The following is a 124,995-nucleotide window of genomic DNA, read 5'->3' on the forward strand; positions in this document are numbered from 1 at the left end:
AAATATGTTCCACAATGTCCTGCAAGTTTAAACAAACGAATGTTTTCATTCTTTGAATTCTGGCTCTAAGAGATGAATTCCGAGACCTTTAATTTGCAGACAACTGTGCACGTTCATGTCCATTAACCTCTTGCATAATTAACTGTTCACCTTTTTTGTTTTAGTATATATTTGTCAGAGAAAGCCACAATCAGCAATTACTGTAACCCCCCCCCCCTTCACACACATACACACAGCTGAATGTTTTTTTCATTGCTTACTCACTGTGCAGTGTGATGTGTTTTTGGAAGTCCTTTCACACCAAGCATGATATAAATATACAGCAAGATTCAGGAAAATATCAAATATAAATTTTGCAGAATGTTTACAATTTGAAGTTTTCATCTTTGCGCCCCAAAAATTTAACTCTCTACAGTCTAAGTCAAATTTCGTATTTCAAAAGGTTTGTACCACTCTGTATCGTTATATTGGATTTTTGATTTTAGATATTTTTTAACATGTTAAAGATAGGAAAAATGTTTAATTCTAGACGTGAGACTTTGTCAAATTCCTGTGGAAGGTCCCCATCAAATTTCCTCCTTTTAAGTTTTATTAAGACATATTGGATTTTCAAAGATTTTTAGGTCAACTGAGCTAAATTCAGCTTTTGTGATAAACTTTTTTTCCGGCGTAAAAGTTTTATATGTGAAAGTCTTACACAGGAAAAAACCTCCCCTGACAAAAAATAATATAGTTAAATATAGTTAACTATAGTAAATTAAAGTTTCAAAGTTATCACTTTAGTAAATCAAAGTTTTCATAGTGATCACTATAGTGTCAAAGTTATCACTATAGTAAATCAAAGTTTTCATAATGTCAAAGTTATCACTATGATAGTGAATCAAAGTTTTCATAGTGAATACTATAGTATTTCAAAGTTTTCATAGTGTCAAAGTTATCGCTATAGTAAATCAAAGTTTTCATAGTGTCAAAGTTATCGCTATAGTAAATCAAAGTTTTCATAGTGATCACTATGGTAAATCAAAGTGTCAACGTAAACACTATTTTAAATCAAAGTTTCAAAGTCAGCATTATGGTTTATAAAGATTTTAGACATGAAGCCTCTAGAAAAAATGCCATCTAGAAATTGAAAGTTTAAAATTTATGACTACAATTAATAATGTTTTGTAATACATGTAGTTAATTAATTTTACAACATTGTTTTGCCGATTATTTTAATTTACAAAAGATATCTAGATCTATTGATGTTTTCTATTTCAAATCATTCCATGCACTTTGCACGCAATTCATTTTTTTTTGCATTGATTTTATTTTTATACTTTTTGAAAAAAAAAATATATGGTTTTCAAAGATTTCTACTGGAAACATTTCTAAAATGAATATTGTTTGGGTTTTTTTTAATTGGCCCTTTTTATATCAGTATTTAGACAATATAATTTAATGTTTTCAAATATGTAAACAAGATGTATAGAGTAACCATCTTAAATACAATGCTATATATTAAAGTATTTTTGATTGATAACTTTAATAAATCAAAGTTTTATAGTGAACACTATAGTATTTCAAAGTTTTCATAGTGCCAAAGTTATCACTATAGTAAATCAAAGTTTTCATAGTGATCACTATAGTAAATCAAAGTTTCCATAGTTATCACTATAGTAAATCAAAGTGTCAAAGTTATCACTATAGTTAACTATAGTTTTCATAGTGTCAAAGTTATCATTATAGTTAACTATTGTTAACTTTAGTTAACTATAGTATTTTTTGTTAGGGTTATTATGTAAGCAAAAATTCCAAGGATCTTATTCAACCTGTGCAGCTTAATTTCTGAAAACAGTGGTATCATAAATATTCAAATAATTAATTTTGCTTTCAGGCAGATACTGAGTAGCAACAAATACTCTGATGTTTTGGAGGTCCGTGTTTACTCTGCACCTATTTTGTAATGTTTAATGGACTTTTGAGCTTAAATACTGTTCGTTATCTCCATATATTTCATACTGAAATGGACAACTTAAAAAGACACTGACAATCAATGTCATTTTGGCTCCTTTTGGTGGAACATAGGGCCTCGCCAACAGTACCACTGAGAAATATTGCGATAATAAAAAATCACTAATGGCGAAATGTTACCCTTTCCGTTTATTTAAGAATACAATATATAAACATATGTGTTTTGCCATTCACTGTTATCCAACCTATTATTATATTTTAAAAAAAACATTGCTATGAGTGATTGAGAGAATAAAAGACAAACTATCTGAAAAATAAACCAAATTACCCCCTCTAAAAAGTATTGATTTCTAAAAACCTCAAAAAGTAGGGAAAGGAAAAGTACTTTTCCTCTTTGATATAGTAAAATATGAAGATAACGAAAAGTAATCAAGCTCAAAAATCCATTGAAACGATACAAATCGGGGACAGAGCAAACACGGACCTTTAAAAATACATTAGAGGTGGGATCAGATGCCAAGGAGGAAGAAGCATTCCCTGTCGATCGGTTACACCCGCCGCGTGCTCATGTCATGTAAAATCCGTAGACAATTCAGTGTTCAAAAAAGGGCCTAACACTTAGGATGAAAAACATCAGTCAGTATTCGACTTGATGATAGATTGTATTTGCTGACAAGGTCATTGTATCGACCATAGAACTTGCGAAATAATGACTTTAAACTTTATAAGAATATTAAAACTGTTGAAGTTTGAAAGTTCACCAATGTCTTATCGCCAAACTGATGCTTAGATCTGTGTATTTCATACGGTTCACAGTGACACGACAAAGAGCTGCGGAAGTGATAATTAATTTAGAATCTGTCTAAGAAGTGTCCAAGGGGAAATAGGGTACATGTAGAGGAAGTTGAAATCTTGAAGAAAAACACAAAGTCTCAGTGAAATGGGATAGAGGCAAGAAGATATCCCTTTCAAAAAAATAAAAGGATATCAAAATAAAAAAAAAAATATTATATTTCTGCATTGCTAGAATATATGATGAATTTATTACTGTATACAGGGTTATTTTTGCCCTTTCACACTTGCAAACAATGTTGCTCCCTCTTATATTCGCCAAGGCAAAGTTTTGTTAAGATATGTCACTCCTGACATGATTTATATCAAGGATCTTTTTAAAAGTATATTTTAGACACCTACTCATATAGCATGACTCAAAATCGCAAAAAAATTGGGGGTCAGTGTGCATCTTATTGAGCTATGGTACAATTAAGTTGACCTTTTTATACTTAAATTGTAACCTTTAGGCTAATCACTTCAACCTTTACCATATTTAACCAAATGTAATCATGGCAATTTTACATGAAATCTTATTTCATGAAAAATAGCTTGAATGATATTTAAAATATGTCAAATTCAACACAGCATTATCTTTTTAAGGTATGTCACTCGTCAGCTTTTCAGAAAAGTTTGGTCAGAACCTCTGATTTCAAAATTATTAATTACAATTCAATTTGTATGGCATATTTGAATTAAACAATGCAAATTATGCAATAATTCAGGAGAGGTCCGAAGATTTCCCTGTTTATAGTATTGCTAAGACTATACATAAATGTAATACATAGCTAGAATTTTGATAATAAGAGAGTACATATGTATAAATTCTTAATTTGTGTAGAAGTGATTAATTAACATTTTAATGACTGATTGATTGTATGTTGATTTAAGTCCCATTCGAGAATTTTTCACTCATATAGAGCGGTCACCATATATCGGAGAAGGGCTTCAAATTTAGACCTTTACTCGGCACTTAGGGCCATTGAGCAGTGAGGTTTTTTTTACCGTGCCACCCCCTACGGTGACAAGGGGCCTCGGTTTTTAAGGTCTAATCCGAAGGACTCGCAACTTTCACTTCCAAGTACCGAGCGCTTTGCGAAGGAACAGTTGCTACCTATTTTTTATCGGTCAGTCGCGGTTGTGATTCGAACACACGACCTTTCTATCACGCAGCGAGTGTTAATAAACATTTTAAGACACACTCTTAATTTTGATTCTCACAAAGCAGGAGATGATCCATCTGGGGACACGGAAAGGGAGGGGGATCCAGAGGTTTTGAAGTTGTGCATGTATTGCATAATAATTTGATTTGAAAACTGTAATTTTTTAAATTCCTTATAACTGGGAATTCCTTAAGACTGAGACTCTTCTTATTTTATTATTCTCTCCAAAAATAAACAAGGAAGTAGCGTGGATGTGTCAGGTTTTCATTGTAAGTGGGAGTTCTTTGTAATGGACCTGTCATTGCAATACTTACTTATTGATTGCTCAGCACATATGCTTAATTAATATTGCAGTACAACATATCTGCAAACTAATCTTATCATAAAGTAATTTAAGCCATTCCAAGAGGCAATAAAGGTCTTTGTGCATCAGTCTGCTTCTATCAATATTTTCGCAGAAGAGCATATCTATTAATTTTCATAAATTTTGCCTTAAGGTAGACTTCATGATAATTCAAACGTCTACGTCTAAGTCATACAGTTAATTTAAAGTCTTGCTGATTAAGCAATAATATTGCAACTATGAACTGTCTGAAGAGAATAGGATGCAAAAGTTTAGTATGGCAGGGAAGAAAACGCTACAAATATAGGAAAATCCATGAAGAATGTCAATTGTTGTCGGCGTACAATCATAGCAATCTAAGCATGTTGAGATCGCTAAAATAGTACTGAAATAGCTTAAGCCGGAACACTACTTAAGGACTTTTTTCAACCATTTTTTCTTGTTACTTTGAAAAGAAATTGTATTTAAAATGATTTTTTTTCAATTTCAACGTAGGATGCGTAGGAAAAATGTTTAAAGACAACAAAGTATTAATGAAAAGAAATAAATGTTGCTTATATACCTAAATGGGGGATAATACTCGCAAATAAATATTCAATTACTTTATCGTGGTCTAATTCAATGTTAAGAATACTTGAATTGAATACACACTAGGCACACGATTTCAGTTTATTCAAATTTTAATCAAAGGACAAATCAATTAAACTGCATAGAATTAGAGTATCACGGAGTTTGAACTATTCATTTTCCAGTTTGTTGAGGTTCCTTAAATATAGGGCTCATCTTTTTATAAAGAATTGCCAAAAACAAGATGTGTTTGTGAATCACTGATGTCCCCGTATGGCTGCTTATTATGGCGAAGTTTTTTTTTAAAGTAGGTCAAACTCCAAGGTTAAGGTCAACGCCAAAATTGTTGGTATCCAAAAGGAAAGTCTTGTCCCAAGGAATGCACATGTGAAGTATGAAAGCCGTGGCACCAAATGTTAAAAGGTATGGCAAAGATTAAAGATTTCCAAAAGTAGGTCAAACTCAAAGGTCAAAGGGTCAACGTTGTTGGTATTGTCACAAGGATTATATATGTGAAGTATGAAAGCCCTAGCACTAACCATTCAAAAGTTATGGCTAAGGTTAAAATTTTTCGAAAGTAGGTCAAACTCCTAGGACAAGGTCAAAGGCTCAAAGTGGTTTGTATACAAGGGAAGGTCTTTTTACAAGGTACATATGTGAAGTTTGAAATCCCAAGCATCAAGTGTTCAAAAGTTATGGCCAAGGTTAAAGTTTTTCAAAAGTAGGTTTAACTGCAAGGTCAAAAGGTCAAATATGATGGCGTCCAAAAGAAGGTCTTCTCACAAGGAATACACATGTAAAGTTTGAAACCCAAAGCACCAACTGTTCAGAAGTTATGGCCAAGGTTAAAGTCTCATAAAATTTTGCAAAAGTGGGTCAAACTCAAAGGTCAAAGTCAAATATGATGGTACCCAAAGAAAGGTCTTCTCAAAAGGAGTACACATGTGAAATATGAAAGTCATAGCTCCAACCAATCAAAAGCTATGGTCAAGGTTAAAGTTTTTGCTGACAAACAGACAGACAGACGGACGGACAGGTCAAAAACTATATACCCCCCAATCTTCGATACGGGGGCATAAAAAATCATACTGTTTCGGAGAAATTGCAAGTATTTTCATTACTTATCCAACAGGCATTCTGAGAGTATTGCATTAGCAATACTAGTCCCCTATCGTCAAGTGTAATAGGGTACCCGTTAAAAATTGAAAATGCCATAATTCCGTCAAAAATCATTGAAGCGAAAAGAAATGTAAACTTGATCTATAACTAATCAAGTTAAAGTCAAATGCCAAAAATCAGCTCAATATCTGCAATTGTTTAGGAAAAAAAATGCGAAAAACCCTTAAAAATTGAAAAGGTCGTAACTCCGTTAAAAATCAATGAAGCGGAACGAAATGCAAATTTGATCTGTAACTCATCAAGATACACTCACATACCTAAAAACAGCCCAGTATCTGCAAGCGTTTACTGGGGAAAAAGTGCGGAAAACCAATTGGGGCAGACTGACAGACAGACAGAGGTACAGCTAGACGGACAGACAGACAGACAGCTAGACAGACGAACAGACGCAGAGGAACCGGTTTCCTCGGTAGGGGACTAATAGGCTTGCATAAATTTTAAACAAAGAACCCTGAAATGCATTTCATGATTGTTTTTTGTTGTATTTTTTTTTTTAATTTGACAAACTCTGAAAAGGATACTGGATATGATTTGAAATTATTTGGTGTTAGCCATATTCATTAGATCTTTGGATAAAATAAAATAGTAGCAACATTGCTTGTTCGTGGGCAATCAAAATTTTCCTGGTTCGATGGAAAACAATTTCGTTGGTAACTTTAAACTACCGAGGATTCTGTATGTGACAATGTTACTATTTGGGGGGGGGGGGGGGGGGGGTAAGGGTACCTGGTGATCCATGAAATCCACAAACATTGATGATCATTCAAAATAGCTATTAAGAAGGCAAATGGATGAAATGAAGGATGATTATTTGATATCAAGATACAGTGAAACAAATTTTAGTACCTTCAGTTTTTGTTGCTGGTCAGCGGTCAATTGATGATTATCGAATATTAAGGAGATCAACAAATCATTTTAACAGAGCTCTTAATTTATTTTTAGCAATAATTCCATCACATATTTAACTTTCAACGTCACAAACGGCTCTTACATGTACGTCTATTAATTAAGCACACCAGTTCGGAAAGGCGCTAACAATTGCTGTTTTTTCAGTCAGTACCCTGATTTAGTCGCCCTCGAAGTACGATATTCACCTCGCCCTTCTGGTTCGGTGAATATCGTACTCCTCAGGTGGTGAAATCATCGTATTGACCTCAAAATCTGCAATAATTGTAAAATATTTTTAGTTGATATTGATCTGGAGCTCCATAGATATATATACATGATGTATTATATGATAAACCAGATAATAAAAATAAAGTACTCTATGATAAAGAATTGAATGTTCACAATACAGGAATTGTAATGGTATACATTACATTGCAAATTTTTTGTATGATACTAGCCAGGATTGCTGTCAAATTTAACATCACATTTAAATTGAATTAATATGCAAAATCTAAAGCAAATCTTTGCAGAAACTAATCAAATTACTGTGTTTTTAAACAATACGGAGCCATTTAATCTGTCAGTATGCATATTATGGCATTTACAGACATCACGAAAAATGTGACAGTGCTGTCTCTAAAAGCATTTTGCTGACCTCTGTATGTCTGACAATCAATTTAGCTCACTTCAATACAAATGTCGTATGATCCCCATCATGCATGTCTAAGGCTGTATGTACATGTAAACTAAAATAACCAATTAAGATTGATTTTTTACTATTATATTGTCAAAAATATAATTAGAAGGAAAATCCTTCCGCATTACAGTGGCGTTTATATTGAGTAACTAATTATGATCTAAGAAATCAGACCACGACACAAAATTTCAATGAGCTCACGCGATTGGTGTCGACATCAATGCTCGCTAAATCGCGCGACCATTGACTCCAACACAGGAAACAGCAGCACTTATCAGACTCTTACACAGATGTAAATATTGACGGAGGGAGAGGGGTACTCATTCTGAGCTGATATGCTGATGATGGAGTGTCGTCTGTTCTTCTTTGTGACCCTATTTGCGGTAAGTTATCATCACTTATGCATAGTCTAAGAGATTCTCAATGAAAACATAATGTTGCGACTACTCAGTGCTATATGTGTCTCCCCCTGCTAGATGTGGTGGTTAGCTCGGAATTTCAGAATCAGCCCCTGTAGTTCTGCATGATCCTCCATCTTCCTCTGGCTGCTAAAATTATCATAATAATCACCGCAATAATAAAAACATGCTGTCAGCGTTATTACGTTTCGGAATCTAGCTCTCCTATTATTTTTAAATTGACCATGTCTTTTTGCTTGTGTTTCATTCCCCCTCCTAAAAAAATGCAATTTACAGAAAGAATTTATTAAAAGTGTATGACACAAAAAAATGACACACATTGTCTCAATATTAACATAGCTGACAGGAATCAATCAATATATAGAAACAGCGAGTGTAGCCAGATTTTTAGTGCGAAATTCTACAGGGAGGCATCTCTGTACTGATGCGACATATTACAGCTAGATTAAAACACAAAAAACTGTTACGCGTAATGGAGCCAACGTCAACTATACAATATAATAGACAAAGACGTGCACGCACACGCTTTTTGGAATAAGCATCTATATTCTACATGGTATCTTTGAGTGATGAAGTACAAAAGAGTGTCACACAAGTTCTTGCTTTTCTTAAACATAAGCAATCTACAATTTAAATTCGAGGCTGACATGGCCACTTATAGATGCTGAAATGTTTATATATATACGTGGATCTCAGGCTGCATGATAAGACGTACCAGCAAAAAAATTTACAGACGATATGTGTACTTAAATTAATCTTCCCAAGTTTCTTGTAAATATGGATTCTGTGAAAAAAAAATATTTAAGACACGCTAATTCATATCTTATAATTTTTTTAAACGAAAAAATAAAGCAATCGTTAAAGAGTTACAGTACATGTTTCAAAGTAAATAATCGTTAACTAAAAACAGGTCAAACAATTGTAACATGGAGTTTTTGAAGCCTTTTTCCACTTGGACCCTCTTTTATAATCTAATGACTCTCTCCAGTGAAGATCTGAGAGGTAAACACTCAGATCACTGATATGTCCTGAGAAATAGTACGTCATCAAGTGCAGAATTCAAATGTCAATCCAAATACATACATCTATAACCTGATTGTAAAAATACATATGAATATGTGTCATGTATCATTTATGACAAGTGCAAATTAGATAATTTTCTCCTCTTTGACTGGCATTCAGTGTTTGATGTCAGTAATAAACCTATTTGTTAATTCTTATATTTTGATTATCCATTGTGTCTTTAAAATCTTAGCTTTTGAAATATTTTTGGCTGGTCTTCATTCCAAGTAATTTTAAACGCATTACGGATCCCCCCCCCTCTCTCTCTCTCTCTCTCTCTCTCTGGCTAAAAGAAATACTCAATAATAATTAATGGCTTCTTTTCTACGTTGTTGATTTTGGAATCGGAACAGCTTTTTATATGTAATGCGTAGTATTTGTACAATTTACTACAAAAGTAGGCGAAGGAGACTAATTACAGATGTATCTCGTCAGTTTCCGGATTAACGGCTTAATCCCCCGATATCAACACAACCACTTGAATGTAACAACGTAAAATAGAATTCATTAAGCTACACAAATCAAACATCATAATTTTAAAAAAGAATTAATAGTAATAAGGTTATTGAACTGTAGATGGTCAAACAATTACAATTATATGTGGATTCTACACGTCATAGGTAACCTCTAGCTATCTTAAATTCAAGCTATACAAAATTTCGACTGTGTTTGCCATATCAATACCACTTATAATTTCGTATTAACAAAAAAAAAACAAGAAAAAAAATCCATTAGACTAAGGTATCAGTGAATACATTAAAAACTGGCTCTGAGTCATAGAGATGCAAGCAACATTACGTGTAAACATGTACATAGGAAGTGGTCCTCCCCCTATCCCAGTGGACACTCGTGACCACTTAGTGACCACACAAAGAATGAAGCCCTTAATGTGTGTGTAAACAAATATCAATCTTAAAAGAGCTTATTTACATTAGCATGAATTAAATGCTAATCTATATATACTAATTTATAACAATGTTTCCCTTTTTGGTGAAGTTATTTAAAATCTTCTCTATTAAGTAAAGCAGACAAATGAAAATAAAGTGCAGCTAATTTAGGATTGTTTCCTAGGAAACACTCTTAATAAATTTAATAAGAAATCATTACAAAGGAAGCGGTTCCATCTTTTGTCTTGTATAATCTTTTCATTGGGAATTAAATTAGCTGCATGGTGTTCATTGCATGTAGCTCTAAATCTAAGATACGGACATCGACTATCCTAAATCTCATCCCAGTATTTACTTAAATATTAAAACCCATCTACTCAATGAATGCTATGCAATCACTTATTTATAAACACTTTTAAACACTGTAAAAGTTAGCATTTCCAATGTCTACACAATTTCATAAATTGTACTACACTGTAAAATCACATATTTTTGTGGGGTCAAATTTTCGAGATTTGATGAAAGAATATTGGTTTGTGGGGATTTGATTTCGTGGATGGAGAATGTTGAGTAGTAATGCATATGAAATTTTACATTTCGTGGTGGTCAATAGATTCGTTCGTCTCTACATACTTCGAAAACAACGAAAATTACCCCCACGAAAATTACTGATTTCACAGTGTATTTCTAGATCAGCAAAGATAAGGGATTTTTTTCAATACTTTGTATTTTTACAATAGATATGTGAGGGTTCTGGACACATCTCTCTTACTATGGTGCGTTACTACAACCCCGGGGGTCGGGGAAGAAATGGCCACCCGTGTGACGGAAAGTTTTTCTTCAGCGGAAGTGACTGTGATCACAGGTTTACGATCTGTCTGGACCAGTACAATGGGTGAGAAAAAAAAAACAGTGTGTCCACTGAAAAAACGACATAAAATATTGTATTCTCAAGTGTCTCCTCTCACTCAAATGAAATAACTATATATGTCCATGGTCTGACTGACCACAGGAGTCTGAAGTTTTTATCATAAAAGAAAATGCCTAAAATTTCCACCCTCTACTACAAGTTTTTTTTATAGATGATGGAAATTTTTTCCCGTTTTTTTTTACGATGAAAACTTGTGGACTAACAAGCATGCAAGATACTGTTTGCCGTATATCAAAGAGTTCCAGTTCTTGACCTGCAGTCAGTCAACACACCTCTATTCCTTGAAATAATATAACTGAAAATATCGTTCACATTGTTTATTTTCTAGGCCCAACAATGTATACAGGTGCCCGTTCGGACGAAAATCAACAGGCGAAGTTTCAAACAGTAACAACAACTACTTTGGTGGTAATGTAGGTGGCGTGGCGAATCCGATGCTATTTCCCTTCGCTTTGTGGCCGGTGAGATTCAAAAGTTTCAAAATTTGCATAATTATATTAAGTATTTTATGGTATGAATTTTAAAAAGTTCATAAATCTTAAATAAAAAGTTCATTTGCATGTAGGGTAGCCTTAAGATTAAGGTGGAAGTATGGGATAGTGACGACAACGGCGATGATTATGTTGACTTCCTGGCTGCTACATATAAAACTATTCCAGGTTTCAACGCAACTTCCGCTTCTTTGGTACCCTACACACTCAGCTCACGGACAACGTAAGCTTCTAGTATGTTTTACGGTGTGACCGTTGGGGCGAGCGCAGTTGCCTATACACAGCTTACACTTGTAACGTTGATTCGCCTCTTCAAACTTCAAACCGCACGAGACGCAGTCTAGACTATGACGTCACATGACGTCGAAATCTTTACGGAGACAGTCGAGCGTCTGGTTGAACGAGACTACAGGTCTTGTGCAAATATTTAATTAATGAAATACGTTGTTGAGTAGATGCAATTATTTTTTGTTTCTTTTACTTTGGATCGACTTCACTTTACCGGTCTCCTGAAAAACGTACTAAATTTAGTGTCGCCGTAGGCGACTTCAATATATATGAGATTGCGTGAGCGATCGAAAAAATAAAAAAAAAAAAATAAGAAAGTATATGGGGTTTTAAGCCTTTTTGATCCCAAAATCGAATTCTATGGTTAAAAGTTTAGTTTAAAACTTCGTTTTTAAACGAAGTTTTTAGCCTCGTACTCTGAAAAAAAGTAGTTAATATTGTTATACCCCCCACTTGAAAAGTGGGAGGGTATGTAGTGATCGGGGTGTCCGTTCGTCTGTACGTTCGTCCGTCCGTCTGTTACGCTTTGGGGTACCTATATCTCTTATCCGCAACACCTCTTATACCACTGAATGAAATTTAATGAGACTTTCACAGAATATTTGTTACATTGTGCCATTTTTCACCTCCTATTTTACTTTTTGATCTGACACTTATTTCGGGTCTCCCAGGGCAAAACATGGACTTTCCCATTATAATCATATGGGAGGCGGGGGCTATCATTTAGTGAGCTCAGTGCTCCCAGTACATCTAATTCATTCAGTGCAAAGGAGACAAAAAATAATTGTCAACGAAGCGCAATATTTTGAATAAGAAATTTTTGTGTTTACTTTCAACTTAAGGATAAATAACACAAACTTTTCTTCAGAAATCAGCAATTATTTCTCAAAGATTTATCTTCGAATAGGTTACCTGGATAATATTTGCCAGTAAAGTAGGAGAATTTTGAAAAATTTTGTCATTATGTTAGAAATATGTGCAAATTTTTGTATAGAATTGCATAGAATACGACACAAAGTCGCATATCTAAGCACCAAAGAAAACTTACAATTTCTTTATATTTTAGGTATTTATTATTTACATTTGTATGTCATTTCTATTCAATATCAGTCAAAAAATGTATATCAATCCATGCATCAAATTTTTGTTTGTGTTATGTATCCTTAAACTTTGTGAATCTTAATCAAGACATGGTTATCATGGCGCAGGACCATTTCCAAACACTCTTTAATATAAAACAAAAACACTCCATCTTTATTTAAATCTTATTTAAAAAATGTTTTAAATTGCAGATTATGGTTAAGATTGAGGGTTTACTGTGACAAGGATTATTATGGGGTAAATTGTGCCACCTTTTGTCAGTCACGTGACGATCACTTAGGCCACTATACCTGTGATCCTAATACAGGATCTAAAGTATGTTTGAAAGGTAAAATGCAAATAAGGTATGTTACATACGAAGTAGATATAATTATACATGTGTTTAAAAGGTAAGTTAAGTGTTATGTAACATAAAGAGTGGATATTTGTTCTTATGTTTTAAAGGTAAATTAGGTATTATGTTATATGGAAAGTGTACATCTGAAATATGTTTAAAGGGTAAAATATATATACAAATAAAAATCAGTGAACGACAATATGTTTCAAAGGTAAATAGGTGGATATCGGTAAACATATGTAATCATGTATCATAGGATGTGGATATCGGCAAATACTTAACAAATATAAAAATGTGAAAATAAATCTTTGTTACAGGTTGGCAAGGGACATTATGTCATGTCCAGATTGACAACTGTCAGAGTTCGCCCTGTCTAAATAGCGCCACTTGTGTCAACTCACACGGAGGCTTTCTTTGTGTCTGCGCAGACGGATTCAATGGTAAATATATAATTATGTAATCTAAGTAAGATTCACTGAATTTTATTATTTTATGGAATTTTCGTTTTCATGTTGTGACGCAGAATTAAAAGCAATACAAGAAACTCTGAGGTGACATATTTATTTATAAAAATGCTTCATACATCTCAAAATTTGTGACTGAAACCTCCTTCGTAGAAATTTGTGTCCCATTTTGCCTTTAATATGTATTTTGTCCTTTTCATCCTTATTGTTACTGTAAACGTACATACATTTATAAAGCGCACCAAAAAATAAGCAATTTAATCATAAAATTATTAGCATAATCAAAAACTAGCTCATTTAGAGCCTACCCTCTATATATATACCTGTTTAAAGTAAATATTATCGTGTCCTTAATAGAGCGGAGATTTAGGGCAAAAGGCGCTGAAATAAAGAACAACTAAAATAAGTACTGATGATTTCTTTTTTTCGCGCAGATCTTTTTTTACGCGTAATTAAGCGAGACCGTCTGTTCTTGAAAAATCCACTTATTAGAAAAAAATATGTATATAATAACCGGAATTCCTAAAAAAAATGTCTTACTTATATATACAAAATACGTTTCTCGCGAAATAAAAGGTGTTGCGAAAATCTGGTGAGCTACAATACCTTGACAGTATTCAGATTTCAATTTGCGGATTTTAATTTGATTATTAAAATTTGGCAGAGTTAAGTTAAGAAGTTAACCAGGTTAAGTATTTTTTTTTTTTTATCATAAGCCAAATGCCCATTGCAATGGGTTATTTAGTAGGAAATTTATATACAATGAAATATGTGGAGATAACGAACAGTATTCGAGCTCAAAAGTCCATTAAACATTACAAAATAGGAGCAGAGCAAACACGGACTTCTAAGACATCAGAGGTGGGATCAGGTGCCATGGAAGAGTGAGCATCCCCTGCCGACCGGTCACACCCGCCGTGTGCTCCTTGTCATGATCGGGAAATAACAGGAATTCCGTCGACAAATCAGTGTGTAAATAATGGTCTAACAATTAGAATACAAGTATTTTTCTACTCATGATTGGAGGTTTTTAAGTATGGTATTAAAATTATTCGAGTTTTCATCTGAAATAAAAGGATATATATTTATTAATTTTCAATTACACAGAACGTTTTTAAAGAGATAACAGTGTGACAACCTTTGAATATTTTTTTTTTGCACGATTAATATCATAATATTGTAAATTCATCTTATATAAGTATTGTCGTTTTATCGTTCATTTTTGAAGGAATGATTCATTGGTGTGAATTTTTTTATATTTTGTTTTGCGTTGTTTGCATGTGGTGTTGTTTATTTTAGGCACACGATGTGAGATTGACTTAGATGAATGTCAGTCCTCCCCTTGTCAAAATAATGCAACTTGCACAGACCTTATAAATGGATTTCATTGCGCGTGTTTGAATGGATTTTCTGGAAGGACGTGTTTGGAAAATATAAATGATTGTCTGTTAAATCCATGTAAAAATAATGCTACGTGTAGAGATCTCATTGGCGGATTTGAATGTCAATGCAAAGGGGGTTGGGCAGGTAAGCAATGTGATGTAAATATTAATGAATGTAGAAGCAGTCCATGCCATGGGAATGCAACATGTGTAGATGATATAGACAGCTTCCAGTGCATGTGTCCTCGAGGTATAAGTGGCAGACTTTGTGATTCTGATGTTAATGAATGTCTCGACTTTTCATGTAGAAACGGGGGTACGTGTGTTAATACAGTTGGAAGCTTTTACTGCGCATGTCCTGTAGCATGGACTGGGGAAATATGTGAGGTCGATGTAAATGAATGTGACGAAAATCCGTGTATGAATGGAAAATGCACCAATTTAGATGGACATTTCTATTGTAATTGTTCCGAGGGATGGATGGGTGCTTTATGTGATGTTGATGTAGATGAATGTATGTCCTTTCCCTGCTTTGGATCCGCCACCTGTGTGAATAGTAATGGCAGTTTCTCTTGTGTTTGTCCACCAGGTTATTCTGGGAATATATGTAAACAAGATATAAATGAATGCAATCCCAATCCTTGCTTACATAATTCCACTTGTAGCGACAGAGTAAATGATTTCCATTGTACATGTCAGTCTGGGTTTTCTGGTAAACGTTGTGAGAATAACATTGACGAATGCATTTCCAGTCCTTGCCAACATCAGTCGACATGTATCGACACATTTGGGTCTTTTGAGTGTCTATGTCCGCAGGGCGTTCATGGGAATGTATGCGAGGTTGATGAAAATGAGTGTGAATCAAATCCATGCTTTGGATCCGCTACCTGTGTGGATGAGGTAGGTAAATACAGTTGTGTCTGTCCTCCAGGAATGGAGGGTGATAACTGCAACATTAATACCGACGATTGTGCTCCTTCACCCTGCGCTTCAAGCGCTACATGTATGGATGGACTTGCATCCTTTAGTTGTATTTGCGCAAAGGGGTTCACCGGAAAGATGTGTGATATTGATATTGATGAATGTGGGTCTAACCCATGTCAGAATCTTTCCACATGTGTTGACACTGTGAACGGATATCAATGTATCTGTCCACGTGGAACGACTGGAACACATTGCGAGAAAAACGTCAATGAATGTTCCTCTAGTCCATGTCTGAATAGAGCTACCTGTATTGATGCCTTGGACGGTTACCAATGCACATGCGCGTTAGGCTTCACCGGAGTACATTGTGAGTTAGATATTGATGAATGCTCTTCCGATCCTTGTTACAATAACGGGACATGTATAGATGGAGAAGGGAGGTATATTTGTCAGTGTATACCTGCTTTTGCCGGAGGGAACTGTGAGGTCGAGGTAAATGAATGTTCCTCAGATCCCTGTCATAACGGAGGTACCTGTCTTGATGGGATTGGGGAATACACATGTTTCTGTCCTCAGGGCTATACAGGGATTTACTGCGAAGGCGAAATTGACAATTGTAACCCCAATCCCTGTTTTCAGGATGCGGAATGTCAGAATGCCATTACCGGGTTCACTTGCAAATGTCCTACTGGCTACCAAGGGGAATTCTGTGATGATATCGACGAGTGCGCAGAATCTCCATGTGGAAAACAAGGTCATTGTGAAAACTTTCCAGGATCGTTCTCTTGCTTGTGCCCGGAAGGACTTCAAGGAGAGTTGTGTGATGTAGATGTGGATGAATGTCAGGGAAATCTCTGCCAAGGAAACTCCACCTGTGTCAATGAATTTGGATCCTTCCGATGTCAATGTGAATTAAATCGATCAGGTAAAAAGATCAGCTTCCTGTTCACATGCTACCTGATCACTATGTCACAAATTTCTTTCACATTTCACTCTTGGATAAATCGGCTATTATCTTTACAATAATCTTCGTGGCATTTAGTCTTTGATTGTGGAAGGTGAACAATGAAATAAACACTTCTCTATCCTCTGATAATCTTACCTTTAGTTGACTGATTTCTTCTATTCCTCCCTGATGCTTTAGGATCAATGCTGTGTTCCACCCTAATGTGTAGGTTCTATGCTATGTTCACTCTGTTGCTTTAGTTTCTATGCTGTGTTCTACTCTGATACTTAAGGTTTTATGCTGTGTTCTACTTTGATGCTTAAGGTTCTATGTTGTGTTCTACTCTGATGCTTAAGGTTCTATGCTGTGTTCTACTCTGATGCTTTAGTTTCTATGCTGTGTTCTACTCTGATGCTTAAGGTTCTATGCTGTGTTCTATTCTGATGCTTTAGTTTCTATGCTGTGTTGTACTCTGTTCCTTTAGTTTCTATGCTGTGTTGTACTCTGATGCTTAAGGTTCTATGCTGTGTTCTACTCTGATGCTTAAGGTTCTATGCTGTGTTCTACTCTGATGTTTAAGGTTCTATTCTGTGTTCTACTCTGATGTTTAAGGTTCTATGCTCTATTCTGATGTTTTAGTTTCTATGCTGTGTTCTACTCTGATGCTTAAGGTTCTATGCTGTGCCTATTCTGATGCTTTAGTTTCTATGCTGTGTTGTACTCTGTTCCTTTTGTTTCTATGCTGTGTTCTACTCTGATGCTTAAGGTTCTATGCTGTGTTCTACTCTGATGCTTTAGGTTCTATGCTGTGTTCTATTCTGATGCTTTTGTTTCTATGCTGTGTTCAATTCTGATGCTTTAGTTTCTATGCTGTGTTCAACTCTGTTGCTTTAGTTTCTATGCTGTGTTCTACTCTGATGCTTAAGGTTCTATGCTGTGTTCTACCCTGATGCTTTAGGTTCTATGCTGTGTTATATTCTGATGCTTTAGGTTCTATGCTGTGTTCTATTCTGATGCTTTAGTTTCTATGCTGTGTTCTACTCTGATGCTAAAGGTTCGATGCTGTGTTCTACTCTGATGCTTACGGTTCGATGCCGTGTTCTACTCTGATGCTTTAGTTTCTATGTTGTGTTCTACTCTGATGCTAAAGGTTTTATGCTGTGTTCTATTCTGATGCTTTAGGTTCTATGCTGTGTTCTATTCTGATGCTTTAGGTTCTATGCTGTGTTCTACTCTGATACTTAAGGATCTATGCCGTGTTCTACTCTGATACTTTAGTTTCTATGCTGTGTTCTACTCTGATGCTATAGGTTCTATGCTGTGTTCTACTCTGATGCTTTAGTTTCTATGCTGTGTTCTACTCTGATACTTTAGTTTCTATGCTGTGTTTTACTCTGATACTTAAGGTTCTATGCTGTGTTCTACTCTGATGCTTTAGTTTCTATGCTGTGTTCTACTCTGATACTTAAGGTTCTATGCTGTGTTCTACTCTGATGCTTAAGGTTCTATGCTGTGTTCTATTCTGATGCTTTAGGTTCTATGCTGTGTTTACTCTGATACTTAATGTTCTATGCTGTGTTTTACCCTGATGCTTTAGTTTCTCTGCTGTGTTCTACTCTGATGCTTTAGTTTCTATGCTGTGTTCTACTCTGATGCTTAAGGTTCTATGCTGTGTTCTACTCTGATGCTAAAGGTTCGATGCTGTGTTCTACTCTGATGCTTACGGTTCGATGCCGTGTTCTACTCTGATGCTTTAGTTTCTATGCTGTGTTCTACTCTGATACTTAATGTTCTATGCTGTGTTCTACTCTGATGCTTTAGTTTCTATGTTGTGTTCTACTCTGATGCTAAAGGTTCTATGCTGTGTTCTACTCTGATGCTTTAGGTTCTATGCTGTGTTCTATTCTGATGCTTTAGGTTCTATGCTGTGTTCTACTCTGATACTTAATGTTCTATGCCGTGTTCTACTCTGATGCTTTAGTTTCTATGCTGTGTTCTACTCTGATACTTAAGGTTCTATGCTGTGTTCTACTCTGATGCTTTAGTTTCTATGCTGTGTTCTACTCTGATGCTTTAGTTTCTATGCTGTGTTTTACTCTGATACTTAAGGTTCTATGCTGTGTTCTACTCTGATGCTTTAGTTTCTATGCTGTGTTCTACTCTGATACTTAAGGTTCTATGCTGTGTTCTACTCTGATGCTTAAGGTTCTATGCTGTGTTCTATTCTGATGCTTTAGGTTCTATGCTGTGTTTACTCTGATACTTAATGTTCTATGCTGTGTTCTACCCTGATGCTTTAGTTTCTATGCTGTGTTCTACTCTGCTGCTTTAGTTTCTATGCTGTTTTCTACTCTGATACTTTAGTTTCTATGCTGTGTTCTATTCTGATGTTTAAGGTTCTATGCTGTGTTCTACTCTGATACTTAAGGTTCTATGCTCCGTTCTATTCTGATGCTTTAGTTTCTATGCTGTGTTCTACTCTGATGCATTATTTCTATGCTGTGTTTTACTCTGATACTTGCTGTGTTCTATTCTGATGCTTTAGTTTCTATGCTGTGTTCTACTCTGATGCTTAAGGTTCTATGCTGTCATGTTGACACTAACTGTAAGAAGAACTCATCTGGGCGTAAATATTTTTCACTTTTGTGTGTCTCACTGGTCTCTTTCAGCATTTTGTTATCCTTGCATGTTTTACCTATTTATAAATTATACATAACCATCATGTTTGCACGTGCACCATTGCATACGATAATAATTGTAAACGATTGTTTATTTATGACTTTTTTTAAATTTCCTTGTAATTTGATGTTCTCTAAATGTTGACAGACATAAATTCATTTTACAACATTGGCACCTGTACAGAAAAAGTTGATGATCCAGCCATGCGTTGTGTTTCAGGTACCTTGTGTGACGATAAAAATGATTGCTATAGCAATCCCTGCCAGAACAATGCCACGTGCAGCATCTCTAAGGGAGGGGCTTACACGTGTCAGTGTAAGGACGGCTGGGTTGGACCAACGTGTTCATTACAAATTACACCAGATTGCAGTGGCATAACAGGTAAATGGTTACACGAAAGCGCATTTGACTATTCCTTGCTAGAACAAGGATGGAAATACTAAGGCCAGTGTTAATAAGTACATTGAATTATGTTACAGTAAAAGTGGACGGAAACAAAGTTGACCAGGCAAATTTTATGAAGAATTTTAAGAAAATATTATCGGAAAAATATAATGTACAGCAGTCTGACATTTACATAATGGTGAACAACACAATTGAAGGTAGAGAAAATAAGTAAGTATAGAAAATGATTTAAGGTCTAATATTGAACTTTTGTTTCTCTCTTTCACAGAACATTTTGCTAAACGAAAAAACGATCTTTGAAATTGAAAAATCTCTTAAAACAATTAAAATATTAACGTTTTTGTTTGCTTGACAGTACATCAGATAAACTGATAACGGCGAGAGTTTTCATAAAAAGCCGAGCTGTGTGTTTGGGGGAGCTACAACCAATGTTAACAGAGATGAAGGATTCCCTGGTATCTGGGAGTCAACCACTGAGTGAACAGATCATACATAGTAAAGATTCTCAGGTAACGAACTAAGTGAACAGATCATACATAGCAACAGTAATAAGGTAAATAATTGAGTAGTCAGGTCATAGAGAGAAAAGGCAATCATGCAAAGAACTGAGTAACAAGCTCATATTAGGCAAAGGCAGTCAGATAAATATCTGAGAAGCCAGATAATATTCAGTAAAGGCAATCGGGTAAAATATATAAGTAAACAGGTCATATAAAGCAAAGTCAATCTGGTAAATATCTAGGTAACCTTGTCATATAAACCAAGGCAATCAGGTAATGACAGAGTAACCAGCTCCTTCATCACAAAAATACTCAGGTGAATAAGTCATTAATCAGGTCATACATTACAAAGAGAATCAGATACGATACCTACTGGCCAGACAATGAACATAATCATGGATTGACTGAGCATGCAGATTGTCAGATACAGAACCAAGTGTTAAAACATAGGAAAACAAAGAGGGTCCATTACATTCCAGGTACAATACATCTCTGTCGACATCTTTTTTATGGATTTTATAGTTTCGAGTTGTGGCAGTTTAAAGACTAATAAAAATATTCTCCACTATAGCACTTGTGACTCAGAATTTTAAATACACTGTATAGCAGATTTATAACAAGATCTAAAAAGTATAATACCAAAATTTATTATATGTGATTGAATAATTCTGATCTCTTTAGTTAGCTGATATTCAACATTCTAAAAAAAATATTCAGTTGTATTTGCATGCACGTGACTTTACTGGTAAACATAAATATTCATTTTTTCTTCGTTTGTCTAAAAGTAGATTGTGAACTTTTTAATTAATACAATTGATTTTGAAAAAAATATTTCATCTGCACCCGACTTTCAGGTGAACGTATCATTTTTCTTTCCATATTACACCAAACATAGGTGAAGAAACTTCAAATTATTACAACTGGTTATGTTTATCTTGATTCATTCATTGCATTCGGTTAGAACTTCAACAAATGTAAACAATCAAGACAGATGACAAGGTTTGCACAGTTACCTCAGATAATTAAATAATATAGTGAAGCATGCAGTTATTGCTTTCTTTCAATCAATAGGATGAATTAGTCATCTGGGAAGTACAATATTCTCCGAGCCCAAAGGGATCATTGGGGATCGGAGAATACTAGTACTGTACTTCTCGGATGGATATTTGACTGAAAATGTATGTTTCATTTCAGTGTGTGTGAATTGAATGCACTTTTTCATCTCAAAACTCCTATAAGATTTAACTTAGAATTATTATACACATATATATAGAGTAATTCTTTGCAGAACTGGTTGTCCCTGAACTGGTATGTGGTAGTCATAGCTGTGGTGTCCGCCATATTGATTCTCTCTATTCTATTATTCGCTCTAAAGAAGAGAAAGTAAGTACCCCCACCAGACGGTCTATGCTCTTTCTCATATCTCCCTTTTTTCCTTAGCAATAATCAAGACTAGTATATTTCATTGTTTTGTTCAATTTTTGATGATTCTTATTTACAAGTTAAGTAAATTACTGTGGATAAGACTTTTAATATCACCAGTCTTTGACCGAAGTGAATAACAGATAATCTATACTGTACATTGACTGCAAAACATTTTTAACACATCCTGCATGTGAACTGTAGATTCTTTAATACAAATATATGCAAGGAATTCCATTATTGCATAATTTCGTAAGACGCTTCACTTTCAAAATAAAATTAATCACTTTTATTTTTAAATAGCTGAAATACATGCTCAAACTTTTTATCAACAGCCCACTCTCCATAATCTCTCGGATGTCTACAAGTCACCTCATTATATTTAGTACTCGTGTAAAATAAGGAATCTACAGCATCCTTGCTATAGCTTTAATAAACCTGAACCTTTTTTCTTTCTTATCTTTGCAAAAACAAAAAATGAAAATATTTTATTGATGTTAAACAAAATATTTTCAGCATTATTAGTTCATTACTTCTGTGATATATTACAGACAACAGAAGCATGTGATAAACGGAAGCCGTCGCTATAACAACGAGTCTGATGTCGCTCACTTAGACGAGGCAAATGGCTTTATACCAATCACTTTTGAAAATTCACTCTATGCTACAGTCCAGCCAGAAGAACCAATCAGGGTGTCTACCAGATATGATTTTGATGACAGTTGAACCAGAGAGAGAGAGAGAGAGAGAGAAGCATAGAGTATAAACTGACTTCTGCAACTGTGTAGAGAGTGTAGAGTGACAGGGAGAGAAGAGAGAATGACTTTAAAACTTCATCAACATAAAAATACTCTTCATTTGTCCTCGTTTTCAAAATAAATATTTGGTCTATAAAACAAGGCTTCTAAGTTTTGTTTCCATATTTGGGGATGTGACTGACAAAACAAAAAAATACAAAATGGACTTCAAATTTTCTGTATTTTGAATATGATCATGACAAAACATTTTCCAATTTAAAAATACAGATTTTTTAAACATGCAGTAAAAAACTTAATCATATATGTACATGTATTTGTTTTTATTACTAAAATCTACAGTTTATAGTCCAAGAATGGACCTGTATATATGTTGTTGGCACTGCAAAGAGGCATGTTTTTAATTTACAGTAAATAGGCGTTACACTGTATGTACATACCTTAAGTTTATTCTAGCAAAACTTAACCACTTAAATTTAAGAAAAGTGCATTTTTGCACTTAAAGGCTGAAGCATAGTTACTATATATACCAATCTACTTTTTAAAAATAAAAGTAAATATTCTAAACATGACAATGTTTTTTAACCCGGCTCTATCAGGATGGAGGAAAGAACAAGTTTGGCTTTGTCATACACTCCAAGGAAAATGGCACCACCTAATGTTATCCACAGCATCCTGGGCACCACCCCCGCAAATAACCTGTCAACGGAGAATAGGAAACATAACTTATCTAATAACTGGGCACCACCCCAGAAAATAATGTGTCAAAGGAGAATAGGAAACTTATTTTTAGATTATTTAATCAATCATCTCTGAAAGATCATGAAGGAAATAAAGTGCCCCGCCACAGCATGATACGCCCGTCAAATATTGTTCAATTATCACAAACAGTTTAGAGTGCAAGAAAATCAAGTCAACCTTGATACACGGATTTCCATGATTTTTCCATTCCTTATAATATTTGTTTATACATTTCCTGTGGTGTAGGCATGAATTATAACAAATATTACATTATAGATCCTCAACTGGTTGTGTTAGAGCTTGACAAATGCCCATCTGCAGCCCCCCCCCCCCCCCCCCCCCCACACACACACACACATAGACACACACATCTTTCATATTTGTGAGACATGATGCTCTGAAATTTGTTAGTTGATATTTTCAAAAAATTAAATAAAAATATCATATTAAACAACATGAATTTAGTCTTAACAACTTAATCTATACCAAATTAATTTTAAAATAAAAGACTGGCCATCAAATGAAATATGCTATAAAGTGACCAGCAGTTCTTCTGTTTAATTCCCAAAGGATACAGATAAGAACTGCTTGATCAGAAATGATTGAGACAGCTAGCCTTCCTACACTGAACTCATTAATTAATCTTTAACTGGATGCATGTCCACTCATTACTCCCAAGGGATGAATGGATCTGTGCTATCTGCTTTGTAGTGCAATTAAAATGAATGTTTATGTCATACTGAAATTAAATTTGAAAACAAAGATTTTTTTTTTTCAATTTGTTAGAAAGATTTATAAAAAGAAAAAAAAAATTGTAATCTTGATGCAACATTTTTAATAAGGTTTCTGCTTGACTCTTAGATTTGTAGGGACTATATACCATAATTAAAACTTTTTTTTGAAATACATGATTTTTTTTAGACTCAATGTCAGACTGGTTTTAAGCTGCAATTCATATGGACAACCGGCATGCTAATTCCAATATCACCCCCCCCCCCTCCGAGTATAATTAGTTTTAATTAATTAGTTTAATATAAGATATCAAATTAGTTTATTATACAATATCAAATTAGTTTTAATTCCTTTTCACCAAATTCATTTTAAAAGTTAGGCTAGCCCACAAAAACTATGTAATCCAACATGGCTGATTCCTCTGCCCAATTCCCAAGAGATATAGATAACACCTGCTTGATCAGAGATGCTCTACCAGTTAGCTCCTCACACTAAACTCATAAATTTCTCTCTTATTTGACATGCAATTTTCTGTTATCAAAATTCTCCTTGACCAGTGCTTGATAATTACACCCATGGGAGAGGTGGAGTTTCTCTTGTAACATTATATTTGTTATAGATTGCTGTAAAGTATATAATGAAAAAAATAAGTATTTTCTTGATTTTAACATTTTTTTAATAAGGATACTGTAACACTTATACATTTTTTGGAATTGTGTAATATAATAGTAAAAAGACAGTTTTTTTTTAAATTTCACTTAAATTAAAGGTCACAGTGACCTTGAAATAGGTCGCGACACACCTTCTACCTAAGATGCATTAACTGGCCAAGTTTGATGATTCTAAGTCTAATAGTTTTCTAGTTATGAGACGGACAGGATTTTTCCATATTTGGCCATAGCATCTTAATTAAAGGTCAGAACGACCTACATTTCATGCGCGACACACCTTCTACCCAAGAAGTATCAGCTGACAAAGTTTGATAATCCTAGGCCTAATAGTATTAAAGTTATGAGCCGGACACGAGAAAAGTTAACAGACAGACAGACGGACAAACGGACAGACGGACGGACATGAACGCCATAACATAATACGTCCCGTCTAAAGACGGGCGTATAAAAAATTGAGTTGCTACCTCAAATCAAAATTTCAAATCCATCAACCAACCTGTATGAAGCAAATCCCCCCCCCCCCCCCTTTTTAGTGAGATTATTAAACTTTCTTCTAGAGATTTCCCGATAGGCATGTTAATAAATAAGTGAAAAGGGATGCAAAAAGAATAGATAATTGACTAAATATTTGGTAAAATGTTTCTAACAACATTTTATCTAAAGAATTAATCATAATAATGAAGAATAACTTTTAAACATATAAAAATATTAAAAAAAAGATAGCTATAATTAATGATTTTCATTCTTCTATACCAAAACTTGGGAAAATTTGAACTGCAAATCTTCTAATGTTGTCTACAGAATAGAATATAATCTTTAGGGATCACATAATAAAAGAATATAAGGCCATAGATTTCAAATAACTAATGGGGGTCAGCAGATTTTATACAAGCATTTTAATTTACCTGATCATTCTATTTTGTCAATTAAAGTTAGAATAAATATACTTATATCTCTCTAATGATTACCAAAATATCTTTGTTGTGATAATGCTTTGTGATTATGTTCTTCATAAATTATACAGAAAAAAAAAAACAAAGCATTTTACCTCACAGTTCTTATAGAGGTACATGTACATGTAATAAAGTGTACTTTCAACTCTGAGGCCATTAAGCTGAGATAAGCGCACTTTAAGAAAAGGAATCTATGGTGTAAAAGACTGAGATCAAAAGTGAGCTCATCTAAGTTTTAGAGTCCTGGAGCCAGAACAATACGACAAACCTACCCTCTAACTCCATTTTCTCTATGCACAGCCTTGAGGGCAAAGGTAATACTTCCTGTGGACAATGCAGATCCAGTCTGGGAGAAAGAAAAGGTTTAAATTAAAGTACATGTACTAGAAGTTTTAAACTTCTCACTTGAGTTTTAGAATGACAAACATTCTAAGATGTATAGATTTCTTGTACAAGACATGAAAGTTTCCTGTGAAGGATATGAAGTTTCCTGTGAAGGATATGAAAGTTTCTTGATGTGATAATTTTATTTGTATGAAGATTTCTTCTACATGTATTAAAGATTTCTTATACATGTATATATAAGACATGAAAATTTCTAATATGAGATATTATATACAGTTGAACTTTGGTATCTCGAACACTGATATCTCAAATACCATGGATATGTCAAAGTGATTTTGAGGTCCCAACCCTTATTCTTTAAGTATTTTACCCTGGATATCTCGAATCCTCGGATATTTCAAAGTTTTCTCTCAGTCCCATTGAGTTTGAGATAACGAGGTTTGACTGTACATCCACATTACATGCATGTAATTTCTTATAAAAAGTTGATCCTTGTTAATCCACACCCTTGTTTTCCCCAGCAAATTGTCAGGATTAATGAAGCGTCCAGTTTATCAAAACTTTCCTTTTATAATTTGTAGATAAATATGTCAATTCTGTTCCCCACAAATTTTCTTTAGAAAATGAAGCATCTGGATGAACAAGGCTTGACTGTATGTAGATTTCTTTCATGAGATTGAGATATGAAGGACTTGTTTCATGTACTTGACTATTTACCTCTGCCAACATGATCCTAGTTTTAGCGACATCTAGTGGTGTAGTTATTCCTGCAGCTATACATCCTACAAAATATAATCACAGAATATCATTTGGCTTTTAATTAATATTAAACATTCAAACTTTTTCAAGGTACAATTACCTGTCTTATTTTCAATTTGGAACAAGAATGTTTATCTTTTTGATCAAATGGAAAATATACCCTCTTGAAATTCTACAGTAATATAGCCAACAATAGTACAAAGTTTTATTTAAATCAGACAAAAATGTGAAAAAGCACTTGTAACATTTTGAAAAATTGTTTACACACAAAAGCAATTGGATGACACACACATTACAAATGTATTACCATTTTTGCTCTATGATACTGAGATCACCAATATTGTCAACATAGAATATATATTCCAATGTACACAAAAGTATGGAGCATTTTCACTTTACAATTACGAAGAAATACACTTTTAATCAATGAGTTGATGTCATACCAGCAGTTGCTCCACATATAGAGGACTGCCAGGGATCCACAGGGCTGCCTTGTATGGATGACCAGGTTTTCTGTTGATAAATTCATAACTACACAATTAAATGTCTACAAACTTGTCAGTTGAAAAAGTGGAAACCTTCTAATTAAGGTTAAATGTAAATTAACTTTTTTTAATGCTTTCAGAAATTATCTCTCTGTCAATCAGTTAGAACCCTGCTTCCCCTTTTTTAAGCTTTTAAGAGAGATACTCTCAAAATCTGAATTGATTCTGTTTTGGTTTATACAGCACATTATTCTTCTATATGATTGATACTGAATTTTTCTGTAATAATGGCTATCTTTTAGCAATAAAAATGATATGAATTAAGTGCACTATATGGAGCAAAATTGGAGAAAAATCATGAAAATTTTATAGCGAGCACAGTGAGCTCAACAGACTAACAATATGTAATAATTTCATTTTCTTTGTAACACATCATTTGATTGGATAAAAAAATTAGTTTTATATCATATAACCTGTGTTGCCTATGTCAAAATGACTTACGTCAAAAACATCTCCATCCACTTGATGTTACATTTAAAAAATGTACAATTTGAAGGCATTTTTGATTGAGAAATCATCTTTGTTTCTATGCACTTCATGATGGAAAAATGAATTATACCATATAACCTGGGTTGGAACAGTTTACGCTTTTTTATAAACCGCCCGTGAAGTGTAAACTGTCCCAACCCAGGTTATACCATATAACTTGGGAAGCTATTTAATTCATTCCTTAAAGAACAGACAAAATTCGAATTAAAATCTGTATATTCATCAAGCATATTTATGTGTGAAGCCTTGCCTAAATTCAGTTGCTATCAGCATTTGTTGTGATAATGGCAAATAAACGGTCCAGCAGTTATCATGTATTAAGATTTAGTTTTTGCAGAGAGCTTAAACGAAACAAAAAATAATTGCATCTATTCTACAATGCCTTTCATTGCCAAATTGCAAAAGGCCTATTTAGACTCAGCTATGGAAATGCAACTTACATACAACATCATGTGACATCACAGTCTATACTGTCATGTGGGGTTTGAAGTTTGAAGAGGCAGATGCAAAATTTAAAGTGTAAGCTTTGTAAAGGTTTTCATGGTATACAAATGTGCTTGCCCCAATTGTAGCACCGTAAAACATATTAGAGTAAACTTATTAATTTTTCACAAAGATGAGATAATTCTAAATAAAAATGAGTTGCTTACCTTGAAGTATTCCCAGAGTGGGAACTGTATAAAGGAGAAGGGAATTTCCCTCAGCACCGTACTGACATACCCCCGGTATAAACCTCTCATACCCTGGAAAGGAAAAGAAAACTCATGGGAAAAACATTTAGAATATTTAACTGATTTGTGGGAGAATTAATATTCCTATTGTAAGAAGTGTGGTCTTGTATAAAATCAGAGAGAGATTAAATATCCAACCACCACCAGAATAAGATGAGGGGTTGTTTTACCTCTGATCTGAGTGTCTCCCTCAGAACTGATGAGGAGGAGAACCGTGTCGCCTGAGCTCTTTGTTTAACCACTTCCACAGGAACTCGTATCAAACATGCCGTCTACATAGAATAAAATAATGAGATACTGTATGTGTACTTAAAAAAGCGGGCTTCATATTTTAGCAGCTTTGGCGCAGACAATGATCCTCTAATTCATGAATACTGCTAAGAAATCATGTATAAATAAAATACAATGCAAGGACATGTGTAGCGCTAATTCATGATTACGCGAACAAGTCCATACCAAGCGATTGCGTTAAATTCTGAATATGCCAATTTATGTACACATAGAGTATTATTGCAATAAAAAAAGTCTTTGTAGGTTGTAGACATTGTTCTATGACCATGTGCTGCTGGGTTTCATTTACTGCTACACACTACATCCCCTATATACTCATCATTCTCCAAGCTTGGTACTCATAATTTTCCCATCATACTCCGAGATTTCAGTTGGAATCTCACAACTTCCACTGAATCTAAACACCTTCCCTGTATACAAACAACTTCCCCAGAGTACTAACACTACATGTATCTGAAGGTGCTCACCTCTACCAGTGAAACTACTAATCAATAAGCCACTTGTCCTGGATATTCATCACTTCCTATTTACATGAAATACTCTCTATGGATGCTCAATTCTTTTCTTTAATTACTTCTTATGAGTACTGACCTTTCCTCCTAGATTCTTCCACTTTTTAGCTCACCTGAGCTGAAAGCTCAAGTGAGCTTTTCTGATCACCCCTTGTCCGTCGTCCGTCTGTAAACTTTTCACATTTTCAACTTCTTCTCAAGAACCACTGGGCCAGTTTTAACCAAACTTAGTACAAAGCATCCTTGGGTAAAGGGGAGTTTAAATTTTTAAAACAAAGGGCCAAGTCCCCTTGAAAGGGGAGATAATCAAGAAAAGAGAAAAACTGGGTGGGGTCATTAAAAAATCTTCTTCTCAAGAACCACTGGGCCAGAAAAGCTGAAACTTATGTAGAAGCATTCTGGGATAGGGTAGATTCTAAATTGTTTGAATCATGACCCACAGGGGTAGGGCAGGGCCACAATAGGGAATCCAAGTTTTACATTGAAATATGCAGAAAAAATATTTAAAAATCTTCTTCTCAAGAACCACTGGGCCAGAAAGGCTGAAACTTATGTGGAAGCATCCTGGGGTAGTGTAGATTCTAACTGTTCAAATCATGACCCCACAATAAGTACTACAAGGGGGGATCAGGTGAAAAACAGCAAGGCCAAAGTTACTCAGGTGAGCGTTGTGGCTCATGGGCCTCTTGTTACTTTCTCTGGGTACCCAACACTTCCCCTGGGTACCATATACCCCCTACTCACTCTACACACAATACTTGCCACTTCTCAGGGTACCACATACCCCCTCCCCCTTTACTCCACTTCCCCTGGGTACCACATACTCCCCTACCCCTTCACATCACTTCCCCTGTGTATAACATACCTCCCCTCCCCCTTCACACCTCTTCCCCTGGGTACCACATACCTCCCCTCCCACTTCACACCACTTCCCCTGGGTACCACATACCCCCTCCCCTTCACCCCCCTTCCCCTGGGAAGCCCCCTCCCCATTACCTACCACTTCCCCTGCTGAGGCTGCAGTCATGTGAAGAATAGGTTCCAGATCCTCCCTCAGGTATTTCCTCCCAACAACCTTCACACCTTCATAGGTACAGAAAAAAAGACCAGCTGAAAAAAAAATCAGTTATACATGTAGGTGCAGAAAAACAGACCAGCTGAAAGAAAAAAATTCTCAGTTATAGGAAAGAGTTTGAATCCATGTTTCCACATTATTACACTTACTTGCCAACCTCCAACATGTAAAAATCTGGTCATGACGCATAACGACATTCACGACATATTCACCATGATTATATATATATATATATATAGGGATTTGTGTATTGAGAATTCTTTTATTAAAAAGAGGCTTTAACTTACAATGACAAAAATTCAATATATATATATATATATATATATATATATATATATATATATATATATATATATATATATATATATGTATTAAATTTACATGTTATAAAGAGCATTGAAGGTTTCATTACTCAGTATTGACCTGAATTAAGTGTGCTTTTTTTAAAAAAAAAAAAAAAAAAAAAAACCTTTTCAGAATCTGCTTTGCTGATTTGAAGCACATGTTTGTGCTAAATTTGAAAGTATTCCAGTTTTGGTTTTGAAGTTATTTTTCCACTCCCGAATTAATTTAATTAACAAGTGCAATATGTATTAAATGTACAGTTAGGCCTATACTATCTTCGATCACTATTTTATCTGATGAAAGTTGTTTTCCAAGATTCCTTTATGTACATAAATATCGTTTCTCTTGGTTCAGTTTGTTCCTGCTGGCCCTGATAATGATCTCGGCATTGTTTACACAGATCCAAGTTTGGTTAAAACTGCAACCTAATTTACAAAACAAATCCGGAAATCAGGAGATTTTCGGGTTGTTCAGCAAAAATCGGGTGAAAAGCATGACCCGCCATGTCATAAAAAATAATCAGGTTAAGGGTCAAAAAAAAAAGGTGTAACCAGACGAAATCCGGTGAGTTGGCAACTATGTTATTACATAAGCCAATAAATTGAGTGTTCTAATCTCCAATATCTTTTACAAAAACTCAATTTTTTCAGTCATTTGATTAAATAATATACTTGTAACAAATATGAACATATTAAGTGTTTATTAGTCTAATTTTGAGCTATGTAGTTATAATCAGGGTATTACCAGTGGGGATTGATCCTGCTATGACTGATGACAGACCAGAGTAAATTCCTCGGAATCCTCCCGCCTGAACAAAGCCCACCTCACTCTGTAGGCGTGTCTTCACTGTATCCAATGGAAAAAGAGTGACATCTACAGACATTCCTGCACAACCTCCTGCCTGTAAACAACATTGCATAAACCTTTATACTGGGACTATTACTGACAGATTTATTAACTAAGCATATTTACTTAAGTTACACACGAAATGGAAAAATCATAAATATATTTATTAATTCATCTTCTAGATAATTTTACATTAAATGTGCTTGAAACACTTTTTAAGGTATCAATTATATGATAATGCCTCTTATGAAGTAATAAGAACTTACTAAACCAGTGACCCATGCTTCCATAACATCCATTCTCGTTGCATAAATGAAAGCCTACAGCTACACTATAAAATTAATAAAATACTAAAAATAGAATATAAACAAGATGCTGATGTAAAGTAGCTAAGATACTCCTCTTTGACAAAAGCTTGTAAAGGCACCTCTAAGAAATTATTAAGGACTTTCCCGACACACCTTAAATAGATATATTTACAAGAAAAATATAAATGTTGAATTATATAAATCATTATCAGATTATATTTATTTCTCATTAAGGGCATCAAATGAATTTACCTTTATGACAAATTTTACTGGTTTTTTTATTTGAGAATTGATTTCTATCATCAATGATAAAGCTCTATATCAGTTTTAAATAACAAAGTGCACTGCATTTAACACTTTATTCATGTATTTTTCCCTTCATCATTAATAGAATTTATAGTACAGCAGATACTATACATTTAATAAACAATGCTTAACAGATGTGAAGCACATTTCGCAGTGTTTATACTGATTTGTCAAATCATTTGTATTTTAAAGCAGAATAGTGCCCGCTTAATTCTTAAAATGTTTGACCTGTATTCAGGCCAGATCAAAGATCGGGACCAATATTCTATACCAAAGGAGCATTTCATTACCTGTTACATTCATGACACTGTGCTGAACTCAATCTTCTAGGCGTTTTCAAGAACAGTAGACAGTGACCGTGGCCTCATGGACAGAACCGGTGCAATGTCAATAGAGTTATCTGCCCTTTGTTTACGGACCCCACGTGCTTCCGGTTTCATTTGCGATCAGTGCGATGTCAACATTGGAAGTTGATCTTTCGTCTCTTGATGAGGTTGCTTCGTGGTTTGGACAGAAATTATCAAGGAAAAGACAGCTAGAGGATAGGTTTGCTAGTTGTAATTATTAGATGAAAGAGAAATAAAGATACCACTTTGATTTGAAGGTATAAGAAAAGGGGGGGGGGGGGTAAAATTTATCTGTGAAAATGTTAAATGCTTAAATTTAATATTACTTGTAATCTGTTTATAGGCACACTTACAATTGCAATTTTAAAATATTCGAATTTTTTATGAAAAAAGTAGGATATACCCCAATTAGAAATAAAAATAATTTGAACCAATTTAGGCATTCTAAAATTAAAATCTCCTAATTTGTGCGACTCATCAGCTCATATATTTTGAGTCGACCAATTTCAAATTTTATTGGAAGTTGATGTTCTGTTAACCCCAATTATAGATAACACAAATGCATATGCCAATGACACTTACCTGGAATTGTTCTCTCTTTATGTTGTTATATAATGTTTATTTATATAGAATTTATTAAGCAATGTTTGATAATTAAATAGATATCAGTAAATTTTTAGATTTATTCACTTTTACAGTGATCATGCCAATAAGGGCAACTGTAAAAAGTCAAAACAGATTAACAGCAATGAAAATAAAGAAGTATCAAAGTCAGACAGCTGTTCAATGGATTTCCAGTCACCACAGGTCACCACAACAGTAATACAGAGTACAACACAAAATAAAGATGCTTCATCATTGTCAGCCTTTATACAACAGAAAGTGAACAAGAAACTCACCAAAGCCAGTCACAAGAAAAGGGAGGGGGGATACTTTGTCAAAGGTTCTCAGAAGCAGAAAATGGGGAGGGGGCAACTAAGGCTTGCACCACAGTTAACAAATTTATAATACGCCTGTTCATGTTTTAAAAGTTTTGTGTCCATGATGAAATTTACAAACAAGTTGTACACATTTATGTTTAGCACATTTGAAAATATTTATAATACATTTTTAAATTGATAATTAAAATATATTTATCCCTGAAATTGAAATATGGTTCGAAATGGTACATTGTAACATTATGCTAATTATGTTTTGATAACAATATATGGTATTTCTTATTTTTTAATTCCGCAGGGGTAAAACATGACCGAACAGAAAGGACAGTAAAATATAACAAACAGCCGAGTCCAGATTCCTCAGATGAAGAGGAAACGAAGGACACCATGATTTCAAAACAAGCAAAGGTTTCCCACACATCATCTAAACCTCAGCCAAAAAAGAAGAGGAAAAGGAAACGGAAGAGAAAATTAACAGAGACATGACATAAAGACATATTTTATTTTCTGTAAGAATCTGAAACAATTGAACAATTATATTAAACAAAAGATAGCAAACCTGTGGTAACTGTTAGCTTTTTACATAGACCACAAATTAGGAAAGCATCCTGTTCTAGACTAGTGTAAAAGGAGATGGGTGAGCAAGGTATGCAGAATGTCTGTATCCTCAGATATATAAAAATCATATTCAATTTGAAATTCTTAATTTTGTATTTAGAGTGAAGTTCTCATTATTGAAATTTTTGAAAATATGATAAACAAAACTTTTCTGAGGAAAATTTTCTTGGCAAAAATTATACTGTTATGAAAAAAAATTATATGGTATTTTTGGGATTAAAATCCTAGCAATAAAAATCCTGAGGATCATTTTTTCCCTTTGAAACTAGCACGCTAACCACTACTCTACGCAACTCCTGAATAGTGGCATTTAAATCATGTTTGTGATATGACCCTTGACTAATAATGGACTTCAAGTATTTCCCAGAAAGGTGTGATTGTTGTATCATAAAAGTGTATTTTTACGGTTTAGTGGGTCTTTGCTCCATGTTTCTTGTTAAACAAAAAATGTATATTTTTACCCAAACTTTGCGGATAACTTTTTAAAAAAAAATGGAGCGAAGACCCGCTCATATTGAAAAATTGTGTTATACATTGTATTATGAGAAAATTATCCTTTTTGCCCTCTTAAGTGTGTGTATTCTATTTCATAAGCAAATAATTTCAATCTTTGTGAAATTTTTGCACATTGTAGAGATTTTACATATAGTATATTACTTTAAATAATGTTAGATGAGATATCAAAGAAAATGTTGTTATATTTGAGATTTAATTTCTCACCTTCATGTTTGTCGCACTATATAGGCATTTTGCTTGCCTTGTTAATTCACCCATGTTATCATTTTTCAATTATTTCAATTATACAGGCCATATGGTAATCAAAATGTGACACAAATCTTCAGCCATCTTTTAGAATCTATAAGATATACTAGAAAATTGATTATTTTGAACAGAACTAATGTAAAGATTCACAGAAGAGTTGCTATAAATCATAAATCCTTTCCTGACAAAATCTTTTATTAAGGGATTATTTTTTTGGAGATGGATCTACCTTACATGTATATATACACAGTACATAGTCATTGTATACACATGAGTTGTATCTCTGAAGTATTGATTATCTTTGACAGAGTAGGACTTGTAAAGGTCACCATTAAATTGCCCAATGTTAGCTTGAGTCTGAAGTTCAACTTGTGGAACATATTTTTTAAGTCATTAAATAAAAGCTCTCTAACCTTGACAACTTGTATATTATTGGTAATCAGTTTATCATTTACATATAACCCACAATTTTTATACATGGCATCCACAAGTATCAATTGCAGTAGGTAGAGAGTAAAGGACTTGAAAACTTGTCAGATGTACATAACACACTGCCTGAAAATGTGAGTGATTTCAGTATGTAATTATGTCATCCCTAAGAAAGCTGGATGACGTACTGTTATTGTTTCACTTGATTTTGTCCAGAAGGGTTCTCACAAATGGATTGAACAATCTTAAAGATACAAAGCTGACCTTGACAAATATATTATCTCGTAGTAACAGATTGGGGCCTTTTGCTGAAATGGGATATATTAGCCTGTTTGGGTTATAATATCCCAAATGGGATCTAAATTTACAGTGCAAATTTTTAAAAAATGTTATTTTGGCTATAAATATTGTAAATCCGCATCAACATAAATTAAATGCCTTAACTTTTGGAAAGCAATTAAGTTTCACTATAATGCTACAATATGTGAGATTGATCTCCAAGAAGTTTAAATGCCATTTGGTGTATTTTAACCCAAATGGGCCATTTTATTCCATTTGGGTGATTTGTCCAAACCTGAGTAAGACAATGTATACCATCTAACAAATGTTCTAGTATTGTGCATCCATACATGCATCATACTATGTAAAATTTGTCACCTGATTTAAGATAATTTAGGGATGAACCTGCTCCAAAATCTTTTATCTTAATACATGAATTTATCTGGAGAATATAGATCAGATCTTGGCTCATCCCAGCATCCAGAGCAAATTTGGCATTGCGCTAACCTGTACATGTAAGAATCATTCATGAAAGTTGGTCCAAGTAAGGCTTATGGTTGCTTCGGAATGGACCTGATCCAGAAACTTTATTCTGTTGACTCATTACAAAATTGTAAGTCAGATCATGCATCCAAAGCAAGTCTTGTAGTTTGCATCCCTAGCTGTATCAACCATGTGAGTTACATGTAAGTCGCCATTGGGCTATAACATGTATAAGGCCTGCGTCTAAAACTTTAACCTGCTCCACAATATGTTTCCTTCTCCAAGAGCATAAACCTGGTCATTCTTCTGGAAAATACTGCCTGAAATTTTACTGGCACAATGAAACTTACTATAGATGCATCATACATGCAATTATGATCAAAATAGGGGAAAAAAAACTTTCAAAAATTTAGCCTGGTATGCCGACACTAAAGCATACTAGTAAGCCCCCAAACTTCATTGAACTGAGCTTATAAATAATCCAAGTAACAAGTATAGTTGTTCATGCAATCTTATATTTTTCAAATTCGGCAGCTGCTCTCCATGGAAACAAAAATGTCATTTTTTGAAAGTCTGCAGTTTTTTGAATAGGAATTGCTCACTCTGCTTCTAGCGACAATATTGTCAGTTTTGGATGACAAAATAATTGTCTGCGTAGCAATATCAAAGTTTATGGTTAAATTTTCCTATGTACAAAAGCAAATTAGATATTACACTTAATGAAAATTACATAAATATCATATTAGATTCGGAATTTTTTTGACACAGGTACTGTACTTGTCAAATATGAACACCATATCATCTCTCATTCAAAAGAAATCACTAATGTTAAAAGTTTTGAAAATTAGGTCAAACTTCAAAGTCAGGGTCATGGGGTTAAAAATCATAAAATATTTGGAAACAAGTCAAATATGGAAGCCTTATCTTTTCCCATTCAAAAGTTATAACCTATTAAAGTTTTTGAAAAGTAAGTCTAACTTGAAGGTCAAGGTCACGGGGTTTAAAATCATAGTATATTTTGAAAGGCCTGGTCACAGGTAATGTATATATGAGATATGAAAGCCCTATCTTTTCTCATTCAAAAGTTATGATCAAGGTTAAAGTTTGAATTTTTTTTTTGAAAAGTAGATCAAACCTCAAAGTCAAGGTCACTGGGTCAAAAATCATAGTACATTTGGAAAGTACCTTTACAGTTACACAAAAGACCTATATAATTATCATGTAAAAATTAAATTGAATACTCTTAAATTTCAAATACATTTGTCTTACTATCCTGGATATCTTCGTTCGCATCTTATCTAGCTTTGAAAATACATAGCATTTTTGTTGCGAACACTACAAGTTACCATAAGTATAATCTTTAGTCATTTTTGATAAAAATAATTGTTGATAAATGTTCATTTCTAGGCTGAATTATATAACGAAGAATCAACTCTTGTATAATGTAGAATGTGGTTTATTGAGATGAAAATAACCAAATAACAAGGACCATTAGTTACTAGTATTTCTTCATGTATTTAAAAATGTCTATGGTTTCACAGATGTCAAACAAATAAACAAATTAAAACAAATAGTTTTATAGATATATTTCATATTCATATCCTCCATGTTATATGTGATATTTAATGCATAAGAGCTCATTACTTCTTCAACCATGAAATCACATCAAACGTATTTTTTTCCCTCAAACTTCGAAACATTGACCCCACAAAAAAAATATTTTTTTTATAGTAATCATTGCAAAGAAAAAAGTTTCAGAAGTAATAGGAGAAAAAATTAATATATTTTTTTTAAAAAGTTGAAATAATTAAATTATTAATTATATTACAGTTCTTTGAGAAATACTAGTATATATTATTATATTACATTGTAAACAGAGGTTGAGTGACCGGAAATTACAATCTGATTAAAATCAGATCCTTTGATCCGCTCACGTAGATCGCTACTTGTGTAGTGATCTATGTGAGCGGATCAAAGGATCTGATTTTAATCAAATTGCGGAAGTTAGAACATTACTAAATATATGACCAGCATCCAATCATTCTTAATTTCGTCATGTCACGATATAAAATTATCATGAACTCTGATGTCTATAGTGTTCCGATAGGGCCATTTGTAAAAGTGTAACAGCACGTAAGTAACAACGCGCTAGGGCGTTGTTCACAACCCCATGCATGGCGCGTTGTCATTTAGCGCTAGCGCGCTATCACTTGCAAAAGGTCAACAATACTTCAGTAACAACGTGCCGGTGCTAAGTGACAACGCGCTTGTGCCCTCCCCCTAATAGTCAACTCTAGAACTTGTGGGACTTTTTTCACAGATCTTTTTCAATTGCACTTAAATTATTTATCATGCATGCCATAAGAAAAATCGGGACCCCCTCCAATAATCGTTCCATTCATAAAATACTCCACTATTCATAATAAGGTATATGCCCCTCCTGGTCTTTTAGGGTAAAAAAAAAACCAGTATTTATTTAATTTCAACCTAAAGTGTCGGTTCACATTGTCTCTACATATATTTCTGTCTTTGATCATGCTATCACATTGAATCTGCACCTCATAAATCCCACAAGTATTCCTTAAACACAATAACAGTCAGTGCTTTGAAAAAAAGCAACGAAAATGCATAGAGAATAAAGAACACCCGAGAGAAATCATTACGTCAGGTAAAAAATCTCTCGGATTTTATCGTAATACGTAATACATTCTTTGTGTACTTCCTTTGCTTTTACTTATTAAATTTTAAAACGCAATGATTGTAATCGTGTTAGAGGAGTATTTGTGGGATTCTTATGCGTTTCAAAACCTATTTAACCGCATGATAAAAGACAAAAATACATGTAGAGTCAAACTGAGCCGACATTCCAGGTTGAAGTCAAATAAATACGTTTTTTAACCCAGAAACCAGCAGGGATCACAGTAACAATGTAAACAAGCAGGAGTGGCACACCTCTCTCTCTTATAATGTATAGTGGGTAATTTTTTTTGTATCGAAACATTATTTGGTTTTTTTTTCCTTATTTATCCTGTGGTATACATGATAAATAAGTGTAATTTAAATGATTTGTGAAAAAGTCCAACAAATTCTAGGTTTGAACGTTTGGGGAGGGTTGGGGGACTTTTCCTTGACTTTAAATGTACACATGTAACGTTTTAAAATCGTAGAGAGATGACCCAGAGATAGTAATTTATAGAAAAACCTGGGTATAAATGTAAAATTTTGTACCAAATGAATTTTCTAGCCATATTTCAAAGCATTTAGCAAATCAAGACTGTCACACTACATATGTATATCTGGAAAATATTTTCCATTTCTATTTCACAGGAACCCGATACATCAAATGTATGCTAAAATATGATACAGATCAATAAAAATTTCGCTTCTAAAGTGCGCCCGATTCCTGCCGAATGCCAATCAAAAGCACCTTCGTTCTTTTAACACAACTTTTACCTTGGTTATAACTTTTGAATGAGAAGAAGTAGGATTTCCATATTTCATATGTACATTATCTGTGACAAGACGTTTCAAAACATACTGCGATTTTTTACCCCGTGACATTAAAGTTTGATCTACTTTTTAAATATTTTAATATTGGTTATAACTTTTTAATGACAGAAGATAGAACATTCATATTTCACATATGCATTAACCGGGACAATACTTTTTGGAACATTCTATTAATAATTTTTTACCCCTTGACCTTAAAGTTGGATCCTTAACGTTGTTGATATCTTTTTGAATGAGAGAGGATAGGGTGTTAATATTTGATAGTTGCATTACCTGTGACAAAACGTTTCCAAATTTGTTATGCTATTTGACCCCGTGACCTTAACCTCCATGTTAAATCTTATTTTCAAAAACATTAACATTTGTGATAACTTTTGAATGAGAGAAGAGAGGACATACATATTTGACATGTGCATTTACTGTGACAAGACATTTCAAAATGTACTTTGATTTTAAACCCATGACCTTGACTTTGAAGTTTGATCTAATTATCTAAAATTTAAACATTTTAATGAGAGAAGATAGGGCATATGACAGGCATGTGCTTTACTTGGTTGCGAATATACTCTTGTTTTTGACCTCATGGTTTAACTTAAATGTTTAACCTACAGACTTTTTTTCATTTTTTTATACTGGCAATAACTTTTGAATAAGAGAAGATAGGGCTGTCACAATTTACATATACATTTCCTATGACAACATCTTTTAGAAAGGTATTTCATTTTTGACTTCATGACCTTGACCTAGAAGTTTGAAGGACACACAAATAAGACAGTTGCAAAATTCCATAAACTATAGCATCCCAACCACTAAGACACTGAAAGCAGTTTCTTATTTTATCTTTATTATTTATTTATTTACTTATCTATTTTAATTGATTAATTAATTTATTTATTTATTTACTTTTTGGAAATAGATAAAAAAATATTTATAGATGTTAAGCAAAATATTTTCAGCATTTGAAGTACATAGCCTATCAAGTTAGAGACAACAGATGCATGTGATAAACGGAAGCCGTCGCTATAACAACGAGTCTGATGTTGCTCACATAGATGAGGCCACAGGCTTTATACCAATCACTTTTGAAAATCCACTCTATGCTACAGTCCAGCCAGAGGAACCAATCAGAGTGTCTACCAGATATGATTTTGATGACAGTTGAGTCATACAGAGAGAGAGAGGGGGGGGGGGCACGATGTATGAAGGAGAGAGAGGGGAGTATAAACTCTGTAATTGTGGATATAGAGAAGGAGAGAATGATTTTAAAATTTCATCACTAAGGAAATACTTTTCATTAGTTGTCTTTTTGAAATAAAATATTTGGTCTATAAAAGAAGGTTTCGAAGTCTCGTTTCCATATTTAAGAATGGTGACTGACAAAACAAATACAAACAAATTAGACTTCTCTTTCTTTTTTTTACATTATGAATATGAACATAACAAAATATTATCCAATTTAAAAATATAGAATTTTTAAATGTGCAGTTAAAATCTTTATCATTTTTTTTTCACTAAAAGCCTACAGTTTATAGTCCCAAAAATGGACTTTTCTATATTGTAGGTACTGTTTTTACTTTAGAGTATCAGAGAATGTACATGCATTAAGCTAATTTTAGCAAAACTTAACCACCTCAATTTAAGAAAAGTGCATTTTTGCACTTGAAGGCTTCAATGTAGATATTAAACACTTATTAAAATTTTAAAATAAGAGTTAATGTTCTAAATTTGAACTTTTTTTTAACCCGGCTCTATCAGGATTGAGGAAATTACAAGTTTCGATTTGTCATACACTCCAAGGAAAACGGCACCACCTAATGTTATCCACAGCATCCTGGGTACCACCCCAGCAAATAACCTGACAAAGGAGAATAGGAGAATTAAGCTCCACCCCCAGCAAATAACTTTGTCAAATAGAAATAGAAAAAGAAAACTTATATATCTTATCTACATGTAATAAATGAGCATCACCCCAGCAAATAACTTTGTCAAATAGGAACAGAAAAAGAAAACGTATATATAACTTATCTAATAACTGAGCACCACCCCAGTAAATAACTTTGTCAGTGAGGAACAGAAAAGTTTCAGATTATTTAATTAAACAATCATCTCTGACAAAGCATGAAGAGAGATATCCTACCCACTAATTCGAAAAAAAACTAATATCTGTCTAATGACTACTAAAATTTCTTTGCTGAACGTGATAATGCTATGTGATTATGTTCTTAATACATCATTCAGAAAATAAAAACATATGACTTCACTATGATTATAGAAGTATAGTGAAACTTCTCTGAACTGGTTATCAGCTGTACCAGACCAAACGGCCAGATAAGAGGGGTTGCTGGTTTTCTTAGATTCCAAAAGAACTGAGATTGCCTTCATGGACTTTTTATATCGACCGATTTTGAAGGGGTACTGGTTTTCTCAAAGTTTAAGGTGCCAATTTTTTGAGAAGTTTCACCGTAATAACGTGAACCTCTGAAAAATACCCCAAAACCTACCCTCTAACTCCACTTTCTCTATGCACAGTTTTGAGGACAAAGGTAATACTTCCTGTGGACAATGCAGATCCAGTCTGGCAGAAAGAAAAGGTTTAAATTAATATATAAAATTGTAAACTTCTCAATTGCTTTTAGGGCAAACTTTCTGAAATGAGAGGTCAAGATTTCTTCTACAAAATATGAAAGTTTCCTGTGGAGGATTAAGTTTCTTGATGTATGAAGATTTTCTTTATTAGATAATGTTTTCTATATGAGATATGAAAATATTTTCATTTGAGATACATGCACAGTCGTATAAAGAGTCGTTCCTTGTTAATCCAGACCCTTGTGTTTCCCAACAAATTGTCCGAATTAATGAAGGGTCCAGTTTATCAAATCTTTCCTTTTATATGATAGCTAAAAATGTGACTGTTACCCACAAATTTCTTTTAGAAAATGAAGCATCTGGATGAACAAGGCTTGACTCTATGTAGATTTCATTTAAGAGATGAAGGACTTGTTAGCATTAAAACCATCAAATAATGTCAAGTTCATGTATATCACTATTTACCTCTGCCAACATGATCCTAGTTTTAGCGACATCTAGTGGTGTAGTTATTCCTGCTGCTATACATCCTACAAAACATAAATATACGAGGGGTTATCAAAAAGTTCGTGGACTGAGTCGACAAAATTAGTACTATGTAGTCTGTGCTTTCAAAATTTATAAGGAACATAAAACAACAAAATATAAAGAAATTTAGAAAATTTTAGCTTGATACGTTCATTATTTGCCAAATTATTATAAAATGAAAACGACATTATATGATCACCCGGCGCTGTCTCCGTTTAGTTTCATGACGTCCGACAACGTCGTTGTTATTCAATGTCCGATTTTTCTACCTCATAAACTTACCTTGATGAGATTCCCTGGAGTTGAGTAAGGACTTAAACCCGTCCTGTTTATATGACTTTACAATGTCATGAACAGCTGCTTTCATAGCATATAATATTGCAAATGAATTTATACATAAGGAGAGATCCTCGCTTGATTTTATGCCAGCATATTTTGCCTTTTGAAGTTCATAATTTATCACACATGATCAACTTCATTTTTTGACGTGATTGACTTTTCACACATTGACTACAAATCGACATTAACTGTGCATCCCTTTTCTTGCTGAATCCATTTTGGCATTAAAAAAACAAGTACTCTATATGCATTTTATTTCTCTGTAGCCAGTTTAAAGATTTCATAGGCCTATACCAGTTTTTTTAGGGACAAAACTTTGTAGAATGTTGGAAAAAGAAACCCCTCTCCCTTTTTGACGTCATGTTCAAGCCCTTAATTGTTTGGACACTCCAAACAAATTTTACGATAAAATTTCATAGAACTTACAGAATGAGGTAAAAATTGCATATTTTACGGAACAGTAGTGTCCCATCACACACCTGAATAAACGGGATTTTTGGATGTCAAATGTTCATAACAAAATAGTTTTTCTCGGTAATACTTAGGTCGAAAAAACGTCATATTCGAGGTTGCGCCGCCTGGACATACCATTGCTTACAAAAACATTACTAATTTATTAAAAAATAAAATTTATGATTTATGGTTTATTCTTTAGATAGAAAAGATGATGCTAACTAAATATTTTAAAATTCATTAATGTACCTAAAGCGGTTTTAATTTTATGGCGCTAGTCCACGAACTTTTTGATACCCCCTCGTATATTATTATAACTATAACTTGATCCACAATTAAAGCCTTTCACACCGAGTTGACAGGCATGGATCATTAGATCAGACGGATCCGCGCCTGTCAATTCATGGTGATACAGCTCTTTGGATCAAGTTACTGTTATATTGATAAATTTATCATATACCCCTCTACAATTAGAAAATATAAAAGAAAACTTTTGGGAACAATTATACAACCTTTATCCTTTAAACAGAACATTTTCAAGGAACCTTTTGATACGAGAGAAAAAAAATCACGCATACTGTGTAAAAGAGGGGTGATATGGATTCAGAAAACTAAAATGTGGTGATCCGTACTGTCGGATCACAACGTCATGTGTTTGCTTGAAATCAACTTTAGAATAGAGTGATACACAGTCGGGTATATAATAATTACAGAATGGCATTAGGTTAATTATTGATATTAAACATTAATACCTTAAAGTGTTACATTAACCCTGACTGATTTTCAGTCTGGAACAAAAATACTATCTTTCATTTGATCAAATGGAAAATATACTTTCTTTGAATTCTTATATTGTCAACAATTGTACGAAGTTTTGTTCAAATCAGACAAAAATGGAAAATGTGATAAAAATTTGAAGAAAAAAAAATGTTTTGGCACAAAAATAGATGGTTGACATAAAAAAAAACAGATTTAAAATTACATGCATGACCCTTTCTGGTCAGTCCTATCATACTGATATTTAATACCCATATTTCCAACATAGAATACATAATCCAACAAGGTCACATCTTCCTAAGACAAGAGTTCCTGATCCACTCTGCTCCACATAAATGCTTGACCGAATAGACAGAATTTGACGGGGTTATAAATGTGCTAATTGACCTCATAAAAGTTAGCATGAGCCAATCAAAAACATTTTTTTATTTAATCTGAAATAAATAGTTAACAGAAAATAAAGCCAGTTTTAGTACCAGTGAAAACGACTTTACCATTAAATAACACAGTTAAATGCTTGTCTCATTTAAGTTAAAGCTATGTTGATTTTATTACGGACTTCCAATTTTGTTTCGCATTCTTTGTTTAATTTGCCTACTCTAACTGGTCGATAGCAGAGGTCAGTAAAGTTCAGAATTTGTAATCTCACCGGATGGTTCGATAGGAAACCCTGAAAAACTCAATCTATTCCTTCAAGGGTTTATGTGGAGTGTAGTGGATCAGAAACCCTTGACTTTGGAAGATGCGAAAAGCTGGGCATCCCCTAAAAAATACTAGATTCTGATAAAAATTATTGCACGTGTAACTTCCGTTACACACTCATTCATTCACCAACAAGCATGTGACTAAATCCCCTCAAACTTTGTTGCGAGAGGATAACAAAATTATGGAGCATTTTTACTTAACAATTACAAAGAAATGCACTTGTATAATCAATGAGTTGATGTCATACCAGCGGTTGCTCCACATATAGAGGATTGCCAGGGATCTAGAGGGCTGCCTTGTATGGATGACCAGGTTTTCTGTTGATAAATTCATAATTACACAATTAAATGTCCACAAACTTGTCAGTTGAAAAAGTGGAAACTTCTTATTCTCAAAATTGATAAATTAATAAGTATTCTTTATAAGATTTTCATGATTTGTCTCCAACTTTTGCTCTTTATAGTGTACTTAATTCAACTGATCATTTTCTGTTCAAGGATAGCCATTATTACAGAAAAATCCAGTATCAGACTCTGATATATTTAGAGGGGCGTTCTGCTTTATAAACCAAACTAAATCACTTCTGATCAGAGATGAGACAATTTTAAGTGGGCAAATAAAACTGAGGTGCTTACCTTTAAGTATTCCCAGAGTGGGTACTGTACGAAGGAGAAGGGGATGTCCCTCAGCACTGTACTGACATATCCCCGGTATAAACCTCTCATACCCTTAACAAAAAGAAATTACTGTTAAATCACTTATTTAAGTGGGGCCATATCTTCATGGTTTGTTGAAAATACTGATTTAAAGGGATTGAACTTCATGGTTGGTAGACATACATGACTTTGTATGTTGTCATTGTACGTTTCATGGAAGACGTAAATTCGTTGGTCTCTTCATAACATGAAAACAACAAAAAATAAACTCCAACAAAATCTGAGAATTCACAGTATGTAAAAACTGAATTGGTGAATTTACTAAGGAAACATCTAGAAAATTTAACATCAGATTTAGAATTTGGAAGTATTAATATTTCTATCATACAAAGTGTGATCTTTAAAGAAAACAGGAATTTAATATCAAATCATCATGGGTAATGTTTACCTCCATTGTGAGTGTCTTCCTCAGGACTTCTGAGGATGAGAACCGTGTCGTCTGAGCTCTTTGTTTGATTACTTCTACAGGAACTCGCAACAAACATGCCATCTATACAGAATGCATGTAAAATTACGAGATATTATCAGAATTAAAACAAATTCTATGGTAAATTTTTCAGAAAATGTTTTGATATTGTAAAATTTGTACAAGAAAAGAATGTTAATCAATAGCTATGCTGTGATGCTAAAAATTCCCAAACAAAAATAAAAATCCACTCATTATGTTCCTAAACAGTACTAGAGATCCATATAGGTTACTGTAATTAAATGTAACATTGTTTTATGACCATATGCATGTGCTTATGGGTACTCATTTACCCCTATAAACTACATCCCCTACATACCAGTTTCCAAGCTTGGTACTTCCTTCATACTCAAGTTTTCTATTGGAATCTAACAACTTCCAATGAATACTAAACACCTTACCTGTACACACACAACGTCATTTGAGTACTATCACTGTCCGTGAAACTACTAACCCCTTTTTCTGGATATTCAGTACTTCCTATATACTACTTTGTAATGATACTCACTTCTTTTCTTGACTATAATTATATTTCTTGTAAGTACTGACCTTTTCACCTTGATTCTCTTCCACTTTTCACTTTCTTTGGGTACCAAACACTTCTCATGGGTACCACATACCCCGCTCTACCCCAATACTCACAACTTCTCAGGGTACCACATAACTCCTTTCCCCCTCTCCCTTCTCACCACTTCCACTGGGTAATCTCCCCCATTACCCACCATTTCCCCTGAAGAGGCAGCAGTCATGTGAAGAACAGGTTCCAGATCTTCCCTTAGGAATTCCCTCCCAACAACCTTCACACCTTCATAAGTAAAGAAAAACAGACCAGCTGAAAGAGAAAATTCTCAGTTAGAGGAAAGAGCTTATAGCCATGCTTCCACCTTTTAATTATTATATAAGCTAATAAATTATGGGCTCTAAATGCATCCCATATCTTTGATAACAACATACATATAAAGTGTTTGCTAATTTTGAGATGTGTAGTTGTTATCAGGGTATTACCAGTGGGGAATGATCCTGCTATGACTGATGACAGACCAGAGTAAATTCCTCGGAATCCTCCCGACTGAACAAAGCCCACCTCACTCTGTAGGCGTGTCTTCACCGTATCCAATGGAAACAGAGCGACATCTACAGACATTCCCGCACAACCCCCGGCCTGTAAACAATATTGCATAAACCTTATACTATGACTATTACAGACAAATTTAAGAACTAAGCATACTTACTTAAATAAAACGCAAAATAGAGAAATCATCAAAATATTTATCTGGATAATTACACAACTTGAAAACTGAGTAAGGTATAATTTATAAGATAATGCCTATACGTAATTAGAACTTACCAGACCAGTGACCCATGCCTCCATTACATCCATTCTCGTTGCATAAATGAAGGCCTATAGCTTCCCTAGAAAATTTAAAAATAGAATATAATAAAGATGCTGATGTAAAGTAGCTGTAAATGAAGATAATCCTCTTTGACAAAAGCTTGGAAAGCCCAGCTTAGAAATAATTAAGGGCTTGAGACACCTTAAATAGATAAGTTTTAATGTTGAATTATATTTAAATCATTATCAGGATTACATTTATTTCTCATTAAGTGCAACAACTGAATTTACCATTTATAAAAATTGACTTTTTTGCCTCTTATTTGAGTATTGAGCTCTATCATCAATGATTAGCATGTACCATAAAATAACACGCAATGGATTTAACACTTTTTAGTGTGAAGGTATGGCTTTTCCCATCATCTTTAATAGAATTTATAATTTCCAGTTGGATTATAGCAGTTGCTATACATTTAACAAAAAACGGAAAACAGATGTGAAGAACATTTCGCAGTCTTTAGTTTATCATTCATAAATGAAATAGAACAGGTAAGTTGCAGGCTTGGGGTTAATTACATTGTAAAGTTACCATTACTTCAAGAATTTGGGCATTAATTTACTATTACATGTACAATATCTTTAATTTCTTAAAGTAATGCATTATATTACCATTACTTTTAAAGCAAAGTAATGCATTACATTACATGTGTACCATTACTTTAGCAAAGTAATGCATTACATTACACGTGTACCATTACTTTAGCAAAGTAATGCATTACATTACATGTGTACCATTACTTTAGCAAAGTAATGCATTACCATTACCGTTACTTTTTTGAGGTTTTCAAAAATAAAACTACAAAACTTTGCAACTTTTTTATAAACATGGAACCCAATACTTCAAAACTAAACATATGATGAATGATAATTCAAATTTAATTTCAAGTACATGTATTTATTACACTGTATAAAATAATTTACATATTTTTTTATTATTCATAGGAAGTTCAAACTATTCGATTGCCAATAAGATAAAAACATGTACATATGCATTTTTTGTGTAACTATTGATGTCATAAAGCAGTTTAAATTTTGGGACAATTTACTCTTTCCCCAAAGCTAAAAATAAACTTAAAAATTAAGACATAGAAAAGTTATTTGGATCGAGTACCTTAAAATTATAACAAAAAAAAAATGCATGCATTGACAAACTTGTAAAAAGGGCTGGGCAGTACGTACATTTTGCTCTTCTAAAAGTAGAATATCTTCTATTCCTTTTGGTGCAATGGTTTTGACAAGGTCATGCAGCTCAAAAAATGTTTTATAAACACAGTCAGAAGAAATTAAAGGGGCTGACTTTTGGAGTACTTCTCAAAACAATACATTGTTTTAATCAATTGTTACATAACCATAGAGGCATTGTGTGTTTTGATGACACTCTATTCAAAAGGTGGCAATTGTCAGTTTACAGTTTACATTAATTACTGTGCCTCATACCGGATTTAATTTCCAAAGGGTATTTTTTAAAAAGAATTCTTTGAAATATTCTTTGAAAATAAATCTGATCTAAAATAAGTATGAAAATTTAAATGTGCAGTAATTGAACTTTCAACAGAATAAAGATATATTTGATTAGATACAGCGAGTTTATTTAAATAGCTTAACATTTTTCATTCATTTCTATTATTAAAAAAATAATCAAAAGAATAATTTCCATGTCCATTTTCATTTTTTTAAAACAGGTATATACAAAATAATGCTTTGTAATGCTATGTAATGACACACATTACTAGCATTACTTCTAGTTCAAGTGATTCATTGCAATACATTATCATTACATTTAGCATTACCCCAACCCTGGTAAGTAGCATAAAGCAGCATGGGACCGGCTTAATTCTTGAACAGGTCCAGTCCAAAGACTATTTCTACCTATACGTAGCTAGTTATAGCTATCTAGGTATTTAAACACCTACTCTAGGTAGTTGTACTTACTTACTTTTTGCTTTATTTGCTTTTCGTGGCCAAAGTTGGGAATGTCGCAATGTAGTGACTACCAAATTTCTTGGTACAGTCACACTATCGATGTAGGCGACAAAAAATTTGGCCAAAAAATGATTACTTTCTAACTTATCAATTATGCACCAATAGCTATATACAGTTCCATTTTCTAGAAGCTCAGAATCAAAGTCAATTGGTAAAAAGCCTAAAATATCTTACAAATGTGTATTAATTTTAAGATTTACCTTCATGCATCCTTAGATAGAAGGTTTTGGGACCATTCTTCATGTAATTCCTCTCCAGTTCCTACCGTCCTAAAAGTTTCAAATTTACACCCGAATTTTGCATGTCCAGTCCAAAGGTTATTTGTACTTATGTTATTTTAGTGCACAAGGTGATGAACTGATAAGAAACAACGTGTTTTAAAGATCCACCTTAAGTATTATTTATTTCCAGTTTTAAAGAGACGTTAAAGTAGATAGAAGTAGCTACTTCTACTCGGTTCAAATACCTAATGATAGCTACGTAGGCATAAATATTCATTTGACTGGATCTGTAAAAATCAGGAACGAATAGTTAGCTCATATATTTTGAGTCGACCAGGTGCATTTTTATTGGAAGTTGGTGTTCCGTTAACCCCAGTTATAGATAACACAGATGCTTATGCTCGTAGCACCTGTTTGAAATTTTCCTCTCGTTATATTGTCTTAATGTTAATTTATATAGAATCTAAGCTGTATTGTATGTTTGATAATTAAATAGTTACCAATTAATTTTGAGACTTAAATTCACCTTTACAGTGACCATGGCAATAAGGGCAAATGTCAGCCTTTATATAACAGAAGCGAATTTATTATCTTGCAATAACAGGTTGGGACCTATTGCCCAAGTGGGATATAATAGCCTGTTTGGGATATAATATCCCAAATGGGATATGAATTTACAGTGTAAATTTAAAAAAAAAATGTTATTTTGGCTATAAATAGTGTAAATCCGCATAAACATAAATCGAATGCCTTAACTTTTGAAAAGCAAGGGTTTTTTTTATAATCCTAGAGATTGATCCCCAAGAAGTGTAGGATCTTCCGAGGGATTAATCGCTTAAACTGTAAATTTAAATCCCATTTGGCATACCCGGTATTTTATCCCAAATGGGCTATTTTATTCCATTTGGGTGATTGGCCCAATCCTGAGTAAGGCAATGTATAACACCTAAAAAATGTTCTAGTACTGTACATCCTTAGACGCATCATTACGTAAAATTTATCACCATATATAGAGCTTAAGATAATACAGGAATGAACTTGCTCCAACATCTTTAATCTTGACATGAATTTATTTGGCGAATATAGGTCAAATTCTGGCTCATCCAGCATCCAGAGCAAATTTGGTATTGTGCAAACCTATATGAATCATTCATGCAAGTTAATTTAGAAAATGCAATTTATATCTTGCATTCAAAGCAGGTCTAGTAGTTTGCACCCCGAGCTGTATCAACCATGCAAGTTAAATCAATAAGGCATGCGTCTAAAACAATCTGCTTTAAATAAAATATGTTACCTGCTCAAAAACATAAATCTGGATATTCTCCTAAAAAATACTGCCTGAAATGCAACATCTGAAGCTTTACTGGTACAATGAAACATACTAGATGCATCACACATGCAGTTATGATCAATATAGGGGAAAGAAAACTTTCAAAAATTTAGCCTGGTATACCGACACTAAAACATACTAGTAAGTTCCCCCAGCTTCATTGAACTGAGCTTATAAAAATTCAAAGTTACAAGTCTTGTTGTGCATGCAATTATATATTTTTCGAATTTGGCTGCTCTCCATAGAAACAAAAAAGTCAATTATTAAAAGCTTGCAGTTTTTTGAATAGGAATTGCTGACTCTGCTTCCAGCTACAATATTTTACCGTTATTGTCAGTTTTGGATGACATATATTATTGTTTACCAAGCAATAGCAAAGTATCTGGATAAATTAATCTATGTACAAAATCAAATTACGCATATTATTAAATAATGGTATTTAGAGCTTCGTTAACAAGTTGCAAGAACAGCCACTTGATGTTTTTAACCTTTCATACTATAGCAGTATTGTAGTGTGGAAACTTTTTTTTCAAAGTTATAAATAAAAGTGTTAAAAATGTCAAGAAATGTGCTGACAAGTTTTATATGGACTTGATCCAAATATGGTTAAGAAACGCATCATATAAATGCATGATCTATGAAATATCATAATTACAAACCAATACAATAAAATATTGTAAATTTATTCAAATAATAAAATCTGCAACAACAACATTAACGAAGATTAAAATAGAGGAATGTCTTGGGTTGTTTTAAAAATGCTTGCAATGAAAAAAAAAAGAAGAATAGCGGCTCCATTGATTTCGAAACTTATATACAATACTGATGACTTATTTGAGTGCCCATGCATGTAAACTCTCGAAAATAGCTAGTCAACTTATTGAAATAAATAACAAGTTACATAATTTTGTGTAGCAAAAAATATTTAAATAGTAAAAACCAAACAGACCAAACAAGAAAAGTAGAGTTTTCTTTTCATTGAAATTTTTCTTTATGTTTTTTGACTATTTTCAGGTATACACTGTATATATGATTTATAATATATCTTCTTCAGTTCACGTGTTATTTTTTTTTTGGGGGGGGGTTTTTTTTTTTGGTTTTGTTTTGTTTTTTCATTTTACAAAACTTCAATCCATTCCACCATAATCTCAGTATTCCGTAATTATTTTAATCATTTATTATTTATAACATACTTGATGAATGCATTACACAGGAAGATTTGCTTGTATTTTCTAAACTTTTTAAATAAATGCATTAATTAACTTATATCATAAATTGAAAAATCCGTTAAATACACGGAGAATCCTTATGAAGGAACTTTCCCAATTATTTTCGTATGACAATATTTAATACATGCAAGTGCTTGATTGAACAGAGATTGAAAGTCTTGACTAGATTAAACTGAATTCTTAATAAAGACATGAAGAACTTCATACATCACGTCCTCCTTAAAATGTTATATCGATCACAGATGGAAAGTTACTTATCTCTTTAGAAAGAGTCTTAACGGATGGTTAAACATATCTATGGCCGACCTTCTATAATATGCATCATTGTTTATTTATAATTAGTTAACGTGGTATCATTGCCCTGAAATCTACAGGTATATTACATTCACATCCCATTCCAAATAGAGAATAATCGTCAGACTGTATCATATACCATTAACTTATTTTATTACAGATTGATTACCACATAAACCCTCAGATGTTCATTATTAATCGTTCTTTCAAATATGTCGGGTAAGAATCTGCAGAAATCAAGAAAGCCAAGCGAAAATTTAAAAACATTTGAAGAAATAAAACGCTCTCATTTATATAATAAATGTGTAAAAATTACTGAATGACTGGGACAAGAAATGCTGAGAATATATACATAATAATGAAGTATTAAGGGTTTATATGTACTCTTCAGATATAAAAGGTATTCGAAATGGAAGCAAAATGCAGAATTTGAATATACAAGCATAATGCACAGTATTTAAAAAATAAAAGTATTGTTAAATAAATAGTATTATCTAAAAACATTACATACACATGACATTACAGCATCAAGAACTAAGTTGCATTTAGACACATTTCACAGTCAATTAAAAGTATGCTGTTAAATCATAAATTTTCATGGGGATTAATTTCTGTTGTTTTCGTGGTGCGAGGAAACCACAAATTCATATCCTCCAGAAATGTATATGATATGCAATATTTAAAATGTATAAGAGCTCAACACTTCTTCAATCCACGAAATCAAATCCCATAGAACTTATATTTTTTCCTCCAACTTGGCAAGTTTGACCCCACGAAAATATATGACTTTTACAGTAATTATTGCACACAATTTCAGAAGTAATAGGAGAAAAAAAAAGTTAAATAAAAAAGTTGAAATAAGTCTATCACAGATATAGAATAAATATATATTGTTATAATAAGAACAGACAGAGTTTGAGTGACCGGAAGTTAGAACACTACCAAATATAATCACCATTCAATTATTCTCTCGTCAAGTCACGATATAAAATCTTCTTGACTAAAACTGATGTCTCTCTAGGCCGGTTTATTGGGCTATTAATGGAGGAAATCGTAATGTTCTGAATAATATTCTGAAAAACCTGTGCTCTTCAAACTTTAAGCATAAGTTTCTTTTTTCTAAAAAAAAATTCTGCACTTTTTCTATTCACTATAAACATAACTTCATTCTTCTTCAATAAGATGCAGATATTATTGCAAAATACTTATAGAAAATATGAAGAATATCAAATGGCACCAGACGGAGTGTCGTTGTGTACATATGTTAGATGAGCTCGATCACTATTTTTTCTCTCAAGTTGATTTATATCTTAAACAATTTTTTGTACTTCTATTCAATGATGATACAAGCAACTCGTAAGATTCAAAATATAAAACTACTTAGTTATGGACGGTGTCACGTGATCAGGACAGCGGGTCCTGATTGGTTGATCAGTAATTTGTTGCTGAGATCTCGCACAACTTCCAGGTGGCTCCATTCTCATTATTTGCTAAAAACACAATGACCTCCTCGCAGTGTGGGGCGTCCGGACAGCTGCATCGGAAGCCACATGTGGAGAAACTGTTGGGCACTGCATTATCAGCCGTCAGGTTGCAGAATTGAATGTTGCCATGGAATTTGCCGACAGAACTGGATTCTGGGTAGGAAACCTGTAATGACGCGGGAGTAGTCACCTGCAGTAGATATGAATACTGTCATTCTTCACTCGTAATAAACGTATGTTTGTGACCTCATTTAATCATAAGGCTTTCTTGGCGCTTTGCTTGTGGTTTTCTGTGTTTTTTATTCATGACCATAATCAAGATTTTTTTTTTTTTGCGTGCTATGCATACAAGTCATGTAAGCACAGAGAGTAGTGTTATAAAGAACTGGGTACGTTACGTATAACAAGGCGGCCCTGTCTCCAAATTTGATTTCAATTTTATACAAACATGCCTACGATGTGTCTTTTCAAGATCATTTTATTTTTTTAAATTATCACATACCGTTTTTCCGTCAGATGTCTCGAAAAATGGGGAGTTTTCTTAAAAAAATTACAAATTTTGACGTGATAACGTCATCAAGGCGTTATTGATTTTAACTTTACGTTAAAAGAAATGAATTCTCTGGACCGGAAACTACATATGTATTTATTTTAATCTGCCTTAGTTCCAGAAAACAATTTTGAACTTTTATTTTAATTCATCGTACATGTATCTTTGATATCTGGAGGGAGTATAATAATTTGTTGGAAAATATAATTTTATTGCAAATGATTTTACCAGACAAGTAATGAGGTTTGATTCATCCATACAGACGAGACGAGGTACGTTCTTCTTTTAAAATTTGTATCATGTATACATGTATATGTGCGCGTATCAAATTTATAAAAAAAAATTATGTGAAAATTTGCTAGATTTCTTCAACCTTTTTTCGCATTGTCTATGAAGTTACATTTAAAATTTTAAATATGCATGAATCAATTAAAAGAAAATTGGAACGTCCCATATAAAATTGTCAAAATTGGACTTTTGGCAATGAAAAAGCCATCACCCCCCCCCCCCCTTTCCATTCCACCAAATGGCAGCGCTATTAATTTCGTATCTTCTATTGATAAAAATTTCTCACTATTTCAGAGTTATGAGGTGTCTGTTAAACTGCGTTAATTTTTCTTTGATGTTAGAATTTCTTTTACAGATCGTGATTTATATTCATTCCAGTGGATCCGCTTCATTGCATGTTCATGTCAAATGCACTAACCAGGAATAATCCCCTATATACTTATTGTCAAAATTTTCTTAACCTCAAAAACCAATCCGACTGTATATACGCTGAACATAGGGAAAAAAAAAACTTGAAACGGCCTTATCATAACGCGCGTTACAGACTTTGAAAATTTTTGCTTAAATCTGCGTAGTGAATTCGAAGGGAAATGTACATGCATTCTCGGGAGGGGATTCAGAAGTCTCTAGTACACTCTAACGGGCATAATTCCCTAAAAACTAAAATGTATAAAAGTAAGGATATAGTATGTGTGTATGATTCACATATAGAGTTTATCCACGTCGGCTTTGAAAATCTCCGCGTGTCGTCTTCAAAGCAATGCAGCATGAAGCGGCAGACATTGCATTGATATCGATCAGTAAAAGATCGATCAACGGTAACGATCGAGTGGAAATATTTTTATTGGTCCTCATTAAAGTACATGTATAACTTGATTATCAGTACCCCCCCCCCCCTTCACACACACACTTCTATTTAAATGGAGACAAAGTACAAATAATCGAAATGCAGAATAACAGAACACACATTAAAGAATCAAAATTCACTTTCACGTCTCTTTTGATATGCTACATAGAGATTTAATTTCTAGTTCATTTATCAAATTATACGAAATCTGATGTTATTTTGTTACTTGTCAGTTGTGGGAACAATAAGTACATGTAAAACACGTAACAGTGTTCCTTATAGAGTTATCCTTGCCATTCCTGGATTTTATCGCTTGATTATGGTTCTTTTTCATGTTAGTGTCTGATTAAAAAAAATCTTTAAAAATATGCCTAGCAAACTGCTGACATGTATAACATGACTATACATCTTCTAAGAAAAAAAACTGCTCTAAAATAGATAATGATTTTGCTTTAGAACTCCTCCTGATGTTTACATGTTACACAACCGTAGGTAAGATATTTGATATTATTTCAGTGACAATGATAATTTAATCACTTTCTTCGGATACAATAACTCTCTGGGGCATTTCCTCCACAAATCTTTACATTTGTCCTTGTAGTAACGATAAAATACTTTAAATATTTTTTTTTTTTCCAGAACGGATTATCATCATAGACGGACGTTGAAATTTTTAAAATTCAGAGATAATGTGCACCATTTTCACAAAGGTGATATTGGGCAGGAACCCCCCCCCCCCCCCCTAGTCGCAAACCACGGTTTTGAGTCTCAATTTGAATCACCCGTGGGTTACCGACGTACATCCATTGGAATATTGAACATTTTTCCTATGACCTTAATAATTCCTTAATGTATTATTTCATGGATAATCTGGATAAAATCCTTTTAAAAATACTCGCTTACTTCAAGAATATCAATATATACTAGTAGTGTACTAGTAGTGTAGTTAATATGTACATTCGTTTTGTTTTTTATACAGGTAAATATCTATAACCTTTTTTTTCATTTCTCATTTCAAGACTTGGAATTCCTTAAAAATGTATTAGAAAAATAATTTCTGAAAGAAAAATAATCGAGTTATTAAAATCATCGATTATGGAGCGGAAAGGGGGGGGGGGTTCTTGTCCACAAGTAATGAATGATCGTGTTTGTATTTTTTTTTTTTACAGAACTGGGAACAGATAATCTTTATTTATAGTCAATAAAAAAAGGTTGATAGTATCGTGTTTCACTTAAATTTTGGTAGAAAATGCCGAAAATGTACGCCACTGTCTAGGTTTATAAGCTTATAAACTTAGTTTGTCAACATAATTAATTTTTCCTTATCTATAATTCCTTGTAAATTATAAATTAAACCCGATTTTACTTGAAAACACTGATGTCAATATTCCGATCAGCATGATAAATATATATATAATAATTATATAATTAATAATAAGTGTAAATAAGAACTTTTCCATTCCCAGCTGCAGACCTTCAATAAGTAAATGTAGGTCGGCAGTGGCAGATTTAGAAGTGTTAAGTCATATATAACACACTTCCTGATTATGCTATAAAACACTAGAATCCTTTCTGACATAATTAATTTTGTCAAATAAAAATCTGCAACAATACAGTGAACAAGGATAACAAGTTTTGAAAAAAAAATGTTCAAATGGTGACTTTTACTAGTATATCCCAAGCTTCCCTCCTAACCCCCCCCCCTCCCCCTTTACCTGCCCCGATCACTAGCTACATGTATTGTCTTTTGATACTTATGAATCCCACATATATATAAAATGAAAACGAATAAAACATACTTAAGAAAGCTGATGATTTTCAATAAAAAGGTTAAAAAAAGCAACCTTTTCTTGAACAGCCAAATAAAGTCAATGTTCACTATGAAGGAGACGCGCGTTTTAACTGGAGGTACATGTACATGTAAATGTAAATTAATCGTCTGAACCAGCCCAACTTATGTCGTTATTACTTTTTTACGCTGTAAATATTGATTGAATGTTTATCATAGTTGAGAAGACGGACGAATTTGTTTCAAGTATATATTTTCAACATGATTGCTCTTTGTGACGTCATGTTTTCAATGCATTGCGTCATTAATATTACATGTAATGTCCCATATAATAAATTTCACTGAGAAAGGTTTAAATGGTTTTCATTTGCCTAAATTGTATTAAATTATTTTTCAAATGCAGAATTAGATTTAAAAGACAATAAAAAGAATAATAAAACCTTCAGATACAGAATTAAACAATTTATTTCTTTAAAAGTATAGATTTATTGTGGAGAAAACTGAAGTCTTTCCAAAAATGCAGCATTTCCAACTTCACTTTTTTTGTAAAAACGGATGTGGTCGCACTTTTGTAAGGTCATTTTTTCTTTTTAATATCAGAAATCGGGTTATATTTGTTCTTTCTGTGAAGTTTCGCATACATACCGGTACTCGGATGCGGCCATATCGAAATATAGACTTGAAGAGGAGGAAAACATCCAAAATAAGGGAATTCCGGAATATAAGACCGGTTTTAAACGTTATATGAATGAAAGGGCGCTTGTGTTGAGAAAAATTGTTACCCAATTTACACACAGGGAAACCTCAACTGTAACTTGATACATTTGATAAAATGTAAACCTCCTTTTAATTTTTGTCGATTTTACAGGGCCGATTATTGGGCTTACCGTACCCAGTTCTTTAAGATTGCATCAAAAAGTTCATCACATATATTTTTCTGAATTCTGAATATCCTTTATTAGTACACATTCATTTAAATAAGAAATCATAGCTGAAACATGAATTAAAAAAATTACTCATATTACCCACTGACAAGAAATCGAGTAATTTACTTAAAGAACCCTATTGTTTGAGAAATTTACTAGAATCCTATTGTTTGAGTATTTTATCTGTAGAACCCTATTCTGTGAGTAATTTACCTGTACAGCACTGTTGTTAGATCAATACACCTGTAAATCCCTATTGTTTGAGTAATTTATATGCACAGCACTGTTGTTAGACTAATACACCTGTAAAACCCTACTGTTTGAGTAATTTATCTGTAACAGCACTGTTGTTAGATTAATACACCTGTAGAACCCTACTGTTTGAGTAATTTACCAGTAGAACTTTTATTTGAATAATTTACCTGTAGAAGCCTGTTGTTTGAGTAATTTACCAGTAGAACTTTTGAATAATTTACCTGTAGAACCCTGTTGTTTGAGTGTCTTGCACAGGATATTCCTTCGCCTGATATTATGATATCAAACTGTGAGGCATTTATTCCGAGGATTACCGATGTATTCATCCTCGTCCAGAACAAAGGTGGAGTTTCGCCTTGTACTGGAAGATCAAAACAGGTGCTATTATCACCGTCCAGCGCATAGGGAATTTTGGATTTCAGGGTCCCAGACTCGTCGTTAAAGATATCAATGTAACCGTCAACTAAAAATAGAAACCAAAGAGTGTTTTATCCGTATTTCCAGAGGTACCGTTGGTATTCTTCAGAGATTAGACTGAAAGAAGGCAAAATGATTTTAATGACATGCAGTACTTGGTAAAACTTGTTAAACGTATTGTTACAATGTTTGATGTCTAATTGGAGTTAAGATTCGTTGACCCTATGATAAAGAGAGATAACTCTCACTGAAATAAATGACTATCATTCTTTAAGAAAATAATCAAGTTTAAAGACTACTTCTGTCAAATTTTGCCTCGTAAGGTATGCTGCAATTGTGTTCAATTCATTATAAATCATATTTCTTTTGGAAAAGCATTAACGTTAAAGCAACATTTTATACGACCGAAGAGGAGGAGGATGCATCTGAATTATTCTGTTATGCTTATGGATGTATTATTGTATTCTTCTATTTACTGGGAGACGACTTTAATATGATATATTATACGTACGTTTAGTGACTACCATTTCATGGTTGACATAGCAGCTTTGTTTGCAGGATTCATTGGGCAGGTTCGTCATTCCCACATAACTTGTGATGAAAGGTTTGTCGATATTGTAAACAGAGGCATTTGCACCATCAGGCGTGAACTAAGTATTGATAGGAAAATTTTAGGGTTATTTCTTTAATTGTCTTTACCAGTGAGTTTAAAGTAAGACGATTTAAGACGGATTGAAACTCTATACTTACAGTTACTGGTTTGTCCTTAAAATCTACGCCGTCAAAGCTGTATTCGATTCCCCGTACTCCTGGAAAGACCGTTCCACTTAGGTCTGAAGAGTCAATAGCTACACCATGGATCTTAGCGAGGTCTGCGTAGTAGTCCTAAACCAATGTTAGAAAAAAAACTTAATTTAAATCTAAGGAATCAGTTCCCTGTCAAATTGAAACCAATCCAGTTATTCAGAAATATTTTATCACGTGGCTTACTGGTGCCCGAATGAAATAAAATAGTGTACTCACTGGTGCCCGGATGACATAGAATAGTGTACTCACTGGTGCGTGGATGCAAATTTTGTACTTACTGGTGCCCGGATGCAGATTTTGTACTGCCCGACCCACACTTGGGTTGTACTGTATCGAGACCCCAGTCCGAACCATTCATCCCTACTCGAATTTACAGATGTGTCATTCCGAATTTTTATTGTTAGCCGAATTTGGACTTTGTCTTCTTCTGTGTCGTTTACGATTCCAAGATTACACATCACCGGAAAAATTACGTTCACTTTGGAGTAGGTTCCATCAGACAAACTGGAAGAGGAAATCGATTTACCTATCGTTACAAAACACAACACAAATCATGAAGGCCGGAACTTTCATTTAGATTTTATTCTGATGATAAAAAGATTTCAATATTTGTTTCAGAACATTTCCAGCGTGTAATAAAAACTTCGAAGAGATGATGTTAAGAACACACGAGAATATTTTTAAAATAAAGTATATATGTCTATATTTATTTCAGTATTTTCTTACACTGTCGTGTTCGTGGCTTCCATGATCGTGGCGTTGTTGATACACTTCAGGTTGGATCCGATCTTCTGTATGTCGTAGCCACAGATGACAAAGAAAGACTCGCTATCATTGGTAGGCACCGCCAGCTCAACGTTCACCTGGCCTGGATTTTTGTTCCTCTCTGTAGAGATGTCCAGGAAGAATTCGAACACGGATCCTCTTGTCAGACAGTTTTTGGTGCAGTTGTGGAAAAAGTTGAATGAAAAGTCAACGGGTGCCTGTATTGTATGGAGTAAATTGAGTGTTTTATGTTGTATGTGCTATATAGCAATCAAAAAAAAAACACGAACAAACAAACAAAAAACAAATAAACAAACACACAAACAAATATATGACAAAAACTAACAACTAGGTAGAAAATACAACAAGATTTTAAAGCATGCCCTTTGAACTATTGTAACAGGTACTTCTAAAGCCGGTTGAGCTATCTACATAGCCTTCACCCCACCTACTATATAAGCCAAAGCACACTCTTGGCTAGTCTTTGAATGAGAAGGTGGAGATAATGAACATTTATCAATCTCATATATTCTGTAAACAATACAGATTTGGGAGCAGGACAAACACACGGACCCTAGAAGCACAGAGATGTGATCAGGTGCATATGAGGAGTAAGCACCCGACGTGTGCCCTTAGGTCTGATCATATAAACGGAGCACTCATAAATTGGAATTGAACAAGCACACGTCAGTCAAAATTCGACCATACGACAGGTTGTATTTGCAAACAAGGTAATAAAAAGACCATACAATAGCGTAATGAATATCTTTGAAAACCCTGTTAAGAGCCTGCCCAGGTTTAATTAAAATTTGATCAATCGTAAGGCATGGCAAAATGCAGTTAGAAGGCAGAAAATTGTAAGGAAGGAACAGGTATTCAAAGTAAACTCTATACAGATTGTTCTTCCACGTGAGCTATCTAGTTACCGTTAACGAGCCTATCATACCGCAAAAAAAATGAAACCAAAGCAAGAAAAAGACAAGGAAAAATGAAAGACTCAACCAAGCTAACTCTACGCTGATAGACTTACATCTGGTGGATATATACTTACATCTGGTGGATATTCACACACGATGTCCAGTTCATTTGTATTATCATTTACAGTTGTATGACCACTAAGCCCGACATTAATTTTATGTTTCTGCCCAGTTGACACAAATCCTGGTAACGGCACCAAATAAACTTTGACTGTAATTGTGTTATTTCCTCCTATATGGCTCATCGTCCCAAAATTACTGATGTTAAATGTCATTGTGGCGGAGTTTTCTACCACGGTGTTGGAGGTGGTGCTCTCTTTGGTGAGATTGGTCTCTGAGCAAAGTATATTTTGTCCACTTTCTATGACCTCCATATGGGCCACCATTACTCCAGCCGGAAGAGCCGTACTTTCCACCACTTCGACCGTAAGAGAGAAAACTGTAATCCCGGTTTCTACTGTCGTGATATTTACAACGAAATCTGTTACAGCACTGACGCAGGCTGTACTGTTAACACCAGCAATGGCCATCGACATGCTCTGTCATACGAAGAAAAAAAGGAGATAATAGATAACTTTTATTTGAAATACATTTAAGAATGCAATGTAGGTATATCAGTCATACCTTTATTGTATGATAATAATTTTAAAAGAAAATCTATTTATATGAATGTTTCCCTTTTTTCACTTGAAATTTTACCGTGATAGTACTGATATTCACAGTCAAATACATTTTAAAGATGCATTATTGGTATCTCTACATTAAAAAAAGTGTACATGTACTTATAGGTATAAGCAGCATAATTAAGTTTTTTTTCATTATTTTTCTTGAGGAAACCGTCCTCCTGGTTTACCGGTTGGGATCCACTTGCTGGGCCTGCCGTAAGGTTGAAGTAGGAGACCCAAACTTCAGCCGTATCCACCTCAATTCCGAACCCGATCGGATATTCATCACCTTCTACTGCATCATCTGTCATTAATATAACAGCCTCGAATTCTATTCTGTCGTCTACAGTTGAGTTGGCAGGAGATGCCGAGCGTGACTCTATCATGGTAGAAAAACAAATGTTTATCAAAGAGCCCCAAGCGATGTGAATCGATATGTAGCTTTGTTGTGTAAATTTATACAGTAACCTTCCATGAAATAGGATGGACTCATTAAAAATTCCATTATCTCATGGTACACCTTTTGTAAAGTTTAGATTCAAAAGAAAAGATGATTATCGATGTATTTTTCTGCTCTGTCTGTTACTTGAAGATGATACAGAGTGTAGTTTTTCGATTTTTTAAAAAAGAAAACCACAGGTCTCATATATAGTGTTTTATGATGTCTTTATGGCTAAGCATGTGTTTAAAAATCGAAAGTAAATTTGTAGCATTTTTAACTCCTAGCAATTAGTCTCTCAACTGAAATATTTTATTTCTGATGCATCTTATAAAGTAGTATCCAGGAAAGTGAATATCAACGACTTTGCAATACATGTTTATATGATGTACAATTCCAATTTTGTTTGTACTACACTTGATTGATAGCTGATCTTTGCCATAAACCATCAACGAGAATCGAGACTCTTCTTCTTTGTTGAAACCGTAACTTAAAAATTGTTCATTTTTGTGAATGTCTGAATCAACTTCAAGAGAGTATAAAATTTACCATACATATTTTTCCCGTCGGCTATGGAGTGCTTTGTTGTTTACTAAAATCATTTGATTTTAATCAAACAAATGAATAAACGAAGAAAATTTTTTATTTCATGCTCCTTACTTCAGACACACTCTGTAGAAATAATCTTATATAGCTAGTTTTAGACCTCGACGATGATTATTAGGCTTATTTTATCATCTTAACTTCTGTACATCTATTTCTTTATGGAATATTATGGTATATTGACCCTGGATGATTTGACCTGATATCCAATTGAATGATTAAAAGACTCTTGGCTGTCCCGGCTTTTGTTGATTTTGAAAGATTTTGATTAGCTTTACCTTGGTTGTTAGTTGTGTTACGTGAAAACATTTGATTGGCCAAACCACTAGTGGCTCACCCACATTGAAATCTTGTGAGCTTTTCCAATCAGAATTTATCTCTAATCCCTCTCATTTGTGTATTGACTTTACGCCAATTTTGATTTGATCAAGAATCAATGGGTCAATTGCAACCACATTTTCCCCAGATTTTGATTGCCACCAAATTTTCCCCAGATTTTGTGTTTAACCTAAGAATTGTAATCTCTTTGAAAGAATTAGAGCGAGAAGGAAAATGTAATTAAAATTCTCTTTAAATAACGATGTAGAAAAGGCTATGCTTGTTTAAGCTTCCTCGTGTAAAGAACAAAAAAAATTCAAGCTGCTTGAGCTAGGATTGGACTGTAATGTAGCGGTTCAAAGATTTTATACGAAAAATATATTTTAAAAAAATCAAAACTCGTCTGTACAGTAGTACAACAAAAATATGGACGCCAAGTAGTGGAATTTAGTAGAAATTCTGTTAAAATTATGACCCAATTTAGCCGAAAATGCGGGTTCCAAAATTTACACAGATATAGTGATATATGCATAAATATCTTGATAAATGTAACACTTAGCATGTGATAGACATAATTTATGTTATTCACTGCAGTTGCTAAGAGCGTTTGATTAGCTGTACCTTTATTTGTGAGAGTTGTTGGTAGAACCAGTCGAACACGTCTTGAACCCGCCCAGCTAGAGTTACATAAAACTGCCGATGACGTCATCTTTTCTAAATTTACCTGCAAAAATCAAAATATGTGCATTAAGTAGACAAAATACAAGTTTAAGAGTTAAACGATTAACAAAGCGAGAAAAATGTGGAATGTGCATGAGATGACATTTTTGATCCAATACAATTTTTCATTTAATGTCTTGCTGTATTCATAGATTGAATGTAAAAAAAAATTGATATAAAAGCAAAAACAGAAGCCTGTATTTATTTAAGCTATACTGCTACATATATTAACCTGCGGTGCCTCTGTTGTTCCGTCGATGTTTCGACCTATAGACTTTACATGTAATGAGACCACCTTTACGTCATTGTTGGTGGTGTCGCTGTGGAGGTTAATGGCCTCCGCTGCAATATCGGGGCTAGGATAGGGCATCCATGTCTCAAACACCACCTTCAACGTCTCCCCTTTGTTCAGAGTGGTAGCACTGGAGGGGTAGGTCAAGTTATATACGGGCGTCTTCGACACAGGCTATCAAAATAAATGATCCTCAGGTATTATGCACACATAAAATATTATCAATGCTTGTACATTTTAACTCATTTTGAATTTGTCTAAGGTTGTTTAATGTTTTCAAGGTATTTTTGATGGGGATAAGTAAGCGCAGTTTAAAATTAACCCAATACTGATGAGCGAAAAACAATCAAAATAATTCGGGTCAAATAGGCCATATGTTTCCTTTCTTCCCTGCTGAGGAAGTTAACACGTGGGAAAGTTTTGATAATATTTGCCAAAAGCGTAAATTGCCTATGATTAGAGGATTGTCTGGTAATATCTATTGTGAAGTTTATGACTACATATTACGGAATGTCCAAATGATATTTAAAGATGGAGTGGGTTATTTTGTTGGTGAGGAACACCTGACAAACTTACAGGGTTGGTGGCTGACCTCATGATGTAAGACACCTGACCTATCCATACGTTGTAGCTGTTATTATATTCAATCCCAGCGCTGACCCAGTGGGTAGCGCCATCTGATATCCCGTCCAGCGATACCACAAAAGCTTCATAGTTAATTACAAGATTGTTTTCCGCGTCTGTCCCAGACGTCTCGCTGTTATATACGTTCGAAAAATTGTATACACCGCGTGTATAGATTTTAAAGGCAGTCTACAAAGGAAAAGAAACACAGTGTATATAATTCTCTGAAATAAAGGAAGGAAAGTCAGTAGCAAGATTAATATCAGAGGTATGTTACAGATTCTCAAACTTGGAAATGACTTGGAATGCACATAACAGGTAATGATCGACTCTATTAATTAACTTTTTTAACTCGAAGCACTAATGAACAAACTAACTTTCACTAAAAAGAAGAAGTATACTTCCGTTTCAGAAGTGTTTTGCCATGGCTCCATAGCAAAAAAAATTATACATAATGTAACCAAATGAACATAATATGTAATGAAATTACACGAAATTCCCTATTTATAGCGAGTAAGCTAATCCATAGCTTAAAGTGACACAAAGTGTTACATTTTATGGGCTATTTTGATGGGACGAACTGTGATTGACTTGCTGTCGATCAAAACAAAATATTCCTCGATGTTCGTGAAAATGATCAATAGAAATGATAAATGTTATCAAAACATGTATCATTATGGGTTTCTTAATAAAGTAGTGGTCTAAAAGTATCATAAACCCTACTCACGTCTTTTGAGTCCTCTGTTGGGTGGTACACCATCTTCATGTTCGGGTCAATATCCAGATTGCTACCTCTAGTCATATTCACATCGCCGACTGCCATCACTGTCACGTTTGTGGAGGGCAGAATCTCCACTACTACACCCGCTGTAGTTCCGGCGGGAAATCCCACGGTGAGAGTGAATTCGACCTTTGACCCAATGTAAAGGTCAGTCACGGATGAGTATGCAGGTTTCACAGCAACACTGGGGGTGAGTGTACCTGGCGCAGCTGAAAAACCTGTTAATCGAACACTCTTATTATATTACAGTATGAATATATTACCTTTTTGTTTGTTTCTGATGTAATAAAGAAATAGAATGTAAATATTACCTTAATTACTCTTGATCTCGATTATTAAAAAAAAAAAATTGAAATATGGCTGATCATGAATGCTCTCTAAGAGTATATATATTTGAACATATAAATAATGATTTCTATATTTTAGATTATTTTACATAATTCAGAGTTTAAACATATTTTATTTTTATAATCATCAAACATATCTAATTCAAATTTAGTTTTCTTTTTAGTTCATCTTCAGTGTTTCCAGTATACCAAAAGTTGTACACATCTAAGAATCAGAAGAAAGTGAATCACAATTATATTCAGATGGAATATAAGAGGAAACAGTCCGGAAAGAGTTGTATAAGAACATGTATAAATGATTATCAGTCAGTATGGCATATTGATTTTTAAAAGAGATCATTAAAATTTCACAAGTTTTCATAGTGCGTTTAAACCTTTCAACTTTGATCGTTGAACCTTCTCCTTCTTTGGAAGGATTTTACTTGTTAATATGTCTTTTACCTTTATTTTTTAAGATATACATGTATATAAGGAGATACAAATGACTTCAAAGCAAAGCTATGGCGTCAGAATGATGTTTATAAAGTATGCTTTTATATGTAGCCGAAAAATACAGGTAAATCTTATACACGTGCTTTAGCATGTTTAACACAGACACTCCTTTGTTTTGTTTTGTTTTTTCAGGTGGATATACAGATCTGGATTTTTTTTTTTTTTTTTGAAAATTGAATAAAGCCAAAAATGTATATTAACATTATATTTATTTATTCTATGTAAGAATGACGAACATCATATTACGTATCATCGAACACAGTTCTGTATGTAGTTGTTCAGCAACAGTCGTCATAGTGACAATTATGTTGTTATGGATAGTTTCTGTATCTTTTATTATTCATCAAAGTTTAACTCTAACTCAAAATTAGTATACTTTTTTACATAACCCACTTCTACATATCACTGCATCTCTAAATTATCGTAGGACGGTCGATGTTAATTATTCTAAGAGCAGACTGACATATGATCAATTATCACCTTGCAATCTCTTGAATAAGCATCCCGTTTCACGGATCACGCGTTTAATTTATGGCCTGAAGCCATTTAAATGTCCAGGTAAAGTTGTTAATGTGGTAACCCTTTGTGTACATAAAGTCACTTCGAGGTATCTAGGGTGAATTACAATAGATTGTAAAATAGATGCATAGAGAGAATGTATTTTGACTTCGAGAGATCAAGGGTTTGAAGAGATTGAGAGTTTGATAGATTAAGAGTTTTGCTTTGTTATGTATGGAAAAGACTCACTTCAAGCGATCGAAGTTAGAGCCATCAAGAGTTACCTATATCCAATGATTTAATTTCATTTTTTCCAAAAAATGTAATATTGGCTTCAGTAACTTATAAAGTTATGACTTTTTACATTCTGTAGCAATATACAACTATTAACTTTAATTTTTGACGAGGTCTACTCGTGCCTATACGGACCTCGTCAGGTATTGGTTGATCGAGGCCGAAGGCCGCGGTAAACCAATACCTAAACAAGTCCGTATAATTACGAGTAGACAAAATTCAAAAGTCAATTACCGTTTTATTATATAATCAAGAATTTAACAATATTTTTGGAAAATACTTTTCAAGTTACTCTGCTGCTTCCCACTAAAGTTTTTTCTTCCAAATTTTCCAAGCTCGCCATACTTGAAAAGCTCAACACTGATGACTGGAATCAGTCTCTCTAATTAAACACTCAACACTGATGGAAACAGTAATTTCTAATTTACCACTCAACATTGATAGAATCAGTCATCTCTCATTAAACACTCAACATTGATTGAATCAGTCATCTCTATAATTAAACAATCATTTTTGGACTGGAAATGTTCTGGTACTTTGCATGTTATCACCTCTGACATATTTTGTCTACTTCTTGACCTAAGTTCTTTAAAATATACATGTATCTGCTGATGATGTGTATGTATGCAGTTAAGAAGTTTTCTGAGTAAGTACAAATATTCAATACAGCTCAACAAGCACAGCAAGGCATAAAGATAAAACAACACTTGCAAACTAGGAACTATATATTTTCCAAATTTCTTTTTCTCTCGGCTAACTTAAGGGTCTTTTTAATTATTTCAAGTTCTCTGGCATTTATTATTGTTGTGTTGCACACATAGCGCCCATCAATATTGCGTTAAAGAAACAGAAAACAATTTTCATTGCAGAATAAATTCATATTTGGCTATAAACCACATTTATCAATCTACACTTTGGTGCATTTTCTCTAGGTGTATAGAGAACCGTTGCATGTCGCAGAACTTCTAATAAATAATTCACAATCTTCTAAATGCACCTATTTTTTCTTCCAATTTATAGACAGGGAATGTTTAATATTCCCCCTTTTAGCATATTTATTATCCTTTGCTAAACGACCGGAGAATTTTGCTCATGAATTAAACACATTTTTCGAATGCATTTTCTAATAATCAATTGAAATAATATTCGTTAGATATGTGTGAAACACGTGTACGAAATTCTACCTGAGGCCGAGAGGAAGTAATTGAAGTTAATTGCTTGAAAAATAATTGAACAACTTTTATTTATATCAAATTTAAAAATAACGTATGCTGACCGGTCAGGGTCTCAGTAGCATTGTGACAGGGTGCCTGCTCTGTTATTAGAAGGTCGTGGGTTCAAGTCCCTGTAGCGACAGACCTAAGACAACAAAATATGGGTAACACCTGTTCCTTCGCCAAGCTCTTAGCACATCGAAATGAAAGTTGCAGATCTTTCGGATGAGACTTCATTATTATAACTGTATTTTAGAACTTTGTTTTGATTCTACGTCTGGAAATCCAACCTGTACCCACAGTTCACTTTTAAGGATGAAATTTTTCAAAATCACATGTCAGTTTTTAATCTTTTTAACATTCCAGTCAACTAAGGTGAGTTCGATCTACCCTTCCTATTTTGGATTCCGTAACATCATGAAAATTTTCACAAAGGTATTTTGACTAAGTATGACGTTCTCTATACTTTTTTCACAGACTTAGTAAAGTCGTGACTTTACGAACCTGGTCAGATATTGGTCAACCGAGGCCGAAGGCCAAGGTTAACGAATACCTGATCAGGTTCGTATAGTCACGAGTAAAACGAATTCAAAAGTCAATTACCGTTTTATTATATAATCAAGAATTAAACATTTTTGAAAAAAAAATACTTTACAAGTTACTCTGCAGCTTCCCACTAAAGATTTACTTCAAACATTTTCCCAGCTCGCCATACTTGAATAGCTCAACATTGATGAAATCAGTCATCTCTAATTAAATATTCAACATCGTTGAAATCAGTCATCTCTAATCATACACTCAACATTGATGAAATCAGTCATCTCTAATCATACACTCAACATTGATGAAATCAGTCATCCCTAATCATACACTCAACATCGATGAAATCAGTCATCTCTAATCATACACTCAACATTGATGAAATCAGTCATCTCTAATCATACACTCAACATTGATGAAATCAGTCATCTGTAACTAAGCATTGAACATCGATGAAATCAGTCATCTCTAATCATACACTCAACATCGATGAAATCAGTCATCTCAAATCATACACTCAGCATTGATGAAATCAGTAATCGCTAATTAAATACTCAACATTGATGGAATCAGTCATCTCTAATCATACACTCAACATTAATAGAATCAGTCATCTCTAATCAAACACCCAACATTGATGGAATTAGTCATCTCTATAATTAAACAATCATTTTTGGAAGGAAACACTAATAAAAACAAAAAAAACTGGAATTGTTCTAGTACTACTCAGGTAATCACCTCTGACATATTTTGTCTACTTCTTGACCTAAGTTCTTTAAAATATACATGTATCTGCTGATGATGTGTATGTATGCAGTTAAGAAGTTTTCTGAGTAAGTACAAATATTCAATACAGCCCAACAAGCACAGCAAGGCATAAAGATAAAACAACACTTGCAAACTAGGAACTAAATATTTTCCAAATTTCTTTTTTCTTTCCGCTAGCTTAAAGGTCTTTTAATTATTTCAAGTTCTCTGGCATTAATTATTGTTGTGTTGCACACATAGCACCCATCAATAATGCGTTAAAAACAGAAAACAGTTTTCACTGCAGAGTAAATTCATATTTGTCTATAAACAACATGTATCATTCTACACTTTGGTGCACTTTCTCGGGATGTATAGAGAACCGTTGCATGTTGCAGAATTTCTAATAAATAATTTACAATCTTCAAAATACACTTATGTTTTCTTCCAATTTATAAGCTGGGAATGTTTCATATTCCCCCTTTTAGCATATTCATTGTCCATTGCTAAACGACCGGAGAATTTTGCTCATGAATTAAACACATTTATTTGAATGTATTTTCTAATAATCAATTGAAATAATATTCGTTAGATATGTGTGAAACACGTGTACGAAATTCTACCTGAGGCCGAGCTGAAGTAATTGAAGTTAATTGTTTGAGAAAGAATTGAACAAATTTTACCTGTATCAAATCTAAAAATAAAGTGTGCTGACCTGTCAGGGTTACGTTGCATTGTGACAGGGTGCCCGCTACGTTATTAGAAGGTCGTGAGTTCAAGTCCCTGTAGCGACAGACCTAAGTCGATAAAATATGGGTAACACCTGTTTCATTGCCAAGCGAAATGAAAGTTGCAGGTGTTTCTGATGAGACCTCATTATTAAAACTGTATTTTAGAATAAACGTTAACTGAACGTGCTACCAGTTCAGCCGGTAAAATCAGGGACAAACACAGGTCAAAAGTTTGAGTAAGCAATATCAATATTGTTTTATTTTTTATGCTTCAATGTATAAATCAGAGCATTTTATATTGTTTATAAACAAGCCATAATTCATTAAGCTTATCTCTCTGTAGTGTACCTTATCTTTAATGAAATATATATGGTACCAATAAGGTTGATATATCTTATATTCAGGTACATTAAGATAACGTTAGTAAAAGTGAATTCTATATTACATGTCTATCATATGTATGGGTAAGTTGTACTTCAGTAGTAAGATTCATGTAATTTACTTTCATTTAAATGAAAAGAAAAGACTAGTGAAGGTTGAAAACGATTCTTATAGAAATGATCAATCATGGTTATTAAAATACACTGGATTTTATCACCACAGAGATAATTGAGGAGCCATCATGTGCTGAATGTTATTAAATATCAAACCAGTAAACAAGCAAATTTTAGTATTTTTAAATGATGAAGAATCTCAAAGATATTGAAATAGGGGGAGCGGGTGTCATAAGTAATAAAGAAGTTTCTTAATTGGTCTATAGAGTCAGCCATTGCTTGATTTATGACCAATGGGGATCGGCGATTTATGTGAGTGTCCATGGTTTCAGGAGGGATTTTTTTTTCTGAATAGTATTTTCCATATTTTAACTATGTTACTAAATTTATCATTTTTTCTTTTGTTATAACTTCATATAAAAGTCTAATAATTTAATCTAATTATTTTAATTTTAGTCTGTGAAACGTTTGTGATTTATGTTCGAAAGCATAAAAATTCCCAATTTTTTATACTTGAAAAAAAAAAAATAAAATTATTTTAATACAATACACATATAATAATGGGCTTTAGCACAAGTAAATTTACATGTTTATCAAAGATTGTGTTCATTCTTAACACTGTTCTATATTTATGAAAATCAATATTTTCAATAAAGCAACCAGTCAAAATCAAATTCAATACCTTTAGTTTATCAGAAAAGATATTCCAAAGTCTATCGTTAAAATGCAAAGCAAATGCAAAACCTTTTCATTTATTGACTGAAACAAAAAAATGGAATATTGTAGTATTTTAGAAATCTTTTCTATTTCTGCTTAAATTCCAATTAATGATGAAAGCTTGCAAATAATTCATTAAATATATTTTTTGAAGATTGAAGTGGTAACCATGCATTTTAAAAGAAATGATAAATCTTCTGTACACCTGTAGATACTGAATAAATTTCAGTACGTTTCTTTATCATAATGATTTACATGAAAAAGGTAAAGATATCAAACAGCGATCAATCTCAGAAGTCGTCGGGAAATAGGGGGAAAATTCGAACCCCCTAGAAACCCCACAGTTAGAATCAGAAGTAAACATCCCCTGTCAACCGATCTCACCCACCTATAGCTATAGACCTTTGTTTGGATAAGGTAATGCATAGTCATAGGTTTATACATTTGGTATGAAACATGTTTATCAAAAAATGACCAAAATAAAAGGTATTTGCAACTAAATTCATTATAACGACCATAGATCTGAGAAATGCTTACTTTAAATGAGATTGTTAAAAGCACTGTAGCATCAACTGATTTGTCAGTATCCTGTCTCTCCAAAAAAAAAAATTGCGATTCTTCTGGTTTGAGAAAACGCTCTAAGCCGTTTTATTGTAAAATTAAAAAGAAAAAATCCTTTCTTTTCACCACTGACGGACTTTATTCGCAATGGCTATGGCTTGTGTGTATGGGAGTGTGGATGTATAATAATTCTAGAAAGCATTATTTTGAGTTTCAGTATGCATATAATACATAACTTTTTTTTTCTAATTTTTAAGAATCGCGATTTTAATTCACATTGGTAGATGTATTTCTCCAAATATTTGATATACATAAGATTTATAAACATTCATTTCCCTGCTACTTATTAGACTTGTAAAGTGTTTCGTCTATTCTACTGTCATTGGTTTCATTTCTTCTAAGTAAGTTTTATGACAGAAGATTTCTATAAAGATGAAAGATTTAATGTCGAAAACATGCACATATTTATTATACTAAAAGAATTCCATGACCGTATTTCACAGAAATATTTTAAAGTTCTTGTTTGAAGTGCTAAATCCAGTGTTTACACAAACGCAGAGCTGATAATAAAACTGTGATTGCCTAGTCACTCTGTTATTAGAGAGACCGGTAGCGATCGAACAGAGATGAATATATTTATTGTTTAGAATGAACAATAATAAGGCATTGATTTTTTTTTTTTAGAAAAATATGAAACAAAATATTGATTGTAGGAAATAACCGCCAAGACTTAATCGTTACTTGATCTCTATAATATCAGGGACAAATAATCTTTCAAAATTTATAATTCAGAGAGATGGAATGAAAAGATAATTAAGGGAAAATAAGAGAATATTAATTCCTACCTTGTTGAGGAAAGGTGTAAAGTATCACAGTCAGGATAAGAAAGTTTCGGAAGGACATCCTTGAATCTCGCACTGCAGTCACCCCCACCCGATCCATTGTCGTCTGTTTCAGCTTCTGTCGTCGGCTGCTAAAACGGAATCTTGCTGATGAATTATACATGTAGCTCTGGAAAAGTTTTAAATCCTAAGAAATCAATAAAACTGATCAATTGGAAAAAAAATATAAATGGTTCTTTGCTAGTTATCAGAGAGATATCGGTAATCAGGAATGGAAACCCGCTGCGGTAGATGTAGGACCATCTCTACTGTCAATATTGATATATTATACGCAAATTTCTAAAGAAGCTATGTTTTTATTTAATTCTGTAACGATCGTTAACCAAAAATTCAAAACTTAAGTGATTGTTGAATCTTAATGTATTTAACCGAGAGGCGTCTTCATTATGATATATTTTTATGATGAAGCATTCCTTTATTTGTATCAATTTCCTACCTGTCATAAATTCAACAACTTTGTAGTTTAGACAGGCACGTAAATGTTTTCTGCAGTGTTAAGGATAAACGTGTAGGCCATTAAGTTTTTTTTAAGCTTTTCTTTTTAAAATTTCTTCTGTAAACAATGTCAACGTTTCATAAAAGATATATGATATGATATGATATGATATGATATGATATGATATGATATGATATGATATGATATGATATTACATTACATTACATTACATTACATTACATTATATTATATTATATTATATTATATTATATTATATTATATTATATTATATTATATTATATTATATTATATTATATTGTATTGTATTATATTATATTATATTATACTATCTTTTTTCCCGCTTCAGACAAATTTGTTGATTACTGATTGGATAACAGCTAATCAAATGACGCCCTGAAATTTTCCGTATTACGTCTCCGTCCAGGAGTAATATTAAAATTGGACACGCTATTCCGTTCGAAGTGTCATTATTGTAAATAAAAATGGCGCTAAGAAACGGTTTGCATAGGTAGTTAAATTTCTTGTTACCAGTTATGATATTCTATGTTGATTGTTATTGGATTAAAACTTGATATTTTGATAATATGCTCATAGATTTTTTAAAATATTAATTAAGGTCTTCAGCGGTATAAATTCGTTACACGGTCAGTAAGAGACCTATTACGGAGTCATGTAGGTGTGTGAAATGGCATATGGAGATATTGTGTGCAATTTATTCATGAGATTGCTTCCACGTGATTTATTTCTCATTAATATTCATAAAATACTGAATAAACTCGAAATTCCATTTATTTAATTTTTTATGTTAAAACCTGCAAGCCTTTTTCGTTTTGATTTTTCTTCAAGGCTCTGTCATAGCTATATGGGTAGAAATTTGTGTGAATAACAGCTTACGACTCGGGACACCGTTTTCCTGATATAAATTAGGTCACACTGATGCAAAAAATTGCCGTTTTCAAATTAAAAAGGCTGTTGTAACTCCTCATGGAATGGTAAAACATATGTATTTTATAAAAATGGGCTCTCTCCTGCACCTTTAACTCTGTCAACTTGTAATAAACACTTACATTTCCTCATGAAAAATGATAAAAGCACCAATTCTGTGCTCTTTCCTTCATTAAAACAATATACTCTCGCTTCGAATTTTCAAATCAAAAAGGCGGTCGCTACTTTCACTTTGGTATCAACAATCTTGTCATTTCCGGTAGTAGATATTAAGAAGAATCAAACCATCGGCGGAAGAAATAGTTAGGATATGAAAATTCGCGATTTTTTGTATTTTCTCTATATAAACCTTTATAAATTCGGCCGCCATTACAGTTCCAAAATGGCCGATATGCAAATCAGCAGAATGAACACCATTTCTCCATATGGAAATCCGTACCGGATTTCCATTTCACACGCTGTATGACTCCGAATTAGGTCCCTAACTGACTGTGTAACTAATAATATTATATTTAAGGAATGTTTTTAAGTTTTGTGAGAGTATTGGTGTGTAAATCACACAGACTTGTCACGTAGGCATATTTCATAAAGCGCTTTAGCGAGTTTCTCCGTGCATATTTCTACGCATAAAATGGCATTCAAATCAATTTCACAGTTGGCTTAGTAGAAAAACATAGCAAATGTAAATATTTGTAAATATATATTTCATTATGCTTCCTGTCAGTTTGTCTCTATGTAATCAATACCCAACTATAATCGCTTAGTGTTCTGAGGATTTATACAGCGTAAGCATACTATGCCGAAATATTGCGCGGTTTCTTTTTCTGAAGAAAATCCGACAGCACTCACGCCGGGGATCGATCGAACTCACAAACTCAGTCCGACGCGCTACCGATTACCGGTACGCCATGGACGCCGTTATCTTAAACATTCTATTATATTGTATATAAACGTAGTTTTATATATTTGACACTAAAAGAAAAACAAAATAATTTTTCTAAACAGTTTTATGTAACTTTTCCCCCATTTTCTCATCTAGTATTCTTTGAATCTATATGTACATTATACTTAACTGCATGAGACATAAGGGACAAAATACCTAGCTATATTAAGCACAACGTGACGTCATAATAGGAGTGTACCAACATGTTTGAGACCCAAATAAGAATCACCGTAATGGGGTGATGAAACAGTGGAAATTGAAAAAAAAAATTCAAACATATTTTGCACTTATTATTTTAGCAGTTTACACATCAACACACAAACTGAGTCCAGGGAATATTGAATACGCTTGATCTTATGAAGCTAAGTAAGGGAACGTAAATAAAAATCAATGAGATTATACCTCTGCACACGGGAATTTTTAAATTGTCGTTTTAATAAAACAGTCGCATAATAATGACAATAGTGTGGTGCTTTGCATGTACTATGCCTAAATAGTAGTCAGGGTTTGACACATAGTGCACACGCCTCCGGCACATGCACCCTGTGTCAAACCCAGACTACTATTTAGGCATAGTACATTCAAAGTACAACACTGTTATATAAATATTATATTATATTAAATTATATTACATTAAAATATAATATATTATATTATAAGTGAAAAATAAAAATATGTTGATTTAAAAAACGTTTAAAAGCAAAAAATAAACATGAAATTCTAAAATGATGCAAATTGCAAAAAATGCACGAGGGCAAACGTAACACTTACCATATGACTAACGGAGGTCACGTGACACTAACTATATGACTAATGAAGGTCAAATGGTAAATTAGAATATAGAAATGAATATAAAGTGTATTTTATAATCAGAAAATGAGTGAATCCATCTGCAGTTTGTATGAAATTGTTCAATGCAGGAAGTGCTGTAAGGTTTTCTCCAAGGTAAGCTATGGTGTATATTTATGTATTAATCATTAAGCCAATCTTTAATTTGTTTTTTTTTTCCCATTAGTATCTCTTTGATAAATGTGTAAATGGTTCTATAAAAATTCTCTGGTCAACATTTTAAGACATTTTCTTTAATTTTTTTTTATAGTTTCTACAGCCCACAAGTTAGCGATGGAAAATTCTGACACTCCTGAGTAAGGATAGATAACACAAACCAACTTTTCCCCCGGAAACAACACTATAAATATTAAATTTGTGTTCACATATATTAATTCAGTAATGTTTGCCAATGCAGACAATTTTTGGTTTTTTATGATAGTGTCATAGAAAGATTTGAAAAGATTTATATAGAAAATGGCACGAAATCTCTTATTTGAACACCAAAGAAACCCTACAATTTCTTTATATTTTTGGAATCTACTGCTTATATCATGTCTCTCCATAATCGGTATGTCCAATTATCAACTTTTTTTTTCAATTTTTTGTTTATATTTTCCTGAAGGAGGGATTCTTGTCTGGTTTCTGACTAGATGAAATATTCGAGGTGTATTTGCTTATCTGTCTTATATATTTACATGTAAGTGATTTAAAAAATTTTATTTTTCTTTCCTCATCATAGTTGTACAACTTTAAATAGAAATGGTAAACTGGGTTTGAAATCTAGTAGGGACTATATTTTTTCAGCGTTTGAAAAAATCTCCTTTTCTGCTTCTCAAAATTACTATAGAACAATGAATTTAATTAAAATTTTCAAACAATCAAAGAATTTTTTTAAAAAAATCAAATGTAAGTAAAATTAATAATAATGAACTGAAGTTTTATTATATATCAAATAAGTATGATTTTACAAATAAACTACAAATTTGATTAGCCTTTAAAAGCTTTCAATCTATGTAAAGATTTGAGCAAAAAATCTGTAAAAAGTGTTTTTTCTCCCTTAGTAAACGGTCAAAACTTTTTGTTTTGTATCAGCTTGTATCTTTATATGACTGCTTTACCACATGTAAAAATAAGAAAAATTTAAATAACGAAGCATATAAAAATGACTAAAATTTCCTAAAAATTAAAGAAAAATTGAATTAAATTCGGATTAGCCAATATCTGTTTTAGTTGAATTATGCAGCATCTGAAAGACCCTATATGGTAGTAGCTTTTCACGCAAAAAGAAAAACATTTTAACTTTTGAAATAGAAGTAGGCATTGTATGATTGGAAACAGTATTTTCTATATTGTTAAAGTGAAGGAAAAAGATATGACCTTGACCTGACCTTGGTTCTAAATTAAAACGGTCAAATTTAATCTTACTGATACCATAACTTAGTGATTATGTCTTCTTGATTCTATGAAAATTTCATCAATTTTTAAATACAAGAAATATGAGAAGAATCTTTTCTTAATAGATACAAAAATTATGCTCTTAAATACATGTGCATATTGTGTTTAAAAATTCTTTCACTGTATCATTAGCATTGACTCAGCAAACATGTTTCTTACAGAAGAAACAAAAAGTTGCTCCGTAGGATGAAAATCAAGTTTATAATTCTGATCGGTACAGCCAATCACTATTCTACCCTAGGGATCCGGGACAAACTACTTAATTGGTATGCTTATTCCTGTAATTTTTAAGATCAATATACACTTTGATTGCACCAGAGAGAATTTTTAAATACAGTTGTTTTATGTTAATATGCATGTGGACTAGCTGTGTTTATGTCTCAGTAGAAATGTTATAGAGTAAATTAGTATGTATCATACTTTACATACATGTAACTACCCCTACATTTTAAGCAGAATTCAATTAATCTTTTGAAATATGATAAGTGGTGTCCTATAGATGTATAATAGGTTTTGGAATTTTCAACTTCACCCCGTGGGCAAAACGGGGATCAAAAATGACGTTTTTTCTTCAAAAGCCTTGTTCCCAGAACTCCTCCTACATTTTACGCAGTAGCCTAATCATCTTTTAGAAGACGATTGTCTGTGTCCTGTGGATGTGCAATATGGTTTCGGAATTTTCATTTTCACCCTAGGGGTCAAATGGGGGTCGAAAATGACCAACTGATTCGAGCCTGTTTTGAACCGATGCAGGCTACTGACCAATAAGTGCTTTACAAGATTTTAATTAAATTTTGTTTATAGTAAGGTAATAGCATCTTCTTTTGTTGATATAATGACTTTGTAAGTACAACCTAGCTTTGAGTCGCATGTTGACTATGTTTTATACTTACTGTTAGGCTACTGGTAGGTTATTGTTTATTTCCCATGTAGCTTGTAACACGAGCTTTGATTGGTTACAAAGTCGGGTGTAAATTTCCGTACACCCGACTTGAGTCGGGGTTAAAAAAAACGTGACGTCACAATGCATAAGTTTCTCTATGATAAAAAGCAAATAACATGACGTCACGATTCATTGTAGGACGTAGTAAATCTTGTCGATTGCTTGAAGTACAAGTGATATTGGACTTGTTTACAAAGAATGTATTTGGGTACATAGGAAATAAATTCGTTATCCAGATCTAATCAAGGGTGTACGGGGATTTAACCCGGGTTGTATTCCATACACCCTTCGGTCTTCGGCCTCAGGGTGTATGGAATAAAAGCCGGGTTAATTTCCCGTACACCCTTGATTGGACCTGGATAACTAATAGTCTACTGATTACTTTGTTTACCTGATAAATACAGAAGGCTCATGGCGAGTGTGACCAGTCGACAGGGGATACTTACGCCTCCTAAGCACTTATCACACCTTTGATGTTTCAGGGGGTCCGTCTTGGGTTTTTTTTTGTTGTTTTTTGTTTTTTTTTTTTTGTTTTTTTTTTTTTTTTGGTCTTGTTCTCGATTTATGTTGCGTTCAGGATTTATGAAGATCGATACCTTTTCCTTATCTTCACCTTTTTCATTTTATTTTGTGTAAAGACCTAAGTTTCATTTCCAATTCAGCATAAACTAATCAATATATTTTGCTTTGATTTGTAAGTTGTTTAGCAACGATTCTTACCATTTACAATCTTTTCAGTAAAAATATTGCTTTCGAATTTATAAGAAAAAAGTTGAAGAACATTAGATGTTTTATTAATACGGCTATGCCTTTGTAGATACTGCCCTACAACGCATTAGACAGATTATTTCATCACAGTGGTCAACGTTTTAAAATTAACTAGCAATATTCACTATAAAACGTTTTTTTTAATATCTTGTAATCAAACGCACTTCAAGTTAACATGGTGATTGAGCTCATATTTCTGTGTTAATTGATGATCTATGACATCTGCTTATACCTGACGGGATATTTATTTTATAGTTAATGTGACATAGCTGCTGTTGTTGCTGGAAACAGATACACAGTGAAAAATCATAGCATCAACTCCGTATTGTGTAATGTAGTATTGTTTGCAATCTTAGATATTTCTGTGCGTTTCCGCATCCTAAATTTATGAAATGTAAATTGAGTCTGAAAGAAAAGCGAGGTACTGACGATGACATTTCAGAGAGAATTTCAATAGTTTACACTAAAACCATAGTTAAATTTTTACAGGAAGTACAAGCAAGGCATTTAAAAGAAAGACCAAAAGATCATTTAGACGAATTTGAGATTTTAAATTCCCTTTCTCTTTTTGTTATAGGTTTAGAATCAATATTTAACAGGAATGTCAACGGAATGACTCTTATTGATTCAGTGTCAAGCGCATAATGAACTCTGCTTGGTTGAATCCCTGCTGATGAATTAATAAACTTGATATCTTTTTGGAGGATTGGTGAATTTTTGTTTGTGCTATATACTATGTATCAAAACCCTGACTATTCATCTGAAAAATTGCAGACGATTTTAAAAAGAATAGTTAACCGTAATCAAAGAGTCAATATTCTAATGCTTACTGAAGCAAGTACTGCAAACAAATCAATATCCTTCCATCAAAAATGTTTATTCCTTTGATGAAATCATAGTAAGTGCATGTTTGGTGTCACTTGGGACCATTTCTCTTCTGGATTATAGCGATGCCCTCTTAAGTCAAATCATGTAATTTCAGAAATAGTTTTCATACCTTCTCAGATTTATAGATTTATACATGTATAAAATTATGAATACTTTTTGAAAGACACAATATATGTTTCTTTTAGTATAACCGCACATAAAAAGAAGATATTTTTTATTCGTTTTATTTTCCCCAGCGCTCCCAGGGATTTGATCAGGGTCTGGAACATTATGGAAGATCAAAGGTTTTCTGTGTTTGGTGTCCATGTTTTATGATGATACAGAAAAACAGTGCTTAAGTTGCAGCTGTGAAATACGTTTCAAAATATTGCAAAGTGACCTAGATTTTCCGGATGAGTGATCAGGGAAAAAAAGGTAGATTTATTCCAAGGAATTAAGTACTTCTGTAAAAGTCAATCTTTCGTGAAGGATTACAATTTAGACTTTGCTTGTAATCTTTATTTTAAATGAGTGATCAAGAAAATTATTTTGGAGCAAGTTCTTTCCTTAGAAACTTCAAACCCTACATTGTCCAGTATTGTATGAACATGCATGTTGCATCAGGGGATGCATGATATGAGCCATAATTTGGATGATGAATGTGACATATTTTCTGGATAAGTATTTATGCTTCGGATTAATGTTACATATTTTATGGATCAGTATCCATGCTTTGGATGATGAATGTGACATATGAATACTGGTAAATTAAAAAGAAAGATAGAGAAAAACTGCAAATTTATGACAGGAAAAAAACATGAAAATAAAAGTAAAAGCTACGTATAAATAACATGAAAATCATCAGAGTTTGAAATGCATGGGAACATTTAATAGAATTTCTATAGAATTTCTGTAATGCTGAGTTAATGGATCAATAATCAGGAAGAGTACCAATATTGCAAAGGTTCTGCACCTTGTGGTTCATACTATATCTACTATACATTTTTCGGATACTGCCTGTGTCAACATTTCCTGAATAAGTGAATGGAATAAAATCTTAGTTACTTTCAGATCTTAAGGGGCATAGAGTTCTAGTGGTGTCAAAATATTCATGAATAATATATATAAGAATATATAGCGTTAAACATGTTTCGAAGGCTGTTTTTGAACTACCGTTATCTTACTAATGAAACGTGAAGATAACGAAAAGTTCTCATGTTCAAAAATCTAAATGAAAAATATAAATTGTGAGCAGAGCAAACAGGGATCTCTGAAAACATCAGATTCAAGGAATACACAGCAGTGTGCTCTTTAGAATAGCGCGTAAGAACAGAAAAAATTCGAATAGAAATCTGTATATTTAGCAAGCAAATTTATTTGTAATACCTTGCCAGAATTCATTTGATATCAGCATTTCATGCGAATTGTTAATATTACAGGCCAGCAGTAATCGTGAAGATTTCATTATTGCAAAAAGATTAGAAGAAACAAAAAATAATTGTTTTTCTCTAAAATGCCTTTCTTTAAAAAATTGTATAGTCGCCCGCGTGGGGCAGTGGTTAGAGCGTTTGATCTTGAGTCGTGGAGTAAGGAGTTTACCCTTACGTCGCGGGTTCGAATCCCACGGTGGGACGTGGAGGCCCATCCTTCGGATGAGACCGTATAAACCGAGGCCCCGTAGTATGTGCTGACACGAAAAAGATCCCTCACTGCTCAATGGTCCTGAGTGCCTAGTACAGGTCAAAATTTGCAGCTCTCCACCGGCAAGTGGTGGCGTTTCGAAATGAGTGGAAAATTCTCGAGAAGGACGTTAAACAACAATAAACAAACAAACGTACATACAAAAATTGTGTATGGCCTTTTAAGACGTCGTTACGAAAATGCAATTTGCATACTGTCTGTGACATCACAGACTACACTGTGTCTCATGCGGTTTGACGTTTGAAGAGGCGGGTCAAAGTTACAAGTGTAAGCTGTGTAGCAGTTTTTGACGGTACAACTGCGCTCGCGCAACGGCAGTGTCGTAAAACATACTACTTTAGATGCTGCTTGTTATGTTATTTCTAGATTTAAATTTCTGAAAGAAAGAAAATAGTTGATAACGCCTTTTCTTTGAAATTCCTTCGTAACAATTTTAAAAAGTTCATTATATCATGAACTACCAAAAATGAGGAATCTATTCCCTTTGAAGAAAGATGCTATATTGTCACAGCTAACGGAACAACCCTCCATCTTTACAAAGGATTGGAATGTACTAGATCTTTCAATTTTCATGCAAATATGCTGGCAATACGATACTTTTCAAAACAATTGTCATAAATAACCATTACATGTCTTAGTGCTACCCGGGGTATTCTATTTGGCTAATGAAATTGAATCAATATATAAACATTCTGGAAGAATATTTGGGAGTTATCCTTCTTTTTAAGAGAACCATCAGCTAATGGTAGCAATGCCACTCGTAAAATAATATCATTTTAGTTCCATTGCTATAATCTAAAATTACACAACTGAAAAAAATCAACACAAAAAAGAGATTTAACATCGTTCTTTGATCCAAATAGGATTAAGTATCCCCTGTTGACTAGTCACACCTGCCGTGAACCCCATGTATTGATCTGATAGACAGAATGATCTGTAATCAAATTGAGAGCAATGACCTAACACATGGTATGAAACATGTCAAACAAAAAACGACCAAGTGATAGTGTTTATAAAAACAAAGGTCATTATAACGACTACAGAATTTGTGAAAAGTTGACTTTAAATGGTGTTGTTGAAATTTTTGTTGCATTAACTTATTTGTTATTAGTAGATTGTCTTAGTTTAGATATTGATCGTTTTTCAGAGCATGCTCTTGCGTATCGGATCAACTGGGAGACATACACGATATACAGGTGATGTTGGAATATTGTAACATATATAAGGAAAGTTGAAGATTGAAAAGCTGAAGTCATTCTGTTAATCATACAGTTTACTTATAAGTTAAATTGGCAATATCATCTATGGTCAATAAAATATCTAAATATGAAACTGATTTGGTAAGCTCTGTGGTTTCTTTTATTTCGAGTTCACTGGGATATATCGAGTCGAGATATGAATGAAAGTAACTGTTGTTCATTGATACAACGTCGTCGATTTATCTAAATGTTGAGTTGAAGGTCACAGCACTAATCTTTTTCTTTTCATGTAGAAGTTTTGAATGAATTCTGCTTCAACGGAATATAAAAACAGACTGTGAAGAAGCGCAATTAGTGTCCTTTGGAATTCCAACAGATTGGAGAGAGAGAGAAGTTATTTTTTAACTGAATGTATATTGAACGCATCTCAAAACGCATATCATAGAAGCAAAGATACATGCAATTGATATTCGACTATTTATTCACATTTATGGAGAAATGATGGTAAGCAGTGATAGCAGATAATCACAAACATTTAGATTGGTTGACACAGTCTGATCAAGATTTTCATTGTGGTTTCAAGAGGAGAAAAATGCAAAGAATTGTTTTAAGCGTTGAAATCTATTCACATTATTATCTTATGCACTATTTGTATTGATCTATCGTATTATTTACATGTGTGATGGGGGAAAACGAAAAACCGAAGAAAATACTGAAAATCGATTATTTGTTGCTGAATATGGAATTTATTTAGCTCTTGAAACAATAGCATTACGATTCTAAGACACCAAGGAATCAATCAAATCTGCTTCATATTTTGATATTTTACTAGAAAAAGTCATTGATGGCAAACTAAAAACTAAACTTTATAGTAAAGATTATGAATTCAACTTTTCTATCGTCAACTTCTCTTATATGTGCAGCAATATACTAGTATCACCTACATATGGGGTTTTTATCTGCCAGTTGAATTGATATGGAAGAGCATATTCTTCGTATGAACAAGTTCTAAAATGAGGCAGATCACTGACAAATAAGTTGATGATACAAGGATATCTACAATCTAGTTTAATGTCAACCTTTCGTAAATTCTATGGTCGATACAATGACTTTATTTTAATAAATGCAATCTGTCGTTAGGCCAAATGTTCAAAGGTTCGGCGGTTAATTGTGAACGGTGTAAACATGAGTCTCCTAGAAAAATTACCCCCAAGTCGTACAAATGTGAATATTTTGTGGAAGAAGAACCCTAGCAGTCACTTTCTTACAATCATGTGCACCCTATAAGAAATTGACTCCCCATGAAAAATGACCCCTCCCCAACAGAGTGATACAAAATTTAAAAGAAGTAATTCATGCCAATAATTGGGTCTCAACTTTTTTTTTGACATAAGAATATATAGACACCACAATCTTTAAAAATCTTTTTCTCAAGAGCAACAAAGCAATGATTATTATTCAAATCATGCCTCCGGGAGAAGGATGGGACCACGATAGGAGATGGAAGTTTACAAGGGAATATATAAGAAACAATCTTTAAAAAAAATTCTGATCAACAACTAAACCCTGACTAGTCATGTTAATATGCTAGCATCTTCAAATAGTGCAAATTATTCATGGTAATATATAGGTTTTTTTTTTAATTTCCTATGCAAACAGCAAAATATGAGAAAGAAAAGCATGGCAAGGATGATGCAGGCAAGCGTTGTGGCTTGAGGGTGTCTTGTCTTGTGTTTTTCAGACGAACACTGAACGAACAAGCATTTAAAATGCGTGTGAAACAACACTGCATGTTTTTCTATCTTCAAGGCCTATTGTATTCTGCACATAACAAAGATTGCACAAAGATAAGTCACAGTGACTATTGTTTACAACTGTTATCTTAATCTTCCTTTATCATATGTTTCATATACAGTTTTTTTTCTAATTATAAACGTTTGTGGCCAACTAACAAATAAGATATACGAAAACGGGATGACTTTGGCTTTTCCGTCACCAACCTCTCCTTTTTATGTAGTAATATTCCACTGTCACCTACATAAGTTGTTTACGTCCCGGTAGGCTAGAGCATGCTCCGAGTACTATCATCTTTTAAACAGAGACAGGATACTGAAAGATAAATTGATGTTGCAGGCCTTCCAACTGCTTCGATGAAATCAAAATCTTGAAAAATACCTTGTACGTTATAAATTTTGAAAAAATGCAAATTGATTAACCGGTAGATGTACATTATAAACACTTCTTTCTCCCCCCCCCCTCTCCCCCCCCCCCCACTCTCTCTCTAAAACACATAAGGAGCAACAAATCTACCTTAATACAATGACACATTTGTCAAATCAATTCAGATATATGTCCATATAGTTTAAATAAAAGAAGAAAAATATTGTCAATTTATCATAAAATACAGACCATTTTACTTAACACATTTTCTGGAATGATGTGTCGAGGTAAAAATTTAATGATACTAACATACCATCGCCGTATTTTTCAATTTATCCCAGTTAAGCATTTTGGCACACGGGCCTCTTGATTTGAAATTTTTATTTTTTAGGCCAAAAAGAAAAATACATTATTCCTCCGAGGTCATTTTTTCTTCACATAGGGTATTATATTTTGAAGATGATGACACTTTTACTACAGGCAAAAGGGCCATTTTTACGTCGAAATGAAAATGAAAAATGATTCCTGATCATTATTCTATTTGTCCTCACATCGGGTAACAGGGATACTTTTTCCTCCATGGCACCAGAACCGCTCACGGTAGCCTAGTGGTAGGACGCTCGCTTCACGATCCGGAGACCTGTGCTCGATTTACGTTTCCTGCGCCGCGTTAAACCTAAGACATACACATAGGCAGTGGCTGATCCTTTGGCAAGCGCCCGTTATAGAAGTTATAGTCACAGGTCTTTGAGATGAGACCTTGAAAACCAAGGTTCCGTGATACGGCTGGTTATCGTGCCAACATTACGGTTGGCATTCGCTAAAGATCCCTCACTGCTCAATGGCCCTGAGTGCCGAGTATAGGTCTAAATTTGAAGCCCTTCTCCAAGATATGGTGATCTCTCATTATGAGAGAAAAATTCTCGAATGGGACGGAAAAATAAATACAATAAATCAATCCATGGCAGCTGATCCCACCTCTAATGTTTTTAGAGGTCCACGATTGCTCTGCCCACAACTTGTACTGTTTCATTGTATTTTTGAGCATAGCTACTGTTAGTTTATATTTCATTTATGTATTTGAATGTATTTTCCTTTCCAACTACAATAAATATTCTCGATTGCATATCTGACAAAGATTGTTTCTTTTCTTTATAAAATCGCAAAATGTTTTTAAATATTTTATATTTCAGAGGCACGGTGTTCGTAGTTAAAATCCTGATAGAATTAAAAAGTAAATTGCTTTATACAATTTATAAATATATAGAATTTGTACAATTTTTATGACCTTTTAATCGATTAAAGGTTTCAGGTATTATTTACGAAAGACAATGCTAAAATATTTGTAGCAAAGGGGATTGATTTTTGCAATTATTGATTAAACGATGTCTGTACATATAAATCCGAAACTCATATGGTGCTCCATCTAATAAAAGCATTCGTACAATTCAATCTCAGTAGAAAGATTATGTTAACACTGACCATATGAAATAACCTGTATTGACAACAATACAATGAAATTCTAACAGATTCGTGGATTGTTGAATTCGAGGTCACAGCTAGAAAAAATTCCCGATTTGTCTGATTCGGGCTGTACAGTATAGATAGAATTGAAAAAGTATTTTAAAACTAGATGAGATCTCGTTGCGATCAACGAGTACTCACAAGGTTTTCCTTTAGATTTCTGATAAGATCCCGCTGGATATTGTAAAACCTACTACTCTTTCTGAAATACCGTCAAGGAAATTAATTAAACCAGTACTTAATAAATCTTAATCCGAATTAAAGACATCAGAAACAAATCCGCTCATATTTCAACAGAAATTAGCTGTAATAAAATCTAACCATCCTATAACAGAAATTTACACAGATGGTTCTAATGTGGTCTTGTGATGAAAAATTTCATCATAAAATAAAAGTATTTCATCTGAGAGAAAAATCATCAAATTTCATTAAAAATTTGCTTTGCTACCCAACTTTCTTAAACTGAAACCATAGTAACCACTGTCGCCATTCAATAACATATATGCCTGATGTCTACAAACGTAAAGATTATGACATAAACAGAGCTTATGAAAAGCTGATACATTTAAAGATATTAAAGACAAATCCGATTTCAAGATCACACTTTGAATGAATAACTGGTAAATCAATAGCCTATCTTCCATAGAGACACTTAGTCCAGTTTTATTGTTCTGTATTTCATTGACAAACCTTAACAAAGCTTAGACACCATTAACGAAGTAAAAGTATACGACTGACGTGGGAAGTATTGCCACTTATGTAACATATTCCTCTCTTTCTATGATTAATGTTATAATCTTTAATATAAGTATTGACACTTTACCAGTTTTTCAATAAGGTCATACTGTACCAATCACAGTTATTCCTTGTTTAATTTAAGCTGATTTCAAGTAAATTCAGTGTATAATTTTTTTCATTTCAAGAAGAAGAGAATGTGAGAAATTTCCAATGAATTTCCATTTATAAGCTGTAGTTTATTTCGCTAGTAATTAAAATGCAATTTTCAAGAATACATATTTGAATTTTACTTTGATTTATAATCTCAGAAAGGCAGATAAGATATATATGAAGGCAAAAAAAAATATACAGGTACGTTTGGTGAAATTATTTACAATTTTGTCGAGTTAGTATAGCTAACGTAGAAAAGTTCTCTAAAGTACGTATTTCACCTGTGAATAGTACGTACATGTTACAATTCAGGGAAGTACAATGTATATGATGGTTAAGTTAATATCGAATTTGAATCACTATTAGTAAAGTGGTTGGGACCGCTAAGTAAGGAGCAATTCCTTACGTCGCGGGTTCAAATTCTTTGAGGGACATAGAGACCAATCCTTTGGATGAGACTGTATATACCGTTTATCAGTTACTGCAGGCACGAAAAAGATTCTTCCCTAACTGCTCAAGGGTCATAATTGCCGAGCACTGGTCTAAATTTAGAGGCCTCCATGGGCATCGATGACGTCAACCATATAGGAATGAAAAAAAATTGAGGACGCATAACAAACAAAACAAATAAACAAATAAATTGAATAATTAAAGGGTTACTACATTTTGTTTGAAATTAGCAAAGCGTGGTGATATGGAAAAGAACAAGTGAAATCAGTCATATGTGTCAAAGATAGTTTATAGCATGGGAATTGAAATAAAACTACATTACATGTTTGTTTGTACCTGAATTTGAGCTGTGCCGGTAAATTAACAATAAACATAGTAATCCTAGAGATACTTCATATGGTTATTTTAATAGAAGATATTAAATAATGCAAAAGATGTTTTGTAAGAGATGTAATTTTTCCCAATATTATCTGTAATGGTACATTACTGTTCTTGCTACCTTGTACCGTGTTATTAAAAGATCAAGTAGATGTGTTTTGTCTCATACTCATATTTCTTTATCAAACGATGGATTATTTAAATTGGAAAAGTATTTAAACTTAGGTTTAATTGAAATCAGCCATATAAAGGAAGGCATAAGTTCACATTTGTGAGGCACCATAAAGTAAGAATCGTCGAGACGTCATTTAAAATTAAATAAGTAACAAAAAATGAATTACAGCGCATGATGATGAGTAAATAAAAGGTTGCTTGCATTTATTTTTTTTTCCATTATTTATTTAAAAAATGCAAAAGCTAACCATAAGATTACATTCCTGCCGTGTATTAAGAAACAAAACTTGTGTCAAAAATGAAGTCACTCGCCCTGACTTGATCCAGTACAAGTGATCCAGAGGAGTGGATCTTTTACAAAAATACTTCAACTCGACATTTAGATATATCGACGACGTATTGTCAATTAACAATGGTTATTTCCATTCTAATGTCGACACGATATATCCCGGTGAGCTTGAGATAAAAAATACCACAGAGTCTGACACATCTGTTTCATATTTGGATATTTTATTAGAAACGTCAACGGTAATCTAACAACAAAGCTTTCTGATAAACGTGATGACTTTAACTTTTCAATCGTAAACTTCCCTTACTAATGCAGCAATATACCCTTATCACCTGCATACGGGTTCTAAATCTCTCAGTTGATTCGATACGCAAGAGCATGCTCTTGAACAATTTCTAAAACGAGGTAAAATACTGACAAACAAGTTGATGAAACAAGAATATCAGCAGTCTCGTTTAAAGTCATCATTTCGTAAGTTCTATGGTCGATGCAATGACCTTGTCAGCAAATACAGTTTTTCATTACTAATTCTGACTGACTTTTTTCATACTAATTGTTAGGCTATTATTTGCACACTGATTTGTCGACGGATTTTTCCGTTATTTCCCAATCATGACAAGGAGCACACGGCGAGAGTAACCGGTCGGCAGGGGATGCTCACTCCTCCATGGCACCTGATCCCACTTCTGATGTCTTAGAGGTCCGTGTAGCTCTGCTCCTATTTTGTAATGTTTAATGGACTTTTGAGCTCGAATACTGTTCGTAATCTCCACATATTTCACTTCATTCAATTCAATATCATCGTCAAACTCTAATCAATAAAACTGAAAATAAAACATTCTTGAATACAACTATTTATATTCTTTATGTATCAAGAGCAAATAAAGTTTCACAGCGTTAGAGAATATCGAAAAAAAAGCTAATACGAGAAGGATATTCCGATTTACATCAAAAGTGCAAAGGTATGGACTAGACTGTTTCTTCTGAAGCACGGATTTGTTTATTGTTTATATCATGTATATTCCAAAAATTGCTTGAAGTTGATCCTTGTCAAAAGAATATTTTCTTAATTCATTACAATGTAAAGGCGAAGTGGAATTTTTTTGACTATATCACACGTTTCTGGGCAAAATAGCGCTTATCAATACTTCGAATGCTAAGGTTTACCCTGTGTAGATTGATGATATAATGTTGTTTAAATATCTTATATAATTATGATATTCAAAACTTAAATATGAAAATCATTCACGCATTTGCACTGAATAATAGATTTAAAAAAAAGAAAAAGTAAATAAAGAAAAACTCGGCTTAAACTTCACCAATCCATTACATTATAATAAATAGTGTTCTTTGTTGTAAGTTTGCAATCAATGTCATTTTCTAGTTAAACATCCAATTATGAAACAGATGTGTATATTCTGTGGTATCTTTTATTTGAGTTCAGTGGGATAAGTATAGAATCAATGTAGTAATGAAAATGAATTATTCAATAGATAAAACTTCATCAATATATTTAAACGTCAAATTGAGGAGCACAGCAAGAGACTTTTTCTTTTTGTGTATAATTTTTTAAATATATAGTGCTTCAAAAGAATACAAATCAGATCTGCTTACATCGGGGTACAATAAGAAAAAAATGGAGAAGTCAGAACTTGAAACTTTATTATAATCTGATGAATTTATGAAACACGACCCTTACCTCTTATTTCAATTATGTAACATGTTTATTATTCTGAATCAAAAATCATTTAAATTATCTGGGTTTTTTTTTTAAAAGAAAGGATATAAATCTGACTAGTAAAATTTTTCCGATTTTAATTGTACGGACATTTGAAGACGAATAATTTTGAACATACTTAAAATGTATTTTCTCAATGCTTACTTAAAATGCATTGAGAGAAGGTTAATAAAACTTTTATTCAATATATCCAATTCCTATTTTATATTTAACTTCTTCATTTTTATATTTCGGTTCTTTTCATAAAGGAACATAATATTTGTTATGTGACTGCTGTTAAAAAAAGTGTCAAAGCAATAGAGGATAACTTGTGCGATGTGCCTATCAGTGGTATGACCCTAGGATTGCTACAATTTTGATTTGCCTGATAAACATACGATTTTTTTTAGTAGTGGTGCTACACGTAATCGTAGGTATTTCTACTGATAGTAAAAATGATTTTGCTAAAATCATCCCTTTATAAGTGAAGTTTTATTTTTTTTTAAAAAAAAATGTCCATTCGACCTCGAGCATGGATTCTTGGATGTTTTCAAACTTGCATGAGTCCATGTTAGACATATAAGTACTAAATTATTAATTTCATAGATCCTTAAAGTAAGGAAAGGCTATATTTCGCTACGGTCACACAGTAATAACCCATTAGATACTACCCTATAACGTCTAATGTATCACAACGATCGCCGCGGTGGTAAATATCTTTAGCCATTTAGCCATATTCACCCATATAACGACTTTTTTTATCTTGTAATCACACGCAGATGTCAATATGATGAAGTGCTTATATGTTGACATCTGCTATACCTATTGTGATGTTTGTTAAATATAGCCCTGATGTAATTATTGTTGTTTTGAAAAAGGTACCTAGTGATAAACCATAACATATGCTCATCATTGTGCATTTCAGCATTGGACGGATAACCTCAGATATTCCTATGGGTTTCAACATCATAAATAAATGAAAAGCATACACGTTATGTACTGGCGATGCCAAATAGATTTTTTTTTTTACATTTTACATTTTTCGTTACTAGGTAAGGTTTCAAATGAGGTAAAGGTATGGTATTTAAAAAGCAGACTTAAAAGATCATGTACCAGTGTGTGACGTTTCTATTTTCTTTCTTTGTATAGATTTTGGAATCAATATTTAACGGGAATAACAACGGAATTACTTTTATCTAATCGATATCAAGAGCATGGAATACATATCCATGTGCTTACAATTACTGTATACAGGGTTATTTTCGCCCCATGTTAATTTCGCCCTTTCACACCTGCAACTAATTTTGCCCCGTTTTAATTTCGTCCAGTCACAGTTTTGTTTAAGAAATTTATACTGTTTTCTTTGAATTCGCCCCGTCTTAAATTCGCCCACTTGTGTCTAGGGCGAAAGGGGCGAAAATAAAACGTGGGCGAAAATTTCCTTGTATGCAGTATCAGATTGCATACTTTTTTATCCTTGTCCCTACCAACTCTATCCCAGTTCATAGTTTCTTATAAATAATATATATTAACATTTCTTTGTATATATATATATATATATATATATATATATATATATATATATATATATATATATATATATATATATATATATATATATATATATATATATAAAATCAAGTTATAATTATCAGGATTGCTAGGATGTGACACCTTGTGATTTATACTAGAATAACTTTTAATGCTCCGGATGATGTATTGATGTGACCTGCATTTTCTTAAAAAAAAATGAATAGAACAAATTCTTCATGGTCCTTCAGTTCTTAAGGGCGTACATTTTTATTTTTGTTGAAATATTCATAAAACACACATGTAAGGGTACATAAAATTAAACATGTTCAGGATGCCTCCTTTGAACTACATCTACCAAACCAATGAACAGCTATAACAGCAGAAAAATTTCCAATGGAATAAAAGTCTTCCTGACCTTGTACCGATGCCATCACTCATGACAGATACTTTACTAAAGGTAGTGCATTAACCTGAACATAAACATTTCTAGCATGAACCCCTACATTAACCAAACTTGCATATATAATTCATCATATGCATAATGACTGAAATGCATCCCTAATATGGTATTAAATATTGTATCAGACGCTGCTTGTCACATAATATCCAAGAGATATATTTAAATGAAAGTTCATTATCTCATAAACTACCACTGATGAACAAGAATGGCTCCTTTGAACAACTTATAGTTACATGTATGGCATCACAGCCAAAAGAAAAGTGTTCCCTTTTTACTACGGATTGAGATTCCCTAGATCTCTCTGTCTTGATGCGTATCGAATTCAGATACGATGCTTTTTCAAAATAATTTGTAAATAACGGGCACTTATGGATAAGGTCTGCATAGTGTGCATGATAAGTGGTAAATCAATTATGGATTTCATAAATATACATTATAACTGCTAACTGAAAAATATAACGCTTTCTGGAAAAGAAGTTTCAGAGTTATCTTTCTTTCTGAGAGAAAAATTTCTTGATGGTAGCAATACTTGTAATGGAATTCATATCATTTTAAAACGTTCATCTAAGATTACATAGCTGAAATATTTCACACAAAACAAATAGCTTTAACATCTTTTCTGAGAATAAATTGTAAAGTTACTATCGACGACAAAAAAAATTCAATGTAAATCAATGAATCTTAATAATCCCTTTAAGAACTCTTCATAAATAAAGGAACATAATTCAGCATATTATGTCTGATTACTATTACTTTGTTAGCAAATGACTTCCCGCTCGATTTCACAGACCTCAATCATCACACTTTGCACGTTATGATTTTGAGGAAGAAGAATAACTTGTAAAGCATAATTTAATTCACGATGTGACTTCAAATAATTTGACTCATAAGTATGTAAGCATATTCAAAACAGGAAATGCATAATTTTGTGTATGCAATTGTATGGTTTGCTTTCTCAAACTTGTGGTGTTTCTAAAGGAGTGAAAAAATCTAAACTCCAGACCACGTGAAAAAAGTAGAAATATGTGCATTATAAATTAAAATACAGATAGTTGACCTTATTTTTTGACTCAAATGTGTCAGATCATGAGCAAAACATCCTTAAAAGAGACACAATCTGTTTTCAATAGATGTTTGCGTACGTATTCGTTGACGATGTTGAATGTATGAAATCGTGGTTTTGAATAACATTTTGATGATGAATTTAATGAACAGGATACAGATAGATATGTAATAAGAATTTTCTACAAAAAGATTCACATATTACTGTTCCATACCTGGTCCATATTTGGTTTGAACAATGTAAAAACTGAAAAACATCCAAGAGATAAACTCAAGAATTAATTATGATAAATTTCGTGCTTATATTAAGGCCTTCACTCAGTGATTATATCATATATGATATATATACGATCTTCGTCAGCGTTTACACTGTACAAATTTTGGTACAATACGAATTAGTTGATAGTTCTATTCACATTTTAGGCTACTAGAGGTAATTACTGAAACAGTAAACGTTAAGTTTTCCAAACCATCAAAAAGCATGACTCTGAAGCTTATTAAAAAAAATAAAAATAAAAAGTTCCGGAGTTACTCATTTACAATATCTATATAGTAGTTCAAAACCAGGTCTTGCAAAAATCTTTGAATTTCGATGGATACTTATTGTGCTGTTTTATTAACAGACCTGTTTTTATGGATTTTTATGAAGCAAAAACTATACAATTGCTTCTACGTGATAAGAAGATACTTTTGCTTCGGATCGCTTTCAATTCGACAATAAGATATATGGAAAACGTACATCGATTAACAATAATTATTTTCATTCATACGTCTGCTCGGTATATCCCATTGAATTTGAAATAAAAGACACAATAATGTATAATTAATATTTTACTGACGGTAGAAGTAAATATCCCACAAACAACTAAATATATTAATACCAGGATGACTGGAGCTTTTCTTTCTTCCCTTTTCTTATAAAATATTCTACTACATATGTGATTATGCCTCCCGCCTGATTTGGTCAGCAAGACCATGTTCTGAATAGACATTTGGAACAAAGAACTCTCCTGACAAATAAGTTTATGTTACAGGTCTTTTCAGAAATTTGCAAATTATTTTGGTAATTATAATGATCTTAATTGCATATTCTACATATATTTGGAACGTAGGTTACCTGACATGTTTAACTTCATTTATCAAGCAATTTTTAAATCCTGATCAACTACAGATTCTTTTGTTTACATGATCAATACAGAGGCCTAAAATCAGGTGTAAACGATCTAGAGGGGATGCTTACTCCTCCTAGCTGCTTATTCCAACACTTTTGTTCTCAGGGGACGCTGTTTTTGCCTTTTCCAAGATTAATTTTGTGTAGGCAATTAATGAGTCTGTTGCTTTTTTTTTTTATAAAATTGATTTCGTTTTGAAAAGTGTTAGGTGTGTAAAGGTAGATTTTGAAAAACGGGCAGGTATGAAGATCAAATCACAATGGGAAACAGGTACGTATTAAATATAAAAGGTAACGTTAGAGAACAGGGAGCAATTTCATTAATCAAGTGGAGAATATGAATCATGTACAAGGCAAAGAAGGAGTAAGCATCTCCTGTCGACAAATCACAGCCACCATAAGCCCTCTATATTGGTCGGATAAACGGTGTAATCCGTAATCAAATCTGTATAAAGAAAATGGCTTAACTACTAGTATGAACCACGTCAGACATAATATGACCCAATGATAGGTCGTATTGAATAAGGACCACTAACACCTATACAGATTCAGCTCTGTCTACCATATACGCCTTCATTTATTGACTATTTTGTGAGTATGAGCTCAAAGATTTAAGAACGATGATTTTCCTAGAACCACTTAGTATGTCTTTGTAAATCGAGGACAAAGAAACAATTTATAATGCATTAAAAACTGAGTAGCAGCCCACGGGCCATTACTACACAAATTAAAGGACAGAAATACCATGTGTTTGCAATAGACGTAGTTTCATAAAACCACTGTCTTTATTGATACTTTATAAGGTAACTTCTACTATGTATGAACGTTATTATGAAGACCAGAAAGATCCGATTTTTACTTCAAATCCATTACTTTGATGGACCTTGCTTCATCATTGTAAACCATAAATTTTCTTTTTCATCCTGAACATTGCATATGGAAAAGCTAGTGATAAAATGAATATAACTAACGTAGGTCTCAATGATCATCTTGGAATAAAAGATCCATACAATGCATATTCGACTATATATCTATTTTACACAATGAGGAATTAATTATTATCAGATTATCTCAAACAATTAGATTAGATGAAAAATGTCTGCTGATATTTTCAATACCTTTTTTCAAAGTGGAATACTGTTGTATCTGGGGGGGTTTTTTAAATCACACGATGAAAATAACATTTGAAAATAGACGTGTATGTCAAGTACAGAGTACAACATGAACAAATAGTTTGAACAAATCCAAGATATCTTATGAAAAAATACAAACATTAAGTGAAATTGCATTGTTTTTAAACCTATACTAATTTTTCATCCCCTTGCTTTGAATTTCACTAAAGCCATTGTAGTTATATGTGGAATTATTTCACTCTTGAGATTTAAGTTTTTTTCAATTTCTTTTCTTAACAAGATTTTTTTTCTCCATGAGAACGCTTAAAACTTTAAAATGATCTTATATCTCGGGAGTAGAGTAAAGATCTTTGAAGAATGAAAAAAGTAGGTTAGTACAATATTTAAAGACATTAAATCGATCAAATAAGGGATTCATGTTTCATTAACTGAAGGCACCACTAACAGATTTGTAGAAAAGGGGGATTGTTACTCTCAAGTGTTGTAGTTATTGATTAAATGATCTGTATAAAATCCCAAGACTCGCTAAGATATCATGTTGTGCTCCATCTAATTAAAACATCCATACAATAGAACCTCCATAGAAAGATTGTGTAAACATTAAAATTGGGTAGAATCTGTAAAGACGACAACTCCGATAGATGTCAAAGTTATACATAAATAACCGTATGGTATAAAAACTCAATTAAAAAACACACTTAGAATTCTATTATTATTATTATTATTAATCAAAATGAAACAAAATATATAGGTCAAATACAAAACTATTTTTTTGACAAAATTTGATTGTTCACAAAAGTACTCCGAAGTTGATATCAAAGAGATGTTTGAGTTTCTAAATAACAATATCTATGTAGTTTTATTAGATCAGGTCTGCTGTGGCATTCAATTCGACGTTTAGACTACCACGTTTTATTCATAAACAATATTCATTTTCATTCCTACGTTGATTCGATATATCCCTTTGAACTCGAAATAAAAGACACCAAAGAGTCTAAAACATTTGTTTTATATGCAGACATTAAACTAGAAAAAGACATTAATGGCAAATTAGCAAGAAAACTTTATGAAAAAGTGATGTTAACTTTTTTGTCGTCAGTTTCCCTTATGTAGTAATTTACTATTATCACCTGCATATGGAGTTTATGTTTCCCAGTTTATTCGATACGCAATTGCATGTCCTACTTAAGAACAATTTCTAAAACGAGACAAGCTATTGACAAATAGGCTGATGATGCAAGGAGATCAACAGTTAATATTTCAAAAATTTGATGACTGATACAATGACTTTGCTAGCAAACACAATCTACGTTAAATCGAATGTTGACTGACGTTTCTCATACAAATTGATAGGCCATTAGTTTCAAACTCAATTGTCTATGGATTTTCCCGTTTTACTGGTCATGAAGGAGGACACAGCGGATGTGACCAGTCGACAGGGGATGCTTACTCCTGAACCTGATCCCATCTTTGATGTTTTTAGAGGTCCGTGTTTTCTCTGCTCCCAATCTGTAATGCTTAAATCTTCCCATTACGGTCTTCTCTTTGTATTAAAATCATGCAGTGTTTTTGTTAAAGAGTTCGAAAGATACGAGAAGTTCGAAAGATATGAGTATACTATTCAATTTTTCTTTTTATGTTTTTGTTGTTGTTGTTCATAAAATGCCTGTTACACTGCCGAAATGTTGTTGCGAGGACTTACACATATTTCTGAATTCGATCACTGACAATGATTTAAAAAATAAACTCAGTTATGTAATGATATTTCTCCTAAAGTAAAAAATACAGGTGTTTTTGGAGGAAGTTTTGTGTCAGATAAACACATCCAGGAACGACGTGTCATAATCGAAAAAGAAATTATTGCACTGATAACTTTCAAGGAAATGTAAAGCATGTCCACAATTTTTGCTAACGAAACTATTCAAATCATTCTTTTTTTACCGGGAAATTAAGACTTCTTTTGAACACACTAATGCATGTTTGATTATTATTTGACTGACGTTTTTCATACTAATTGTTAGGCCATTATTTACACACTGAATTGTCGACGGATTTTTCCGTTATTTCCCGATCATGACAAGGAGCACACGGCGGGTGTGACCGGTCGGCAGGGGATGCTCACTCCTCCATGGCACCTGATCCCACCTCTGATGTTTGTAGGTCCGTGTTTGCTCTGCTCCTATTTTGTATTGTATAATGGACTTTTGAGCTTGAATACTGTTCGTTATCTCCATATATTTCATTCCATCATGGTAAGTTTTTGTTAAAGACAGATTTTGTTTATACCTTCTTGAAATATGGTAACATCTCTTCCCTTCCCTAGTTCTATATAATTTTGCATGGGTTCTTGCTTTGAAAGAAGATACTAACATAAAATAAATTTTAAGCATCTGAAAAAAGCCATCAATCCCATGAAAGGATTTTTTTTTTCGATCGAACTATCTTAAACAGCAACCATAGTAACCACCGAAGCAGTTAATTGTATATATGTCTGCTGTCTACAAAGGTATCGGTTATGACACGACCAGAGCTGATGAAAAGCGCAGATATTTGAAGATGTTAAGACAAATCCGATTTCTACATCACCATTTCCTTAAATCATAACTGGTAAATCAATAACGTTGCTCTAGCGTCACTAAGTTGGGATTTATAGCTTTATGAGCGTATTATGTATTATTATCAAATTTTAAGATAGCTTAGACATCATTAAAGAAGTTAACGTATATGGTTGATGAAGAATGTAATGCCCTAATGTAACATGGTACTCTCTTCCTATCAAACATATTAATTTTATAATCTTGTCAATATTAGAATTGACAATATAATAATTTACAATAAAAGATCAAACTGGACCCGTGTTACAGATTATCCTTGTTCAACTTTAACTGACTTCAAGCAAATTCCATTTATAAATGTTCATTTCATGAGGCATTGGTTGGTAGAATTTCCAGTGAATTTCCATATTTTGCTAATAACTTATTTCTCTAGCTATTGAAAATGCAATTTTGAAGAATATATTTTTATAAAGAATATACATTTGAATTTTCTAATTGTCTATAATAAAAAAAACTCCATCCAATTTTCTTCTCGTTGATAGATAATTATAACTTGGAAAACAAGAATATGTACAAATATTTTGGAATGTTTGGTGCAGTTATTTGAAATCATGCCGAAAGTTAAGTATAACTATCATAGAATTGTTCTATAAAGTATGTATTTAACAGGTGAATAGAAATTACTTGTTGTGATTGATGGAGTATAATGTGCACATTGGTTAAATAAATATCAAATTTGAATGACACCTGGTACAGTGGTTAGCGTCTCGGAGTAAGGAGTAAATCGACCCTATCGTCGCAGGCTCGAAAACCCACTGCAGAGAGGTCCTTCGGATGTTACCCCTGAGTAACCGTGCCACAGAATATGCTGGCAAAAAGATTTCCTAATTGTGTAATGCATATGGTTATAAGTGCCGAGATCTAAATTCCACCATCATAGCGTCCCAAATAGATAAGACGAAAAGAAAACACACAACGAAACAGAGAAAAGCAAATTGAAACACACAAGGGGTGCTTAATTTTGTACTAAATCAGCAAAAGAATATGTAAGAGAGAAGTACTAGTAACATTACTTATGTATCAGTAAAAGTTCATTATATGAAAGTCGATTATAGGACCATCCCTAAAATTACTACAGTAAACTTGGGGGGGTTTTCTCCTAAAGAAAACCAAAGAATCAAAAGTTTTCCTTTAGTGTATCAAAGTAAAAGAGTTTTTACTATTGTGTCAAAGTTTTTTCTCTATAGTTATTCAAAATATTTTTACTACGTAGTTCAAATTGATATTTTCATTTCACAATGATTTGGAATTTCAGAGATGTTTATGATCCAAGTCTTTAAAAACAGTACCAGTGTAATAATGATGTGTCATAGTAAATCAAAATACCAAAGTAAAGGAATTAAGAAGTAACGTATATGCCAATATGAAAGTAAAGCATAGCGAAAGCCACAGTTAACTATAATATTAAAGTGCTGGTAGAGATCACATGTTTGTTTGTATCTTGACTGGAACTGTAAAGTTTAACCAAAAAAAAAATGGATAATCCTTAAAATTCTGCATATTTCTTAGAACCTTGTTATAAAAAATATCCAATAAATTCTATATTGTTTTCTAACTGACGTCATTCTTTTATTCCAATATAACCTTAAATGGCACATTATGGTTTTTAGCTACCTTATACACGTGTAATTAAAGATCAAATGTAGATCTTATTCTGTTTCCAGACTCATGTTTCTTTAACACATGAGGGTTAATTTGATTATGGAATTTCCATCAGCTTTGGTTTTATTGAAGAAATTTGAGATTTTGATTTGATTGCATTAGGTGTTGTGTATGTAGGTAATTACGTACAGGGAGTTCACGAAATCAGCACTGTCGAATATGTATTAATACTAGTATGTATGTGAAGTTGAATACATTAGCAAAATATCAAATTTTATTTGCACAAGGCAATGCATAAAGATATGATAGATCGTGTATCCTTATTTCAAGCTTGATACATTTCCAATTAGAAAAGTATTAAATCTTTTAGTCTCCCAAAATTGTCAGTTATTGTAAGTAAATAAAGCTATCAGATATAACACTCATCAGAAAGATTACTTTGCATTCATACTGGGTGCAGTGACTGTAGCCAATAAAATATAGAGATAACGAACAGTTAAGCTCAAAGTCCATTTAGACAATACAAATCGGAAGCAGAGCAAACACGGACTCCAAGAGCAGAGGCGAGGCGAGATCAGGTGCCATGGAGGAGTGACCATTCCCTGCCGACCGGTCACATGTGCTCCTTGTTATAATCAGGGAAAATCAATTTAATAATTTAGAAAAAAATGATATAGAACCTGAAATAAATCAACACATTAACGGATTGGTAATTCAATATGACAATATAGAACATCAAAGTTGTCTATAAATCTAATAGAACAAGAGGAATTTATTGGATGATAATACATATGTACTTTGTTTTTAAACTGGTAACTACCCGGTACTTGTGACAGAAAAACATGGACAAAATCATGAAAAAATAAAGGTAGTTAATGAATGTTAAATTAATAATTTTCATCTTACCATCATTTGACTTTTTCAAAATGAGTTTTTATCTTGAACTATTATGTCTTCATTTAATAGTTATTAACATAGAGACGTTCCCTATTAAATATGATTATTATTCGACATTTCAAAATTCTTATATAATTATAACAGTGAAACGTTACATATGAGTACTATTCAAGCATTTGTACTGATTATCAAATAATAAAGACAAATCCAGATTAAACATAACAAATGACATTCTCCCATAATACCATTAAGACAGTCTTTATTTCTAAGTAACCGTAAAATTATGTTCTGTTGTAAATCAGCTAAACCTGGTTCAGAAAATTATTAACAACGAAAAAAAAATTATTTTAGCTTGAATATGTTTTTTTTCCAAATGTTCTATAATATCCCTTATCATAGGTGAAGATATTTATATTCAACTATACGTTTTAATAAAACAGCATAACTAGTAATCAAATACTTCGAAAACACCGTTTCACGCAAGTTACAGACTGCATAAATTAGAAAGGTTTCCATGTACAGTTTGATCATTTAATAGTTTTTCCATTATTGATAGTACGATACTAGTTAAAAATGCAAACTTGAATCTTTTAAATTTGTAAATTTCTAACTTTGATTTTAGACTAAGTCTTATGAGCAAGAGGCCCATGGGCCATAACGCTTAGGAGAGTCTCCTTGGCCTTGAAGATTTGTTAAAGGGTTATATTCCTTCTTTATTCATTTGAAAATTTTTACCCCATTTTGCATACCTCCAACAATGAAACACTTACGTGTCAATTGTTGGATCATAACGAGCAACATCATTATTCGACCGCTTTTTAATAATAACAAGAGGCCCAAGGGCCTTAACGGTCACCTGAGTATAATAAAACAATTTAGAGGATCCATAGAGTATAAAATGAACTGAAAGGTGAAGCTTTGTTGCCCAAAAGCAAGAAAAATAGGGTGATCAGGATCAACAAAATAATTAGCCTAGTATTCATTAACAGTACATAGATTAGGATCTAATCTGTTCCCCATTTATCACTCTCACCAGACAGTATATAAACAAACTTATAATCAGTGCTTCTGTACTCTTTTAATTACTTGTTGAAATCTCTTACATTGGCCTCTCTTGGTCTTTGATGAACATTTAATAAGACAAGTTATTTTTGTCTCATTTTTATTTATCTGTTACTTACAAGTCTACCTGATCATTAAAACTATGAAAGTACTTTTTGTATTATACAATAAAATTCTTGCATAATTCTCTTATTCTATTAACCTTTCAAGTACATTATTTACAGTGATTAATTATCACAAGTAAATGGCAAAGGGGGATAACTCCTCTCAGTATAATACAAATTTATAGAGCCCTGGCCTGGACCAGAACACTTGACTAAATGGTTCCGATGTTCAAAAATCTGGTAAAAATACCCTTCCTTATTAAAACTTTTACTCTTTTTGCCTCTGATATGCCCAGGTGCAGAGAAGATTTTTGAAGCATTAATGCATTTTCACTATATAATAAATAGATCCCCGCCCTAATATCAGAACCTCTGATCCAGGGGTCATGAAATTCACAATTCTGGAAGAGGCATCCTTGCTTATCATAACCATGTATTTGTTTAAATAATACCCAGAAGAAGAGAAGAAGATTTTCAAAGAAATAATGCACTTTCGCTATATGATCTATATAGCCCCGCCCTAGCACAAGAACACCTGACCCTGCGCGGGTATGTGAAGGCTACACCCAGAGAATCCTACTTGCCTTTACAATATGACGTCATAGTAAGCTGTATGACGTGAACTTTAGAAATAATGATTTCTTAATATCTATCTTTAAAGTTTAACTTCAGGTCCAAGAAAAAAATGGAATCATTCAAAACATAATATCAACTAAATCTTGTCGTTTTTGGGTGGTATAAATAGCTAGTTATTTAGCACGGGGGTTAAATACCAAACCAGTGACGTCATAACTATTGATCAAATATTTGCCGAGTGAAATTAATGGTGACGAGAATTCATGTAAACAAATATATGAAATGGGAGTTTTAAGGCATATACCGTGAATGTTATGTGTGATTCATAAGGAATTAAAGATTAAGAATCGGGTACGATGATATATTCTTATCATGTTTTCTTATAATGAACACAGTCAGTGCTTGGAAATCCCGATCAGCCGTTCCTCTGTCGTTCTATAACAACAAAGATGCAAAAGTTCAACACTACGCCGCATACTTTGAAATATAATTTTTGTTTGTATCGAAAGCTTGTATTCTATGGTACTTGGAAAGTGCTGCTAGAATCGTGTGGTTAACATGAATTGATAAAAATTCCTTGATCGTATGTATAAAATGTAAAAAATTTGGTAAGGTTTCATGCGAAACTTTGGAATATTTTTTTCTGTGTCAGGAGAGTAGGATTCTAGCAGCACTTTTCATAGCCCAGTGATGTTTTTACATAATGATTTTCACTAAAAGAAATGAATTATCACCGGGGTAGTGTTGAACTTTTCACTTTTTCATTAAGGCATTTTTTCTATTTATAGACATCACGTGATGACGTCGCAGTGGAGTGCTTCTTTTAGCCTAAGACGCAATGACGTCTATATAATGGATAATAATAGTAAATGTTTTATCTATGGTTTTTCCGATTTATCAATGTTACATTTTACGAAAAAAGTCTAATTTTGCCGAAATATGATCTGGGTACTGCCTTAACATACCTGCGTGGGGCCATGAATTTCACAATTTTGGTAGAGTCACCCTTGCTTATCATAACTATGTATTCAATTTGTTTCAATAATACCCAGGAGTAGAAAAGAAGATTTTTTAAGAAATAATGCATTTTCACTATATGATCTATATAGCCCCGCCCTAGCACCAGAACCCCTGACCCTGGGGCCATGAATTTCACAATTTTGGTAGAGTCACCCTTGCTTATCATAACTATGTATTCAATTTGTTTCAATAATACCCAGGAGTAGAGAAGAAGATTTTCAAAGAAATAATACACTTTCACTATATGATCTATATGAAAATCTTCTTCTCTCCTCCTGGGTATTAAATAAAGTAACTAAGTACATAGTTATGATGAGCAAGAGTGCCTCTTCCAAAATTGTGAAATTCATGGCCCCAGGGTCAGGGGTTCTGGCCCCAGGGTGGGGCTATATAGATCATATAGTGAAAGTGCATTATTTCTTTGAAAATCTTCTTCTCTACTCCTGGGTATTAAATAAGGTAACTAAGTACATAGTTATGATGAGCAAGAGTGCCTCTTCCAAAATTGTGAAATTCATGGCCCCAGGGTCAGGGGTTCTGGTGTTAGGGCAGGGCTCTATTGATTATATAGTGAAAATGCATTAATTCTTTGAAAATCTTCTTCTCTACTCCTGGGTATTAAATAAAGTAACTAAGTACATAGTTATGATGAGCAAGAGTGCCTCTTTCAAAATTGTGAAATTCATGGCCCCAGGGTCAGGGGTTCTGGCCCCAGGGTGGGGCTATATAGATCATATAGTGAAAGTGCATTGATTCTTTGAAAATCTTCTTCTCTGCTCCTGGGTATTAAATAAGGTAACTAAGTACATAGTTATAATGAGCAAGAGTGCCTCTTCCAAAATTGTGAAATTCATGGCCCCGGAGTTAGGGGTTCTGGTGTAAGGGCGGGACTCTATTGATTATATAGTGAAAATGCATTAATTCTTTGAAAATCTTCTTCTCTGCTCCTATGTATTAAATAAAGTAACTAAGTACATAGTTATGATGAGCAAGAGTGCCTCTTCCAAAATTGTGAATGTCATGGCACCAGGCTCACGGGTTCTGGTGTTAGGGCGGGGCTCTATCGACTATATAGTGAATATGCATTAATTCTTTGAAAATCTTCTCCTCTGCTCCTGGGCATTAAGGTGATAAACTAAGTACTTAGTTATGATGAGGAGGTGGGCCCCTTCCAGAATTGTGAAAGCCATGGCCCCTGGGTCAGGGGTTCTGGTATATAGTGAAAATGCATTAATTCTATTAATTAATCGTTAACTAATCATGTCTGCTCCTTAGTGTTGAGCTGATAAAATAAATTGCTTAGCTATGATGAAGATGGGAGCTTCGAACAGAATTTTTAAATCTTGTGGTCCTAGGGTCAGGGGTTCTGGCATAACGAGGAAGGGGGGGGGGGCTTTTGATAATATAGTGGAAAAGTGTTAATTCTTTGAAGTCCATAGTTATGATGATGAGGGTAACTCTTCCAAATTTGTAAATTTCTTGACCTTTGATCTTGGGTTCTGGTGTTAGGGTAAGGCTTTGTTGAATCTGTAGTGAAAATGCATTGTACCTGTGAAATTCTTCTCTGCTTCTGGGCATATCGAAAGCAAACTGAGTAAAAGTTTAAATGATATAAGTAAGCGTATTTCTACCAGATTTTTGAACATCTGGACAATTTGTCTAAGCATTCTGGTCCTGGACAGGGCTCTATTAATTTGTATTCTACTGAGAGAAGTTATTCCCCTTTTCCATTCACCTTTGATAATTAATCACTGTAAATAATGTATTTGAAAGATTAATAGAATAAGATAATTATGCAAGAATGTTTATCGTATAATTCAAAAAGTACTTTCTTAGTTTTAATAATCAGGCAGTTCTGTAAGTAATAGATAAATAAAAATGAGACAAAAATAACTTATCTTATTAAAAGTTCTTCAAAGACCATAAGAGAGGTCAATGCTAGAGGTCTTAATATGGGTTTAAAAATAGTACAGAAGCACTAATAGTTTGTTAATAGTCTGCATGGTGATAATATTAAGTGGGGGACATATTAGAACTTAAGTTATGAGTTGATACTGAATACTAGACTAATTATTTTGTTGATCCTGATCTTCCTACTTCTCTTGCTTTAGGGCAACAAAGCTTCATCTGTCAGTGTATTTAACTTCTAAATTGTTGTATTATACTCAGGTGACCGTTAAGGACCTTGGGCCTCTTGTCATAACTATGTATTCAATTTGTTTCAATAACACCCAGGAGTAGAGAAGAAGATTTTCAAAGAAATAACGCACTTTCACTATATGATCTATATAGCCCCGCCCTAGCACCAGAACCCCTGACCCTGGGGCCATGAATTTTACAATTTTGGTAGAGGGCTCAATGCTTATTACAATCATGCCAACAGTTTGACTGCTTGATGTCCAGGAGTAAAGAAGAAGATTTTTGAAGATTGCATTAATTTTGAAGGTTTTGGTCCCACCCCTCAGGCCCCAGAGGGGCAGGGGCCACGAATTTCACAATTTTTGTTCCCCTTCGCCCATAGATGCTTTATGCCAAAATTGGTTGAAATTGGTTTGCTGGTTCCAGAGAAGAAGCTGAAAATGTTCAAAAGTTTACGACCGACGAACGACGGACGACGCACGGCGACGGACGAAAAGAGATAGCAATAGGTCACCTGAGTGACTCAGGTGACCTAAATATACAAAATTGAGGTAATATATCTTTAATTATTTCAGGATAAGTTATATCATGAAAGACTTGATGTTTGAAATTCAGTGTTCATTAATTATCATTAATTGCAAATAATACAAAATATACATTAAAAAAATTGAACTTCGGTGTACTATGTTTTCAATGTGCATCCCAAATTTGGAGCTTTACTTATGTAGTGTTTTGTTTTGCTTCCTATTTTATTCGTTTTATTTTCCTTCGGATTAAAATGTTGCCCATTCACTGGTTTAATCGCGACACGTAACTGCTATATTTCTATGAATAAATGTCATGTGTTGACATTTTGATATTAGAAATCATTTATTACCGAAACCACGTTGCCAAATGTTTTCTTTTTGAAATAAGAGTAGTGGTCCTTGTAGGAAATGAAGTCAGATTTGTTGTGTCTGCATCACAAGTGACGGTAGCGTGGAAATTAACTCAAGCAAGAGAGGAAAAACTTTTAAAATCAAACAGATACAAAGCTTTAAAAGTAAACGAAGGTGCCTCAAAGATTTTTCAAGATTACTTGACCATGTTGACGATACAAGTTGATTGTTTGACTTTGGGAAATTCCTAGACTCGGTAGTCGACATGTTGGAACTTTCAGAATTGAAAACAATAAAATAATTATATTTTATTCAATCTGTTTGATCACCACTTCTAGCAGACCCTTGATACTAGGGGGATCGAGAGGGGAGGGGCTCCCACTTTTTTGCTGTAGATTCTGTATCATTCAAACACCGTACCCCTAGACTTTTTGTTGTAGTAGAGTGGAAAGTGTATCTTGTTTTTGCAGTAAAAAAATCCCCAAGAATGATTCGGACAAACTTAAATCTACATTAAGTCAGTAAGCTTTCGTATGTTTCATTTCTTCTGTATTATTGGTTCTTGAAAAGAAGATTTTTAAAAGATGTCGCGAAATGTTCCTTTATTTCCAATTATATCTCCTTAAAAGAGAGCATTGCTTTATTTGAGCAAACTTGAATTTCCATAACCCAGGGATGCTTCGAGGCAAGTTTTGTTGAAATTTGCTTGTGATCCCGGAGAAGTAGATAATGTTACATTTTAACAGTTTACGGAAGGACAAATGGCTAGACGCCTGACAAAATGACATCAGAAAAGCTCACTTTATCTTTCACTCATGTTAAGTTAAAAGTAAACAAAATTAATTTTTTTTGAGCATTTACATCAATAATGAAATACGGCTATATCTGGATCTGAATGCTTTATGTGTTGTTAAAAATTCTTTTTAAAAATCTATTCACATAGTGATTAATAAGCGCTTGGATCTGAATGCTTTATGTGTTGTTAAAAAATCTTTTTAAAAATCTATTCACATAGTGATTAATAAGCGCTTGAATTTTTATACACAGCGTTTGCGTAAGATCAGAAAAATTGTATTATAATGCCATCAAGTGTGAACATATGTTTGTTTGTTTGTTGTTTAACGTCCCTCTCTAAAATTTTTCACTCATATGGAGACGCCACCACTTGCCGGTGAAGGGCTGCAAATTTTGACCTATACCTGGCACCCACGGCCATTGAGCAGAGAGGGATATTTTTCAATGCAGCACCTACTGCGACACGGAATCTCGGTTTATGCGGTCTCTGAACAACTCTGCGACTCTAGAGCAAACGCTCTAACCACGCCACTTCGCGTACTACTGTATGAACATATGAGGAAATAAATGCTTGTAAAATACGACTTGATCAATTTTAGTCCAATTTGAAAAAAAAAAATACTATTTACCTACAAGGTTTCGTGCAAGTGAACATTACTTGGCATGATTTATATATGTACAACGTACAAGATAGTTAAGAACTATACAATAAAATATGTGGAGATAACGAACAGTATTCGAGCTCAAATGTCCATTAAACATTACAAAATAGGAGCAGAGCAAACACGGACCTCTAAGATATCAGAAGTTGGATCAGGTGCCATGGAAGAGTGAGCATCCCCTGCCGACTGGTCACACCTGCCGCGTGCTCCTTGTCATGATCGGGAAATAACGGAAAAATCCGTCGACAATTCAGTGTATAAATAATGGCCTAACAATTAGTATGAAAAACGTAAGTCAGCATTTGACTTAATGAAAGATTGTATTTGCTGACAAGGTCATTGGATCGACCATAGAACTTACGAAATGATGACTCTAAACGAGACTGCTGATATTCTTGTTTCATCAACTTGTTTTGTCAATAACTTACCTCGCGTATCGAATCAACTGAGAGATATAAACCCCGTATGCAGGTGATAAGGGTATATGTTTATTCTGCATAAGTAAGGGAAGCTGAGGATTGAAAAGTTGAAGTCATCACGTTTATCATAAAGCTTTGTTGTTAGATTACCATTAACGTTTTTTCTAATAAAATATCCAAATATGAAATAGATGTGTCAGGCTCTATGGTATCTTTTGTCTCAAGCTCACCGGGATATATCGTGTCGACATAAGAATGGAAATAACCATTGTTAGTTGACAATACGTCGTCGATATATCTAAATGTCGAGTTGAAGGCCACAGCAAGTGTTTTCTTCTTTTCATGTAAAAGATTTTGAACAAATTATGCTTCATATGAATACAAAAATAGGTCTGCTATTAACGGGGCGCAATTGGTACCCATGGGAATTCCAAAAGATTGTTGGAAGACCTGGTCTCCAAAAACCACTTAGATAGTGTCAATCAGAGAATCGAGCATCTTTTTAATGTCAACTTCAGGGTACTTGTGTGTACAATCAGATTGTTTTTTAACAAAGTAATTTTGCAAATGACCAATGACAAGGTAAGTAAATTTTAGAGTTCCATTTTTATTGAAAAAGCAGCTGTCAACGATGTCAGAAAGTCTGGACTTTAATTTATCGTGGGGAATAGTTGTATATAAAGTTGAAAAGTCGTAAGTTTTTATGTTGTTGATTTTGGTAAAATTTTATGATTTCAACTGTTCCAAAAGTTCCTTGGAATTTTTTAATATCCACATCTGATTTACACCACTTCTCGAATATATTGTTGCACAATACTCTTAAAGTTTCTCCTTCACTACTGTTAATATCTTAGTGAGGAGTAAAGAAAGAGGCTTGGTAGAACATTTACTGGAACCCGCTATGTATCTTTGTTTGTAAGGATTTTTATGATGTTTCGGAATCCAATATAGGTATGGTAATTCAAATTCATTTTGGTTGTTGGGAATATTACAAATATTCAAAACTGACATATGATTTTGAAGAATTTCCTCCTTAGAAAGGGAGCTATGGGTATAAGTTGGATAAGAACAATTTAATTTTTTATAGACATCCCTCTAGCTTGCACCTGTTTATGTAAGAATTTATAGTAATACTACCATTATATTTTTTTATGATCAAAAATAACTGATTCAGCATGCTTTGAAAAAATACAAAAATCACGAAATCAAACAAGGAACAAGGAAATGATTTCCCTCAGATTCATGCATTCTGTTTTTTTTTCCGTAGAGAATATAGGTATGATATGTATGTATGATAAGTTATGTCGTCGTTTGTGACAAGTCTATAAAAATACTTATAAGCGTCAGATGTCAGTCTCTTGCTTCTTTCAGATTTCTACTTTGTGCTTTCAGATTTCTCGGTATCTAAACCTTCGGGAAGATTTACTAGAAGTATAAGATAGTCTTTTTACTGGTTCTGATACAGCTCAATTTTAATCTTCTATTTGTTTGAGGGAACGTGTGGTGGGTAAATCATGCTGTAAATTCAGAATGTCAAATAAGCAATGATTGAGTTCTACAATTCAATGTACAATAGACCCACAAATATATAAGCAAATTAAAAAAAAAAGAACTTCAGCCATTAATACGATTCTCTTTAACCACTTAAACCTCTTTACCACGTATGGTCACCACTTTGATGAAACTTTGCCCATTATTACAATTTGACACCAGAAACATATATCAAATAAAACTTCGTTGCTATCTGACTTTGTTCCCATGATAACAGCCAGAAAAGTTTTAAAAAATTGAGATTTTCAGCTACTTTGAATCTTTATTAAGCCCTAATAAAGACTAAGAAAAACAAACAAACCCTTCTCACAAAAACAAGACATCTTGTTGCCACTTACGCTATAAAGAAACTATTTAGAATTTATCTCTAAGTAAGTGGTAACCATGGGTACATTTGGAATGCATTTTAGATGCTGAAAAATGCTGAAAAAGCTCAATATTCACCAATGATAGGTGTTACATGATCAAACTCAATCAACAACCTAAGAAAAACAATAAAAAAAATATTTGACCTTAAGTAATTAGATATTGGCAATATTATTCTAAAAATAACTTTCATGGTTGCCATGGTAACACAGTGTTACCATGCAAAATCTGTTGCTAAAATATTTTAATACTACTATATTGAGGAAAAACAATAAAATTCATGACTGGCACATATACATCCTGAGGACCTTGCAACACCGACAACATAAGAAAAATTGGGATTAATTGTTTCTTTGCAGTGTAACCATAGAACCAACGTACCAGTTGTTTAAAGTGATATTTTTTTACTGCCTTAAGAATTTATTTACCTTTTAATCCAGAAACATATCATTTGACTCACCTTGAATAGTACTTATCTGGTAGTACTAAAGTTGAATATCATATATTGATAAAGTTTGTTGAAGAATACAACACTGTTGCAATGGTTACCAAGAAGGCAAAATGTTCGATTTTATTAATTTTATATCAGTATTAAACCCTATGTGCCAGCTTTGTACATCCAGTTAGAGATTGGATGGTAGTCAAAATTGAAAGTCAGGTTAGTTGTTCATAAACATCAGTCATAAAAGTTTTGTGAATCTATATACAAGTGAACGTATCCAAGGAAACAGAATATTTTTCAGATTTTTCTGCATATTTTTTCGGCTAATTTCCATAGCAACGCTCGATTTAAAGAATTAAATTAGAATTTTTTGAAATGTGACAATTAGGGTCACACCAACGCCTTTAAAAATTGATCATCAGTTATATAGAAATATGCTTTTTAAAAAAGATAGGATAAGATAAAAACACTAAGACAGTAAATTTAAAATCCCTTCGTGGTTTAAAAACCATGGAAACTATTGGCAACTTATAAGAAATATCACATTTTGTCCTTGGTATATGTTACAAGAATCTTTATCTATAATTTCCTTGCATTTCATCCTATAATTGTTTTTATTCTTGAGTGTATGACTTTATAAAATTAAATGAACAAAATTAATACTTTTGAATATTTTGTTTCCATAGTAACGTATGTAATAGTTGATTTACCAAACATGTTTATCATTTAAGACATTTGGCCATCAACTTTCAGAAACAAACATTGCCACTTGTTTGCTTTGCTGCAAACGTTAACTGTGGGACTCTGAACATGTTGAAAAATGCCATTTTCCAAACTTTAGGACATGTTCCTGTGGTAATCTTGACACATAACAACCAATTTTGGTCTGATTTGAGTTTACGGTATCAAAGACTTTTATCATAGAGAGTTTGGAGAAATTCTGAGACTATGCGTGCCACAGCACCTATATAGCAATTCAATTCATTACAGAGAATGGCTCTTAATATGTATATCCATTTTTGTAATCCAGAAATAATTTTAATATTTGGAGTATTTAAAAACCAGTATACAAAACTGACTTGTAAAAAGTTTTCTATTTAATTTTGCAATTTTGCAGACTTTTGAAGATGAGTAATTTTGAACACGAGGCATATTGCAATATTATTCTTTCCTTATTTTCATACCATCATGTATACCCCTTTAAATACAACTTCTGAATTTGTCTTTCTTTTCTAATGGAGAATATTCGACAAGGGAATAACATACAACTCAGGAGGAGAATGATTCTTTTACGTATGAAATATTTGTTGCACGACCACCGAGAGAGAAATATATATCAGCGTTGTAAAAGCCAAATCATACGATTTTTCTACCCTTAAACAAATATACCATCCATTTGTTGGTAGTTGGTAGTGTACTACACGTAACCGTTGGTACAAATTTAAAATCTGATTTTTTTGTAAAATCCATGCAATATTGAACCTCATCTCTTAACGATCTATTCATTATAGATCATTATCTATCATGTGAGTATTTTAATATATATAGCACACATGTCATAAATCTCTATATTCAACAGGGAAAATAAATCCAAAAATTAGAGCCGTAGACCCTGATTAGATGACAGACAAGACAATGGAATCAATAATGTTCAGATGCATTATCATCAATATAATATTTGATGTTATAAAATATAGAAAAGTCAATAAAAGTATGCCTAAGCTATCTTACTTGTCTTAGCTTGAAATTCAGACATAGGGTTCTATAAAGAAAGGGAAGATCTCCTTTTGAAAATAACAGATGCAAAACAGCTACATTGCAAAATCGTGACTCAGGGTTTTAAAAAAATATATATCAGAAGCTCATTAAGGCTTTTACCAATGCACTACGTCAACAATTGGTATAGTTCGTCAGGAAATTAGTGTAGTGCGTCACACTGTTGCGAAATCTTATATCTAAATTATAGTGTTAGATAAAAGTTAAAAACATAAAATGAAGATAATCTTGTATATCATGCTCAAATTAAACTCCATTGAAACAATACAAATTGTGAGCAGAGCAAATACAGAATTCTAAAAACACAGGTGGGATCAGGTTCCATGGAGCAGCCATCTTTCTCTGTCGACCGGGAAGACCCGCTGTGCGCTCACTTTCATGATCGGGTAAATAAAGAAATCCGAAGTAAATTGAGTATGAAAATAATGGCCCTACAATTCATATGAAAGACGTCAACATTCGACCTAACGACAGAGTTTTGTAGCTGCAAACAAGGTTATTGTATTGAATATAGAATTTGCGAAATGTTGATTTTAAACGAGATTGCAGATACACTTGTATACCCTTGTATCACCAGTTTGTTTATCAATAGCCCTCCTCGTTTAAGTAATTGTTCGTACGAAGAACATACTCTACAGAATTGAATTAACTAGCTATGAGACATAAACCTTATATGCAGGTCATTATGGTCTATTCCTAGATAAATAAGGGAAACTGACGGTAGAAAAGTTAAAGTCATCACAATTATCATTATGTTTAGCTGTTCGGACTTCTCTAGTATAATATCGAATCAACATATGAATGAAAATAAATATTATTGATTCATAAACATTTGTGTAAGGCCACAGCAAGAGACTTCCTTTCTTATTCAAAAAGCAGTTGATTATGATATAAATAGTCTGGTCTTTTATTTATCGCGGGGAATGGTCGTATGTTATAACAAGATTTCCTTATTCATGTTAACCAACACATGTAATAAAATATCCTACTTAGTAGGTTTAGGTTTTCCTTAGGTTAACATCAGATATCCTTAACCTTTTTCTAAATAAACATGTGGCAAGCTAAAAAGATGTATAGAAAAAAAATAAATTGTACTTTCATATGCGATTGAATAATACTTAGCTATCTAATGCCAAGTTATGTTCATCTGCACGAAACCATGCAGGTAATTTTTTTTTTCAAAATGGACTAAAATAGATAGAGAAATCACAGACTGACATAATTGTTTAAGATTTTTTAAATTATTATTATTTATTTTTGATGTATTTATGTAAAAAAATTTTCGTTTCAGAGTACCCAACTTCCAGGTCAACATGACAAAACAATATTTCTTATTTTTATTGTATTATATAATTACCGCTTCTCTCACCAAATTCGCCTAGGACATCAAGAAGTGTAAACAATCGAGAAAGCTGGCGAGGTTAGCTAAACAAGTTTATATCCATCAATCATCAAATCAAAAAATTAAACAATTATTGCTTTATTTTTCTTCAACCCTCAGGGTACAAAATTCACCACGCCCTGTGGGCGAATATTGTATTCCTTAAGTAACCAAATCGTATTGACCTCAAAAATAGTAATAATTGTGTAGTATTGCCGATAATATATGAAATTTCCCCTGAAAATGTGTCTTTTTTGTCTTTTGAATACGATTATCATTTTTTTCAACTTTGAGCAGTCATATACGAAGGTTTAACATAAAGTTCTTGAACAAATGCTATAATTTTTTAATAATGACCACACTGCCAAAAGTGTACAATAATATATTTTGATAAAGATCATGATTTAGTAAATAAAAAGTATTAAACACACTATTTTACGAACTTTATAGTTGTGAATGCAAGCCGCACGTTCAAGTTTGACTTTAAGCTAGTTTTATGATAAGGTCAAAAATATAGATTTTAATTTTTTATCACATGTTCTTTGACATACACTTTTTTCTTTAGTATGCCAAATTGCCCAGTCTGTGCAGTAATATTTATATACAGACCACCGTGATTGAGTAAAAAATTAAAATTCAAAACAATACACGGTAATTCACGAGCTTCTTCAAGGTGAATACTTCGAAACACAGGATACACGGCCCAGCCCGACGTTTGCGCTAGATTTAAAACAAAGTCATGGATAAGGATATTTTCATCAAATTACGGTGGTACATGTATTCCGCTTCTTGTAATGTCTTCTAAACAACAAAATTTTGACCCCACGAAAATAATTGATTTTACAGTAATTATTTTGTCTTCGACGTAGAGTCAACCATAATAAAACAAAATCTAATTTCTTCACTCTGTCCTATACAGATGGCCAGCGACGCTTTTTTTGTCAGACAATTTTATATGCATATTTTTATGGGGTTTTTTTTAAAATATTATCTCTATCTATTCAATAATTGATACTAAAGATATCAGAAAATGACGAAAGCACTTTTATTTGCGACACATTTAATATTTATCAATCTTTGACTTGTTTTAAAATTTTATAGCATTTTATGCACTATCCGCGGCTTTGAAAAATCTCTTTCTAAAAATATAAAGTTAATACTAACAAAACCAAATTATTCTGACTTAGACTTTCAGAACACGTATTTTGTAAGCAATAAGTATATAAAGGGCCATAAAGTTTGACAAAAAAAGTCATTGTCCACGAATTTTATGAATAACCCTCGTGCAAATACAATGTTTCATCTTAAGCATATGTATTATTACTCCTTGGTTTACAATTCCAGATATATGATTATCTGTACCTGCACATAAGAATTTAGCGCCTTTTTAATATTCTACATGGCAAAGGAATTTGTTAAAACAAATTTAATCTATTCTAGAAGTGTAAAATTCTAAATAAACATTTCATCCTGGATTTTCTTATAAACTAATAACGCCCATATGCTTAAAAAATGCAGATAAATCAATCATCGACTTATATCGCGTAAGAAAGTTCCGTAAAACTCGTATCATATGAAACAGCAAGGTATTTCAATAGTAATAAATTTGTAGAAATCCGACAAGTATCACATACAGTCTACCATTGTCTCGGTGTTAATATCAATAACGGTAATAAAAAAAAAATATGAAATAAAAACTTCCTCTGCATGTGTATCCAATCACGGGTATTGAAGTCGAATCCGATTTCTAATCGGTTTATCCGTAATCTCTTACAATATAACAGGTAAATCAATAAAACATACTACCAGGATTTCATGCTTCATTTCTCAATGAGAGTTCCTGTGGGATAACAAAGCTTGTAGTGATGAAGTTTAAAAAAAATCTTCTTTTGTATCTGTGAAGTATTGTTGCGAATACAATATTGATATAGTTTCCAAGTCAATGTTTGAACAAATGATTTTTAAACATGAATTTTATGTCAGATTTGATCACAATGAGAGGAATGGATTTTGCACAAGATTAAGCTGTTTGATTTACATTTTGCTTTTGGCATAAAGGGAAAAAGGAATTTTTTTACGGCTGCTTATTTTCACATTTGAAGATATATCATTAATTCAGGCGTATTTGATTAAATCTGATTAATGTTCTTGATATTTATTCTCTCAAAAAGACCTAATCAAGCATTTATTTGATTTTTAAAATATTCCATAGACTTAGGCAAGATGCAAATGGAGATTTAGAATAATGTCAAACAATATTGCTCATCTAATCACCACGAACATTCTGGTCGGTGTTTTATGAAGATTTTCGTTTGAGGAACAAAATTTCGTCTTTAGAACATTATCAAAGCAATCAGCTCTCAAACTTTTCCTGACGTTTCAGACGGTAGAAAAGATGGATATCGACTAGCTTCATAGAATTGACAAGTTCAACAATGGCCTTCACTATAAGCGACGAGAAGATTGCGTTTTTTATTTCAACTTTTAATGCACTGCGCCCTTGAATTTGCTATCATTATAAATGATTACCTGTAATTTACCTATAATAATTCAGGCATCACTGCTGAGGTCATCTTTCCCTCTCCCGATGTATTTGATAATTTTCTATTGCATTCCGCTATGCATGACTAAGACTATGGTTTTTTTTTTTTTTTTTTTTTTTGGTTTTTTTTTTTCAAAAAGTCAATCTGTACATCTATACAAAGTTCATATAAACCGATACAAAGTGTGAGCAGAACAAACACAGACCTATACGACAGAGTAGGGATTTGGTGTAATGGAGGAGTTAGCATCCCCTGTCGAACAGTTACATCTGCATTCTGCCTCTCGCCATAATTGGGTAAACGCAAAATTCTGAAAACAGTTGGATGTTACACGTAAAATAATGGCCTAGCATTTTTGCATGAAAGATGTCGGTCAACATTGGACCTAGCAACAGATTGTACTTGCAAAGAATGTCCTTGTATTGATCATTTTATTTTATGGTTGACTTTAAAGGAGATTATTGATACACTTGTATCTTGAACTTATTTGTCAGTAGCTTAGCTCGCTTTAGATTTTCTTAGAAGCAGAACATGCTGTTGCGAATCGAATCGAATAGGGAATATAAACCCCATATATAGGTAATAATGGTCTATTGCTGCAAGAATAAAGGAAGTTGAACTTAAAAAACGTATAAAGGAAGCTGAACTTATTCAAAAACTTCTACAAGCAAAGAAGAAATATATATCTTGTTGTGTCCTTCAATTCCACATTTTGATTATTATATCGACGATATTTCATCAATTAACAATATTCTTAGAATATAATAAGAAAAGATAAATTTTCTCTCATCATAAAAGTTGACTTGCTTGCTTGCTATCAATGACTTTTTCTAGAAAACATCCAAATATGAAACAGATGATGAAACTCTGTTGTGTCTTTATTTCGGGTTCAATGGGATTTATTGAATCAACGTAGAAATGAAATGATTGTTTTTAATTGATCAAACTTCGTCGATATATTTTATCTAAATGTCGAATTGAAGGCCACAACAAGAGATTTCTTCTTTGCATTGCTCCTGATCCCACCTCTGATTTTTTAGAAGTCCGTGTTTCCTCTGTTCCCGATTTGTTCGTTATCTCCATATTTCATGTAGAAGTTTCTGAATACGTTCAGCTTCATAAGAATACAAAAGCAGGCCTGCTAGTAATGGGGACACAATTAGTATCCATAGAAATTGCAACAGATGATTGGAAGGCCTTGTCTCCATAGATTACATATATATTGTCAATATGAATCTCAATCATTTTTTGTATCAACCTAGGACTATTTTTGTGCATAATCAGAAGTTTTTAATAAAGAAGGTACGGTTTTAGCTTTATTGTGCCCTAAAAATTTAATGTTCTCAAAAAGATTTGAAACTGGCTTCAATATTAGTTGAGTATATGACTGTGATAAATCAGGAAAGAATATGGCATGGAGGAGTACCAATCTGGAAATATGACGTCATTAATTTGATGCATTTCTCTATTTTAAACAGAAAAAGCTACAAATGACCCATTTCAAGGGTTCTTTTCCTTAAGAAAATAGTGTCCACAGCCGTCGCCCACTTTAATTTTTGGATATGTTGTGTAAAATGCTTTGAAAAATCACATATCTCAAAATCTTTGTGGGCGATGCCTGTGGACAATATTATCTGAAAGAAAATTCCATTGAAAATTGTTGTCTTCTGCAACTTTTTAAGAAAATACGGGAAAATGCACAAGTTTATGACGTCACAATAAGCATTTAGAAGGTTGTGTGAGAAAAATGATGTGTATGATCTTTCTGCATGGAATTTCAATGATTCAGAAAGCATGAGTTTTAATTTTTTACATCACTTTTATTTTTAAGAAAATCACAGGGCAAGATTTGTATTGAAACCATACCTTGTTCTTGTGTTTGCTTATGACTAATAAAAGGTATGAAAATTTACATGTTCCATTTCTAATTAAGGAGCAGCTGCCCATGAAACCAATATCTTTGTCTTTAATTTATGGTGGGGAATCGCATAAAATGTAAAGCTACGTTTAGATTTTGGCAATATTTTGTATTACAGTTATTTAAAAAGTTCCTTGGAGTTTTTGAGTATCCACATCTGATCAACACCAATTCTTGGACATTTTGTTTTACTATACTCCTGATGTTTTTTCTTCACTGCTGTTAAATTTTGGTGAGGAGTAATGAAAGATGTTTGGAAAAAACATTTACTGGAACCCTATGCTTCTTCATTTTTAAGAATTTTTATGGAGTTTAGGAATTCAGTTGATGCACAGACATCCTGAAGTTTCTTTTTCACAGCTGTCACTATTTTTGTGAGAATTATGCTAAGAGCTTGTTAGAACTTACTAGCTTACTAGATCCCGCTTTCTATAGTTTTAAGGATGTTTATGAACTTTGGACTCCAGTAAAAGTATGGTAATTCGAATTGAAGTTGGTTGATGGGAATATTATAAAATGAAATATGGAGACACATGAAACGAACAGTATTCAAGCTCGAAGTCCATCTAAACAATACAAATCGGGAGCAGAGCAAACATAGACCTCCAAAAACATCAGAGGTGGAATCAGGTGCCATGGAGGAGTGAGTATCCCCAGCCGACCGGTCAAACCCATCGTGTGCTTTTTGTCAGAAGACTTCGTAGACAATTCAGGGTGTAAATAATGATCTAACAAATAGTGTGCTTTTTGTCAGAAGACTTCGTAGACAATTCAGGGTGTAAATAATGATCTAACAAATAGTATGAAAACCTCCAGTCAGCATTTGACTTAATTATAGGTTATATTTGCTGAAAAGGTCATTGTATCGACCATTAAACTTGCGAAATGATGACTTGAATTAGCTTGTTTGTGAATAGGTTGCCTCGTTTAAGAAATTGTTCGTACGTAGAGCATGCTCTTGCGTATTGAAAACTTTTTCAGTATTCACCAAATTAGTGAGACAGAAGTAATATGTTGAATGCACTTGATGTAAATAAATCAGCAGGTGTTGATTTTATTGGCCCTCGTCTACTAAAACTTTCAGCTAATGTCATAATAAGCAAATCCATTACACATCTTATAAATGCTAGCATCATTAATGGTGTATTTCCATCACGTTTAAAGAAAGCAAAAATTACTCCTATTTTTAAGAATGGTGACCATGCTGATCCAGGAAACTACAGACCTATATCAATTCTTCCAACATTGTCCAAATTAATTGAAAAGCACATAGCCAATCAACTACGGGATTTTACCACTACCTTTGATCTTATATATAAATCACAATCTGGTTTTCGAGAGTTTCATTCCTGTCAAACAGCATTAACAAAACTAACAGACAATTGTTTACAAGCTATGGATCAAGGAAATCTTGTAGGGATAACTTTTCTAGATTTTAAGGTGCTTAGACACAGATTTGAAGTTTATATTTTCTCAAATTTTCTGTATGATATCACAACTTATATGTTGCTATAGCATTTCACACGAAAATAAAATTAAAAACTTGTTTAATCTAGAAATTATTGAAACTACGAATTTCGGGAGGCGTTTGTTTAACACATCCTTGCACTTTCACAATTTTTAACTTTATCCTTAATACTTAAGAAAAGTAGCAATTTTGTTGTGTATTAATGAATAATATTACATCTATAATCCAGAAAATTCAGAGTAAAAATGTGTGAAAGCAAAACCCACTCACTTAAGTATTGTCAGCCCGTGCTCGGTGTTGTGTAGTTGTGTACAGAGTTTAACAAATTGAATACACCCGTGAAACGTAAACTGTTTTTGTAAACAGGGCACGAGCTCTATTGTTGTTAATGTTTACGTTTCACCGGGTGTGTTCAATTGTTACACTCTGCACACACCACTGAGCACGGACTGACAATACTGGTGAGAGGATTTTGCTTTCTACATTTCTACTCTGAAATTTCTACATTAAAGTTTTAAAAATTTTTCATTGATAAACAACAAAATTGCTACTTTTCTAAAGTTATAAGGATAAAGTCAAAATTTGTGAAAGTGCAACGGTGTGTCTATCAAACGCGTCCAGAAATTCGAAGTTTCAATAACTTTCAGATAAAATAAGATTTTTATCAAATTTTCATATGAAATGCTATAGCAACATATATGTCGTGAAATTATACAGAAAATTTGAGTAAAGATTGACTTCAAATCTGTGTCTAAGCACCTTTAGTAAAGCATTCGATTTAGTTAATCACAATATTCTGATAAATAAACTTAAGTTGTATCGCTTTGATCAAATGTCAATTAAATGGTTTTATTCCTATCTAAGCTCCAGGACACAATGTGTAAAACTAGGTACATATTCCTCTAACTTCTTGCCCGTCACAGCAGGTGTGCCTCAAGGTTCTATTTTAGGGCCACTTTTATTTTTACTGTACATAAATGATCTTCCTCTACATGTAAATAATACAGATATTGATTTGTTTGCTGATGATGCAACTTTACATACATATCATAAAAATGTGCATTCTATTGAAAATGCCCTAAATGATGATTTGTGTGAGATTGAAAACTGGTGTTCTAGAAATCAAATGATGTTGAATATTGATAAGACAAAATGTATGCTTATGGGAACTCAACATAGAAAATCTAAGTTAACATCTTCAAAACTAGATTTGTGTGTATCAGACAAAGTTCTTAAAGGTTGAATCAGAAAAACTCCTAGGAGTACATATTGATCATTCATTGCGCTATAATAGTCATATTGATTCTGTTTGCAAGTCCTTGACATATAAACTATTTACATTACGTAAAATCAAAAAATTTCTCCCATTACACACACGAAAACTTTTCTATAATGCATATATTCTGCCTTCTTTGAATTATTGTTTGACTATTTGGGGCAATGCTCCAGGTGCTGGCATAGAAAGAGTTTTTAAATTACAAAAAAGAGCAGCCAGAATTATATTAGATGTGGCACCAGATGCTCCATCACTACCATTATTTGTGAAACTTGGTTGGTTGACTATAAATGAATTGATAAATTTTAACAAATACACATTGCTTTATAAAACACTTCATGGTATGGCACCTGATTATCTGAGAGACTCCTTTGAATTCATTTCCTCTAATAATTATATCCTACGTTCTGAATCCAATTATGACCTTAGTCTACCAAAGTATCGAACAAATATGTTTAAAAATTCTTTTCAATATTCAGGCGTTCATTTATGGAACAAATTACCACTACATGTACGTTTTTCATCAACTTCACAATCCTTTCGTAAAAATGTAGAAAAATTTATCATCAATGGACGCAACATTTCTTAATTTGTAACTTGTTTCTATGTTTTAATGATATATACTTTTCTCAAATGCATTTCACCTATGTCATATACTTGTATTTTTCTGATTATTGTACTGTTGTATTTATATTTGTACTATACATGCATAGAGGGCCCTGAGGAAGACTAGTGCTTTGCACTAATCGGGTTACCCTCTTTAAATAAAGTATTATTATTATTATTATTATTGAATCAACTGAGAAACATAGGCACCATATTGAAGTGATAAGGGTATATTGCTACATAAGTAATGGATGTTGACGATAGAAAAGTTGAAGTCATCACATTTATCATTGTGTTTTATTTTTAGGCTACCATTAATGTCTTTTTCTAGTAAAATTTCTAAATATGAAATAGATGTGTCAGACTCTGTGGTATCTTTTATTTCAACCTCACTTAGATATGTCGTATCGACATATGAATGGAAAGAACTATTATTGATTGATAATAAGTGGTCGAAATATGTAAATGTCGAGTTGAAGGCCACAGCAAGTGTTTTCTTCTTCTCATGTTTAAGATGTTGAATACATTCTGCTTCATATGAATACAAAAATAGGTATGCTAATAACGGAGCGCAATTGGTACCCATGGAAATTTCAACAGATAGTTGGAAGATCTGGTCTCTAAAAACCAAATAGATGTTGTCAATCAGAAACGCAAGCATCTTATTAATATCAACTTCAGAGTACTTGTGTGTACAATCACAAATAATTTTGCAAATGACCAATGACTAGGTAAATAAATTAATGAGTTTCATTTTTATTGAAAATGCAGCAGTCTATGATGTCAAAAAGCCTGCACTTTAACTTATCGCGGGGAATAGTTGTATAAAGTGTTGAAAAGTCGTACGTTTTGATGTTATCGAATTTTGTAAAGTTTTTGGGATCTAAAATTTTAAAAGTTCCTTGGCGTTTTTAAGTATCCACATCTGATTTACACCACGTCTCGAATATATTGTTGCACAGTATTCCTGAAGTTTCTCCACTGCTGTTAATATTTTAGTGAGGAGTAAAGAAAGAGGCTTGGTAGAACATTTACTGGAACCCGCTATGAATCTTTGTTTGTGAGGATTTTTATGAAGTTTCGGAATCCAATATAGATATGGTTATTTGAATTCATTTTGGTTTTTGGGAATATTAAAAATATTTAAAACTGACATATGATTTAGAAGAATTTCTTCCTTAGAAAGGGAGCCTATGATTTGCAATATATATAATCAAAGATCCGAGCCTGTATTCTAACGTCGTAGAATCCAAATATGGACCTTCCTTGACTTTTACAAATAGGGACAGGGACAGAGTAAAGTTTGTTGCGAATGTGATGAAGGCCTAACTGTTTATTTACGTAAGATAGTAGTGAATCAAATGAGACATCGTGTATAATAGGTTTATTGTAAGAGCGATATCTGCGACTAAGCTTACGTCTCTGTGTTCTGTTAAAAAGTCCCATCACATTCACATTGCTGTACTGTGGGATTGAAAGATTCCTAAAACTATCGACATTGTCGTTGCTACCATATGGAAAGGCCGTGCCTACGAGGGTTGTCCAAAAAGTTCGTAGACAATGGCGTTTTTGTCAAAATGAATGGTTCAAGATATACTTATTGTATACCAAAATATTAGTTATGAAAATCCAAGTCAGAATAGTTTGGTTTTAATTGTTTGAACTTAATATTTTTGTAAAAATCGCGGTCATTAAAGGTCGCCGATAGTGAGCACGGACCAGGGTTAAAATGCCATAAATATTTAAATACAGTGTTCTGATTAAAATGATTTTTTTCCTTTATAAAACGAGTCAAAGCCTAATAAAAATTAAATATGTCACAAATAAAGCGGCTGTCTTCATTTTCTGAAATGTTTAGTATCGCTTACTAAATAGACAGTGAGAATATTAAGCGAAAACCGCAAGAAGTATCTATACTTATAAATTAATAAATTTTGCAAATAAACCCCGAAACGGATGCACCAGAGTTTTTACTTACTCCTCTACGAATACACTAGGTACAATATGATGTCCGTAAACTATATTTAGATTTCACTCGCATTATAAGTATCGTACATTAAATTAAAAGTTTACTTTTATTTTCTATAAACAGCCATGAAATAGCAAAAACGTGAGTAC

At 33.1% G+C, this 124,995-nt stretch overlaps 5 protein-coding genes across 6 annotated transcripts; 2 read left to right on the plus strand and 3 right to left on the minus strand.

The window, feature by feature from the left end:
- Positions 1 to 7,825: 7,825 nt before the first annotated feature.
- On the plus strand, positions 7,826 to 22,758 carry LOC133195552 (fibropellin-1-like). The gene is made up of 12 exons (XM_061331426.1): positions 7,826 to 8,004; positions 10,730 to 10,884; positions 11,249 to 11,381; positions 11,486 to 11,634; positions 12,992 to 13,128; positions 13,455 to 13,577; positions 14,901 to 16,832; positions 19,752 to 19,913; positions 20,012 to 20,147; positions 20,293 to 20,446; positions 21,726 to 21,820; positions 22,411 to 22,758. The coding sequence occupies exons 1-12, from the start codon at positions 7,957 to 7,959 to the stop codon at positions 22,583 to 22,585; spliced, it is 3,399 nt and encodes a 1,132-aa protein (XP_061187410.1). The 5' UTR covers positions 7,826 to 7,956; the 3' UTR covers positions 22,586 to 22,758.
- Positions 22,759 to 22,818: 60 nt separating this feature from the next.
- LOC133195562 (mitochondrial S-adenosylmethionine carrier protein-like) lies at positions 22,819 to 32,688 on the minus strand. The gene is made up of 10 exons (XM_061331446.1): positions 32,554 to 32,688; positions 31,916 to 31,980; positions 31,548 to 31,704; positions 30,384 to 30,493; positions 28,751 to 28,852; positions 28,500 to 28,592; positions 27,259 to 27,328; positions 26,774 to 26,838; positions 25,984 to 26,057; positions 22,819 to 23,313 (listed from the first exon to the last, which is right to left on the minus strand). The coding sequence occupies exons 2-10, from the start codon at positions 31,946 to 31,948 to the stop codon at positions 23,196 to 23,198; spliced, it is 822 nt and encodes a 273-aa protein (XP_061187430.1). The 5' UTR covers positions 31,949 to 31,980; positions 32,554 to 32,688; the 3' UTR covers positions 22,819 to 23,195.
- LOC133195567 (uncharacterized) lies at positions 32,623 to 35,331 on the plus strand. The gene is made up of 3 exons (XM_061331452.1): positions 32,623 to 32,809; positions 33,309 to 33,553; positions 33,847 to 35,331. The coding sequence occupies exons 1-3, from the start codon at positions 32,718 to 32,720 to the stop codon at positions 34,032 to 34,034; spliced, it is 525 nt and encodes a 174-aa protein (XP_061187436.1). The 5' UTR covers positions 32,623 to 32,717; the 3' UTR covers positions 34,035 to 35,331.
- Positions 35,332 to 41,320: 5,989 nt separating this feature from the next.
- On the minus strand, positions 41,321 to 47,614 carry LOC133195572 (mitochondrial S-adenosylmethionine carrier protein-like). Its single transcript, XM_061331456.1, has 9 exons — positions 47,548 to 47,614; positions 47,205 to 47,361; positions 46,922 to 47,031; positions 46,122 to 46,223; positions 45,653 to 45,745; positions 45,265 to 45,334; positions 42,681 to 42,745; positions 42,131 to 42,204; positions 41,321 to 41,484 (listed from the first exon to the last, which is right to left on the minus strand). The coding sequence occupies exons 1-9, from the start codon at positions 47,578 to 47,580 to the stop codon at positions 41,367 to 41,369; spliced, it is 822 nt and encodes a 273-aa protein (XP_061187440.1). The 5' UTR covers positions 47,581 to 47,614; the 3' UTR covers positions 41,321 to 41,366.
- Positions 47,615 to 51,793: 4,179 nt separating this feature from the next.
- Positions 51,794 to 73,740, minus strand: LOC133195556 (uncharacterized). 2 transcript variants are annotated; one of them, XM_061331441.1, is made up of 13 exons: positions 73,677 to 73,740; positions 66,143 to 66,414; positions 65,368 to 65,604; positions 64,732 to 64,965; positions 64,401 to 64,503; positions 62,608 to 62,798; positions 61,829 to 62,293; positions 60,739 to 60,995; positions 60,291 to 60,516; positions 59,956 to 60,090; positions 59,717 to 59,855; positions 59,010 to 59,251; positions 51,794 to 54,299 (listed from the first exon to the last, which is right to left on the minus strand). In XM_061331441.1, exons 1-13 carry the CDS (start codon positions 73,732 to 73,734, stop codon positions 54,081 to 54,083), a joined length of 2,778 nt encoding a protein of 925 aa, XP_061187425.1. In that variant the 5' UTR covers positions 73,735 to 73,740; the 3' UTR covers positions 51,794 to 54,080. The 2 variants fall into 2 exon arrangements, with proteins under 2 accessions (XP_061187425.1, XP_061187424.1); XM_061331440.1 differs by having other exon boundaries at positions 51,794 to 54,323.
- Between the last annotated feature and the right edge of the window lie 51,255 nt (positions 73,741 to 124,995).

This window comes from Saccostrea echinata, unplaced genomic scaffold (assembly GCF_033153115.1).
Source record: "Saccostrea echinata isolate AGI-Se365-2 ecotype Australia unplaced genomic scaffold, CSIRO_AGI_Sech_v1 ptg000029l, whole genome shotgun sequence".
Classification (NCBI taxonomy): domain Eukaryota; kingdom Metazoa; phylum Mollusca; class Bivalvia; order Ostreida; family Ostreidae; genus Saccostrea; species Saccostrea echinata.

Coding starts and splice junctions, on each gene's coding strand:
- LOC133195556 (XM_061331440.1), bottom strand. CDS start 73,734: ATGTCCTTCCGAAACTTTCTTATCCTGACTGTGATACTTTACACCTTT. Junction 65,605..66,142: donor CAACAGAGGACTCAAAAGAC/GTGAGTAGGGTT, acceptor TTTCCTTTGTAG/ACTGCCTTTAAAATCTATAC. Junction 60,996..61,828: donor TGTGTGAATATCCACCAGAT/GTAAGTATATAT, acceptor CATACAATACAG/GCACCCGTTGACTTTTCATT.
- LOC133195562 (XM_061331446.1), bottom strand. CDS start 31,948: ATGGATGTTATGGAAGCATGGGTCACTGGTTTA. Junction 28,593..28,750: donor GGGAGACACTCAGATCAGAG/GTAAAACAACCC, acceptor TTTCCTTTCCAG/GGTATGAGAGGTTTATACCG. Junction 23,314..25,983: donor AGAGAAAATGGAGTTAGAGG/GTAGGTTTGTCG, acceptor CTCCGTTGACAG/GTTATTTGCGGGGGTGGTGC.
- LOC133195572 (XM_061331456.1), bottom strand. CDS start 47,580: ATGGATGTAATGGAGGCATGGGTCACTGGTCTG. Junction 47,032..47,204: donor AGCAGGATCATTCCCCACTG/GTAATACCCTGA, acceptor TTTCTCTTTCAG/CTGGTCTGTTTTTCTTTACT. Junction 46,224..46,921: donor CTGCCTCTTCAGGGGAAATG/GTGGGTAATGGG, acceptor CATTCTGTATAG/ATGGCATGTTTGTTGCGAGT.
- LOC133195567 (XM_061331452.1), top strand. CDS start 32,718: ATGTCAACATTGGAAGTTGATCTTTCGTCTCTTGATGAGGTTGCTTCG. Junction 32,810..33,308: donor AAAAGACAGCTAGAGGATAG/GTTTGCTAGTTG, acceptor TCACTTTTACAG/TGATCATGCCAATAAGGGCA. Junction 33,554..33,846: donor GGGGGGATACTTTGTCAAAG/GTTCTCAGAAGC, acceptor TTAATTCCGCAG/GGGTAAAACATGACCGAACA.
- LOC133195552 (XM_061331426.1), top strand. CDS start 7,957: ATGCTGATGATGGAGTGTCGTCTGTTCTTCTTTGTGACCCTATTTGCG. Junction 16,833..19,751: donor ATGTGAATTAAATCGATCAG/GTAAAAAGATCA, acceptor GTTGTGTTTCAG/GTACCTTGTGTGACGATAAA. Junction 21,821..22,410: donor TTCGCTCTAAAGAAGAGAAA/GTAAGTACCCCC, acceptor GATATATTACAG/ACAACAGAAGCATGTGATAA.